Source organism: Sinohyriopsis cumingii, chromosome 2 (assembly GCF_028554795.1).
Source record: "Sinohyriopsis cumingii isolate HCF-2022 chromosome 2, ASM2855479v2, whole genome shotgun sequence".
NCBI classification, from domain to species: Eukaryota; Metazoa; Mollusca; class Bivalvia; order Unionida; family Unionidae; genus Sinohyriopsis; species Sinohyriopsis cumingii.
The window spans coordinates 7,083,458-7,227,636 of NC_142962.1; the positions used below are offsets into that span (position 1 = coordinate 7,083,458).

The 144,179-nt window shown below is 35.6% G+C and overlaps 3 protein-coding genes and 1 pseudogene across 5 annotated transcripts; all 4 read left to right on the forward strand.

Moving 5' to 3' along the window:
• The first annotated feature begins 7,920 nt into the window (after nucleotides 1-7,920).
• LOC149804294 (temptin-like) lies at nucleotides 7,921-89,007 on the forward strand. 3 transcript variants are annotated; one of them, XM_089938573.1, is made up of 3 exons: nucleotides 7,921-8,244; nucleotides 86,236-86,389; nucleotides 88,757-89,007. In XM_089938573.1, exons 1-3 carry the CDS (start codon nucleotides 8,056-8,058, stop codon nucleotides 88,843-88,845), a joined length of 432 nt encoding a protein of 143 aa, XP_089794699.1. In that variant the 5' UTR covers nucleotides 7,921-8,055; the 3' UTR covers nucleotides 88,846-89,007. The 3 variants fall into 3 exon arrangements, with proteins under 3 accessions (XP_089794699.1, XP_089794688.1, XP_089794692.1); XM_089938562.1 differs by lacking the exons at nucleotides 86,236-86,389; nucleotides 88,757-89,007 and adding exons at nucleotides 10,388-10,541; nucleotides 12,329-12,769 and having other exon boundaries at nucleotides 7,926-8,244; XM_089938566.1 differs by lacking the exon at nucleotides 7,921-8,244 and adding an exon at nucleotides 83,993-84,223.
• Nucleotides 50,326-54,637, forward strand: LOC149804295 (temptin-like). The gene is made up of 3 exons (XM_089932468.1): nucleotides 50,326-50,582; nucleotides 53,832-53,985; nucleotides 54,396-54,637. The coding sequence occupies exons 1-3, from the start codon at nucleotides 50,394-50,396 to the stop codon at nucleotides 54,482-54,484; spliced, it is 432 nt and encodes a 143-aa protein (XP_089788594.1). The 5' UTR covers nucleotides 50,326-50,393; the 3' UTR covers nucleotides 54,485-54,637.
• On the forward strand, nucleotides 56,362-65,218 carry LOC149804296 (uncharacterized; annotated as a pseudogene).
• A 28,888-nt stretch (nucleotides 89,008-117,895) lies between the features above and the next one.
• On the forward strand, nucleotides 117,896-125,364 carry LOC149804297 (temptin-like). Its single transcript, XM_089938551.1, has 3 exons — nucleotides 117,896-118,171; nucleotides 122,380-122,533; nucleotides 125,156-125,364. Exons 1-3 carry the CDS (start codon nucleotides 117,983-117,985, stop codon nucleotides 125,242-125,244), a joined length of 432 nt encoding a protein of 143 aa, XP_089794677.1. The 5' UTR covers nucleotides 117,896-117,982; the 3' UTR covers nucleotides 125,245-125,364.
• Nucleotides 125,365-144,179: the final 18,815 nt, after the last annotated feature.

Consider the following 144,179-nt stretch of genomic DNA (forward strand, 5'->3'; position numbering starts at 1 on the left):
AACTAGCTGGAGTTCAAAAATTTGAATTCTTTTGGTATTGCGTTATAATAGGAACGTACATCCTTCCTACAAAAATGGTTGTACAAAGGACAAACTTCTATCAAGTTATACACATTTTCTAAATCATTAGTGTTAAAATCATTTTTAAAAGATAAGTTAAAACAACGGTGGCCACGTTCGATTCCACTTGGAGCAATTCGGCCAGATTGAATTAATTTCTGCAATGATACTCCTTGGATAAATACTTAACACTAATGTTTTACTAGTATTTACAATAGAACACCAGTACTTACTAATTCGTACATATCGTGATACATAACAGTATAAACATGTCTCTTCCTAGCTCACCATATATTATATATTGCACGTGGAAGACTTAACGCGCAACATGTTTATATAAAATTTCAATGTATTTTGATTTCGATAGTTATGCGTGCATAACTTAAAACGGATTCTAGCTGATGCGTCAAACAGATCATGCTTATGTGTATTGGCTATCGATGTAAAGAATACTTGAACACATATTTCCTGACTAATGCCTGCTGATTTAACAAAATGTTAACAATATTCTCATACACAATACCTAAACATTTAAACTCGCTAAAACTTGAAGATATTTGCTGAATACTATTATTTTAGTTTTTTAAGTATTAACTTCGAAATACCATTTATTGCAATGTATCTCTAACAAATTCAAACTATGTTGCAAATTCTGCGGGAAGGAGGAAAGAAAGAACAGATGTTAAAACTTGTTAACTTTAGAAAAAAAAATGGGGAAGGGGGTCACCTCATAGGCCTGCTAGTTTTCCAGAGTTAAATTTATAGCACCATAATTATTGACAACTCTATCCTTCGTGTAACAGTAGAAATTAATCCCTGTTAGCAATTGACCGGTTTTGACGCTTTACGATTCAATCAACATTATGTAAATGAACGACTAACCTTTTCCGCCTCTGCTGTCTTGCAGACCTACAAAATGATTAGAGTGTTTATTTAGGTGTTAAGTTAAGTCATGATCATGATGTGTCACTGATAAAAACTAGTCAAAACTCTTCGTAGCTTGTAAAAAAAAAGACAAATGGACCATAACCTTTCTTTTCTCTCTTTTCTCTTTTTGTACTTTATTTCTTTGTCTTTTTAAAAAATTTATTTCTCTTTCTTTGCTTAAAAGAAATTACAAAACTGTTATCACTTGCCCCCCCCCCATTAACTCTTACTGCAACAAAGAACACCTAACTATATGAGGCTAACTTTTTATTGTATTAGAAATGAGTTTACGAAACACCTTTTAATGATAATTTCAACCTATTTAACACTTCTATTTTGCTTGAAGAGATAATTTGGTCAACCAGACGATTTTCAGAAAATATGAGGTGTAGGACGAAATGGCAAAGAAGCTTAAAGATGTCAGTCAGACGACCAGAGATATGGAAAATACGCCAGGGAGATATGGATCAAGATCTCAGATGAACAGATATTGAAACTATGCAAGGGAGCTATGAATCAAGATGTCATATGAAGAGAGATATTAAAAATACGCCAGGGAACTATGGCTCGAGATGGCAGATGACCAAAGATATATATATATATATATATATATATATATATATATATATATATATATATATATATATATATATATATATATATATATATATATATATATATATAAACTGCGCAGATGTCGGTCCCCTCCAAGGTGGAGGAGTATGCGTCCACCCTGGACCAGGCTCTCCAGGACCTGCCAGAGCACGATGCCACAGTCAAGTGGAACTCCATGAAGGGTGCCATCTACAGCACAGCCATGTCCACGTTTGGCAAGAAATAACGGCCCAGCCAGGACTGGTTAAACGCACACCTATCAAGAATGGAGCCAATAATCAAGGACAAACGAAAAGCCTTCATAGCTTACAAAAAATGCCCTAATGAACGACGACTGCTGCTCTCAGACGTGCCTGAAGCAACACCCAACGCATCGCTAGACTGTCAACAGCTGTGTGAAGGAATCCAGCGCAATGCCGAGTCCGGAAACATCCAAGGTATGTATACTGGGATCAAGAAGGTTCTAGGCCCTACAGTGAAAGGGGTCGACCCCCCTCCGGAAATCTCTGACGGGACAGAAGATCACTGACCGTGAGCAACATATGGTCAGATGGGTGGAGCACTACTCAGAGCTATACTCCTGAGAAACGTCAGTCACCGATGTAGCCTTTAGCAGCATAACGAAACTGCCCACATGGAGAAGCTCGAGAAAAATGCCCACATTAGAGGAGCTCATGAGTGCAATCGACTCCCTCCCAAACAACAAAAAGCACCAGGTAGTGACAGCCTCAGCCTGAAGCTATCATACGTGGGAAACCAACATTCAGCCGCTGAATGAGCTACTTTGCCTCTGCTAGAAGGAAGGAGCAGTCCCCCAACACATGAGCGACTCCACGATTATGACCCTTTACATAAACAAGGGCGACCGCTTTGACTGTAATAATTACAGAGGGATCTCGCTCCTGAGCATCGTTGGCAAAGTGTATGTCCGCATCATACTCAAGAGGCTGAAGCTTCTGCCGGACTGTGTGTACCCGGAATCCCAGTGCGGCTTCAAAGCAAGCAGGTCGAAGACATATTTGATCTTCTCCCTACGACAACTCCAAGATAAGACCAGAGAGCAAGGTCAACCACTCTACATGATGATTATGGACCTCACCAAGGCCTTTGACCTGGTCAGCAGGAAGGGCCTTTTTGAACTTCTCAGTAAGATCGGTTGTCCCCAAAACTCCGCAGCATGATAATCTCTTTCCATGCCGATATGAAGGGAACAATCCTGTATGATGGATCCTCCTCAGCCTCCTTCCCAATCAACAGCAGCGTGAAGCAGGGCCGCGTACTGGCACCAACCCTTTTCGGGATCTTCTTCTCCCTGCTCCTTTCCTACGCCTTTGACTCGTCCACTGATGGCGTGTATCTACACACCAGGTCCGACGGGAGGCTGTTCAACCTGGCACGACTGCGCTCGAAGACCAACGTGAAGTCGACGCCCATCAGGAAGATGCTTTTTGCAGACGACGGGTCTCTTTTAACCCACACCGAGGACGCCATCCAGAGACTAGGAGACTGTTTCGCTGATGCATACAGGCAGTTTGGTCTCACCATCAGCCTGGAAAAGAAAAAATTCAGCGTGCAAGATACCACCATTGCCTCTTCTATCAAAGTTGACGGTGTCATCCTGGAAGCAGTCAACAACTTTACTTACCTGGGGTCAACCATCAGCAACACTCTCTCGCGTGATGTGGAACTGGACAGAAAGCTTGGAAAAGCAAGAACCATCATGGCACAACTAACAAGAGGGTGTGGGAAAACAACGCGCTGACAGAGCAAACATGATCCAAGTCTACCAGGCCTGCGTTCGCAACACCCTTATATATGGGATGAGACCTGGAGTACCTACATGGCACAAGAGCGCCGGCTCAACTACTTCAATATACAGTGCCTTAAACGCCTCTTGAAAATCAGCTGGCAAGACCGCGTCCCACACAGCGAGATCCTGCAGCGTTCAAGTACCACCAGCATGTTCTCCCTGCTAAGGAAATGCCACCTTCGATGGCTGGGACACGTCCAAGGCATGGAGAATGGGAGGCTGCCAAAGGACATCCTATATGGACAGCTGGCCACTGGCACCAGAAGAGTCGGCCGCCCCTCACTCCGTTTCAAGAATGTGTGCTAGAGGAACATGAAGGCATGCGACATTTCATCCAACAGCTGCGAAGTGCTGACCGAGGACCGAGGCACCTGGACTCTGATGTTAAGCACGGGCATAGCAGTCACAGATACGAGGAGAGGCCAGTTGGCGACATAGAAACGCGAGAGAAAGAAAAGCGCGGCAGCAACCCCAGTAACTCAGACTTCCCAGCATGTTGGCACCAACTGCAACATGGACTGTCACTCGCGCATAGGCCTGCACAGCCACAGTAGACGATGCCAACACCCCAGAGACAGACGACACTCCAAAACCGCTATTCGCATGGTCTCTGAAGACTGAGCCGCCAGTGATGATGATGATATTTATTTATTTATTTATTTATTCGCGTGACGGGTTGTTATGCCGTCACTGTGGTAGGTGTGAGGTGGGGTGCTTCCAATATTTTATTTAAATTATTATAGAAGTCCCACCCAGGTTCGATTTTGGTTGGAAGTTAAATTAGTGAAAGATACATGTAAAGCTCCCAGCCTCCAGTCAGGAATGCCGACGGTCAAATGATTGAATATACAGATAAGTGAAATCCAACGTATAACAATTTAATGACAATTCAATAGTCAAATGATTAAAATTTACTAATTTATTAAAATTACTCTCCTTCCGCTTGATACTGTGATAGCCTATTGCATGATTTGATTAGTAGTGTGAGATAGCTTTCCACATGTCCTTGTATTGTACTCATCTGTGTATTCTTCTCTGCTATTCCTCCAATTCGTTCTCCTCTTCCTCCCGACTTTCTCCAAATTCCTTCTCCTTCTCGACTTCTCTATAATCCTTCTCCTTCTCCACTTTCTCCTCCTCAACTACTTTTCACCCTCCTCCTCGACTCACTCTACCGACTAGACTTGTCGACTCCGACTGCTCTGATGGTCTCACTTCCGTCTCTCCATCAGAGACTCGGGACATAACTGAACCGGAAGTTCTGTCCCCGAAAAAGCTTCCTTTACGAAGCTTTCTCTTTCCTTAAAATCTCCTCTCTAAGTTTTACCGCCAAATTACGAGTGGCTTCCTCGGAGTAACCGTATACTGCTTAGCAATATTCCTTGGGAAGACTAAATTTTCACTTGCTTGTAAGACGTTATAATTCAGATCGAAATTGTTATCCCACCCTCCGTCTCAATTCCGATTGGATGTCGCTTTGACGCGATCCAATCAAACTTAGAGAACAATATCCGTCTCGCTGCCTCTCCACGTGGGGACGGATTTAGAACACGCCTCGTTTCTCCGCTGGTTCCTATGATCTTAGGACTAAGCTGTAACACATAGGTGGGAAGTCGCTCGATCTAACGCCTGTGCCGATCAAAAATGTCGGGTCTTCTCTCTGGTCACGGTAGCCTTGCGTAAGAGATTAACCCTAGTCTGCGGCAATGTTCAGACATCAAACCATGGTTTGTAATAATACCTTAGTTTATACACGACTTAGGAACAGGGATGAGCAAACGTGACACACACAAATTCTCTCTCTCTCTCTCACACACACACACACACACACACACACACACACACACACACACACACATATATATATATATATATATATATATATATATATATATATATATATATATATATATATATATATGCCTTGCTAAAATAGTCGAAGTCGACAAAATGAATCCCCAAAATAATCTCCTCCCCGCCAAAAAAATTCGATACCCCTTGGCTCTATCTAGGGATAGATGTGATGCAGGGAGTATGTGCTGTTATTTCTAAACAGGAATTAAGTTTATTGAGCTACAAAGCCTTTCCTCCGAAACACGCTCACAATTCTAGAGACATACATACTTAGATGTCACACTCACCGTTACAGTGATAATACAGTCCTAAGATGTCACATTGACCTATGAAGCGACAAAACAATTTAAGATGTTCCTGTCTAGAGGTCATACCATCTTAAACTCATATTACACAAAATAATCATAATATAATCGTTATGATGTAGATTCCAATCTGTTAATTTAACTGGGGACATGTACACAAAACGAAAAAAGACTAATTCCTTTCACGACTTTCCCGTGTCTCTAAGTGTATGTGATACGTCATCTGTTATATTGCTGTACATGCCTTTCTTCAATATGTACTTTATCTTGTGATGTCAGGATACTGCAATAGCTGACCCCTACTGAATGTACTATATCTACATATACCATAAAGACCCTCGTGTAATAATACTACATATACCATAAAGACCCTCGTGTAATACTACATATATCATAAAGACCCTCGTGTAATAAATAACCAAGCAGACAGAAATAAAGAATCAACTTGACAGTTTTGTTTTGCGCTAGCCTGTCAAAGTCTGTGCGGGTATAGTTTTATCCTATGTGAAACTATGACTTTAACATACTGGTTGCAACGCTGTTTCCGGAAAAGGGAACATGATTTTTAATACTATAATCAACCACTTTAATTGGAATGCCTCGTATTTTTTTTATACAAAAGTCCATGTTCTCTCCAGTTATTGTTGTTGTTGTTGTTGTTGTTATAGGGTTTAACGCCATTTTCAGCACAAGATAGGCTATACATGGCGGCCAGTGTTAATGGTGGAGGAAGAACCCGGGAAAACCCGGGAAAGAACCACCGACCCACGAGAAGCTACCGGCAAGCTTTCTCACATATCCACATTTGCCGAGCCCGAGACTCGAACCCACGCAGACAGAGGTGAAATGGCAGTGATCCGTGACGGAGAGCGCTTTAGACCACACGGCCACTCGGGGCCCCCCAGTTATTGTTGAAAAGGCCGAGAACTGTTCATAAACGACTCCACTCTTGTATTAAAATTGTCGAATTTTCTTCTGTAAAATCAAAGACCAATTTGGCAATGCTTTTCGTGGCTCAAGTATTCTATAAATAGCGATCGTCCCTATTTCATTATGGCATTTATAATTAAAATGCAAGGAGACATGATTAGGTCAATAACATCTTTGAATCAACGTACGTGGATAATAGATGGTGTTATGTATATCTATATTTTCTGTAACTTCTGGTAAATGATTTTGTTTAATGTTCATAATTTTTATTCATGATCGTAAACTGTATAGGATATTTTTTTTGTTATAAGTTGTGTCTGTAATTTTGCTCCGCTAAACAATCAAATTACGTAAGATCTATAAATAGTTGTTTACGTACGTGTTGACAATTAGGAATGATAATCGTAATAATAAGACTTAAAATGACGCCTATGGCGCATTTTCTTAATAACTGATGGGATATAGAAGTTCCAAGAAGAATTCTGTTGATTCCTATTGGTTGTGCGAGCTCACACAAAATATACATAATTTGTCGTAAAATCAACAATGTATGTTGTCACATGGGGTCTATAGCAAACTACATTCGCAATATACGGTGCATATAAGGAGAAAATGAGGCATTCATTTTCATTCCGAATTTTAGAGTCATTCACACTTTTAGTGCTCTTGTTGTAAGTCTGCAGACATATTTTATGTTGTACTTAGATATTTTTCGAGAGGAAAAAAAATAGTTTGGACTTTTCAGTGGTGATAGAAAGTGCTCATTATTTGCACTCTAAAATTATGCTGGAACTGTGATTAATTATTCAAAAGAATTCTGGACAACGCCATCTTGACGACGTCACGTTTCTAGGAGGACCAGTTCAATTCAGGTATTGAAAATTATAAGGGACTTTTCGTTCGTTTAGGACTTTCATAAACCTTTATAACAACTAATTTGGATTCGCTTCTTTATACTGTACGTTCCTTCATATTTTTCATTTATTACTTTAATAGTTAAATCGTTTGTTAAGTTTCACAAAACTTGTTGGTTTTGCTTCTTTGCTGTTACCTAAGTTTGTGACCATAGATTCGTAACAGATGGGATGGTGTCCAAGAAAAAACTACGGATTTCATAAATTGCGATTATATGGTTTAACTTAGCAGCGTGATTGTACAGATAAGTACTGGATTATATTTAGCTTTACAAATATTCAGTGAGGGTAATAACGCAATTTCAAAATGTTTTACGAGAGGTAGGCATCATCATCATCATCTAGGTTCCAAACTAAATAGTTAACAAAACCTCCCTTATGGCTCTCAACATAATACATTTTCAAAAGGAGGCAGTTTATACATGAAGCTTATAGGTTAATAACGCGACATATTTTCTGGCAAGGCCGACACAGCAGGAAAATAATTCCTAGCCCGATCGCTTGATACGTACGGCACTTGTCATTAGTGAATAGGTAATATAGACATCACAGCACAACCAGTACTATAAAATCCACTCCTTGTTCCGTCCTAGAAAGAATCTCGCCTGAAAGTCTACGAGACACAGTTTCGCAAGACACGATGATGCTAATTTTGCTTATTATAACCGTCATTGGAATCATATATGGAAGGCCATTTTACAGGGACGAGTTCCCAAATGGGTATGGTGTGCCGAATATGTGTTACGGCACATATGGCGGTAAAATCTGGGCACCTGTTGGTCATTATAATCCAACAAATCATACCCACGATAATAATCCGTTCGGACTGGTAAGTAACACGTCATGTCTTCCAGTGTTATTAATGCAGACGACAATAGACATAACCCTTTGAAAAATCGTTGTGAAGTGTAAAGAGCTAATGGCGTGCATGACTATCATCGCCAATTTGTATTGGTTATTAACTCATCCACAAATCGTTCTTGATTATCAACCTTGTTAAGCTTTTAGTAATGTCTGTAACAACATGCTGCTACTTTACTTTGGTTATTGTATAAATGCATTGCGCCGTTTTCTATATGTACTTGTAATGCTGGCGTACATGTTTAGCAAGCATTTGCAATCCACCAGTCAAACGTGTTGGAGAAGCGTTACAAATACCAGACTTAAGTGTTTTGTTTTCTGTTCTTAAGCTATTGTGGTAAGTAGTTCTTCTGAAACTACAGATTTAAATCATTTTCGTCAAGGAGTCAGGAATTGGTGACGCAGTTCGTTTGAAAGACACAAAATTGAACCTTCCTTGTGTGGTTATATATTAACCCCAATAGCTTCACCATTAGTATATAGTATGCCAACGTTCTTAATGTCCTATAGAAAGCCGGAAAGATTGCTTGATAATGTAAATGTTTCCTATAATGCGTGCTTATCAAAGTAAAGGTGTACAATTATGTACACAGTTTGCCTCCTTTCATTCACTTGCAAGCGATACCGACTACACATTAGGAAATTACTATTGCTACTGTGATTTAATTATCTCACTTGGATAAAACACAAAACTATCTAATAAATGATAAAGAATATGCAAAAATACTGAAATAATAGTTTAGAAACAAGTTGTTAAAAAACGCAGGAAACAAAAAAAAAGAAACACGTTTTACAGAGGATGAAAAAATTAAAATGTCATGGAGCACGCAGTAAACAACCGCCAGAAAGGTCAAGCGACTTTTTGAGTTTCCTTAAATAAATTTGAGTTTGCTGCATGGTTAATTCTTATCTATAGGAATATAATACCGTTGAATACTTTGAATGCAGAGATAGGGAAAAAAATCTAACATATCGAAAAGATTATCTTCATGAATATTTCAGTAAAAATGTCAAATATAATTGTGAAGAATTAATTATTAATGCAGACACAATGTATTAGGTTGAAAATTAGTCTTGTAACCGATTGCATAATGTTCATGGACATAAAGTGTGTGACAAGACTAAGTCTGCCATGTCTTTATAATCAAGAACGAGTGACAAGACTAAGCCTGCCATGTCTTAATAATCAAGAATATGTGACAAGACTAAGCCTGCCATGTCTTAATAATCAAGAACATGTGACAAGACTAAGCCTGCCATGTCTTTATAATCAAGAACACGTGACAAGACTAAGCCTGCCATGTCTTAATAATCAAGAACATGTGACAAGACTAAGCCTGCCATGTCTTTATAATCAAGAACATGTGACAAGACTAAGCCTGCCATGTCTTTATAATCAAGAACACGTGACAAGACTAAGCCTGCCATGTCTTAATAATCAAGAACATGTGACAAGACTAAGCCTGCCATGTCTTTATAATCAAGAACACGTGACAAGACTAAGCCTGCCATGTCTTAATAATCAAGAACATGTGACAAGACTAAGCCTGCCATGTCTTTATAATGAAGAACATGTGACAAGACTAAGCCTGCCACGTTTCTATAATCAAGAACACGTGACAAGACTAAGCCTGCCATGTCTTTATAATGAAGAACATGTGACAAGACTAAGCCTGCCATGTCTTTATAATCAAGAACGTGGCATGTTTTATCAAACGTTCCAACTGACTCGTTCACTGTAGAATAAGCAAGGTTGAAACCAGCTTGGCATTTATAACTAAATATTGATCAAACTATAGATAATTGAAAACATACATAAACTGCATTTTGCTGAGATTTTACATGGCACTTTCGATAGAGACCACGATGGATGGATTCAATCTACAATCATTTCTATTATATCTATAAATGTGGCCACTTTCCGCTGTGATGGGAAAGAACCCTAAAGGAGAGAATGCTAATATATTAAACACAAGGAGAATAAGATCTCGTCGGCAATATTGTTTACAATTTATTTAAATATGCAATCAAGTTATGTCGCTTTGTTGGAAAAGAAGGAATATTGTTTCTCAGACATCATTTCACACTCAAAACGTACTCTATTCGTCTAGGATTTTGCGGCTGCTAGCTATACGTGGACCCGATCCCTTTGTATGAAGGATTCGGACAGAGACGGCAAGACGAATGGCGACGAGCTCGGAGATCCACATTGCACGTGGAGCAAGGGCGGTCCTGCTCCTGCTCATAATGCCACTGGACATCCGGGTACTGTAAATCAGAATATTTTAGTACAAAAGTTCCACTGATTTCTTGAAAACACCTAATTACTTACAAGGCTAAATACGTTGTAAACTAATAACTATAAAATTTACTTTTCTATTTGCTGATCGTTTATTTCCGATAATACTACAACTATTTCTACTACTGCTGATATTTCTAATACTGATCGGACTGTTTTGAAAACACTCAGAAATATTCAATGACGTAATATGTTTGTGTGTGCGTGTGTGTGTGTGTGTGTGTGTGTGTGTGTGTGTGTGAGGGGCACTGTCAAAATCTGATTGAATGTAAGGATGAAATTATTGCAGTGTTACTTTGAAACGAAATCCTGGAAAATAAAAAGTGCAATATTTTCCATATTTTGCATGGCACGAACACAGGGGTTATAATTAATGGATAATAAATAAACACCTTCAAAAATACATATATAAAGAAAAGAAAACAAAAATGCACTACAGGTATTTGTGCGGTAATTTCAGATGTCCATGTAGTAAGTGAAGTGAAGTAACCGTGTGGACTAGTCTGATTAGGTGAAGATCTGACAGCAACCGCGTAGGGGTCATGTTCTGGTGACCTTTTATTTTACGATAATCGCTAATTTTATCAGCCAATCAGATAAAGTCTTATATCTTCGTGTTTGGAAGACTGGGTAGTATGGCTGAAGAGCATCAATATAAGCCGAACGATTGTTTTCACTTTCTGATTTCTTAAAGCAGTATGTCTGTTTGCTTATGCATAGGTAAACATAACATGACCCCTAAGCTATTGCTGTCAGATAGTTACGTAGGGCAGTGAAGATCTTATTAGAATCAGATTGCTCTCTGGACAAGCTGGTACCGTATTCAAATCTACATCGTAACCTACATAGTAAAACCGGCTACAGCTGGTTTGACATGTGAGTTTACCACTTACTTTGGCCGTAGTTAAGCATAGAAATCGAATAGTCAAGTCAGCAGAGTTTGATTTACAAAAGACTCCATTATTTTGGAATAATTAGTGACTAATTTTATTTATATTGATGATTGATTATTATGCAGTTGTTTTCCTATTAAATGCCAGGTATTGTTGTTACCCATCATTCAAACGTGGTCCTGAATACGCTGACGTGACATTCACCTTGAAAATTTTGTTTGACTACAATGAACCGTTTATAATGGCTTGCATTCAAAGCACATCTTTTACCTTGTCGGTTATAGGAATATGTGAAACTGGATACCAGTTACCTATGCCCATTAAGGTCTAGAAGAATAGTGTTACTGAGTCTCATATATTTCATCATGTTCTTTTATGTGATGCTTGGAACTCACGTTTTATTTGTTTGGTTTATCTTATGATGAATTTTTTTCTTCTTCAAATACAATTATCCATTATTTCCCTTTCATTTTCTGGTAAAGTAATGTTTAAACATTTGACGATAGTTAATTTGCACGCATCCTCCTATTCAGTTCATATGTTAAGATGTGGGTTAAAATATAACTGATTTTAATTTAACTGTTCGTAATTTCACGCTCAGGACTCCAAAGCTATTTTTGATGTTATTCTGGTAAGCGAAACTTAAAGAAGCAAAATATATTATAAGTAGCTATTTCTTGGAAGTAATAAAAATCATGAAGTATATATATATATATATATATATATATATATATATATATATATATATATATATATATATATATATATATCCAATAATGGTACATCGAAGCCGCTCATTTCTGTTAACTAGTCTAGCATCTTCATCAACAATTATTGTTTTCTTCCTTTGTTTCTTTTAGGAATCTGTGAACCACTAGGATCCCATGTTTGCTCTAACCAAGTATTCTTCTGTGGATGTCAAGACCACGCGTGTGTTGCTTCATCATAATTCACATGTACTGACTATGGATGTATTGCTACGCGATAGCACAATCAATGACATTTATGGATGGGGATGTACTCAGATATAACAAAGCTTGTAGAAATGCACACCAATCTCTTTAGAAGAAATGTATCTTAAAACTTAAACACCTGTTGTAACATGTTGTAAACTTTCCACTGAAAGTGTTCTAATCTGTACTTTCACGCATTTAGAACATCAATGAAGCAATTTTCTTTAAGGTGTATTACAACTTCCTTTATCGTTCATTGCCACGGCTGTGTGATACATGCTAACAATAAAATTATTTTTATCTACCTTTAATTTACAAAATCAGATTACAACATATCCAATTATTCAAGTCACGTTCGATGTATTTTTTTTAAATTTGAATATATTTGCGTAAATTTCCAATTTTAGTATTGCACAGACACTAACTGCTTCGGGAAATTCCGTAACTGTTCATTTACGGTCTTGAATTAGTAGTTTGCGTCACATCACAATGTCTATTTTAGTCAATGGCTTCCATCCACTACATTCTACAACAATGTCAACTGATGGGTATTGACGATCTAACAATTATACACACCACAGCCGTAAACTAATAAAGGAACAACTGGTGCATCTACATTCATACTCCACAAAAATACAACGAAATTTCATGTATTGGATTTCATGTCTGGAGTCAAATGATAAGCTTCCAAACATTAAGTGCAAAAGAGTCACACAAGTTCTTATAAATAAACATTAACAGGAGAGGGAGAGTGGATGGTTCCATGCAAATACCGACATTTCCATTTTCCAATCCTCTCGGCACATTTTTGTTGTTGAGTTTAATTATAGTGGCGTGCGCACAATTGTGCATGTGCCACTTTTTTCTGACTGCACCGCAGCCTGCTAGTTGTTCCTGGGGAAGGGAATGGTGCCACCTCCCCCAGGCTTTTATGGGTTCAAGGAACCCTGATAGTTTGGCCTCAGTCTGTGGGTCCATAATGGTCCCTTACAGTTAAATGGTTGGCTGTCATTAGTGGGAAGGAGAGCTCGGGAACGGTCCTGGTTGCTTCACATCGCTGGTTTCTTGTTGCATTTTCCTGATGTTTCTTATTTTTATTTTATTTTTGTGTTTTTCTTTTGTCAAAATGTTCTAAAAAGGGTGGGTGGGTGTTCTATGCTGTTTATAGAGGTTGTTTGTAGAAATCATATATGAAGAGAGATTTTCAAGGTTATTATGGTATTACTAGTCGAGGTGTTTAAGGTGTGCTTCCTACGTTATGTTATTTATAAGTTTTTAGATATTGCCTCTTTAAGTTATTTATTTATTTATTAATGTTTTTAGAGATTGAATGTTATTTATGCTTTATTTAGCAAGAGACCCGAGTCCTAGCCGATTATACGGTTCGTTCAGGACATCTAGGACCGGAGTCCTAGCTGATTAGTCGGTTCGTTAAGGACATCTAGGACATCAGATTTTGCGGTTTCCATAGTTTTTGATAGGTGCTTCGTAAGTGAATTATTTATTAACATCTTTATAAAATTGAATGATATGTTATGGGTTTTTATGTGGGGGCTTCTAAATTTATTTAGCTAATTACTGGGTCTTTTGGTTTTGTGGGGATAGTAATTATATTTTGTTCCTAAGTCCTGCTGAGTCTATAAATTTATTTATATTTTTATATGCTGATTGTTGTTTTTATTAGAGTCCATAAGTAACTCTGGGTATGTGTGTGGTGATCCAATCTCTTTTTGGTTTTTGTTAAATATTTTCCTAGCGGGTTGATATTTTGGGCATATATCGAATACGTAGTGTAGATCTTCGGTGGTGTGGCAGTTAAAGCAGTTAATGGTTGCTGGTTTGGGTCCTATAAACCTTCCAAAACTGCTTGCTAGTTTAGTTTTTCCAGTTATTATCCTGTTTATGGTTTTCTGTTCTAAATAGGTACCCTTAGGTAGCTGTATGTTCCTATCAACGGCTTTTTGGGTTTCATGGTGCTTTTTACCTTTTGTGGAGGAGTTCCAAAAATCTTGCAATTTTTGGTCTATATATGTTTGTGCGAAGCTTAGTGCTTCTGTAGAGCTATAGTTGAGCTTGATAAAGTTTTGATCTCCTAGTTTGGTTTGTGCAACTTTGTCTGCTGTTTCGTTGCCAGAGATTCCAATGTACGACGTATCCACATGAGCTCGACTAATTAATGTGCTGTGGTGATATCGTCGATTAATTGGCATGCTCTGTCGAGGAATTGTTCCCTAGAGTGTGTATTGCGATTTTGGATCGATTTGATAACGCTTAGGGAATCGCTTATAATGACTGCTTTAGGTATTTGGTTGTCTCTGATCCATTGTAGTGATTCAAGTATAGCACAAAATTCAGTGATGTAAATGGAGCAATAGTCAGGTAATCTGGATCCCGTTTGTATATTGAATTCAGAGATGACTATTGCTGCTGCTGTTCTTGGTGGGTTGTTTGTTTTTTATCCATCTGTATATATTTTAACATAGTCCGGGTATTTTTGGTTGATTTCGTTTACCAGTACAGGTTTTAGTAAGTTTTCTTGTCCTTCTTTATTGCCTAATTTGGTAGCTTCAATGTTAATCCTTGGTGGGTTTTTTAACCATGGTGATTTGTTCTGGTCTGTATTGTTTGCTACCTGTATTTTTAGTAGAGGTATCTTTTCTCTTAGTTCAAGGATTACTTTGCCACTTGGTGTGGTGGGTATGATTTTGGGTTTGAAGACAACTTTACACTTGTTTATAGCTATTTTGGTGGGATGGTTGTCTGGGTGGTTCTCCTGTTAGTGTTTGTAGTTCTTCTAATGATGTTGAGGGGAGTGTTCCTGTGCATAATAGTAAGGCTTTTCTCTGGATAGTGTCAAGTTTTTGTAGTACAGGTTGCTTAGCCGAGTTATATGCTTGGCAACCGTAATCCAGTTTTGATCTAATTAGGGTTTTATATATTGTGAAGAGGGTTTCCTGGTTGGATCCCCAGTCAGTCCCTGTGATGTTCCTGAGTAAATTGAGAGCTTTGTTACAATTCTGGGTGAGTTGTTCAATGTGCTTTTTTCATGTTGTCAGAGAACATTCCTAGGAATTTTACTACTGTTACGTATTTGATTAATTGATTTTGCATATAGAAGTTTGGATAGACTAGGTTGTTATTTCGTTTGGGGGTGAATATGATTGCCACAGTTTTTTCATGGGATATTTTGAAACCCCATTTGTCCGCCCATCTCCCTATGTTGTCTAGGCTCTGCTGGATTTCTTTAACTACTGTTTTATTGGCAGGATTTCCATTCCTCCATATGCCACTATCATCTGCAAATTGTGACAAGTTTATTTTTGTGGAGGCTGCATTGAGGTCAAGGTCGTTTACCATTAGGTTAAATAGTAGGGGACTTATTACACTGCCTTGCGGTGTTCCATTTTCAAGTGAAAATTCTTCCAAGGGGTGTTGCCTATTCTTGTGGTAATTTTCCGGCCAGTGAGGAAATCGGCAAACCAGTTGAACACGAGTCCAGTTATTCCAAATTGGTTTAATTTGGCCATTAGTCCATTAGTCCATACTAGGTCGAACGCTTTTTCTAGGTCTAGAAAAACCGCTATGAGGTTGTGATCGGTTTTCCTATGTGCGTTAAAAGCGAGTTTGATGTCTGTTTCCAATCTGAGAAGTTGGTCAGTGGTGGACCGTTTGTTCCGAAAGCCACATTGATTTATGGAGAGTAGGTCTTTGGTTTCTAGGTGGTGTTTTAACCTATTTGCTATTCTTGTCTCCATTATTTTGCAAATATTGTTTGAAAGGGAGATGGATCGGTACGAATTTATGTTGGTGGGATCTTTACCTAGCTTGGGGATTGGTATTACTATGGCCTGTTTCCATTTGGTGGGTATTTGGCCTTTATTCCATATCCTATTAAAGAGTTTGATTATGGCTATTGTTATATTGATAGGTAGTTTTTTTTTATAGATAATGTAACCTAACTGATCCTTACCAGGGGATGTTTCGTTTTTGGATCGTAGGGCTATCTCCCATTCAGGTACTGTGATGTCCCTATTTAGGTGCGATTCTTTTGTTCCTTGGTCTTGAAACATTTGAGGCTGGGTTTCCTCCATTAGTTTTTTTTTGTGTTCTTGAAAGTTTCTGGTATGGTTATTGTTGCTACTCATGTTCGAAAAATGCTTCGCTAGGAGGTCTGCCTTATGGCATTTTTAATTTTTGGGGCTGAGGTAGTTGCTTTCCCTTTTATGGCTTTTATCTTGTCCCATATTTGTTTTGAGTTTGATTTTAGACTCAGTTTAGAGCGAAAGGTTTGCCATAGATTAATTTTAGCAGTTTTTATAGTTTGTTTTAGTACTTTTTCTTTATCTTTATATTGCTGGAAGTAGATATAATTTTTTGTGCGTTTATGTTTATTTAAGGCCATTTTTTGCCTTTATGTGCTATAGTGCACTGTTTACCATGGTACAGGGTTTTTAGTTTGGATATTAGTTGTCTTTGGGATGCATCGGTTAGCTGCCTCTATAATTGTGTCTGTTATGTTATCATAATACATGTCAATATTTGGGCTTTCTAAGTTATCTGGATTTACTCTAGCTAGTAATAACTGGAATTGGTCCCAGTCTGCCTGTTGGTACCTCCATATAGGTGAGGTTTCGTTTGGAATGTGTTGAGTTTTTTTTTAATATTGATTGTGATGGGGAAATGGTCACTTCCTAACGTATCTTCTTGATCCTCCCACCAATTTGTGATTTGAGCCAATTTTGGGGTAGTGATGGTTAGGTCTATGGCTGAGAGAGTGCCATCCTCAGGGTTTAATCTAGTGTTCGACCCGTCATTTAAGATGACCAGATTGTTCTCAGTTATCCATTTTTCAACCATTTTTCTTCTTTGATTTTTATTTTTACCTCCCCATCACTGAATGCGTTGAAGTCGCCACAGATAATTAGATTGTTGTTGTTGTTATTAGTGATTGCCCTTAGTGAGATTAGGTTGGTAGGGCAGAAGGTACCCCTGGGTCGTATTCATTTATTATTTGAATGTTTGTGGTTCCTATATTTATCATTACTGACATTATTTCGATGCTATTATTGATGTTTAGATTAGGGGGTACTTCTGTTATTTCATAGTTGATTAGTGTATCTATCAAAAAAATTGCTAGTCCACCCCCTTTCTGCCCCTTGGGTCTGTTTTTAAAGATTCCCTGGGTATAGTCTTGTAGTTTGGGCAGGCGTTTGTGTTCTTGTGTTATGAGGGTTTCCTGTAGGCATATAACGTCTGGTTTTACGGCCGTATTATTCAGTTTGTTCTGCAGTTCTGATAGGTTTTTAAAGATTCCTCTGCAGTTACATTGCCAGATGGTGATTTTATTATTATTTGTACTATCCATTTTTGACGTTGTCTTTATCTGTTAGTCGTGTGGTCCAATCAGCTAGTATGGTGAAAATGGTTTTGAGGGTTCTCATTATGCTATTGAGATCTTGTATTAGGGTTCCTGTTCTTAAGTTCATTACTTCCTGCATTAATTCTCTGTTGGGGTGTGTGTGTTAGGTTTGGGGATGTTTTGGGTGACAGTTTTGTTTGTATCTGGAGTGTTATCAGGGTGGTCTTGGTTTGTCACAATGTGGGTTGTAGTTTTTGGTTCTTTTGTTTCCTGATTCGAGGGTATATTTTGTGGTGCAATGTTTTCCCTTCTGATTCTGTGTGGAGAGTTTTGGTGCTCATTGATTGTTTCAGAGGTAGATTTTGGTGTGCTAGGGTTGTTTTTACAGATAATGTTTTTGGCAGAATGGTAGGTGAGGTGTTTTTCGTTCATTAAGTCCACTATTTGTTTCTCTTTTATTGCAAATCTGCATTCAGCCGATCTAGGATAATGGTTTTCTTTACAGTTAGCACAGTTTTGTTTAGTTGTGTGGCATTCTCCTTTGTGTGGACTTATATCTTGGTTTGAATCTACATCTGAGGGCATAGTGTCCCCAGTGCAGGCATTAGGTGCAAAATCTTGGCCTATTTATGTAGTTTTCCAGCTTATGGTACACTCCTGACTGTCCTAGTTTTATTATTGAGGGTATTGGCTCGGTAGCCTCTATAACTGCTTTGTTTGTTTCTTGTCCCTTGTGATTTTTAAGACGATAGACTTTGGTGGTCTGTGTTCCATTTGTTGTGAGTTTATGAAGTAGGAGTTCATTGCTTATGTCCTTGTTGTATCCGTTTAGTGCTGTTACTTTTTTTAAAGATAGTCGTTTTAGTGGTTTTAGCCAGATTAGTTATGGTTTCACTGTGTTTGGAGTTCGAAGTGACACGTGTTTTCCTTTAAGTGCTGTGGTGTCTCTCTACTTTGATCTTTACTGGGCCTATAGTTTCAATTTGGATGAATTTTTCCACCTGTTGAATTGTGCTGCATTGGACAATCAGGTAGTTTCGCCTTGGTCTTATCAGTTTTAATTGTCCAGTATGAATCTGGGCCAGTGCTGTCATAACACTATTGGTACTTAGACTAGTAATTCTGTTGCACCTGCTGCTTATGTAAATGGTGTGTTCGATGGAATGATAATTGTGAATTTTGTTGTTGTTTAATTTCCTGTTTTGAGTTAACCTTACTTGTGGGGGGAGGGGTTGGTTGTTTTGGGGTTTTAGTGGGCCCTTGCCTTTACCTAGGTATGTGTTTTTGGGGTGTTGGGTTGTTTTGGGTCTTTGGGTTGCCTTATTAGTGATGCTGCTGGGTAGTTTGGTAGTGTCTAATTCATTGGATTTGTTCCCATAGGTTGGTGGTTCCCTTGGTGTTATTATCCTAGATGGTCCAGGAGTTTGGCTTGAGTGTATAGTTTCTTTCCTAATGTTTTGATTTATTGTTTTATGCTTGATTTCCTGTTGTTGGTTTGTTTGCATGTTTCTAGGATTGGTTATTTCATTTTTGGTGAATTATGGGGTGCTGGTTATGGTTATGTGGTCTAATTGTGGGGAGTTTAAGGTAAGTAGGTTACTGTCAAATTCATTTGTTAGGTTTGGAATAGTGGTGTCTATATCTTCATTTGTGTGTGGTTTTTCCGCTTCCTTGAAGAGGATAGGCGATAGTATTGGCATTGTATTTATATTGTTTCCTGGAGTGTAGTTTTGTGTATCTAGCAGTTTCTTTTGGTGGGGTGGGGGTGTTAGTTATATTGTTGTTGTTGTTGTTGTTCTAGGGATTAACGCCATTTTTCAGCTCAAGATATCCTATAGATGGCGGCCAGTATAACTGGCGGAGGAAGAAGCCTGGAAAACCCAAGGAAGAACCACCGACCCACGAGAAGCTACTGGCAGGCTTTCCCACGTACCCATGCTTGCCGAGCCTTGGACTCGAACCCACGCAGACAGAGGTGAGATGGCAGTGATCCAGAACGGTGAGCGCTTTAGACCACTCGGCCAGTCGGGGCCCCGTTAGTTATGTCTGCTGGTTTGTGGTTTGTTTGGTCTGTGTTTGTGACCAGAATTTGGGGTCCCAGTGTGATGTTGGTTGAATTGGAGTTTGCTTTGGTTGGTACGACTTGCGTTAATCTTGCTTGTTTTACATATTTTATTGGTGCTGTTTGGAGTTGTGATACATCCATTATTTTTACTGATTTGTTGATAGGGTTGTTTGGTGGCTTGTGTGTTTACGTGTTTGGATTGAATAGAGCCATTTGTTTGGACCTAGTTTGCATTCTTCTACTTAAATTTCATCTAGCATTGAATGATAACTTATTTTTTGTATTTGTCTTAACGCCCAGTGTGCTTCTCCGCTCAGAGTCTCTCCTTTGTTCCTTTGTTTTCTGTTACGTGTTCCTATCGTTCCTTTGTTTGAGAGTTCCTTTGTTCTGTGCACTTCTTTTGTTCACGCCTTGGCGGGTTGCTAATCGTTTCCTCTTCTTATTATTATTTCTTTGCTCTTGTTTTCCTGTTCCTTTCTTGTATGTTAATTGGTGATGTTGATGGCCGCACTCAGTAGAACTTTTAAAATTATACACCAAGCCGGTTTTACACAGCAAACAAATCAAGCAAACTGACAGATAGTTTTCAAACTCGGCACATATATACAGAAAAATACAACTATGATTACCAAAACAAGAGGTGATACAACCTGGGTACATGATGTCAATAAAACCAATTGTAATTAACCGTGAGGAAACCCTATTTGATGTAATCACGATTTACAGATACAAGACAAAATTGACATTCTTGGACATGGCATGCAGATGACATGTCTAATTGAAAATGTAACTGAAAAACGTTGAAGGATATTGCGAGATCCTGGTGCTAATGAAATTGATCAGGATGGGAATCTTGGTGTTTCATGATTTATTTTTGCAGAATCAAGACTTTAGACATATCCTTATAGTTACATTTGGAAGCTAATGGCACAGTCCAGGTCTATAAGGCCACTTACTCACTAGCCTAGCTGGTATAGATCTTTTAGCTCGTGAGCCTGAATGTGAGACAACGAAACTGGGTTTGATTCCGGACTGCGACAGTTAGACTTTATAGCCTCCCGTTACACAAGAAAGGAACATTTTCCTGCCCACTTGTGGCAGAAAAATTGTACATTAAATACAAAACGTTTACAGTGCTAAACCATTTACAATGCAGGACACCAAGGCGTATAAAACGCAAGAGAGTGCAAGACAACAAAAGCTTATGCTAAACGCACACTATCTCGCTGTGTACACTCAGTCAGATCCATAACCGCACAACGGAACTCAGGGTATAACTGGATTCTTTACCCCGAACAGATTCATACAGTTAGCTGTCTCGAGCACGCTGTATTGTGTGCGAGCGAGGCGTGTGTACTCAGTATCTGAACACTTCCTACAGTTGTATACAACAACTACACGAAACGCGATTTCCGATGAAACAATTCCTTCCCGCGATGAAACCGTGGTAAGAGCTGTCCACGAGAATGATAACACGAGATCGAGCACGATAGTAGTAGAAATAGTATTGGCACTGAATCAAAACTATATAGCTTAGGATCACCTCGGTGGGTGTTGTAAACAAATAATTAAGTTTCATAATTCATGTCAAAATGAAACAAAAATAACTTCACACTTTATATTAATATTGACTCGATCCGGGCAATAACACCGTAGGCGATCATCTTGTAGATAACAAGAACCGAATAAAGCGGACAGCTTGTAAGAAGGTACAATCCGCCAATTAACCCACCCCCCACAAGGTGGACCTCAACAATTAATATAAAGTGTGAAACTTATAGGTGGAATAAACAGAGAACTGAGCAGATATAAAGAACAGAATGACACGAACCACCATACATGAAAGGAAAAAAAAAAACAATTTGATCAATTACATAACAATTGTGATAATACATTACATTAGGAAGATACACTTATATTTTAAATAAATCTTTCACCGAATTTCAAACACAAATGTATTTATATAAATAGCCGGTCTGTTTTAAATGATAGAATTGACTCATCATATAATCGAGTGAACGATCGAAGTCAATGCCTTGTACAACATCATAACCTGCTAATTCCAGTCCATCCAACTTCACTGTGCTTGTTCCTCTAGCTCCTTTCGCTTTTTTCCTTCTCCGACCTCCATACTGACTCGCCTCTTTTCGGCCCTCGAACTTTGTGTGGGTAGGTGGATACGTAAGTACGTAGATACGTAGATACTTGGATCAGTAGGTACGTGGATACGTCAGTAAATACTTCAGTGGATACGTCAGTGGAGCTATGTTCCCTTTCAAAATAAACAGAGAAGCAAACTAAATCTTCTGTCAGTTGACTTACTGGGAATAGATCATTACTCCCCTCTCGTTATGTCAGATTTCGTTCTAACGGAATTCAAACAGATCACAAAGGCTGTCTGGTCAAGCTAAACACGGCAGACCATAAACAAACCTAGTTGCATAAGATTAATGTACATACTAACGGTTATTTCATCCTGAATCCCATTAACATCACACGAGACACAGCAGTTTCTTTCTCGGCTCCATCACACAGATGATTGCATGAAATTCATTATATCGATTAACTGCGTTATTTTCAGGGAATACACACATCAGAATCGTTAACATACATGAAATCATCTAAGATCGGTGAATTCAAACGGATTCTCGTAACTTATGTCAACTAAAGTAATGCATGAAATTCTTAGGTTCCTTTAACAATCAAGACGACAAATTCAAACAATTCGTCAAACTTATATAAAGAAGAACTTTATACGAATTCAAATAGATGAACTCAAACACGGTTACACTCATATCAAGAGAATTGATCTACGGATTTAAACAAATAAATTCATGCAAGTATAAGCAAATAAATTCAAGCAAATCTTTGTATTAGTATCAAAGAATTACATGAGATGGACGCAAATACCTTGTGCTTCCAGGTTTTGTTCGCTTCTAGCGCCGAATTGTGTCTGTCGACTTTCCCGACATTCTGTCCCTTTGACGACTGTTTTACGAGAGAATTTCTTCTAAATTTATTCTCGGAGTCCCTTATATTATCACTCATGCAGGAGAAATGCAGACTGATTAGAATTTTAAATGCCGTCAATTTTAAAGTTAGGAAATTAAGTATGGGAAACAAATCCCCTTATTTAGCGTAACCGATCAGGATTAAATATATCTACCGCCTTTTATAACTAGACGACAAAATTTCGGTCAGCCTGACTTCTAGATTTCCAAACCTAATTCTGGAGAAACTCAAATCTGACAGTTCCGATATAAAATCAAAGTGAATCTTCCCTTTTTCTAGTCGTCAAACGGTTAAATAAACGAAGACTTACTTAAGAATCACTTGATCTCCCGACACAGACATTAGAAATCATTGCAGAATAGCGATGTATTAAGCAATTAATTGCTCTGTAACCCCAAACTAATGTGCTCTTCATAGATCGACAGAAATTTGCATCCTTACACATCCCAGGTCCTTATCTTGCTTGTAGAAAAATCAAATGTTGCGTTTAGATTTAATTTGAGAGATATCATTTATTCAATTATTTATTGATATCACAAAATGCTCATACTACTGTTTGGACTAAACAGTATTTTAGAGTTATTGAGAATTCATTTAAAACATTTTCGATCATTCTACTGTGAATACATCAATATTGTTGGCATATCAACACCTTCAAGGCTATTGGTACGTCAGACCATTCAAAAGTCTATATAGTAGTCAAGTAGTCGCTAGCCTAGATGTCACTACCTCCGCTACTCAGTGTACTCATACCAGCCTGGACTATATACCAATTATAGTTAAATGAGGTATAGGACGATTGGTATGGTTCTTTCCGCTGCAACGTTTTCCTGTGCTACTAGGCTAGCTCAAACTTTCGTACTATATAGATCGATGCATCCCTTGTTGTTTGGTTAGGGACACTGACTAGTCTAACCTTACAAAAACACTTGTCCGTCTTCATCAAGCTATATACTAATCAAGTTTTTAATTATATATGTGTCTACTACAGTAGTCACAGTAGTCAATCTATATTTAGTTACATACATATTTAGATACATACATATTTATGTACATACACATTTAGGTACATAATATTTAGGTACATGCATATTTAGTTACATACATATTTATGTACATACACATTTAGGTACATACTATTTAGGTACATGCATACACATTTAAGTACATAATATTTAGGTACATGCATATTTAGTTACATATTATGTACATACACATTTAGGTACATAATATTTAGGTACATGCATATTTAGTTACATACATATTTAGGTACATACATATTTTCTATGTATCTATATTGTCGCTAGCTACGTATCTACTAACGTAGCTTTCACCATGTCTCTAAATATGTCTTTATAATCAAAATTGCTTTACGCAATCTGTCTCTCTACGTTAGTGCCTTTAAATTAAAAATTTTTTGTACTACCTCCATAGTAGTTAGCTTCTTGTACATTTATTTCAGTATGTTCTACTCTAATACAATCGTGTAGCATTCACAATTAATCCTTAACACATACATATACAAGTTCATTTAACCTATCCTAAGTTGGGCACACCAAGGTTAATCCTCTATAAAATTTCCTATTATTAGTAATATTATTTTTAGGCAGGTTAATCCTTTTACTTTACATTAGTAGTTTTAGTAGCCATCAGCCAGCATATATTAAATGAGAGTTTCCGAGCACTAGCTGAATCGAGCGTAAAATTGCGGTAGCTGAGGCTTTATATAGGCGAACAGGACATTTTTATGTAACACTTAAATATATATATATATATATATATATATATATATATATATATATATATATATATATATATATATATATATATATATATATATATATATATATATATATGTATAGTGGAAACAAGAATATGTATGAGATTCATCTTGGACCTTTGGAAGTGGATGATTCTGAAATAGAATGGAAGCATTCTCATGGATTGTTGGAGGTTGTTAAGAGTACAGAGATTTCATAAAGGCTGTACAAGGAATGTACTAATGGAAGGACTTGGATTGGATGATTTAGAAGTACGTAATATGTATTGATAACCTCGTATTGCTAGCGAAGTAAAGTATTTAGATTATTGCTTCAAGAAAGTAAATGTAGATGGAAAATCTACGAGCAGAGAAATTGGTTGGAATAATTGAGGCTTAAGAGAGTTAAAGAAAGGTAACAAGAAGTTTACAGTGAAGAATATGCAGATTGTACTCAAAGATACAGTAAAGTTTGAATTTATAAAGAGTTTGCAGTCATGCTGGAATATGGTGTAACACCAGATAAAGGAAATATATCAAACTGAGACTTCACAAGAAGTACACGAAGATTTTGAAAACTTCAGGAGCATATATAAAGTAGAAGATAAGAAGATAAAGCAATGATATCCACAGTTGGAGGCATTAGGACTAGACATCCTATGATGCAAGGATTAACTGGTGGAATGACTGCACGATTTATAAGAGTGCTACAGAACTTTTGCCATATGTATTGGAAATGTAGAAAAGGGACTGTCTACCAGAACTATGCTTTTATGGTACGAGTCATAGTGGAAAAATGTTTGTACGCTAGCTTGAATTTAAATAGTAAACACGTGGCTAATGATGCACATGGAGTGAGCAGACTAAGCTTAAATAAAGGAGAGTACCAGCTGATATTTAGTAATTGGAATAACAATCAGCTGATATACCAACCAGACTGTGTTGAGAAATATGGATGAAGGAGGAATGACAAGCACAAAGACATTTGGAGATACATGGACTGGAAGAGGCTATTAGTAGTAAGCTTATATGGGGTTTCTTATCAAAAACCCTATTTTGGATTAGGAAGACAGCATGATTACCCAACCCCCACCCCATCATTATGTTTATCATGAAGCTCAACAGGATAGTAAAGATTAACTTCAACAAATTAACTAACATCGTCTGTTATGATTTTATCACTTTCATCAAAAGACTTTTTTTCACTGATCCAAATGAAACAACCATGCGGCATAAACTCAGACATGATCTATCCATACAGATTATTACTATCAAAATATATTATATAAACTTGGTAGCGCCATATTATCAAATTGTTTAAATATTTATTCTTGGCGCTTGCATATTTTGTTGTTATGACACTTATTTCGCCTCGGATTCCTCGCTCGATGAAACAGAACATGTCTAGGTCTGTTAACAGCTCTAGTTTTATTTTGCTATGTTTCAGTAATACATCCCGGCTTAGTCAGTGTGCTGAATAATACCAAGCTGGGTTTAGTCCGTAGTTATCAGCGCTGACATCTCTGAAACTTTCAAATATATCTGCGAGCAACAACACATCTATGATAAGATACAGGCGATGATAATCACCGAACTTTTTACAGTCGACCGAGTCCCAGATCGATTTAGCATAAGCATAATCATCATCGATGACACCCTCAATATTTAACCGATAATAAAACTTATCTTTGTCAGGTAAACTTGTTTCATCAAATGTGCTCCAATCATCAAGGTACTCGTGGAGAAAGATATATTTTTGTGTCAGTAAATTTGATTTCTTACCGAAATGCTGATTCAAATGATAAAAGTTACCGTAGCCGTTTACAAGCTCATCCAAAGATGCTGCCATAAACTGCAAACTATCAATAAATTTTAATTTGCCAAGGGTCACGGAAATATAATTTTCATTGTTATTTAGGATGCACTTTATTTTATTGTTGTTGTTACTTTTCAGACGATTTATTGTATCCTTGTTGCCAAACGCTTTATCTATAATATGAGATGCATAACCACGGAAATCGTGAAAAACAACAGGAATAAAATCTGGTGCGGTATATTTCAAATTATATTTGTCATTTGCTGGACCTGGATACTTATCAATAATATGATAGTGACGTTTCACATGATCTTGAGGCGCAAACGCAAATATGAGATGTTCCAACTGAGATATCTGCTGCTCAACCACAACCGCAAGCAGTCGAAGTTGACCCTGTCATTGACGAGGAAGAAGAAAAAATAACGCCAAAGAAGGGTAAGAAGGGAGTTAGTTTTATGAAAAAGTTTACGGAAGATGGAATACATACAATATAAAAGATACGATATAAATGAATTAGGGGGATTTGCTGCTGAAAGTTTTCATCGGAAGCGTAATTTTTTAACGGAAGAATATGATGAAAGTGTAAGTCGTGTGTTGGTACAAATGGCTTTTTTTTTGTATAAACCAAGGAACTAATCAAGTAGATACGAGTGATCCTGTGTATCAGATTTATCGCGCTAGAATAGATCAATATTTCGAAATGCTAGGAAAACAAGGAAAAAACCTACCGAGGAAGTTAAAATCTTCTCAACCAGAATCTCCTGAGCAAGAGCCGTCATATCAACTTCCTTCATCGCAGCAACAAATAGAATGACAACAGAAAAAATCACAATCTTCTAGAAAAACGAAAGAAGACTTTCACGATGCACCTGATATCAGCGTTACAGAAAGTGGTTTTCCTTTAACTACCCCAGCGGGAAGTGGTTTTATTGCTTGTCCTAGTAACGTTCTGGAAATAATTCTCCAGAAATTATTAATGAAGCAGCTGATATTTGTCGAAGATTATTTACAGGCGATATCATGGACATCGATATTAACAGGGAACATATCGATGAGATCGTAGATGATTACCACAGTGATTAGATAAATAACTAATAAATAAGATGAATGTACATAATGCTCAACGTGGTCCTGTAATGGTCAGGGTGATGAATACTCGATTACCTACTTATGAGGCGATTTTCGGTGATGGGCTCGATGATGTTGTTCAGGGTCTATTCAGAAGGATAGCCCCAGAAACAATACAGATTGCAAAACAACTAGGAATGAAAGATATTTACGTTGTTTGTGATAAAGGTATTGGTGATGTTGGTGCCTTGATGAATTAAGGTGCCGGTAAAGCATTCTCAGCAATCAAGGACATATTAGCACGATTAATACGACGAAAACATCAACCATCAATAAAATTACCAAGCACCGAAATTATGTCTGCAAATGTCAGTAAAATAATAAATCAAGCCGCAAATCAAAATCAAAAGCTAACAGAACGGGCTGGTGTGCCACCCTTGATGGATGTCAAGGCAGAAAAAGAAAAAAATTTATAATTGCAAGTCTGATAGTAGGAAGTGGTCTTTGTGTTAGACGACCATAATTTAGATCATGGCAATTATAATAAAATGTTACAACTTGTATCTGACCCAGCATTTGACATGGACACATCAGTTCTCACAGAGCAGTCTATGCGTGATTATCACTATTATTCTTATGAGGCGCGTGTACCTAACGCAAGTGGAAGAATCGAATTACAAGTTCAGGATACGAGTAGATTTATCTTGCCCGCTGACGCATTTATCGAGGTCGAATGTAGACGTTTAAAAGCAGATGATACAACATACAGAATTGGTGATCGAGTTGGTTTTGTTAACAATGGTGTCATGGCGTTATTTAACAGCGCTATATACATGATTGCTGGATAAATATTGAATCATGTCTTGAAAACGTCGACGTTCCCACGACGATGATTGTTCTTGCGCGGTACAGTTATGATAATACGAGATCGGCCGGTCTATCAATGATGTTTGCAAAGGATACAACTAATCATCCAGAAAACAGAAACGTAACAATAAACGCAGCTGGAACTGAAATTGCATCAATGAATGAAAATTTCAACGTAGGATTTTCCGCACGCCGAGGAATGCTAGCGATGATGGAGAGTTTTCATGCGCAATTCCACTGCCTCATATTTTTGGATTTTGCAGAAATGTTAGAAAGGCTATATTCGGTGCTAAACACACCGTGGTACTTGTTAGAAAAGCCACTGACAATGAAGCATCTGGTGACCCAACGCAGTTGATACTGGTAAAGTAATACTAACACAACTATCGCTGTGGATGCCAGTAATGACTCCAAAGATTTCTGCAGAACGACGATTGCTGTCTTTTATGAACTCATGTGGTAAATCATTGTTATCACGGCTGACAATGACTACAGATAGTATTCAGGGTAATGCTGCTGGGTTACTTACATGGCAGATAGCATCACAGCAGGGAGTGTCGGCACCACGACATATATTTACCGTATGTCAGATAAATACCAGATTAGACTCGCAGGAAGTAAATCCAACAGCATTTGACACACTTGGAATTTCTGAAGTTGCTTTAAATAAACGGACATCAGGAACCTTCTGAGGAAGTGGTGCTGAATTTTGAACACGATCTTGTAGCACGTGCATATCATCGGTTGATGATATTTATGGGACGTCATCAAAATGTTGATACTGGTTTGCAGATATCACAGCGGCATTTCACAACGCTGTATCCGATCTATTATGTTTCGTTGGAGCATTTAGATTTTTGAGGCAATCTGTCGTTGATATACACTTCCGAGCTCGTGTAGCTTGACTACCCGCTGATGGCTATAGAGCAACTGCTGTTATACTCAGTGACAAATCAATGTTACTTGAAGGTGTTGGTGGAAGAATGAGAGTTGTTGACGCTCCATTGGAAAATATGTAATTGTAATTAGATCACCGCCATGATTTAAAATCATGGGATATTTATAAATGTCAAATCATCATGTTAGTGTCCGTCTGACTCCTGGTCAGATTAAAAAAGAACAATCCTCGTTGGTAACAAAATGGTGCTAAATAACGCTAGAACATAACCCGATCACAGGTGGTCAAAATAAGTTGTAGCTCACAGAACGTCAGCTCAAAAAAATATATCGATGGCAAAATAGCCAAAACTGGAATACGAATTACACTATATACAGGTGCTTTTGGAGACATAACTAAATCAGGTGGTATATTTCCTCTTCTTGCGGAAATACCAGCTTCAGCCGTTGAAAAAGCGGGCGCATTAGGTGCAGTTGGAACCACTGAAAGAATGGCATTAAAGAAAGCGACCGGGTGGGGGTGGGGGGTGGGTACACGCAGAAAGCTTAAAAAAGAGATCACGCCAGCAAATCGCAGGAAGACCTAAAGAAAAAACAAGTATGCCCCGGCCGGGTCGACCAAGACTGCCGGTCTCAGGGTACAGAAAAGGTCTGACTTCCCGGAACAATACCTCGTTAGACACACGTCCAATGTCTAATTTTGATTTAATTAATGCTGCCTATAAATTAAAAATAAAATACCTTCCAGATGTTTTTATGCGTGATCAATTACCCAACTAGCACAATGAAGTTGAAACCGGTATCATTAATCTCGATAATAGTTCCGGTCCAGGTACTCATTGCTTTGCATACGCAATTGATCCACGTGGATCTGTTTATTTCGATTCGTACGGACTCCCCCCGCCGAAGGAATTTATGTTATATAAAAAATCCATTCCGATCTGGTATTCAATATTGCCAACACAGACAATAACTGATCCGCCAATATGCGGCCGTGAAGTAATTGCTGTGCTCGACGCTATATCAAAATCAACATTACCGCCTCACAAAGTCGTGCACAATTATTCAAATGGACGTTATAACGAATACTGGTGGATATTTATGGAAGATCATCTTCGCGGGACAAGAAAAATCCCGGTGGCGTGGATTTATCAAATTACGTGACTGAAGATGAACTCGCCGATATTATGAACCAGTCTGGAGTTCACCGAGATGTTGCTATTTTTCAAGATAAATATAGTGTTTTAATAATAATAATGATGATGATGATGATGATAATAATAATAATAATAATAATATCGAGGACTTTTTGTATAGCGCCTGATCTTTAGAAGCTCTAAGCGCTTTATAACATTAGACAACACCTATAAGATAAGAAACATAATAATATTATTACAAAAACAAACAACACGAAATTAGAAAAACATTATAAAAAAAAAACATGCTGAGAATATTTCAGGTAGGAAACATTATTCGGATAAAAGCAAGTAATATCAAATAGAATGACATAGTTCGTAGAGTTTACAGTGCTACCACGGATAATATTTAAATATTTACTGATGTCGGTAAAATCAGAGATTCAGATATATCAATTACAGCTATTAGAAATGAATTTGTCATTCGTTTACGATCTACCGGTGAAACAGTGCCACAGCAAAAACATATGTAGACACTAACTATAGTACCGTAGACGCCAAATTATCTATGTTGAAGGCCGAGCATGATGTACATGTTGGTTCGTTTAATAATACTCGTCTTAATTTTTGTACATGTTGGTTCGTTTAATAATACTCGTCTTAATTTTTAGCGGCTTAAAGAGACCGCAGAAGATTTCTTTGGAACCCCGCATGCAACACCTATAAAAATTAACGCGATCATCAACCATGTCGACGCAAAAAAAATATAAGCAACGTCATAAGTGAAATTCCCACTATTGCCGAGCGACTTGACAAAATTAAGATACACAACAAACAAAATATTAATAGTGTATACTCGGTACAATGCTTTTTTCCCCACATTGATGCGCAAATGTAACACCATCACATACACCTCAACGGTTAAAGGTATTTACAGATTTACAGTGTTTTTAGCGGTGCAATTTAATGCTTCTACGGGCAAGTCTACAGGTGTTAATAATGTTAGCGCAGTAATAGACAGCGTCGCCAGTGAGGTGTTTATAATAACACACTGCGAAATCGCTGAAGATGGAAGTTTGACAACATCGTCACTTACATGGTATGTTGAATTTGTAGTTGATTTAACTGCACTGTAGTGTCAATTCAAGGTTGGTTTAGATACAATCAAGTAAGCGAATGGCAGACAGCGCTAAAGAAATCGTGGACGTGTATACTTTTAAGGTAAATAATATCATAGACGTGTAGTTATTATCGACGTTGTGGTTTATTCGGCATCTGCGGTTGTTGGCGCGCTGAGGGTATCTTCGTTAGCAGCAACGGTAGTGGCGCCACTTGTTCTTACAAATTGTGTTCAGCGTCCACGACAATTGCATGTATTTTTAATTTCATCGCAAAAAAGATATATGCGTGCACGAATACAAAATTACACAATTATGCAGTAAAAAACATGCAGTAACGGTCGCGTATTCTAAATTATTGTCGTTGATATCTTCATGTCTTAACGATGGAGCAATATGAGATTCTGAGTTTGACGCGATGGTTAAAATATACAACGAAGCAATTGATTCCGATAATCGTGATTTAGAGATCTTGGGGAAAAATAATAACAGAATTAATTCAACAGATCGGCACGAATACAGCGCCATTGAAAGCCACGATGATATCAATAGGCTCAATAAACCCTGAATTCAATGTTGTTTTTCGAACTGCAATCCCGGTAAAAGAAATCGCATTGACACAGTTGCGAGTATATTACAGTTGGCCTAATATCAAGTCATAGTCGTTTGGTGGATTACCGTCAAATAATTCGTTGTTATTTGCGAATAAAAATAAGCCAGATGGAACCCCCGACTGGCAAGTTGTAGGAATACCGACAGGTAATTATCAAATCGAACAAATCAATGATGAATTTCAGCGTATAATAAAATCGAAAACTGGACGGTAATCCAAGATAGCTATAACCGTCCACGAACCGACATTATCCGCCGCGATAGAGATAAATTCACAGGATTACGCCGTGTTAAGATGGCCTGAGGTACTCCTACAGAGCTACCAACATTGAATCTACTCATGTAGAAATATCAATTAATGGGGCTGTATTGGGCCTGGACTATAGACCATCTGATATGTATCATTATGCAAAACTTTCTGGCATCAAGGATTATGACAACTTATATCTTATAGAAGATGGAATATGGACTATTTATGGTGAATATTTGCCACGTCGTATTCTTTTTCCATTATAGAACCTGAAATTATAGAGTATTTAAAACATATTGCTGAAATATATACACAGGAAGAAAAAAACCTAATCCAGCTGTTTGAGGAATACCTTTTTGATTTAACATCACCGGTCAAGGGCATTACTACACAGATGAGAACATTACATGAAATAATAAATGATTACTCGATTGAAATTATTGATGATAATGCTCATACGTTGACTAGCGCAAAAACAATTATTCTTCGAAATCGAACCGTTAGAATTTAACGTGGAGATATGTTTGATTTTATTAAAGAAATAAGTAAGAATGATCCTGTATCAGCATGGTTATTTCGAAGTTTTTCCGATGATGAAAACTATGGTCCATATGCGCGGCCTAGCGGAGACATTTATCGTTCAGAATCTCTCCATGAAGAAATAAAAAATATTGCGCAGCGATATACCCCTGAAGATGCTGAACAATTACTGGGCAATTGTTTTATGGTTCCGTCAGTTGCTGCTCATTTCGCTCAAGAGAAAAATTCATGGAAACCAACACGATTGTAGTTTCTTGAAGATATACAACGAAGCTGTGTCGAATACGGACACGGTGGATTGTGGAATACTAAATACGATTATAGAGATGTTATTTTAGTCGATATGGCAGCGAGTCATCCAGGAAGTTTTCTTGGTAAGGGAGAATGATCTAAATATTTTAAACGATTTGGACATCCCACACACGAGATGACCACTGTATCGATGAACGGACCTTTACCCGATTTTGATTTGACCGGATTCGCTTGTATTGAGTTATTTGAGTCGCTGAAGATCTTCATCCACTTTGTTATGTCTGGTTTGTTAGACATCGTTCTGAGAAAATACAGGCAACAATAGTATTGTTACGATATATGCTCGATTCAAAAATACTGATATCGTTGGTTGAGGGTGAAGCAATTATATCATATCGGAAGCAAATTGAAGTTTGGTTACCGCAACCAGATAAGTTTAACTTTGACAAAGTTAAGGAAAATATCAGAAAATTTCCTCATCTGAACGGGGACGAAATTACTGAAATTTTTAATAATATATCTAAGGTCAAGGATGAAAGCGATGAAAACTTCATGACAGATCTTGGCAGAAAAATAATCGATAAATTTACTCAATATGGATTATATGACCATAAACGCCGGTTATTGATTTATATTCTGTATGTAGCAATAACATTCCCAATGATTATGACCGTTTATCACCACTAGATTTTACAAATCTGTATCCGATTTTTTAACGTTACTTTGACTCCTGGTCAGATTAAAAAATCTTTAATCAAGTTCATCAAAGAATTGCGGATTAAGAATATCATTAAAAAGATCAAATCGAAGGTGGTAAAAATAAATTATCGTTAAATGAACGTCAATTTAAGCACTGCAATAGCATCAAACAATCAAAAAACAGGCGTTAAACTCAATCTTTAGCCAGCGCTGCTAAAAATTCATTTAAAACGGGTGGTATTGTTCCACTTCTTGCAGCTTTACCAGCGTTAGTAGCCACTGAAGCTCCAACTCTAGCAAAAGCAGCTGCACTTGGTGCTGTTGGAACTGCCGGAATGGCATTAAAGAGTGATCAATTACCAGAACAACTAAAGCATATCGAAACAAGAATTATTAATCTTGATAATAATTCTGGTCATGGAACTCATTGGGTTGCATACGCATTTGATCCTCGCGGTTCTATTTATTTTGACTCATAAGGGTTTCCTCCGCCAGTAGAAATTTTAAAATAAGCCAACATCATTGCAAACACAAACACCAACTGATCCGCCAATATATGGTCGTGAAGTAATTATGTATTAAATCTGTTTCAAGATCTGATCTTCCTCCAAATAAAATTGTTAATTTATACACTAGCAGTAAACACAATGGTTGATATTTACGGAAGATCTTCTATCAAAGATAGGGGCCCCGAGTGGCCGAGTGGTCTAAAGCGCTCTCCGTTACGGATCACTGCCATCTCACCTCTGTCTGCGTGAGTTCGAGTCTAGGATTCGGCTAATGTGGGCATGTGAGAAAGCTTGCCAGTAGCTTCTCGTGGGTCGGTGGTTCTTCCCGGGGTTTTCCTGGGTTCTTCCTCCACCATTAATGCTGGCCGCCATGTATAGCCTATCGTGTGCTGAAAAATGGCGTTAAACCCCACAACAACAACAACTATCAAAGATAAGGGGGAAAAGATGATATTGATTTGTCAAATTACGCGACTAAAGATGAACTTGCCGATATTATGAACCTGTCTGGAGTTGTCCGAGGTGAAGTTGTTATTTTTCAAGATAAATAAGACGAGTAATATGAAATGGAATGACATAATTCGTAGAGTTCTCGGTGCTTTTGAGGATAACATTCCAGTATTTACTGACAGGGGTAGAATCAGAGATTCAAATATATAATCGCAACTATTAGAAATGAAATTGCAAAAAGTGTTGCTAATCTTATATGCTCTACCGGCGATATAATGACATGTGAACTCAGCATGAATGGAAATAAAATAGTTGTTTTAAGAACTCCAACATATGATGAAGATGCCGTAACAAACAATATGTAGGCAATAACTATAATAAGTAGATCCTAAATTAACCACGCTGCGAGCTGAATATGACGTTCACATAAATATGTTTCAAATCTTCGTAGAAACTTTCAAAAACTCAATATAATCGCAGATGATTTTTTTGGAAGTCCGTTGACTGCCGAGGAAAACCTCTCTGAAATTAACACAAAACTCGGAGAGATTAAAACAGCTATGTCAGATATTGAAACGATTAATAAACGATTAGGTGTTATCAGAGATCCTGAATCATTTTCAGAGTTAATCACGATAGCGCAGAGTAATATCGATGATATAAGAAAAAGACTAGAAGATGTTATAAGTGGAATTCCTGATATCGTTAAAAAAATTAATCTCATGAAAATTTTTCACAAGCAGATTATCAGTGTGGTATACAAAGTAGCGTCTGACCAAGTATTATGATCACAACTCAATAAAACAATTAAATATCGCGCTGAGTTTTCCGATATATACAGGCTTTCAGTACTTGGTGTTGTAACGTTTATAATATCTACCACGATTTCACTGCGTTATCCACTGACTTCGTCATGTGTATCTCCTGGATCTATGTTAGTGATGTTAGATCAAAACGATGTGGAAACATTTACTGTGGAGCACGAAGAATAAAAAACTCGGCTTGACTTATTATTGGTATCTTGAATTAGTAGCTAAATTCCCACCTAAAAATATATAACAAGCATTCCGATTAACCTTCCACATAGTATATGCAATTAAGCATGTGAATGTCAAACACAACTAAAAATATATTTGACGAGTTACAGTAACAGTAAAATCTATCGCAGACGTGTGGGTTTCGTTGAAATAATTGTTTATGCAGCATATGCTGTTATTGCTTGAGCCGGTTTATTATTGTCAACAATAACACCGTCGGTAGTGATGGCACCAGCAGTTGTACCAAGTTGGGTTTCAGCTGCGACAACAACAGCCATTATTATTATTATCATTGCAACAAAATATGTACGTGCACATACACAAAATTACATGATTATATAATAAAATTACATACGGCGACGTTAGCATACTCCAACTTTTCCTCGTTTTTATCAACAAGTCTTAGTGATGGAAAAATATCAGGTTTTGTGTTCACGGAGAAGCAATGACCGTGACATACCGTGATAGAATAAACACCTGATTTAGAAAATCGGGATTTAAATATTGTCAACTCCGAACGAATTACTTCAACAAATTGTAACGAACACAGCTCCAACTAAAACAACAATGATATCAGTAAGCTCAACTAATCCAGAATTCCAGTGAAAGAAATCGTGCTGGCACAATTACGAGTATACCATAGTTTATTCGGTGGATTACCAGCAAATAATTTGCTTGTATTTGCAAATAAAAGTAAATATGATGGAACTCCTGATTGGCAGTTGTTGGAATACCAACAGGCCAGCTTCAAATCGAACAAATCAACGATGAATTCAAGCACAGAAAATAAAATCTTTAAAGGAAAGAGAATCCAAAATGGCTATAACAGTTCACGAACCAACTTTATCATCTACAATTTAAATATATTATCCACATTACGTTGTAGATATTTATCAATTGTCAATTAGATCCGTTTTATGCTGGCCTGAAATAGCGCTAGACTATGAAAAACCACCAGAACCAAAGTTAAATGAACTTTTTTTACAGATAAAAAAGATTTATGATAATTCCATAATATCGAGATGGATATGCATGGCGTCATTATTATGCAGACGATCGTATTAAACTTTCTGATGGCAGAATATTTCCTAAAGCACCGTTTTCAATAATCTATTTTGATAGAAAAATGAAAAAGATTTCAGATCATTGGCTGATGAAATTAAAAATGAACATAAAACTACATTCACGACAATAGTGCAATTATTTAAAAATTATATCCTGGATTATCTCAATAACGATATAAAAAAATCTATTGAAACGATACAGCATTTAAATCAAATCTTGAATTGACTAATATTGTTATCATTGAAATAATAAATGCAAGCACTTATGATATAGGAAGTAAAAATTAACAAGCATCAGGCAACTATATATTAATCACTATAAAATATCTGATGAGAATTTATTAAAATTTGTATTACCGGGATTTGAAGCTGACGAACTAACAAAATCAGTTAGAAATATTATTAATGAAAACTTTTCTAAAATACCTGAAGCATGGAGAAAAACATCACCACCAGCAACGTCTCTTCTTAGATATAACAATGATCCATACGGTGGCGGCAGACATATTTCAACCAGGAATTGTAAATATAACGTCAACGATTGCAGTCAATCTTCTTTGTAATGCAAATGATGGTAGCTATAAACTAAATCTTGAAAAATCTAGTCAAGCTCAGTAAGGATATAAATATATAATTTTACACCTCAAGTACCTCCTGGATATTTGATTGTGCAAGAGCCTATTAAACTTGTTTACCTGCATGGTCATAATCCGTTATTATCAAGAATACATTTCAAACTTACTGACCAATCCGGACACTTGATTGATTTTAGAAATGAAAATTTAAAAATATATGTATATGTAAGATCTTAAAGATTTTTGATGATGCAGAATGTTTTACAATTAATTATTTAGTCAAGAGGTATTATATAATGTACCAACATGTGAGAGTTTTCATACACGGCAATACAGAACAATTTAGTGTGAATATAATTATTGACGAATACGACAATGACATTTTTGTATTGACGCAGTAACAATTAAATAAACTGCTGCTAAAACATAGTATTATGATTACGTGAGACAGTTATCGGATTATGAATTATGCACATTGTTGTATTGAATTAGATCAGCTTTAAAAAATATTATCTAATTCTTCAGATTGATGTGTATAGTACATTAAAAAGTGTAAAAGTCAAGTCAAATTAGTATTTTCGTCTCAGGTAGAATAAAAGTCAGAGGATAATTAACAACGACGTTGCTGCCACTTTCATTTTCATCAGTAACGTTGTCAATACGTTCAAAATCCTCTTTACTATTTTCCCTTTCGTCACTACTTCTACTAATAACTTCATCATTGTTTTCAATTTCACGATGTGACATAATCTTTCTTAATTGTCTCCCGCGCGTGTTAATAATGTTCTTTATTTCGTACCCCTGAGCTAATTCTGATCTAGTTTTTTTGATTACACTCGAGAGAGATAAGAATTTTTAAACTTCATCATCTTTTACAGTAGGCAAAGATTGGAATATAGCTTGTTGGATGAGTTTTATAAATCTATACTCTGCTGATAGTGCATATCTATCTTCAAAATTACTCGTTTGCAGTGATTTAAAATCATAAATAATTTTTTCAGGAACAAGCTGAATTTTTACACCGTCTTTTAATATTTTGTTGCAGAAATAATATCATTAATATTTTCATAAGTAATTGCATTGTATATATATATATATATATATATATATATATATATATATATATATATATATATATATATATATATATATATATATATATATATATATATATATATATATATATATATATATATATATTTAAAATAATTTGTTTTACAAAATGTAAACTGTAGCATGACGAGCGGTTATCATTCACGGGGTCTCATCATTAGCCTATTGGCCTTTGTGCATTCCGTAGGGTCCTTTTTGTGATCTTTCTTATGATTTTCTCGGCACTCTTCGAGGCTGTTCTTTTTGGGCGACATTCTTTCTGATTGTTTTTGTGCGGGGTACCCTTCAGTGAGATTAAGAGCTTACTGTCCAGGGAAAATTACTGCGTGATTATCTCACACTCAAGTCCATGGAAAATTACTGGCATCGGTTACTGTCCATTCTGAGCTCAATGGAAAATTACTGTTTTCTGTGTTAAGTTAGAAGCACAAATACCCTTCTATTTATTTGAACTATCATAAGATTATGTTACTCCGCTGATATTAATTATAACACAAATGGTTAATAGGTGGCGCTCTACAGTTTCGTACTTTGCATAGGTTAGAATTTAAAAGAAAAAGCATTTCCCTGGATTTCCTCACTGGTTATACTGGCTATTTAAAAACGACCTTGCATATCTTAAGTATAACTCAAAGAAGTGAATTTGCATTCTCATCATTTTTAAAAATTTTATTTCATTGCAAATAAACGAAAAGAAGCATTTTTACTCTATTTCTTTTACTTATTGTAAATTAAGTTTTAAATTTAAGTTGGCTCTATTCCTATATTCTAAGACTTCTAATTACATCATAATTAAGGTCACTACTCACACAAACATGCCTCAAGGCAAATCATGTAAGCGAGAGCAAAATGAGGATAAAATTAGCTTATTTTCATACTTAACATCAATATGAACGTACCATTTTATTCAGGACATCATACATAATGATATGAAAATTTAAAAAAAATAGGTGCATACATTTTTATATTTGTTTTAAGGTGGAGCTCTACAGTTTCGTAATTTGCATAGGGTTAGAATTTTAAAGAAAAAGCATTTCCCTGGATTTCCTCAATGGTTATACTGGCTATTTGAAAAAAGACCTTGTATATCTTAGGTATAATTCATTTTGGTGTATGATTGATGGGTGTAATATGGGTTATAGAGTATTCAGCTTGGCCTTACTCCAGATGTGCACGTTTCAAAATGTGCTAGCTCCACTTGGTCATTTTCTCTTCCTGAACTTTAGAGGTAAATTGTAAAAAAAAAAGAGAGCTGAAAACTTCCTTTTACATTTTCTGTATTTGGTAATTCATTCACTGTACTTTGAGAAGCTGGTATTGTCTGGTCTGGAAAAATTCGTTTTCCCTATTTTAATAGCTGCTGTGGATAGTGTACTTTAGACTAATTCAGGGTGATTTTTTAGCAAAAGGGAGCAGTCATTTTAGTAAGCAATGTGCTTAGATCATGTACAATTTTCAAAAGTACAATATCCAAAGAAATATCTTCCACATTACATTAATGTAGCATAGAGGTATGCCAAAATGCTCTCCAATGTGCATGTTTTAAATGCAAGCAACTTCACTGTACATATGTCACTCTCTCAAAAGTACACAATAGCCGGTGAGCGCTCCCATAATTAATAAAGATGATAAAAAATTAAGCTCTACCGGAGAAAGATAGGCGACAGAGTTATCTCCAATCTAGAGATCAATACGTAGCAACAAGCGAGCTAACTATTGAATTCCTCTGCCGGAGAGAGTTTCAGTTTGACAGAGTTATCTCCCTTCAATAATACTGAAGTTTTGTACTGTACCACTAAGGGTACAGGTATCAAAATGAATAAATGATTATTCTGTCTGATATGCTTGTGATAGTTGATGAAATAACCGTTCTATCATAATTAATTACTGAATGATGAAAATTTTTAAATATATTAACAGATCATTAGAACAAGCGGCATAACTACTTAATGACTCTACCGGAGAGAGACAGAGTTACCTCTCTTCACGAATACTGAAATTGAAATGTAATTTGAATGGTTATATTTCTTTGAAAAAGCCGATTTGGCTATATGTTCTGCGAAGCACTTAACAGAGCGTTTGCAAATATCAACATATTTGCCAGCTGGGTTAATTGATTGAATTATCATATCTTCTCCAGTCTCTGTATTTGTTGATTTAACCGCCCGTTTTTAATTGTTTAACAACTACCAGTATTAGCAGATCTACAATTTTGGCTCTGATGAATGGCTTGTAAATTATCTAAAGTGTTATTTAGTTTTTCTTCATCAATATGACTGATCACAGGACCGTTTTCGAGTACCCCGTGAAAAGACTCGAAAATAAATTTATGACAAAGACATAATTTATTTCTTCCAGTACTGAATATGAGATACCCAGTATTAATGCCATAACTGACTGGTTTGTTTAGTCGACAGTGTCTGATGATACCATCACGAGATGCTTCATAATTCTTGATGATAGGATGCTTTACAAATTCTTTTTGTTCCATTTGTATATAATGATATCATTTGTTTAAATGATTATTTGTCTAAATTATTATTTGAAAATCTAGCTAGATAGTCTTCATCGTTTCTTTTAATAAATTTTTTTATCATAATATCTTTTGAGCTCTCTGCATTGTTTACCACCACATACCTTTGTTTTTTCTCTAACTCCAACACCACACTTTAAACAAGATTTAGGTCTTAAACTCCCCCTCCGTACAGTTTGTAAATTATATCCGCAGAATTCGTTTTCACAAGCTTTGTTACAAGGCGTTATGGAACCTATTATAAGATACCTGCATTTTTTCTTTGCTTGAATCATTGTATACATACAAAATATAAATTTAAATATATACTTGTCATAATTATAATATGAACAAATTGACAGAGATTAAAATTAAGCTTTCTAAGTAGAAAATTAATCTTTACAGAATATCTCCCAACTTACCTATACGAGCTCTGGTTGATCCGAGGAATACAAGTTTGATTAACACTATTCATGACGCCAAAGAAATAATTTAGCAAGGATGGTACATCTCATGTGTGATCGGCGTTAAAATAATACGCAACACCGATGGTGTGGACAAAGTCGTCGATGTTGCAATGAACGGCAAACGAGCGGCAACGATTATTAATTTTCTTGACGATCAAAGATATTTTTCAGAGTGAAGTTTATTGTATTAGCGGGAACAAACAATACTTGGATTATCAGTGACCAACGTGACCCTGTCCTTCATAATTAAAAAATTGCTGTATTTAGTAAAAATTCCAAAGCAAGAATGTTAATTGATATTGACAATCCGTATTATGAAAGAGCGTATCCTGTAACCTCGGATATTTATGGAATTTATCCGATAAATGTTAAACACAGTGTCAATAATCTAAAACCGATGAAATTTTCACAAATATATTGTGTAACCGAACGAGTAACGGAACATTTAACAAACGCGATATTTGGAAATGGTTTAGCATATAAAAGACCTAAAATAATAAACCAGCGGCGAGAAATAGTTAAAGATACCGGATCATCTGTCAAAGACGTCGCTGTATCAGGAAAGAAATTACAATTTCCAATAAAAGTAAGAACGATAACCGGAGAGTTTGATACGAATCAAAGTATAAATCGAAAGGAGCTTCGATTGAAATTATTGACCATGATGCACATGCGTTGACTAATGCAGTAGCAATATTTCCACGAAATATAACTGTTAAATTTTATCAAGGAGATATAAGATTTGATTTTATGAACGAAATAAGTAAAAGTGATCCTGTATCAGTGTGTTTTTTTCAAAGTTCAGATAATGAAAAATATGATCAGTTTGTACGGACTAATGGATATATTTATCGTACAGAATCTCTCCATGAAGAAATGAAAAATCTTATGTTGAAATATACCCATCATGATACTGAACAATCGCTGAGTAATTGTTTCACCGTTCCGACTGCTGCTGCTCATTTTGCTACAGAGACAAATTCGTGCAAATCAATACGATTGGGTTTTCTTGAAGAAATACAACGCAGTTGTGTCGAATATGGACACGGTGGATTAAGGAATACTAAATACGATTATTAGGATATTATTTCAGCTGATATGGTCACATTTTATCCGGGAAGATTTCTTGGAATATTAGAGTGTTCTAAGTATTTTGAGCGATTTGGAAATCCCACACACGAAATGACTTAAGCATCGATGAACGGAACATTACCGGAGTTTGATGTGATTGGATTAGCTTGGATCGAGTGATTTAAGTTTCCCGAAAATCTTCATCCGATTTTTTTTATGTCTGGTTTGGCAAATATTTTTCAGAAACAAATGTGGGCACCAACAGTAATATTATGGTATATGCTCGATGTAAAAATAATATTATTGTTAACAGTAAGTGAAGCTATTATATCATATCGTCCGATGAAAATTCCGATATCACTGATTTTGAGAATAAAATCGCAAAAGATCTTGGCAGAAAAATAATCGGTAAATTCACCCAAGGAGGATCATATGATCATAAACGACATTGTACAAGATTGATTATAGGAGATGATGAACTAAATTTTATAATTGCTGCTACAACGAATAGAAATACGTTTATAAGTCGAAGTAATGTTAATTTATCAGACGGAACTAAATTAGGTACAATTGTGAGTTATATTGATGGTGAGTCACCGCAGTTTACTCATTTAAGATCTTCAGTGCTCGAGAACGTTTCGATAAATCTATTATCAATGATAAATAGACTTTCTGAGTTTGCTGTCAGAGTCGCTATGGATTCATTTTATATCAATAAAAAATACAGGATTGCTAGAAGAACTACATATAGGCACTTATGCGAATGAAGAATAAAACTTTGAATCAGCCGACGTTGAAATTAAGGGTGTTTATTAAAAAAACTTTTTAATCAAATATCAAAATTGTCATCAGCACCATCTAAATTTGATCCAGTAGCTAGACATAAAACATATTATCTCAATGGGCCTGGAGGTTTTGGTAAAACAAGTCGTGTGATTGAATTATTCTTGAACAGTTGTTCAGAAATAGTTGTATTAACACCTGCACACAGACTCGCAAGAGAAATGAGAGAAAGAAATATTAAATCACGCACTTATCATAAATTCTTTCGACAGAAGGCAGATAAATGGACTCCTGAACGAATGGGAGAGAAATATATTCCAAGGATTATTATTTGGGATGAAATATGCACTGTTTCATTAGAAATATTAAATATATTTCTTGATTGGTTATTTACAAAAAATACTGCTGTAATAATGTATGGCAATCTTGGTCAACCACCACCTTTTGTTGGACTGTCGTCCCATGGATGGCTGAGGAATTGTGTAGATTATTATGAAGAATAAATGATGATCATAGAGCACTTGATCCAGAAATAAGAGAGTTTAAGAAATTAATCAGACTGCAACCGAATAAAATTAAATGTGAAATAATGCGTGAAATAATTTCAGAAACTCCTTAACCAATTTTTGGAACTTATGGAGACCAGATGACTTGATAATTGCAACTAGAAGTAGAAAGATATTTCGTGATACACGTCAACAATAATCATTTATGTTGCATAAAGAAAAAATGTCCAACTACCCGTACCATTGTGTTATCGACCTGTTGATACGCGGCGACAGAATATCGACGTTCATATACCAGGATCATCAGAAAAACAAAATCTTGTGTTAAATGATATTGTCTTAGTTCCTTTCAATGTTGTTGAGAGCACGTTACCCATAGAAATAAACTCCATGGACGCTAGGATACGCAATGACAATTCATTCATCACAAGGATTAACCATCTCTGATAAAAATGTTTGGATCGTTGACCATCGTATCGACTAGTGAAATTTAGTTTATCTCGCAGCGTCTCGAGTCAGAAGAATATCTCAGCTGCGTAGAATTGTCATAGACTTTACAGGAACTACTGGTAATAGCGATGTTATTAACAATGATATAGTAAGAAAAAAAAATTAGTTATAAACAGTGTGACAAAAAATTAAGCGCGACTTTGATCTCGATGCTGAATTTATCATGACATTGAAACAACAGCAAAATAATCACTGTGGGAGCTGTAACACAGTACTGTTGTGGCAGTATTCAAATAATAATCCAAGAAAATTATATTAGACAGTATTAATAGTAATTTTGGTCATACACGCGAAAATATAACGCTGACCTGTCTTGAATGTAATCGACCTCGAGGTGCTACTTTACAAAAGTGAATGCGGTGGTAATTGTGTGTCTTCAGGAATTACTTGTAATTGCTCGCGTACAAAATCCACGTTGAGGAGCAGTTGAACTGAGTCTGTAGATTGCAGGTCTACCTGTGGATCTTACCACGCTAGATATTTTATGTGTTGTAATACTCCAAATAGGATCAGTCGCTATTTATACCACCTTCAGGTTCACCGGGTTCATATAAATATCTTACAGTAACATTACTTAATACTGGTTGTTTTAAAAAATTTATGTCGTTGTATTGGTATATATTTTTTGTAATTGCATTAACAGGTTTCATGGCAGTTATTCGAGTAAATCCATTATGCAATGCGTTTATCACACTTGGTAATCTTGCAACCCACTCGCGAGATCTCGTATCTTTCTGAATTATTTCCTTTGCATATTGATTTCCAAATAACCGCTCAGCAAGTGTTTGATTAAATCGTTCACCAATTACCTGATCACGATGAATTGCAGTATGTCCTCATCTGATCTTGACGTTATGTTTTTTTTTTATCAGAGATGATACTGCACCAAGAAATTCTTTGCCAGGATCTACTTTTAATACGTGTGGCCATCGTAAGGGTCCTCGCTGATAAATTCGTTCAAAAGCAGAAGAAACTTCAGTTGCTGTTTTAGTTGATAACGGCTCTGCTTCCTCATATATACTTGCAACGTCAACGACAGTTAACGCGTATTTGTATTATCATTGACGTCTTCCAATTTTAAGTGTTGTAAAAAATATGGAATATGCGCATTTGGTTATAGCGCCCCGTTTAAATGAATTCTTAGATTTGTGTGATTACTTGTGTGATTATTGGAATTCGGCGCAATGGAAATATTCCTAGCCCGAAATAATCAGCCAATTATTAGGAGCAAACGTCACGGAGTGAAGTGTTTATGAGTTTCCATGATGCCATGGTTCACTATTTGTGAATTCCGGCCAAGACCGAATGAATGTCGCTGTCGTAAGATAGTCCATATCAAAATCTAGTGGTGTACATTGGTGTGACTGCAATGGCAGTATTTACGGTAGAAAACCGGAGTCGCCATGTGAGAAAATGTGCTGCAGTTATATTGGCGAAATGTGTCTGGAAAGCATGCATTGACTAGCCTAAGGTGGCGGAGTTAAAATAGTTCCAAGTGTTAGGGGATACTCGTATATTTTCTAAGGTGTGAACGGTTGGCGGTACTGAAACATGATGAAGATTAAACACGCAGATGTGAGGTTAATAGATATTTGGAGTTTGTTTTATATGTGGTCTTGCATTAATTAGAGGAAAATTTAGGTATAGAATGGACACGTCGGGCTTTCTAATTTACAACTGAAGTTGTATGGAAGTCTTTGGAAAGTCGGTGTAAACTTATGACTTCTAGCGAGAATCGCGATAGGGTTTGACAACCGCTCGGTAAAATAAATACCCGTGTGCCTGTAACAGTATCATGTGATAAAATAAAATATGTGTTTGATGAACTTTATTAGGAGTGCTGACATCAAAATATGCATGCTGAATTTTTTAGGTGGTGGTAGATATTAGCCATATTGCCTGCCGTCCTAACCATTTTGCAGCAACAGAACGTGTAACGTTTGCTGCATCAACAAGAATACTAATCACTGCTCTGCCCCTCCAGTATCCTTTTGGGCTATAATAAATCGATTCCATTATTTTATAATAATCAGTTGATTAATTACCGGCTCCGAATAATAATCTACCTTTAATCGCAGATCTTACCAACCAATTAGCTAATGATTTTCTAAAAGATTTAATTTTTTATTGAATTTAAAGCATAAATTAGTTTTATGTCTGCAATATGCCGTTATTGCAGATCTTTACTTTTATAAGCTACATCATGAGCGTGATATGCTCGATCAATATCATTTGTGGGTGACTCTCCAGGTCTTGGTTGATCTTGTTTATCAAGTCGGATATCAAGTCGGGTACCAGGACCGCAATAATTATATATCGGATTTATGTTACTCAACAATACATACAAATGCCTATAGAGATCAGAGATGACTGTAATATTTTAGTTGTGTTTAATGAAGTTAATACACATACTCTGCGAAATATTCATCAGACGTAGTGTAGTGAGGACATGGACATGATTAAGTTCAAAAACTTCTTTTCAAAAGCAGAATCTGCTCCGCGCGGATTTATAAAAACAAATTTACACTATCCCAGAACAAGATATCGTATAGGACTTGATAAAATATTTGATTGATATAATGATTGTATTATAGCAGCAGAGAGGGTGCGACCTCAGTGAAACGTCCCGCGGTAAACGAAAACACACATACAAAGTTAGGAAAACACAAACGACAAAGATAAAGTAACAACCCAAAAAAACCGAACTCAGAGAAACTCTCGGTAAAGTTAGAGTCTTTGGTTTTGCGTTGTAACGCTTATATCTTTTTTCTTCGCATGAGGTCTTATTTTTCAAAAACAACGTTTCAGCAAAAGATCTGTTCATCCTCTCTGCTGCTATCGATAAATCTAACCTTGTACACAACATTTCAAAGTAGCAAAAACCCAGGGCAATAGTGACTAGAAACGATTCACGATGAGTTTGACAAACTAGCTGAAATAAGGATTCACATGTTTTTAAAAAATCATAAGCTCAAAGACATATTTGCAAAACGTCAGATATTTCGTATGCTCGTTCAGGACCATTATGATAAAAAGACGTGCTGGAAATGGTAGATAATCATGGTAATACTAACCTCCTAACAACAGCATATCTAGTTCTAACAGACTCTTATACCGGTGATAAAGAGTATAACATGTATCACATTAATACTGCGCTAATCGCAGTATCATAAATTGAGCATATAATTAAGTCATATGATGGTGTTGGTCGAGGCATATTTATTCAGGATCTTGACGATATTACAACTGTAGAACCTACTATTGATGTAGATTGTGAAATATATACTAATTCTAAGAAAATTATGTTGAAAAACTATTAAAAAGAAGCTGGAATGTTGCTGACAGAAGCAAAATACAGAAGTATCAAAGAGTTGATTCTTGGATACCTAAACCGACGCGTCAACGAAATAAATATAGAAGAGGCGGATATTCGCGGTCTTTTGAGTTTTGTAACAGCATATGCAATTCTCTGGCAATAACTATTACTTACTAATATTGCTGAAATACCAACAAATTTTTATCCTCCATTTTCATCCTCAGACCATAACGTCTTAACAGATAGAAGATGTAATCATATCTCATCTGAAGTATATGATAAGTACAGAGCTTTTCTTGCTGATCGTGTTTATAGTGAATTGGTGCTCTGGTTGATAAGACTGCTGCTGAAAATATCTTTACTACGTGAATTGAAATAATAACAGAAACAGTTTCATAATGACACAAAAAGAACAAATTATTGATTTGAATCATATCTAATCAGGTCTCTCAGACAACGACACGGATGAGCTGACCAAATGCTACAAATATTACCATAAAAACATTTCTGCGTAATACGCGCCTGAAAATATTACATCAAAATAATACACATGCTGAACTACATTCCTATGTTACTTACAACATCGAGATTAGCACCAGCAGGAGGAACCGCAAATCCACTACTCCTGATTGTGTCTGGGGCAGGTGTAGCTCTATCGGCAATAAACAAAATAATAGAACCAAAATACGAGAACAAAAATATGTCTCGTAAAATAGCTATAGCGACCTACAAGAAAATTCTCAATCAGCTTCGAGCTTATCTCAAAGGTGAGAAGTTTATATTGTTAGATCTGACACAGGAACCGCGTGTCGAAGACGATTAGCTTCTTGATATGATACCGAACAGAATTGTGAAATACGAAAAACAATATTCAGTAAATATTGTGTGAATTTCAAAATTAAGGATAGTTAAATGTTGTGTCAAGTATGAAAAATAATGGAAGATATTACAGTAGAGGACACCATGTTACAGATGAAAAGCATTCTTTTCCGAGTTAAGAATATGCCGATTTTGCTTGACAATGAAAACTACAGCACATATTTCAAAAGCAGAAGTAACATAAAGTTGTCTCTTGTTCGCAATGAAGATTCAGAGTATTTTAGTAAGCTTGTTTGGGTTACCGATTCGCTTTCTGTTGTTATTGATAATCATTACAATTCGATATCTCAGAATAAATATACTAAGATCACAGTTGATGACGAGGTACAAAATGTTATGTCGAATACTCGATAGTCTCACATGGAATTTTATCAAGATTCTAGAATCTGGCTATCTTATTAGTGGTAAGATTAATTTGTATTTGTTCAGTCGTGCTGATGAGAGTTATATAATAGCAAAAGCTGAGACTTTCAAAATATCTCGACAAGTGACTGTGTAAAATTTTGTGTGAAATATAAGATAAAAATTGCAGTAGTCTTATATAAGTGGATTGTTTCTGGGCCGACCTTACTTTTGTTTGATGACTATGATTTCCATGATAGGTCCTCGAGTTAGGCAATCGATAATGAAATCGACGCTGTTGTCTCAGCAAAGTTGTTTTCGTATTTTGTTTAAACTAACTCGGGGGGATCTGGGAGGGGTAAAAATCATACTGTCGTGCAAGTTCAAAAATATGGTTTGGCTGAGAAATCCCCTCATGAAAGACTACTTGAGAAGATAGCGATTGTTTCATTATCTTCTTTGACCCCAACTGCATGTACTGTTTCTTCATATACCATAAAGACCCTCATGCAATAAATTACCCAACAGACTGAAATAAAAAACCAGACTGACAGTTTATTTTGAGTTAATCTCTGAAAGTGTGTGAGTGCATTGTTTTATCCTATATGAAGCCATAATTAAAATACTAGTTGTAGCAACGTTTCCGGTACGTGAAAAAGTATGTTTAATGTTTTTAGTATCTTCCACTCTAATTGGAACACGTCGTGGTTTTTCTACAGCGTTCCATGTACTTTTCAGTCGTTGGCGAAAAGGCCGAGGAGTATTCCTAATTATTCCAATCTCGTGTTAAAATTGTTAAATTTATTTCAGTGAAACCAAATCGAGGGTACAGACTTCATAATACATTTCATGGTTAAAGTTTCTCATATTTTGTTAAATGCAAGCAACATGCTTAGGGTCAGTAACATCTTCGAATAAACATACTAACAGCATAATTGCTGGGATGGCGTCGATTTCATCACAAGAGACGACAGCTTAACTCAGCAGCGTGATTGTAAGGCTGATTGCTCAGATATATCTTTATAAATACTCAGTGAAGGTCATTAAGGCAGTTTCAGAATGGTTTTCCAAAGGTAATAATCAGCATCATCACCTGTGTTACAAAGTAAATAGGTAACACAAATCTCGCTTGTTGTTCTCAATGATATACATTTTGAAATAGGAGGCAGTTTGTACATGAAACTTATACGTTAATAAAAACACAAAGTTTCTGGCATGGCCGACACAGCAGGAAAATTCTGCGTGGCATGACAGCATGACATATACGGTACTAGTAATCAGTAAATGGAGATACCATCGCATAGTCCAGTACTATAAAATCCACTCCCTGTTCCGTCCTAGAAAGAATCTCCCCTGAAAGTCTACGAGACATAGTTCCGCAAGACACGATGATGCTACTTTTGCTTATTATAACCGTCGTTGGTATCATATATGGAAGGCCATTTTACAGGGACGAGTTCCCAAATGGGTATGGTGTGCCAAATATGTGTTACGGCACTGTTGGAGGTCCAATATGGGCACCTGTTGGTCATTATAATCCAACAAATTACACCCAAGACAAGAACCCATTCGGAAAGGTAAGTAATCAGTCACAAGTCTTCCAGTGTTATTGTTGCAGATGACAATATTCATAAACATTTAAATGTCGTTGAGAGGAAAAGATGGAATGTCAAAAATAAAAGGCGGTTATGACACTTATCCACAAATCCTGTTGGATTATCAACTCATCCACAAATCCTGTTGGATTATCAACCCTGTTGACATTTTAGTAATTTCTGTAGCAGCCTCTTATTTTGGTTATTGTGCAAATGCATTGCGCCGTTTTCTGTATGTCACTGTAATGCGGGTGTACATGTTTAGTAATCATTTTGCAATCCACCACCGAAACGTGTCGGAGAAGCATTACAAATGCAAGCTTTATTGTTTTTTTTTTCCATCGTTGTTAAGCTATAACTGTAAGTAGTTGCTCTGAAACTACAGAGTTCAAGCATTTTTTCCCTGAGTAAGGAAATGCAGATGCATTTCTTTTGAAAGACACAACAATTCTAATATTGTTTTTGTGGTTGTCTATCAACGACAATAGCTTCACATAAGACAAGTCGATAGTATGTCAACGTTCTCAATGTCCTAATTGAAAACCAAGAACATTGGTCAATAATGTCAATGCTAGCGTGACACGCGTGCTAATCTAATTAAAGTTGAACATTTCATTAAAATTGCCTGCCACCTATCGTTCACTTGCAAACGATACTGATTAAACATTAGGAAACAATTATTGCATCTGAGATTTAATTTCACCTGGAGTATCTTGGTACAAAAACGTAAAATGATAAAACTACCTTATGAAACGCAAAGAACATATACAAATATTGAAACAATAGTTTCGGAAACAGAATAAGAAAGGATGAGAACCATGTTCAACAGAGAAAGCAAACATTAATGGAGCACGCATGAAAAAACTACCAAAAAGACCAAGTCACGCTTTGCGTTTCTTTAATATATCTGAGTTTGTTGCAGGAAATATCGAGAATAATAAATGATACAGTTTAATACTTTGAATGTCCGGATAGGAAGAATCGATATAATAGATCGAAACATGTCATTCTCTGTTCTGGCCTTAGGCACATTCAAGGAAAAGTGTGCTGAGGTTTCAACCCAAAATGTACATGTTACATGAATAACAGTAATTCTGGGCTAGTTTGCACGTTGCAGAGAGCTTTCAAACAACTACAAATGTATCTATTTTGCCTAAAATAATGTTAAATTTTCTATAGTCTTGCGAAAATTATTAGCGCAATATTTAAATATTAGGTCAAACATGATTTACAAACTCTCATAAACATGGCGATTTGCGGCATTCAAAACGGAGAAAACGAAGATATCTAATTATACTCGGAAAGAAAGATTAGGAAAACAGATCGAGCCTGAGCGGCATAAAATTTATTAGATTTCTGTCACGAATAGAGTGAGACTGGCAAGCCTGTAACTATTCAGGCTGCTATGCATGTCACAATTCCGACTGTCCTGTTCTTGGCAAGGATGAATATGATCAACGTTATTTAGAATATATCTTGATAGAGTATATTTAAGCTTTCAAAGCATGGCGAGCTGCTTGTTTGCAGAAATGATCACATTATTTATCGATATCTTATTTTAATAACTGATATAAGAAACATAAGGCAGTATTACGGAGATAAAAAAAATGCACGAATTATTTTGTCCGGATTATGTGTTTTCATCTAGTCTGAAAACCATTGTTGCAAATGACTAAGAACTTGGTTCGTCATGTGTTGCCATGTCCGACACTGAGCTGACACCGCGGCACATAGCTGAGACATCAATAAAGAGACTAGTAAGACTTGTTTACTTCTCAGCTGTCATTAATATACATCAAAATCAAAAGTGGTCCCAAAACCGATCCCCGAAGAACACTGCATTCGTCAAATATAATTGCGAATAGTTAATTATCAATGCAGACACAATGTTTAGGTCTGAAAAATTAGTTTTGTAACCGAGCGAATTGTGTGCATTCTGTGTAATGGGCAGAAAGTATGTGACAGGACTATGCATGCTATGTCTGTATCATTAAGAACGTCCCAGATTTTATGATACATTCCAATTTACTGACACACTGTAGAATAAGCACGGTTGAAACTAGCCACGATGTTGTAGCCTCAGCGAGGTCCAGCTACGATTTGATCCTATACCTTACAATGGAGCAAATAAAACTACTGTCGAAGACAAAAAGATGAATGTAGCTAAATTCTACAACTTAAGTAGGGTGGTGTGTTTGAAAAAGTTTGGCTAATGATACAGCTGTTGACCCTATATCAAGTAAATTATATTGGTATGTTTAACCTAACCGTACTTTGTCCACCACAACACGATTTTCTCGCTGTAACTCGTTTTCTAAATGAGTCTTGCTATGCTATATTTTGGAGACATTATTCAATTATACCATATTTACTACGATCTGATTCCGTTTTCAAATAAGACAGCAATATCCTTATATGGCACACAAAATACGAGGCTGAAAACGGAAATAGTTATCAGCTGAACTGAAATGGTGGACGATTCAAAAGAAAATATCGGATAAAGATGTTTAAAGACAATTCTGATATTAAATAAGAAGGCATTTTAATTTCTTTCAGTATATGTTCACACGCTCCGTTGCGATACATAGGGTCATGTTAGTATCCCGTTCAGGAAATAAAGCTACTGATAAATAGTAATAGGTTGAAAATAGTTCTTGTTGTAGGGTTTAACGCCATTTTTCAGTACACGATAGGCTATACATGGCGGCCAGTATTAATGGTGGAGGAAGAGCCCGGGAAAACCACTGACCAACGAGAAGCTACTGGCAAGCTTTCTCACATACCCACATTGGCCGAACTTGAGACTCGAACCCACGCAGACAGAGGTGAGATGCCAGTGATCCGTAATGGAGAGCGCTTTAGACCACTCGGCCACTCGAGGCCCTGGTTGAAAACAGCTTTGGCGTTTATAAGTATATTGATTAAATTGTAAACATATTTAAAAATCCTTTTGGCCAAGTTTTACATTTGACATTCAATAAGGACAATAACGGATTAAATATATCCCCATTTGAATACATGTATAACAATGGCCACTGTCTGTTGAGATGGGAAAGAAATATAATGGATAAATACTTATATATTAAACGCAAGGGGACTGAAATATCATCGGCAATATGGTTTAGAATTTATCTGGATATACGATCTGGTAATGTAGCTTTGTTTGGTTTTTAAATAAGGAACATTGTTTCTCATACATCATTTCACTCAGACCGTCCTCTATTCGGCTAGGACTTTGCGGCTGTGAACCATACGTGGACCCTATCCCTTTGCATGAAGGATTCTGACGGTGACGGCAAGACGAATGGCGACGAGTTGGGAGATCCACATTGCAGGTGGAGCAAAGGCGGTGATGCCCCGGCTCATAATGCCACCGGACATCCGGGTACTATAGATTAGACAATTTTAGTACTAAATATCCACTGATTTTTTGAGAACACATAACTACGTATAAGGCTTCAAACATCGCAATATAATGTTGATTGTAAACTAATAACTATAAAACTGACTGTTCTATTTGCATGTCGTTTATTTTCAATATTGTTCATACGGTAAATATTGAAAACATTGACAAATATTCAATGACGTAATACATATTAAGCGTATCATTGTTACAGAAACATTGGAAATGATGACACGCCATATTAGTCGATCAAGGCTGATTTAACAGTAGTAATCGAACCTGCTCATGTCTGGTTACTAGTCTAGCATCTTAATCAACAAGCCACCGCAACTCTCTTGTGTGCGCGGAGAAAACTTAAAATAATTAACGTGTTCTTCTTTTAATTCTTTCAGGAATCTGTGAACCACTCGGATCCAATGTTTGTTCTAACCAAGCATTCTTCTGTGGATGCCATGGCCACGAATGTGTTCTTTCATCATAGTTTACAAATGCTGGCCATGGATATACTGCTACGTGATAGCACAGCCGATGACATTTATGAGTGGGGAGATACTAAAATATTTTTAAAAAATTGTGTGGAAACAGGTCTTGAAAATTAAATAAAAACATGCTGCAACCTGCTGCAGACTTTCCACTGAATGTGTTCTACTCTTTACTTTCAGACAATGAATACACCAATTAAAGTAATTTTTGTTGAGGTGGATACTACTTCGTTTATCCTTCATCACCACGGCTGCGTGATTATAATCCATTTTAACGATAAAATTATTAATATGTAGCTATAATTTATAAAATCAGATAAGCGCATATCCAAGTATTATAGTCGCCTTCAAAGGTTCTATCTAAATATGAATATATTTGCATAAATGTCCGATTTTAGTACGTCACTGATGCAAACTGCTTCGAGAAACTTCGTCATTTGTTCCTTGTGTGCTTGATTAAGTAGTTTGTTTTACATCACTACATCTTTGTTAGTCAATGGCGTCCATCCACTACTTTCGACAACAATGTCAACTGAAGGAGATAAACGGTCACTAATCACACACATACAAGAAAATAATTACAATTAAGGTATGAACGGCTGCATCTGACTGAGGATACTTCACAGACGTACAACGGTATTACATGTATATCAATAGAATTTCATTTCCAGACGTCAACTGTAAAGCCTCTAAAATTTCAAGCATTAAACGCAAAAACGTAAAATGAGATCTTACGTATTTCATATACATTACCATTATCGGGAGGGGTGGTGATGTCTTCAAATACCGACATTTCAATTTCCCAATCTTCTAAAACAAATGTAGAAAAAGACGACATTTTTCACCCAAATGACTGGTAGATCCTCCTACACACATGATGTAAATTAAGCAAATTTCAATTACCCATGAACAAAGTATGTGTCACGCAGACAAGATAGTCAGACGCAAGTAAAAAAAATTCATTCTTGGTATTCAGATATTATGTCTTTTTGAAAATGTAGGAATGTTGAAGTTATTGCGACAACATTTTTACAAGGCCGCTTACTCACTAGCTGGTATGGACATTGTAGCATGTGTGCCCCAATATGAGACAACAAATCAGGATTTGATTCCTGACTGCGACATTTAGTCTTTCTATTGCTTCTCGTTACACTAGAAAGGACCATTTACAGGCCCGCTTGTGGCAGGATTTTTTTTTTTTTACATTAACAACAAAAACCTGTTATAGTGCAGGACACCAACGCTATGCTCAACATAAGACAGTGCAGGAAACAAATGCTTATTCTCAAAGCAATACAGTGTAAGACACCAACGCTTATGCTCAACACAAGACAGTGCAGGAAACAAATGCTTATTCTCAACGCAATACAGTGTAAGACACCAACGCTTATGCTCAACACAAGACAGTGCGGGAAATAAATACTTATGCTCAACGCAATACAGTGCGAGACACCTAAGTGTATGCTTACCGCTAGACAGTGCGAGATGTATACAGAATATTGAGACATGATCGAGTTTTGTGACATGCATAACTCAGTTTATCACATGGTCGGTACACTTTGCCTATAGTGTGTGCCGTTTAATATTTTTTTTGTATTATAACGTGAGCATATAACTTTATGTAATTATGATTGGTCCAAAGAAGCCCATGAAATTATTGTGCAGTATTCTCTTTACAGATCGGCTGCGATAGTGGGAAAACATTTTTAACTCCGCCTTCTAAAATGTTTTGTTTTCAATGAACATTTTGGCGGTAATTTTTCAACTCGACTCGCGAAAGGAAGTGGAGGTAAAATGACATTGGCTGTCTGAATATGGACAATTTACACCCACAGGGGTTTGTTATGTCATGTATAACACTATCATCATCTAAAAAATGGCGTCAAACTCCAAGACAAAAACAACAACAGGAAGTAAAATTAAGAGTGTTGCTGTTTTGATAGGGAGTATGTGGGGTGGGGGTGGAAGGGGGATGGTTCGTCTGTAACACAGAATCCACGTTTTACACAAGCGTGTTTAAATGTTAACTTACAGAAGTAAATAATCTCACCTCTGTTCACAGAAGAATGTGGATATAAACCTGTCTCCAAACTGACAGTACGTTATCCAACCACAGCATATTACGCAGTAAATATGTGATACAAAGCCGACACAAAAAGAAATTTGTTTATGTCCTCTACACAGTCTACTTTTCCAAATCAAATACTGCAAATATCTGGTCACGTACATTACAGAAAATATCGGAATTTCTGCATCAAATAATCTTATTTCACATGAGAATCGCAACAATGTAATGTTTAGTTGTAAAAGTGACAATTTAGAGTAAACATGTACCCTAGGCCAACTGTCTACAGTATCAAACAATGTCACATCACACGCATTGATCATTCCATTTTGAGAAATGGTTTTGTCGTTATAAAATGTCATGTTTATTCAGATGGACGCTTGCTATTTGATTTATAGTTTGTTAAAAAGTAAATCTACTTTTACTAGTTAGCTTTGCTTGGGTCTATATTTTATGCATAACAAATTAAAGGTGCATCGCCTGTTGGAATGACCGAACTTATTCATTCCTCTTTCTATCTAAACAATTTCCAATCAAATAAAAACAATGTGATAATAAGAATCTTAAATGGGTAATGATTTAAAATTAAATTTATGAAACTCGTTGAATAATGTCAAGCTTTTTCGAGCCTTGGCGAGCAGCTGGACATTATTCAACGAGTTTCATAAATTCAGTATTAAATCATTACCCATTTGAGATCCTCTATATCTGAACACTTCCTAAAGATCCATATACAACTGTACGAAACTGGCGATTTCCGATGTCACAAATCTGATTCCTTCTCACGACAGAATTGTGCTAAAATCCGTGCATGAGAATGATAACGAGAGATCGAGCATGACAATAATAGGTAAAGGAGGAGCGGTACTGAATGAAACGATCTATTGTTTAGGGTGGCCGGTGTGGACCTTGTAAACAAATAACACAGATTTATAATCCATTTAAAAAATAATATAAACTTGCATTGTTTTATGTCTATGGTTTAGAGATAAAGTTAAATTATCCCAAATTAATTACTTCTTAAGGAAACTTTGCTTTTAATATTGCTTCTGTTTAAAGCATCATCTTTGTCTTTGAAACTACGCATCGTACAGCGCGATAAATTCAGCGCTAATATTAAGCTCAAATATATAACTTTTTATGTCTTCATCAAAATTAGGGAGTGTCAGTCTCTTCAGGGAGTACCGTATCTTTCCAACGTTACCGCTGGACACGGTTTGGGTTGCGCACGCCGACTGGAACATCGCTCGGCCATTTCCGTCAGATCGTGAAATGATCTTGGAAGTGGTTATAGGAATACATATCAAATTTATGTGTTTGGTGATGTAGCGACATCAAAGGCTGACTATGTTCTTATTGTGACTTTGTCTTCTTCCACCACATACTGTTTCATGTGAATAAATGTTGTTAAGAATATTTTTCTCAATGGTGACGAATTACATTAGAGGTAACTTTCTCGATTTGACAGAAAAGGCCGAGGATGTCGCGCACGCTTGATATCGAAGTGGAACGCGCTGAATGGCATACTGCCCTTTCACTGTTCGACCGAAATGACATAATGCACTTTCGGATAACTTTTTTCGTCTGACCAGTAGGAGATCAGTATTCCATTGAGCGAGTATAATTTCAAACAATCCAAAGTTTCTAGACTTAGAGAGCATGAACTGTGATCTTGTTGGTCATTATGCAAATTCATATTAACATAATCTTTTCGAGGAAGGAATTCTTAATTTTATATCAACAATAAATTAATGTTTCTACATCATTCTAAATATTTATGCATCCTTTATTTTCCTTCAGATAATATTTACATGTTCTTGGATTATATTGAATGTCTAAAATTTCTCCATCAATATGTAAAACTTGTTTAACTGCCAAAATAATATGTTATAGACTTAAAAATTCGCATTTCAAAAAATATCTGCGAATTACTCAAAAGATATATATTCACAGTTTTCATTCATTCACAAAATCATTAATAGCAAATATTCTTCAGCAAACATTTTACTCAGTAAAGAGAAAACGCAAACGTAGCAATATATGTAAAGATCCCGGTCTATATACTAACATCTGACCCTCACTCCACATATTTAAACTTCATCACAGGTCACCGGTCCTCAAATTATTGCTAAAAATTCTTTACCTTTGGCCTTCCCAAAGAGCTCGGCTACCTCCCGCTTTGTGTGCACGCTACCTTCCAATTTTCACTCGATTCAAGACATCTTTTTCATCCAAAAATTATACTGGACATAAAAGGTCTTACATGAAATGGAACTGCTGATGATTGCTTTCCACGCGAATAAATGAAAGCAATCAGACTGAGTAGCCCTGCAGAAAGTCTCAGATTTTGGTTTCTAGAACATGCAAGAATTACCAACTTAAAGATACTGGTCATAACAGTTGCATTCCTGGTTTGGAAAGCTGTAAACCAGTTCTAATCAAATAAACATTTTACGACAATATAATGTAACTTATATACTAAATAGACTGATGCAGAATTACTGGAAATAATGTTGCGATTAAAACATCACTATTCGTAGGAGTAATTAGCACGCTTAAAGGATACTTTTCGCAGTGTAAATTACAAATAAATGGTATAAAGATTAAGAAGCCTTTACAATTTTATAGCGCTAATTGGTGTACTAGACTAATGAAAACCCAAATAATACAAATATACGTAATCTACACCCTGAAAACCTAGCTATATCGCCATAGAAGGGAGTTAGCAGATGAAATGCTTAAAGAAATAATAGTAACGCTACTAATAAACTACTTTAAAACAAAAATATTAATTTAAAATTTTAATATAGCACTGGACGATTGTAGGGTCTGTTTACAAAGAAAGAAGGAAATTTATTTTCTCGAGAAAGAAAGTTTTACAGTATCATAGGTTAATTTGCCTATTTACGTCTCCAGGCATAAATGTCCCTTTTGGAAATCACATTTTAGATTTGTGTGACTGTGACTGTCCAAATAGACGACTACCATGTACTGTAAAATTCTTTTTGCTCCTAATTTCGTCCTCCTCGTTTTCGTCATCTCCTTCACAATGGACTGCATATCTTGTTTATTGGCAAAGAGCCCGGATCTTGCTTGCTAATAAAACATGCTGGTTCTTCACTTGGTATAAAATACCATGCTGCTTTTGCTTTTTATTTACTGTAAAGCTTTATATTTCAAATAAAACGAATACTACTATCATACAGGTTAGATAATGTTTCATTCGTACTCTACGGAGATTCGAACCTAGGTCCGGGGGTAAACGGCACCATATCCTTGCCTGCACACACCAGTCCATATCCCATCACGACTAAGCACACATCACCAAAAAATGATGTAAAGTAGTCGGTGTTATATGCACTCCGGAATGACTCTACTCTGTAGGTAGATGAGAATTAATTACTGGGTAATCACGATTGAATATAACACCGACTCAGTTGCATCATGTTTTGGTGATGTGTGCTTAGTCGTAATGGAATATTCACAATTGTGTGCAGGCAAGGCGATGGGTTCGGACGTGTGTTCGAATCTCCGTAGAGTACGGATTAAAAATTCTTTATTTGTAATAGGTACTAATTATGTCTTCTATTATCAAGCATTCTCCTATAGAATCCAGGGATAGCAAATGTTGGTACGATTAAAAAATAAACAGTTGAGTTGGTATTATAAAATATTAACCTCTACAAATATAAGCAGAATCCAACCCTTTTTCCAGTTGCGTCCGATAGTCTACTACCAGAAATAGAATGTAGATCCTTAATATGCAAATTACAATGACATTTGACATTGAATTACGAGAAGAAGAAATATATAATCAGTGATCTCTCATTTGCCGAATTATACTGCTTCGACAAAATTTAAAACTGAAACACGGTTTGTGTCGACATGTGCATCATATATCCAGTCATAACAACAAATCTCTTGAAAGCACATTGTATTACTTCAGTAGCAAGCAACAAGCTCAACAATGGGGTACCGCTTTTGAAAACTCGAAAACGGAGGCAACAATTAACCTGTATGCCAAAACCTGTACGTCAAAAAATAAAAAGAGCAAGAATCAACCCAACACGCCATATTGGACAATCACAAAAAAAATGAAGCAACTGTTTCAGAGCTGGATGACAGTGAACAAGATGAAAAAAGCATCGATACATATTGTGATAACCTGACTGAGCAGTTGAGTGAATAGAGTGTTGTGTACGACGGTATAAAAATAGCTCCACGAATGTCCAGCAATGTCTATACGAAGCCTGGTGCAAATAAAAACCGTTGAAGCTGATAATTAATATATATGTAGCAGTGACTGTAAAACATAATCAAACAAAATTTTTAACAAGATGACAAGGTGTAACATACGTATGTCTTGGTACCAAATACATATGTCTTGGTAGCAATATACTTATGTTGGTATTAGCGATATATATCTATTAGGATTACGGCTCTGTACTCAGTTTAGAAAAATACATAAAGACCTCATAGCAATTCAGACTTCGATAGATGAAGTACGTGAATGCACAATGGTCATTGTATTCGCTAGCCAAGGTTCCGATATGTCAAACCTATCTACACCTTGAAGGATCGTACAGATATGTTAGTTTATTGTCTTGATTTCATAAAATACCTCCCTCAGTATTATCTTTAAAAGGATATTTTCTAAGTTTAAAATCAAATATATGACTAAGTAACACAGAAAAGGCATAGCAAGTGTATTTGAGTGAAATGTGTTTGTACAAACAAAGACCGGCGGTGGAAAATTGCCTATTTCAAGTTGTGTTCTCCCGTTGTCTCGATCATGTAAGAACAATGTTCAAATCTGAGCAACTTGATTTTGATTGGATGCGGTAGCCTGCCGCCGCAGCCAATGAAATTCACAGATCCGAAGCACAGAAATATCTGCTCGATCCGCCAAGGTGTAATGAGGGTTAATATACTGGAACCTTGACTAGCGAAGATGAATGGTCATGTCAAATCAACTATAGTTTTAATAAACCTCCCCGTTTGTTATACCCCTTACTGATTTAAAAAACGAAAAGCATAAGAGAGATATTTGAAAAATACACAGAAGATAGTTCATTCATTGATTTATAAGTTCAAACGTGATTACGAACGGGGGTGGGGGGAAACACCGTTGTGGTCTGCGCATTTAATACCAAAACTGAAGTTTTCAGCGTAAAGGACGATCCTGCTCGTCGGTCGTTTCCAGTGTGACAAGTCCATTTTCAGCGAAAGGATGGTTACACGATTACACATATATGTACATTGAAGGTAAATACTACGTCGTCTGCTTCCCATGTTTGCAATGTCGAATAGAGCAAAGGAAACGAATGAGAACTAAATATTTACCTTTCACGTGGTTTTAATAAGCGCTGTAGTTTCTATATACAGAGTGCAAATGGATAACGCTCTCAACTCTCAAACTTATGGTAACTTACGGTATTACCGAATAAGGTGAACTACGTCACTCTGTTGTCTGAGAAGAAAGACTTTCTCATTATGTATTCAATATGGCGCCACGTTAGTATGGAAACTCCGTTAAGCACGAAACGCGCAGAAAATGACAGTGTTAATGCCACCCTGGTCACAGTCAGGTTAGAAATTATAAATTAATGAATGAAATAATTAGGTCCTGTGCATTTTTAAAAAATCACATTAACGATTTTCGTTGTTGAAAATCGATGGGGGGATACAAACCAACTAGGATTTATGTAAAACTATTCAAACTCTGTCAAACGATATAGAATTTTAAAAAAATTGTAAACCTAAACCACTTAATATCCAGCATCACAAGACGTATGGATGTGTGTGGCAACTCAAACTCAATGCAACAGGAAGAAATCAAACAGCAAATATTAGAAGCCAAACTTGAAACAAATAAGAAAAGAACCGTATTACTAAACAAACACATAATCGAACTGATCAACGCCAATAAAAAGTATCCAAGGTCGGAACACGAAACGACCACTATCTATCCATTCAGGAGTAAATCAGGAACTAAGAAACTTATACACACTAAAGAAAGTTACGAACAGCCTCAGAAAGACCAAAATCGAATTAGTCATCACCCCTTCTCACCAAAACGACCCTCATTACAGGATCATCTATCCCGAAATGAATCAACACAAGATGACTTTCATGTGACGTCCATGTGAAATCACACCCTGGTGCAACTACTGACTGTCTCAAAACAGAATTAAACAAAAATCAGATTGAGATAACATATAAGACCCTTATCACATTATTACTATTCCAGGTAGATACGGTCCTTGTATCTGGCCATATTCAAGACAGAATGTGGACATGACGCAATATGTTCAAATATTGGCACATCGTTCAACTTACCATATATGTCAAACCACGACATCTTTTTCTTAGCAAAGGATTAGCTAACATCCACATTTTAATTCTGATCTAATGCATGGGAACCCCGTGCACGTCAATTCTACTGAAAACACGCACAATGTTACTCCTGTACTGAAACCAAGATTTACCACCGTGAACAATCATTACCCAGGTACGCAGTACCAACCTAAGTAATAAAATAGATTATTAAAAAGCAGACGTGAAATTTAAGCTCAAAATGGGATGGTAAGCAACCAAAATGCACAGAATACGTGGCATAGTTGCCCAGGCAGACTTGAATAAAACATAATGCTCTGGAAAAGTGACATGTCGAATAAAGGACAGTATATACATAACAGACGTAATGTTCCTACCTGTGATTATAAATATTAGGGATATCATCAGAATGGGAACAATGGTAATATGTTGTACATGTACTACAGTCAAAATTAGGTATCATGTTTTTGGTGATACTTATCAGTAATGTCTTACCGTCCAAAATATAGTTATTACTGTACATCCCAGGGTTTTAATGTCTCTTCCTCTAGGTCAAAATAAAAAGATATCTTTCCTCAATTTTACACTGATTGGGAAAAAATGTATATTGTACACATTTGGGCTTGTAAGACTTACGACATTAATGAATCCATCTCGCAGTGATAGGACTGTATGACACGGTTCTTGATTGCAATGTGTCTGAATGTGCTATTAGTAACGTTTCTTTGGAAGGAGAGATCGACACCAAAAGTATGGGTGGAAGGATACGAAATGCATTTCAAACAGTGTAACCTATAGGAGAAGTGTTGATTTTGAACTATCCCTAATAGAGTCAGTATTGATTTTGAACTATCCACTATAGAATCAGTATTGATTTTGACCTATCCGCTATAGAGTCAGGATTGATTTTGAACTATCCACTATAAAATCAATAGAGATTTTGAATTATCCACTATAGAATCAGTGTTGATTTTGAACTATCCACTATAGAATCAATCTTGATTTTGAACTATCTACTATAGAATCAGTAGAGATTTTGAATTATCCACTATAGAATCAGTGTTGATTTTGAACTATCCACTATAGAATCAGTAGAGATTTTGAACTCTCCACTACAGAATCAGTATTCATTGTAATATGCCTGAATGTGCTATTAGTAACGTTTCTTTGGAAGACGAGATCGACGCCAAAAGCATGGATGGAAGGATACGAAATGCATTTCAAACAGTGTAACCTACAGGAGAAGTATTGATTTTGAACTATCCATTATTATTATTATTATTATTATTATTATTTCTGTTAAGTCTGCGATAACCTTGAAATTCACCAAATGCAATTATAATTTTGTTTTAGTGGTTCCAGTCTATATCCTTGCCTCACCTCAGACTGAAGAAACCAGCACAAGGGATTGTGGGACACAAAGTGGTGATCAACCAATGTTTAGTATCCAGAATTTAGTGAATGTACCCGAGGGCATACATTTTTATACCGGACTGGAGAATTATCAGAATTTTAAATTTGTATTAGACACTTTAGGTGCAGCAGCATACCACCTCAACTACTATGATGGGACATCACGTGACATAGGTATTGAAGATCAGGTTTTTTGCACATTAATTAAACTCTGACGTCACATTACAAATTTCGAACTCAGTTGCCTTTTTAAACTAACTGAGAGTGGGGCTACCAATGTGTTTAAATGTGGATAAATGTTATGTTTCACAAGTGGAATGAGGTCAACTGGTGGCCATGCATAGATTTACTTCATTTTTTTGCACCTACAGATTTTAAGGCAAAATACACCAATACCAGGGTGATAGTGGATAGTACAGATTGTCCAATTTTCAAACCCAAACAGCCACTTTCACAACAAGCAACATTTTGAGCGTACAAAAATAGAAATACTGTAAAGGTACTGGTGCGTTGCACGCCTGGTGTACTTGTTTCCTATGTTGCTAGTGCCTATGGAGGCTCTACTAGCGATCGACAGATATGTAAAAGAAGTAAACTGACTAATATGTGTGATCCAGGGGACTCAATAATGGATGATAAGTGCTTCAGTGTAGAGGATATCTTCATTCCATTCAATATTCATATCAATATCCCAAGTTTCTTCAAGGCCATGAATCGTTTGTCATCCAGAAGCATGATAAAAGATAGAAAAATCGCAAGCAAACGAGTTCATGTTGAAAGAATCCTTGGTTTAGCAAGAACATACTAAATTTTGTGCAACCCCCTTAATAACACCGAATCTGCGCTGGCAACAGAAATAATAAAGGTGTGCTTTACTCTGTGTTCCTTTAGAAATGGAATTGTACCTAGACATGCTTAAATATGTTTGGTAAGAAAACACTAAATGATTGGGAAAAAACATCTCATCTTAATCTGGTTTTTGCAGTAGAACGGTGTAACAAAACAATACATATGGTACTTTCAGAACAAAGACATTTATTTAAATTCAGCAACTATGTACAGTAGTCTATCTCACTCTGATCACTTGAAGTATCTCATACTTGAATACCTGTATGTTCTTCTATGTGCAATCTGTGACAAAAGTTGAATTAAAACAAAGATGCGAAATGTTACTGAAGTGTTTTACTACATGTACTTAAATACAGACCACAGTTAACATACAAGTTCAAAATAATTTAAGTGATATACTAGTATGCACTCTGGTTATCGTGTGGGTTTTCTTGATTGATTATAAATATGAATATTCCATTAAAATAAAACATCATTTTGAACCCAATATTTCCATTTGTCTTCCATTCAACTACAGGTTTCACTGTAAGATGAATAAGAAATATAGTAATGTTACATCCTAAACTTCGCAAGTAATAGCTGTAATATTGTTTGTAAAAGTGATGATTGATTAATGCTTAGTTGAAGTGACTTTCAAAAAATTCTTTAAGTTTAATTACCATCTTGTCTACAAAGTCCTTGTCAAATTTATTGAAACAACCTTTAATTCCTTCATGGTGAAGACAACAAATTTGCACTCCTTTCTCTCCGAGGACAACCATTGTCCCTGAATCTGATAATAATAATCATGATTGGTATCGAATGTGGGGCCCGATGATGATAACTTGAGGTAAGGCACGGTGTTGTGGTTAATGACCTTGTATTTGCTTGCATATGGGCATTTCACTTCCACAAGAGTTGTATCATTAATTATCCTATCTGGAGTTGCTGCCAATAAAAGGAAACTCCTCACTAATGAATAAACAACAAGGTTATGTCTTGATACTTTTTAATTGTTCAAATTTATTTAAGACTACTACTTCATAGTTTACGCCATGGAGAATAGGTGCAGTGCGGACTGATCTGCACATGCACAGCGATCTAGCTAGGGCTTGTCTGTCCTTACTTTCAGTAGCGTTAAAGATAGAACCAAACATAGAGGCAGTAAGTCTTTTGCACCTCTCGTCACCCCATTGTTGACAGGCGGACTGATATCGTATTGCTTCATCGACTAGGTTAGCCTGGCCTTTGGTAATTTTGTGTTGTTTTCTTTCTCGATAAAATGTTCTTCCATGGTTTGTGTCTGGTACTGAGGAGCTTTGCTAAGTGCTGGTATGTTAGTTGGGGGGAAGTGATGGCGTACTGGCATCTTTATAGAACCGTTATAATTCAAACAAACATTTCTAAAATGATCTGGGTAGGTTTCTTGTGCATGATATTTTGGTAGAGCGTGGGTCGAATTGCATGATTCTATAAATTCCACGAATGGTCTGCAGGTGATGTGCCTTGAGATGAGAAACTTTGTGTGGCATTGCTTTATGAGATGTCTGCAGTACCTGAGTGAACGACAGTTCTCACAAAATGATTCCATCTTGCGAAAACCTGACACTTGCATACAAGACCGTAACAACATGTTTGCATTGAGCTGAAGGGCCTTGTCCAGCATCACATTTACACTGAGCTTCTTGCACTACCCCATTTTCATCCAGTGACAGGTCTACCTTATAGGTTACTGACTTCTTCATTTCAGCCCATACAATGGATAAGTGTGAAACCTCTCTCTGGGTATACACACGGTAGCATCGCAAGTACCTATCTTCATACAAGTCTCTGCACTTGGCATCAAAGTCCTTGAAATACTGAGACAATTATTTTGTCAACCTTTCCATGTTGAATTGAGGAAAATTGCTGGTCGTTCCAACATGGGCATCCTTGTACTTATCTAGACCTGGAATATCCATCTTGAACTCTGGCTCAGTAGTACCAGACACTGAATTTTTATCACAAAACTCCAGTCTATAAAGAAATACAATAAAGATTAAAAGTTGATTGCTGTTTGTTCCGGCATTTGTCATACAGCTCATTTCACTGGCCCTGTTTATCCCCTGATACCAGCCAAACTAAATAAGCTTTACTTCTTGTGTACAATTAAGATAACTTACTCTTGTTAGTCTTGCTGGTGAATAGTGACCATAATTAGACCCTCTTCAATATTTATTGTCATTATTACTTGACATTTTAATAAATCATACAATCAATAAATTATGATATTATTTAAAAACTGATTTTGATAATTTAAAAAAGGCTTTTTGTGATTTTTTTATATTACAGGAGATTTGCCTGTTTTATTTCAATGTTGTAATTACATATGACGTGTACTCTAACTGAGGAGTTTAAAAATCAATCCGCTTCCATATATCATAGACACGAATAAAAAGATAAAAGTTCACCATGACAAGATACTTTTACTTTTTGTATATACTTGAAAACAGTATGTATGATTGGAGAATATGAGAGAGAGAGAGAGAGAGAGAGAGAGCAACATGTGATCTGTTCTTTCCTAAAACATGGTTACTTTGTTGTTGTTGTTGTAGGGTTTAACGCCATTTTTCAGCACACGATAGGCTATACATGGCGGCCAGTATTAATGGTGGAGGAAGAACCCGGAAAACCCCGGAAAGAACTACCGACCCACGAGAAAACATGGTTACTAACAAGCATAATTGGATGTTGAGCTTTTGAAGCAACAATAAAAAGTAATGCATCCCTATGTACTAAAACTCTTTTCTATGCAGTTAAATTTCCAATATTTGTGTAAATACTTCTAATTTCCTAGTCATCTATAATCTATGCCCATCTATTGCGCATTAAACCAACTCAGCTCGACATTTCCCAAACAATTAAATTTTTTTAAAAATATGGGACTTAGATGACTGGATGCATCCTGGTGAAGTACTAATACAATATATCATTTAATCCAATATTTCATACTGTAATCATATGAAAATAGGACTTGTACTCGAATAAATTTTTGCTCTTATTCGACGATAACCTATTTTCAAGTTTGGCGTCTTTAAACAACTTAAGATGGTGCTCTACAGTTTCGTATTTTGCATAAGGGTTATAATTTTAAAGAACAAGAATTTCCGCGGCTTTCCTCACTGGTTATACTGGCTATTTAAAAAAGACCTTGTACATCTTCGTTATAATTTAAAGAACCTTTAATTTCCTTTATTTTGGTGTATGATTGATGGGTGTAATATGGGTTATAGAGTATACAGCCTTACTCCAGATGTGCACCTTTCAAAATAGTGCTAGCTCCACTTGGTCATCTTCACTTCCTGAACTTGAGAGGTAAATTGTATAAAACAAGAGCCGATAACATTTTTATGTTTTATATATTTGGTAATTAATTCATTGCACTTTCAGAAGCTGGTATTGGCTAGTCTGGCAAAAATTCATTTTCCCTATTTTAATAGCTGCTATGGATAGTGTACTTCAGGCTATATTTTTAGCACAAGGGAGCAGTCATTTTAGTTAGTAGTGTCTTTAGATCTTGTACAATTTCCATAAGTATAATATCTAAAGAAATATCATCCACATTACATTAATGTTGCATAGAGGTATGCCAACATTCTCTCCACTGTGCATGTTTTAAATGCAAACAACTTCACCTTACATACGTCACTCTCTCAGAAGTACATAATAACTGGTGAGCGCCCCTTTCAATGCATCATTGGTTGGATCGTGCTAAGAAAAGTGAATGCTCACTTACCTCTCAATGTGCTCCTTTTTCTGACGAGAAACCTTGGCATTTCTCTTCTTTAACACTTCTCTTATTTCTGGAAGCTAGACCCGATAAACATAATATTTCTTTGTTTAACTTGCTGGAGTTCAAATAATTTGAATTCTCTTGGTATTGCGTTATAATAGGAACGTATATCCTTCCTACAAACATGGTTGTACAAAGGACAAACTTTTATAAAGTTATACACATTTTCTAAATAATCAGTGTTAAAATTGTTTTAAAAGATAAGTTAAAACAACGGTGGTCACGTTCGATTCCACATGGAGAATAACGGCCAGATTGAATTAATTGACGCAATGGTACTCCTTGGATAAATATTTAACACTAATGTTTTACTAGTATTAACAACAGAACACCAATACTTACTAATTCGTACATATCGTGATACATAACAGTATAAACACGTATCTTCCTAGCTCAACATATATTATATATTGCACGTGGAAGATTTAACGCATAACATGTTTATATTCAATTTCAATGTCTTTTGATTTCGATAGTTACGCGTGCATAACATAAAACAGATTCTAGCTGATGCGTTAAACAGATCATATTTATGCGTATTGACTATCTACGTAATGAATACTTTAACACATTTACTGACTAATGCCTATTGATTTAACAAAATGTTAACAGTATTCTTATACACAATATCTAAACAGTTTAAACTCATTAAAAACTTGAAGATATTTGCTGAATGTAATTATTTTAGTTTTTTAGTATTAACTTCAAAATTCCATTTATTGCAATATATCTCTAACAAATTCATACTATGTTGCAAATTCTGCGGTGAGGAGGAAACAAAAAAAAACAGATGTTAAAACTTTTTAACTTTAGAAAAATTGGGGGTCACCTCATAAGCCTGCTAGTTTGTCACAGCTAAATTTACAGCTCTCTAATTATTGCCATAATTATTATCATCTTTCTTATACAAACGCACGATAATATCCTAGGACGATTTATTTGGAAAATGTCCCGAATATAACATTAAAAATATCCAGAAGATGAGGCAACCGTATATAGTAGATTCTATAAAATATTAATGGAGTAACTGATCATCAGCATAAGATATTTTGGTATTTTAGAAAGCGCATGACAGGTTCTACCTCTATAACTGTAATAGGTCCAATTAGCTCCTCAAAGGTAATTTTTACCGTAAAAAATCATTATATCAAAAAAATTCACCAGTTTTATAATTTTAACACTTACCATTCAATATGTATTTAACAAAAGAAGTTACAGAAAGAATCAGTACTAACATTGTGCACACTGGAAGCCTTTCTATGTAAAAGAAAAACCGTCAAAAATCATTCGCTTTGCTATCACGTAAGTGTTAAATTTCCTTTTCTTTTGCAGGAAACACCTCTCTTTTTGGCAAATATTTCTTTAAATTGTTCCTACTAATTCACATTTATGATATATTCTCTACATTGTTAGAAAAGTTAAATTTATTCAGAGTTAGTATACAAAATGTGTTAGCATTAAAACAATTAGAATTAAACCATTCAATTTTTTTCTTTACACTATTACGCATGACAGATTCCTCAGTCATAAAAGTGATTTTCAGACACAGAGGTTTGGCAATCTGAAGAATAACAGATACAAAGTGATTTAAAATACAATTTACAGAATCTCCATTACCTCTTTTCAACTTTTGCGTAATATATCTAAATTTTGGCAATAAAAACACAAAGCTCTCCTAAATTCATCTCTTGAACCTTCTTACATATAAATATAATATCATTATTATTCCATTTGAGTTGGCAAGCATTGTGCGTAATCAAAAATAAGATACAGAATAATCAGGCTATTCGCTAATTGATTCAATAATCAGACTATTCGCTAATTGATTCAATAATCAGGCTATTCGCTAATTGATTCAATAATCAGGCTATTCGCTAATTGATTCAATAATCAGACTATTCGCTAATTGATTCAATAATCAGGCTATTCGCTAATTGATTCAATAATCAGACTATTCGCTAATTGATTCAATAATCAGACTATTCGCTAATTGATTCAATAATCAGACTATTCGCTAATTGATTCAATAATCAGACTATTCGCTAATTGATTCAATAATCAGACTATTCGCTAATTGATTCAATAATCAGGCTATTCGCTAATTGATTCAATAATCAGACTATTCGCTAATTGATTCAATAATCAGACTATTGGCTAATTGATTCAATAATCAGACTATTCGCTAATTGATTCAATAATCAGACTATTCGCTAATTGATTCAATAATCAGACTATTCGCTAATTGATTCAATAATCAGGCTATTCGCTAATTGATTCAATAATCAGACTATTCGCTAATTGATTCAATAATCAGGCTATTCGCTAATTGATTCAATAATCAGACTATTCGCTAATTGATTCAATAATCAGACTATTGGCTAATTGATTCAATAATCAGACTATTCGCTAATTGATTCAATAATCAGACTATTCGCTAATTGATTCAATAATCAGACTATTCGCTAATTGATTCAATAATCAGGCTATTCGCTAATTGATTCAATAATCAGACTATTCGCTAATTGATTCAATAATCAGACTATTCGCTAATTGATTCAACTTCAAAATTACCTGTAAATAGAAATAATTAATATGAGAAAGGAACCCTTTGTACTGACGTTAGTGAAAGATCCAATTGAATGGTTTCTACCCATCCTACTGTTAGCGAAACCGAACGAATTTGATTTATACAAATCTAGTAATGTTATCTTTTGTGAATTACAACCTGTGTCCACTGCAGTGTGTGAAATGGGCAAATCGGTAGAATAGTTTTCAGCATCAGTTGTATTCAAAGCATTGTTATATACAATGTAATCACACTTGGGACCCAGGGTTTTCAACCGATCTACAACAGCTCTTTTGACATTATCAACGAAGGGCATTTCCGTAATACGCCGTTCTAACGTGTTTCTCGCGATGATAACCCGACGTGCCCATATGACCTTTCATTATCCAGTTATACATTCATTACTAGGTCGATCTCTTCATGTACAGTTGTATCATCAATTGTATATTCCAGAAAATGCGCATCCTGGTCTACGAGCGAAAAATGAAAATCGGGATTGTTGCATGGAAGACAGGTCACCCGAATAGCTGGCCAACTGTTATACGATGCTATGCGATTTCAAGTGCCAAATGGTCAAAGCAACAAAGTTCACCGGCTGCGGCAATTTCATTCCAGCATTAGCTATAGACACGAATTCTTTCACAATACTGTATGTGTCAAACAGTGGAGCTTCCAAAGACATCATGTACAACATTTCACTTCAGTTGACTAAAACAATCACTCATGCGTTGTTCTTGCCTATATCAATCTATCTGTAAAAGTTCCCATTGCTGCTGTCAACACTGGCTAATACGGTAAGATATCTAAAGACAAATTGCAGTGTTCTATCGCCGTCAAAGATTTGCCTGAGAATCCAAGCATCTGCAGGGCTAATGGTTGAAACCTTCGTGTAACACTTTTCAGTGACTTACGTGAGCTACAATCATAGATGCACACGTTTAGAAAAATTTACTGTGGGGAAAAGATGATGGGAATCTTCACGGGACTTTGAGACTGGGGACCTTTATAGGTTAGCGCGGTCTCAAACTTTTATTATCTATATACTTACTCTTCGTAATCTCATAATTATAGGTTACTGAATTTGTATGGGAAAATATGAACGAGTTTTTTGAATGGAAATGCTGCACGACCTTGGGAGTGCAGTATATCCAGCCGACAAAACGAGTTCATATTTTCCCATACAAATGCAGTAACCTTTATATTTTATGCTAAAAAAAGTTCATATTTTCCCATACAAATGCAGTAACCTTTATATTTTATGCTAAAAAAATTATTCTACTTAATGCTTAATTATATTAACAAAATACACTACTCGAAACAAAGTAAGTGAATGTATGCCGCATTCCAAACTAAATACACAAGCGCATATTCAGTACACAACAACAACATTATTACTGCGCACATAACTCCGCCCAGATAAAGTTGCGCGCTCGACATAACATTCGAAAGAAAATGGCGTGTCTATTTAAAAAAAATTGAAATTTGGAGTCAGATTGTGAATGAATGTGCATTGCAACAACTTTTTTATTTGATTTAGAATGAATAGATTTTGGGATCTTTTTTCGATTCGACGAAATTTCGTGATTATGGACTGGATTTATATGTGACAATTCCACATGAATTACATGGGATTATTTCTGTTTCTGTAATTGAATGTTTGAAATCATAATGTGGGAAAAATAGGAAGTATTTCAATTGCAAATGTTAAAAAGACGCTATGGAATTTTATGTTTATTTCAGCTTGAGTGCAGTAACGAGGATGTAATTGCACTTATCGTCGAAATTGCAGTACAATTTCGAAATGTGTAATCACGATTGAGAACCTATGACATGGCTCATGTAATTCGGATTTGCAGAATTAAGAAAGCAAAATTTGAGGAAATTCAGGAGGTAAAACTGTAAGTATATTTTTTTGCCATTCTTATCACCAGCTAAAGAAGACAGCATATGACTTGCCACTTGTATATTATTTGTATTTACCCTTTCTTGCGTCTGTTGTATACTGTAGCTAGCCTAAATCCGAAACATTGTATCAACGCGGAATGTGCCAAAGGAACTGGTATGTGGCAGTCCACGAAACATCTGTTTTAGTTCATTCAGAACTTTTTTTAAAACAACCACAACGTAAAGCGCCTCGTACGCAAGTGTACATGATTTGTTTACAAATCAAAAGTGCCGGCGTCTGCGGCCATTGTTTGTTTACAATAGAAAGTAATTTCTTTATGCACGTTAATGCAATATGTGTATTTGTACGCGAGATCAGTATCGGGTAATATTGAACGATTCTGACAATGTAAAGTTCGTCATCCATTCAGTCTGCAGCGAACAGAGAAGAAGCATGACAGAATTAATGGAGCTAGCGTCGGATTTAATTCCTAACCAAGCCTTGAATGCACTGAACGGCCTAGGCCTCCAAGTCGCAACAGGGTGGAGTTTAAGAGCTCAAGCTAGAATAACAACTTTGCTCTTAATTTGGGAAAATAAAATAGAAGAAAGAAATACAAGGTCCAAGGAACGGAGTGATGCGAAATCGAGGCAACAAAGGGAGCCACATAAGCAACCACAGCTGCCCCGGACATCTAGTACGAACCAAAATACTAGCCAACAAAGACAGCCGACGGAGAAAGTTGTTATAAATGAAGCGCAACCTACAAAAACAGCTAGGGAAGTGCAATCAACAATAACAACGAGGGCCGGTCTCCAGATTTCGACTGCCCCAGTGGTACCAGATTTCGATCTGGATACCACAATACCAAAACAACAAACAACATTTGCGAGCGTCGTAGCCAGCCCACCTAAGAACAGGAAAAAGAAGTTAGTAACATCTACTCCAACTACAACAACTAAAACTCACCAGGATACAGCAACCAGCAATATACAAGAATTCCTGAATACGGCTCGAGTACAAACAGCTCTCATTCCAGAAGCACAAAAGATCTATGAAGAACAACAAAAACGGGAAAAAGCTGCCAAAAAGAGCCAAGCTTCCCAAGTAGAGCAAGACAGTGACCCTAACATCATGAGAATGAATGCCCTCGAACTGTACGACGCTGTTGCGGACCCAACTTTAGCAAATGAGTTTATACAGGCCATCAATTGTGTAGCGTGGAGGACACTAAAAAACCACAAAACCCTGGCCACAGCAATGGTATCATTCCAGGGAGGTACTTCGACGTAGTTTCAACACTGCCTACACACAACACCCTGTGGCGATTCTCATGGACGCAGCAGAATTCCTGGCAGAATATCATGGACTAGAGGCACCCCCCGTCGGACGTAAATTGAAACCAGGACGGCTGAGAAAGTATGCGAACAGGAATCCAGTCGACACACTTTCAAGAAACCTGCTGAGCATAAATAGCCCTTCTAAGGGCTCATTAAAATTGCCTCTTATTTATAGGGAACCATTTTGGCTCCGTATCCCTCCACGACAAAACTTTATTTACACTAACTTGATCCATTGGCACACCGCAAAAATCTCAAACTCACGACCTAACAGTGACCAAACTCTTAATGTCGCTTAGACATATAGCTAGATAGGGCTAATAGGGAGAAATTATGTACACTAAGTACTAGCATTAGATAGATCAATAGGAAATAGAAAAATTTTAAGACTTGAAAAATTTGAACTAATTGCACATGTGGCTTACACATTATTGGTATATTTTATGTCCATTAGTACAACTGGACTTAATTTGAAATAAGTACGGGCTGGCGTTTCGGGGAGTACTCGAAGTAAGTGGCTGGCTTGGCGAGCACCTTTTCCTCCGTTTCCACACTCAGACATCGTGCACGTGGCAGAATGTGGAATGATTTCCACCTGCCACTAGCCCAGGTATCCTAATGTGACGTCATCGCTGCCGACCAATCGTAGCGGACGTCACATACTGCTTGGGTTGACACCTGGGGCATTTCAATCCAACTGAACTAACATGAGTGCGTGTTTCAATTCCCACTTATGTAAAAGCCTTACATTTAGGTTCTTAAGGACTAATTATTCCTACAACCTAACGGCTACAATTAAAAAGTACTCTTTGAGTACAATAAAGCCTGGGGGATGTGGCACCATTCCTTCCCCCAGGAGTAATTAAAAATCACATTATGTGACCTAAACAGTGATACATGTCCATTAGGACGCACATCACTATAATTCAATATAAGTAAGTAAGTAATGTAAAGTTAACGGTGAATAAAATGAGCATATAATAAAACATCTTTATACTAATGTTGAAAATATAGACCAGAAATATACAAAAAATTTTTCTTCAAATCTCTATCCTTCGTGCAACAGTAGAACTTAATCCCTGTGCGGAATTGGCCGGTTTTTTTGGTCAGTTTTACGATTCAATCAACATTATGCAAACCAACGACTAACCTTTTCCGTCTCTGCTGCCTTGCAGACCTACAAAATGGTTGGAGTATTTATACAGGTGTTAAGCTCAGTCATGATCATGCTGTGTCACTGATAAAAACTAGTCAAAACTCTTCATGGCTTGTCAAAAAGACAAATGGACCATAACCTTTCTTTCTTTCTTTTCTGTTTTTGTATTTTATTTCTTTATGTCTTTCTTTTTTTAAATTTATTTCTCTTTCTTTGCTTAAGAGAAAATACAAAACAAGAGTACATAAAAGAAATAAAACTGTTATCACTTGCCCTCCCCCCATTAACTCTTACTGCAACAAAGAACACGTAACTATATGAGGCGAACTTTTTATTGTATTAGAAATAATTTCACGAAACACCTTTTAATGATTCTTTCAACTTATTTAACACTTCTAATTTGCTTGAAGAGATGGTCAATCAGACGATTTTCAGAAAATATGAGGTGTATGACGAAATCGGCAAAGAAAAATGTAAGTGAGATGAGCAGCCAGGGAGCTATGGATCAAGATCTCAGATGAACAGATATTGAAAATACGCAAGGGAGCTGTGGATCCGTCCTGGACCAGGCTCTCCAGGACCTGCGAGAGCAAGCTGCCACAGCCAAGTGGAACTGCATGAAGGGTGCCATCTACAGCACAGCTATGTCCACGTTTAGCAAGAAGGAACGGCACAGACAGGACTGGTTCACCGCACAACTATCAAGGATGGAACCAATAATCAAAGTCAAACGAAAAGCCTTCATAGCTTACAAAAATGCCCTAATGAATGGACGATTGTCTCTCTCAGAAGTGCCCGAAGCAATACCCAATGCATCGCTAGTCAGTGCGCAAACGAGTGCTGGCAACAACTGTGTGAAGGAATCCAGCGCAGTGCCGAGTCCAGAAACATCCAAGGTATGTACAGTGGCATCAAGAAGGCTATAGGCCCTACATTGAAATAGTCGACCCCCCCCCCGCTCCCGAAATCTTTGACGGGAGAGAAGAAAACTGACCGTGAGCAACAGATGGTCAGATGGGTGGAGCACTATTCAGGTGGCGTTCTACAGTTTTGTATTTTGCATAGGGTTAGGATTTTAAAGAAAAAGAATTTCCCCGGCTTTCCTCACTGGTGATACTGGCTGTTTAAAAAAGACCTTGTATATCTTAGTTATACTTCGAAGAACCTTTAATTCCTTTTATTTTGGTGTATGATTGATGGGTGTACTATGGATTATAGAGTATACAGCTTGGCCTTACTTCAGATGTGCACCTTTCAAAAAAGTGCTAGTTCTACTTGGTCATTTTCACTTCCTGAACTTCAGAGGTGAATTATATAAAAAAGAGCCGATAACTTTTTTTACATTTTATATATTTGGTAATTCATTCATTGCACTTTCAGAAGCTGGTGTTGTCTAGTCTGGCAAAATTCATTTTCCCTATTTTAATAGCTGCTATGTATAGTGTACTTTAGACTAATTCAGGCTGTTTTTTTAACACAAGGGATCAGTCATTTTAGTTAGCAGTGTGCTTAAATCGTGTAAAATTTCCAAAAGTACAATATCCAAAAGAAATATCATCCACATTAAATTGATGTAGCATAGAGGTATGCCAACATTCTCTCCATTGTGCATGTTTTAAATGCGAACTACTTCACCTTACATACGTCACTCTCTCAAAAGTACATATTAACTGGTGAGCGCCCCTCAGAGCTATACTCCGAGAAACGTCAGTCACCGATGCGGCCCTTAGCAGCATAAAGAAACTGCCCACATGGAGGAGCTCGAGAGAAATGCCCACCTTAAAGGAGCTCAGCAAAGCAATCGACTCCCTCCCTAACGACAAGTACTAGGTAGTGACAGCCTCAGCCCGAAGCTATCAAACGTGGGAAACCAACATTGTTTCAGCCGCTGCATGAGCTACTTTGCCTCTGCTGGAATGAAGGAACAAGTCCCCCAATACCTGAGCGACGCCACGATTATGACCCTTTACATAAACAAGGGCGACTGCAGTGACTATAATAACTACAGAGGGATCTCGCTCATGAGCATCGTTGGCAAAGTGTATCATACTCAACAAGCTGAAGCTTCTACCAGACTGTGTGTACCCGGAATCTCAGTGCGGCTTCAAAGCAGGCAGGTCGACGACAGACATGATCTTCTCCCTAGGACAACTCCAAGAGAAGAGCAGAGAGCAAGGTCAACCACTCTACATGATGTTCATCGACCTCACCAAGGCCTTTGACCTGGTTAGCAGGAAGAGCCTTTTTGAACTTCCCAGAACTATGCAGCATCATAATCTCTTTCCATGCTGATATGAAGTAAACAATCCTGTATGATGGATCCTCCTCAGCCTCCTTCCCAGTCAACAGGGGCGTGAAGCAGGGCCGCGTGCTTGCACCAACCCTTTTCGGGATCCTCTTCTCTCTGCTCATGTCCTACGCCTTCAGCTCGTCCGCTGATGGCGTGTATCTACACACTAGGTATAACGGGAGGCTGTTCAACCTGGCACGACTGCGTTCGAAGACCAAAGTGAGGTCAGTGCTCATCAGGGACATGCTTTTTGCAGATGACGGGTCTTTTTTAACCCACACCGAGGCCGCCATCTAGATACTGGGAGACTGTTTCGCTGATGTCTGCAAGCAGGTTATGTTCACCATCAGCCTGGAAAAGACAACATTCAGCGTGCAAGATACCATCATTGCCTCTTCTATCAAAGTTGACGGTGTCATCCTGGAAGCAGTCAACAACTTTACTTACCTGGGGTCAACCATCAGCAACACTCTCTCGCTTGATGTGGAGCTGAGCAGAAGGATTCGAAAGGCAAGCGCCATCATGGCACAAGTAATGAAGAGGGTGTGGGAAAACAACGCGCCGACAGAGCAAACAAGATCCAAGTCTACCAGGCCTGCGTTCTCAGGTGCCTTATATACGGGATGATACCTGGAGCACCTAAATGAGGCAAGAGCACCGGCTCAACTCCTTCAATATACAGTGCCTAAAACGCATCTTGAAAATCAGCTGGCAAGACCGCGTCCCACACAGCGAGATCCTGCAGCATGTACTCCCTGCTGAGCAAAGGTCGCTCATGCGAGGAGAGGCCAGTTGGCAGCAGAGAAACGTAAAAGAAGAGCGCGGCAGCAACCCCAGTAACTCAGACTTTCCAGTATGTCGGCACCAACTGCAACAGGGACTGTCACTCGCGCTTAGGCCTGCACAGCCACAGCAGACGACGCCAACACCTCAGAGACAGACGACACTCCAAGGGCGCTATTCGCATGGTCTCTCGATATATATATATATATATATATATATATATATATATATATATATATATATATATATATATATATATATATATATATATATATAGATATATAGATATATTGGCGTGACGGGTTGTTATGCCGTCACGTTGGTAGGTGTGAGGTGGGATGCTTCTAATGTTTTATTTAAATTATTATAGACGTCCACCCAGGTTCGATTTTGGTTAGAAGTTAAATTAGTGAAAGATACATGTAAAGCTCCGAGCCCCTAGTCAGCAATGCCGACGGTTAAATGATTGAATATACAGATAAGTGAAATCCAACGTATAATAATTTAATGACAATTCAATAGTCAAATGACTAAAATTTACTAATTTATTAAAATTACTCTCCTTCCGCTTGATACTGTGATAGCCCATTGCATCATTTGATTAGTAGTGTGAGATAGCTTTCCACATGTCCTTGTATTGTACTCATCTGTGTATTCTTCTCTCCTATTCCTCAAACTCCTTCTCCTCTTCCTCCCGACTTTCTCCAAATTCTTTCTCCTCCCCGACTTATATATATATATATATATATATATATATATATATATATATATATATATATATATATATATATATATATAAAACCAACACTAGACCATAACGATTTAAAGAACAACCGCCCAGTTTCTAATCTCCCATTCATATAACAAATCTTAGAAAAGGTTTTTCTATCCCAGCTCATATCTCATCTGAATTCAGTCTTTTTAGCAATGTACAATCTGCATATCGCCCTTGCCACAGTACTGAAACTGGACTTCTAAAAGTAGTTAATGACATTCTCTCTGCTTTAGATAGCGGAAAGATTACAGTCCTCACCCTCCTTGATTTGTCTGCAGCATTTGACACAATAGACCATGATATATTACTTCACCGTCTCCAGCATGTATTTGACATTCATGATACAGCCTTACTGTGGTTCAAGTCCTACTTGGTCAACAGGACACACATTGTGTCTGCAAATGGAATACACTCCAGCCCAGTTGATCTGTGGTGTTCCACAAGGCTCTGTTCTTGGACCTGTTCCATTCATTTTATTCACTCAGGCGATCTCAACTGTCATAGATCATCATCCAGTGTCGCACCAATTGTACGCTGACGACACCCAAATATACAAATCTAGGCACCCAACTGAAGTAGATGCTACCATGCAAGGTGTAGAGAGGTGAATTTCTGATGTGAAATCATGGATGACATGTAACAAGCTGCAGATGAATGATGATAAAATTGAGGCCATTTTAATCACAACAAAAGACTTTCTCATTCACATCCTTTACCTAAAACAATAAATATCAGCAACACCAACATTAAATTCACACAATCAGTACGAAACGTAGGTGTTACTCTGGACAGCACTCTCACATTGCACCAGCATGTCATGAACATATGCAAGGCTGCATATCTTGAAACGCGTCAACTCCATTCGCAAATATCTTTCAGCTGATGCCACTATAGCACTTGTGTGTTCATTAATACTTTCAAGACTGGACTATTGTCACTCAGTTATGTCTATATCTCAATATCTACTCCAGAAACTTCAAAAAGTTCAAAACACAGCTGCTCGGATCATACTTAGAGTACCACGATCAGAGCACACCTCCCCGCTGCTCTGTACCCTACACTGGCTATCCATTCAATCCAGAATCAAACACAAAATTTGTTCTCTGTGCTACGTTTCACTGACGGACTCCAGTCCAACATACCTATCCGACCTCATCGATGTGTACACACCAGCAAGATACTTACGCTCCTCTTCTGACAATCGTATACTCATTATTCACACTATGAAAACAAAGTCATATTGATAGCGTTCTTTTGCATACCAGGTCCCAGCAACGTGGAATAAATTGCCCACTGAACTTAGACACAAAGACACAGTGATCCCATTCAAGAGTGCTCTCCAAACTCACTTATTTCGACTGCAAGACCAAACTTAAAGACCTAATAATGTTTCCTACCTTAAATATTTTCAGCATGTTTTTTATGTTTTCTAATTTCATGATGTTTATTTATTTAATCATATCATTATATGTTCTTTTATCTTATAGGAGTTGTCTAATGTTGTAAAGCGCTTTGAGCATCTAAATATCAGGCGCTATACAGACAAAGTCCTCATTATTATTATTATTATAACATATATATATATATATATATATATATATATATATATATATATATATATATATATATATGCCTCGCTAAACAGGTCGAGGTCGTCAAAATGAATTTTAAAAAAATGTCCCAAAATAAATGATATACCCATTGGCTCTATGTAGGGATAGATGCCCATTGGCTCTATGTAGGGATAGATGTCTTGCAGGGAGTATGTGCTGTTATTTCTAAATAGGAACTAAGTTTTTTTTCCCTCGATACACACTCACAAATCTTGAGACATACATACTTAGATGTCCCACTCAACGTTACAGTGATAATACAGTTCTAAGAAGTCAAATTGACCTATGAAGCGATAAAACAACCTAAGATGTTCCTGTCTAGAGGGCATACCAGCTTAAACTCATGTTACACTAAATAATCATAATATAACCGTTATGAAGTAGATGCAAATCTGTTAATTTAACTGGAAACATGTACACAAAACGAAAAAAGACTAATTCCTTTCATGACTTTCCCGTGTCTCTAAGTGTATGTGATAGGTCGTCTGGTTATATTGCTGTACATGCCTTTCTTCAATATGTGCTTTATCTTGTGATGTCAGGATACTGCAATAGCTGACCCCTACTGAATGTACTATATCTACATATACCATAAAGACCATCGTGTAATACTACATATACCATAAAGACCCTCGTGTAATAATACTACATATACCATAAAGACCCTCGTGTAATACTACATATACCATAAAGACCCTCGTGTAATGCTACATATAAAATAAAGACCCTCGTGTAATAATACTACATATACCATAAAGACCCTCGTGTAATACTACATATACCATAAAGACCCTCGTGTAATAATACTACATATACCATAAAGACCCTCGTGTAATACTACATATACCATAAAGACCCTCGTGTAAAAAATATCCAAACAGACAGAAACAAAGAATCAACTTGACAGTTTTGTTTTGCGCTAGCCTGTCAAAGTCTGTGCGTGTATAGTTTTATCCTATATGAAACCATGACTTTAACATAATGGTTGCAACGATGTTTCCGGAAAAGGGAACATGATTTTTAATACTATAATCTACCACTTAAATTGGAATGCCTCGTATTTTTATTTTTTGTACAGAAGTCCATGTTCTCTCCAGTTATTGTTGAAAAGGCCGAGAAATGTTCATAAACGACTCCACTCTTGTATTAAAACTGTCGAATTTTCTTCTGTAAAATCAAATACCAATTTCGCAATGCTTTTCGTGGCTCAAGTGTCTTATAAACAGCGATCGTCCCTATTTCATTATGGCATTTATCATTAAAATGCAAGGAGACATGATTAGGGTCAATAACATATTCGAATCAACATACGTGGATAATAGATGGTGTTATGTATATCTATTTTTTCTGTAACTTCTGGTAAATGATTTTGTTTAATGTTCATAATTTTTATTCATGTTTGTAAACTGTATAGATTTTTTGTTGTTGTATTAAGTTGTGTCTGTAATTTTGCTCCGTTAAACACCCAAATTAAGTAAGATCTTTTAATAGTTCTTTACGTACGTGTTGCCAGTTAGTAATGATAATGGTAATAATAAGACTTAAAATGACGCTTATGGCGCATTTTCTCAATAACTGATGGGATATGAAGTTCCAAGAAGAATTCGGTGGATTAATATTGGTTGTGCGAGGTAATACAAAATATACATAATTTGTCTTAAAATCAACAATGTATGTTGTCACAGAGGTCTATAGCGAACTACAATCGCAATATACGGTGCATATAAGGAGAAAATTAAGCATTCATTTTCATTTTAATTTTTAGAGTTATTCACACTTTAAGTTGTATATCTGCAGACGTATTTTATGTTGTACTCAGATATTTTTCGAGAGGAAAAGAAATAGCTTGGACTGTTCAGTGGTGATAGAAAGTGCTCATTATTTGGCTCTAAAATTATTCTGGAACTGTTATTAATTATTCAAAAGAATTCTGGACAACGCCATCTTGACAACGTCACGTATCTTGGAGGACGAGTTCAATTCCGGTACTGAAAATTATAAAGGACTTTTCATTCGTTTAGGACTTTCATAAATCTTAATAACAACTAATTTGGATTCGCTTCATTTATACTGTACGTTCCTCTCACATTTGTCATTTATTACTTTAATAATTAAATTGTTTGTTAAGTTTCACAAAACGTATTGGTTTTGCTTATTTGCCGTTCCTTAAGTTTGTGACCATAGATTCGTAACAGATGGGATGATGGTCATGAAAAAACTACGGATTTCATTAATTGCGATTACGTGGTTTAACATAGCCTCGTGATTGTACAGATGAGTACTGGATTATATTTATCTTTACAAATATTCAGTGAGGGTAATAACTTAATCTGAAAATGTTTTACGAGAGGTACTCGTCATCATCATTATCATCATCATCTAGGTTGCAAACTAAATAGTTAACACAATCTCCCTTGTGGCTCACAACAGAATACATTTTCAAAAAGGAGGCAGTTCATACATGAAGTTTATAGGTTAATAACGCGACATATTTTCTGGCAAGGCAGAAAAAGAAATTATGCGTAGCCTGATAGCTTGATATATACGGCACTAGTCATTAGTCAGTAGGTGATACAGACACAGACCAGTACTATAAAATCCACTCCCTGTTCCGTCCTAGAAAGAATCTTGCCTGAACGTCTACGAGACACAGTTCCGCAAGACACGATGATGCTAATTTTGCTTATTATTACCGTCGTTGGTATCATATATGGAAGGCCATTTTACAGGGACGAGTTCCCAAATGGGTATGGTGTGCCAAATATGTGTTACGGCACTTATGGCGGTAAAATATGGGCACCTGTTGGTCATTATAATCCAACAAATCATACCCACGATAAGAATCCGTTTGGATTGGTAAGTAACACGTCATGTCTTCCAGTGTTATTGATGCAGACGACAACAGGTATACAGCTTGAAATGTCGTTGTGACGTGTCAAGAGGTAATGGCGTGTACGACTATCATCCACAACTCGTATTGGATTATTAACTCATCCACAAATCGTTATTGATTATCAACCTTGTTAACATTTTAGTAGTCTCTGTAACAACATACTGCTACTTTACTTTGGTTATTGTATAAATGCATTGCGCCGTTTTCTATATGTACAGTAATGCTGGCGTACATGTTGAGTTAGCATTTGCAGTCCAACAGTAAAACGTGTTGGAGAAGCGTTGCAAATACAAATTTAAGTGTTTTGTTTTCTGTTCTTGAGCTATTGTGGTAAGTAATTCTTCTTAAACTACATATTTCAATCCGTTTCTTCAAGAAGTCAGGAATTGGTGACACATTTTGTTTGACAGACACAAAATTGAACCTTCCTTGTGTGGTTATATATTAAACCACTATCACATTAGTTTATAGTATGCCAACGTTCTTAATGTCCCAATAGCACATTAGTTTATAGTATGCCAACGTTCTTAATGTCCCAATAGCACATTAGTTTATAGTATGCCAACGTTCGTAATGTCCCAATAGCACATTAGTTTATAGTATGCCAACGTTCGTAATGTCCCAATAGCACATTAGTTTATAGTATGCCAACGTTCTTAATGTCCCAATAGCACATTAGTTTATAGTATGCCAACGTTCGTAATGTCCCAATAGCACATTAGTTTATAGTATGCCAACGTTCTTAATGTCCCAATAGCACATTAGTTTATAGTATGCCAACGTTCGTAATGTCCCAATAGCACATTAGTTTATAGTATGCCAACGTTCTTAATGTCCCAATAGCACATTAGTTTATAGTATGCCAACGTTCTTAATGTCCCAATAGCACATGAGTTTATAGTATGCCAACGTTCTTAATGTCCTATAGAAAGCCGGAAAGATTGGTTGATAATGTCAACGTTTCCTACAATGCGTGCTTATCAAGGGAAAGGTGTACATTTATGAACACAGCTTGCCTACTTTCATTCACTTGCAAGCGATACTGACTACATATTAGGAAATTACTATTGCTACTGTGATTTCATTATCTCAATTGGATAAAACACAAAAATATCTAATCAATGATAAAGAATATGCAAAAATACTGAAATAATAGTTTAGAAACAAGTTGTTAAAAAGCACATGAAAAAAGAGACACGTTCTGACAGAGATGAAAAAATTAAAATGTCATGGACCACGCAGTAAATAACTGCCAGAAAGGTCAAGCGACTCTTTGAGTTTGCTTAATTCAATTTGAGTTTGGTGCATGATTAATTCTTACCAATAGGAAAATAATACCGTTTAGTACTTTGAATACAGAGATACGAAGAAAAGATCTAACAGATCGAAAAGAATATCTTCATGAGTATTTCAGTAAAAATATCAAATATAATTCTGAAGAATTAATTATTGATGCAGACACAATGTATTAGGTTTGAAAATTAATCTTGTAACCGATTGCATCATGTTCATGCGCAGAAAGTGTGTGACAAGACTGAACCTGCCAGGTCTTTATAATCAAGAACGTGGCATGTTTTATCAAACGTTCCAACTGACTCGTTCACTGTAGAATAAGCAAGGTTGAAACCAGCTTGGCATTTATAACAAAATATTGATCAAACAATAGATAAGTGAAAACATACTTAAACTCCGTTTTGCTGAGATTTTACATAGCACTTTTGATAGAGACAACGATGGATGGATTCAATCTATAATCATTTTGATTATAAGTATAACTGTGGCCACTTTCCGCTGTGATGGGAAAGAACCCTAAAGGAGAGAATGCTAATATATTAAACACAACGAAAATGAGATCCGTCGGCAATATTGTTTACAATTTATTTAAATATGAAATCAAGTTATGTCGCTTTGTTGGAAAAAAAGGGATATTGTTTCTCAGACATCATTTCACTCAAAACGTCATCTATTCGTTTAGGATTTTGCGGCTGCTAACTATACGTGGACCCGATCCCTTTGTATGAAGGATTCGGACAGAGACGGCAAGACGAATGGCGACGAGCTCGGAGATCCACATTGCACGTGGAGCAAGGGCGGTCCTGCTCCTGCTCATAATGCCACTGGACATCCGGGTACTTGAAATCAGAATATTTTAGTGCAAAATTTCCACTGATTTCTTGAAAACACCTAATTAGGTACAAGGCAAAATATGTTGGACTTGAATGATCGCTGTAAACTTATAACTATAATTTTTTTTATAGTTTTTTTTTTAAATTAACCCCGTAATAGGTTGACCAATGGGTCGGGGAACCATCCCAAGGTCACCTTACAATCAAACATTTCTGGTCATCAGGTAATCTAGGGATAATAAATATAATCTACATAGAAAGAAAACACACACGCATACACACATGCATATGGCACACAATCTAGGTGACATGGATTTTGTGATATTATAGTATTTTGTTCCTGTTTACCATCAAGTCAGAGATAAGTTACATGTTCATTATTGAGGTCCATTTTTGAAGAAATTGATCCTCTTTTTTATTTACCTTGGCAGTGTATTTTTCAATGTTCTTATGCATTGCAAAAGCAAAAATAGAAGGATTTTTCATATTGAATCTGCAAGTATAAATATAATATTTTGACAAAATAAGCAGGAAATTACCCAAACTGTCCAGTTGTTCACTTCCTAAGAATGTTTCTTTTTTGGACAGATGTACAATATTTGGGCAGAAAGGTACAAAAACTTCAAGAAAACGGTACCAAATCTGTGAAGTAATACTGCAGTGATAACTATAAAATTTACTTTTCTATTTGCTGATAGTTTATTTCCGATATTGCTACAACTATTTATACTACTGTTGATTTTTTTAAATGCTAATCGGACTGTATTGAAAACACTCAGAAATATTCAATGACGTAATGAGTGTGTGTGTGGGGGGCAATGTCAAAATCTGATTGAATGTAAGGATGAAATTGTTGCAGTGTTACTTTGAAACGAAATCAACAAAAAGTGCAATATTTTTCATATTTTTTGCATGGCATGAACACAGGGATTATAATTGATGTAGAAAAAATAAGCACCGTCAAGAATATATATATATATTTATATATATATATATATATATATATATATATATATATATATATATATATATATATATATATATATATATATATAAAGAAAAGAAATCAAAAATGCGCTACAGGTATTTGTGCGGTAATTTCAGATGTCCGTGTAGTAAGTGAAGTAACCGTGTGGACTAATCTGTTTAGGTGAAGATCTGACAGCGACCCCGCTGGAGTCATGTTCTGGTGACCTTTGTTGTTACCATAATCGCTAATTTTATCAGCCAGTCAGATGAAGTCTTATATCTTCGTGTTTGGAAGACTGGGTAGTATGGTTGAAGAGCATCAATATGTGCCGAACGATTTGTATTCATTTTCTGATTTCTAAAAGCCGCAGATATATTGTATTATTCAAAGATAAACATAACCTGACTCCCAAGCGTTCGCTGCCAGATCTTATGTAGGGCAGTGGAGATCTGTTTATAATCAGATTGCTCTCTGAACAAGCTGGTGACGTATTCAAATCTACATCGTAACCTACATAATAAAACCGGCTACCGCTGGTTTGACATGTGAGTTTACCAATTACTTGGGCCGTAGTTAAGCATATAAATCGAGGAGTCAAGTCAGCAGAGTTTTATTTACGAAAGACTCCATTATTTTGGAATAATTAGTGACTAAAATGTTTTATATTGATGATTGATTATTTTGAAATTGTAATCTAATTAAATGCAACGTATTGTTGTTACCCATCATTCAAACGTGATCCTGAATACTCTGACGTGGCATTCACCTTGAAAATTTTGTTTGACTACAATGAACCGTTTATAATGGCTTGCATTCAAAGCACATCTTTTTCATTGTCGGTTATTGGAAAAATCTTAAACTGGACACCAATTACCTCTGTCCATTAAGGTCTAGAAAAATATTATTACTGAGTCTCAGATATTACATTATTTTCTTTTATGTGATGCTTGGAACTCACGTTTTATTTATTTGGTTTGCCTTATGATGATTTTTTTTCTTAAAATACAATTACCCATTATTTTCGTATTCATTTTCTGGTAAAGTAATGTTTAAACATTTGACGACAGTTAATTTGCACGCATCTTCTCATTCAGACTGATTTTAATTTAACTGTTTGTAATTTTAAGCTCAGGACTCCAAAGTTGTTTTGAGTTTATTCCGGTAAGAAGCAAAACTTAGAGAAGCAAAATATATTATGAGTAGGTATTTCTTAGAAGTAATGAAAGTCATGAAATATATATATATATATATATATATATATATATATATATATATATATATATATATATATATATATATATATATATATATCCAATAATGGTACATCGAAGCCGCTCATTTCTGTTAACTAGTCTAGCATCTTCATCAACAATTATTGTTTTCTTCCTTATTTCTTTTAGGAATCTGTGAACCAATAGGATCCCATGTTTGCTCTAACCAAGTATTCTTCTGTGGATGTCAAGACCACGCGTGTGTTGCTTCATCATAGTTCACATGTACTGATTATGGATGTATTGCTACGTGATAGTACAATCAATGACATGTATGGGTGGGGATGTACTCAGATATAACAAAGCTTGTAGAAATAGACACCAATCTCTTTAGAAGAAATATATCTTGAAACTTAAATAAACACGTGTTGGAACATGTTGTAGATTTTCAACTGAAAGTGTTCTACTCTATACTTTCACGCATTTAGAACATCAATGAAACATTTCTCTTTAAGGTGTATCACAACTTTCTTTAATGTTCACTACCACGGCCATGTGATACATGCTAACAATACAATTATTTTTTTATCTACCCTTAATTTAGAAAATCAGATAAAAACATATCCAATTATTCATGTCACGTTGGATATATTCTTTTTTAGATTGGAAAATATTTGCGTAAATTTGCAGTTTTACTATTCCACAGACACTAACTGCTTCGAGAAATTCCGCAATTGTCCCTTTACGGTCTTGAATTAGTAGTTTGCATCACACCACAACATCTGTTTTAGTCAATGGCTTCCATCGACTATATTCTACAATATGTCATCTGATGGGAATTGACTATCTAACAATGATGCACACCACAGTCTTAAACTAATAAATCACAGGAACAACTGGTGCATCTGCATTCAATCAAGTATGGATGTCTGACTTAGCATACTTTACAAAAATACTACTAAATTTCATGTATAGGATTTCATGTCTGGAGTCATATGATAAGCTTCCAAACATTAAGTGCAAAATAGTCACACAATTTCTTATAAATAGACATTAACAGGAGAGGAAGAGTGGATGGTTCCATGAAAATACCGACATTTCCATTTTCCAATCCTCTCGGCACATACAGAAAAATACAACTATGATTACCAAAACAAGCGGTGATACAACCTGGGTACATGATGGCAATATAAACCAATTGTAATTAACTGTGAGGAAACCCTATCTGATGTAATCACGATTTACAGATATAAGTCAAAATTGAAATTCTTGGACATGGCATGCATATGACATGTCTATTTGAAAATGTAACTGTAAAACGTTGAAGGATATTGCGAGATCCTGGTGCTAATGAAATTGATCAGGATGGGAATCTTGGTGTTTCATGATTTAGTTTTGCAGAATCAAGACTTTAGACATATCCTTATAAATACGTTTGGAAGCTAATGGCACAGTCCAGGTCTATAAGGCCTCTTACTAGCCTAGCGTAGAATCTATAGACCTTTTAGCTCGTGAGCCTGAATGTGAGACAACGAAACTGGGTTTGATTCCAGACCACGACAGTTAGACTTTATCGCCTCCCGCTAGATGAGAAAGGAACATTTTCATGCCCACTTGTGGCAGAAAAATTGTACATTAGATACAAAACTGTTACAGTGCTAAACCATTTACAATGCAAGACACCAAGGCGTATGAAACGCAAGACTGTGCAATACATCAAAAGCTTATGCTAGACGCACACTATCACACTACTCAGTCAGATCCATAGCAGCAAAATGAACTCAAGGTCTAACTGGAATCTTCACCCCGAACAGATTCATACAGTTAGCTGTCTCGAACACGCTGTATTATGTGCGAGCGAGTCGTATTTACTTAGTATCTGAACACTTTCTATAGTTGTATACACCAACTACGCGAGGCGCGATTTCCGATGAAACAATTCTCTCTCGAGACGAAACCGTGCTAAGAGCTGTCCACGAGAATGATAACACGAGATCGAGCATGGCAGTAGTAGAAATAATATTGGCACTGAATGAAAACTATATAGCTTAGGATCACCTCGGTGGGTGTTGTAAACAAATAATTAAGTTTCATAATTCATTCCAAAATGAAACAAAAATAACTTCACACTTTATATTAATATTGACTCGATCCGGGCAATAACACCGTAGGCGATCATCTTGTAGATAACAAGAACCGAATAAAGCGGACAGCTTGTAAGAAGGTACGATCCACCAGTTAACCCCCCCCCCCACAAGGTGGGTCTCTACAATTAATATAAAGTGTGAAACTTATAGGTGGAATAAATAGAGAACTGAGCCGATATATAGAACAGAAAGACACGAATCTCCGGTTATGAAAAAACCCCAACAATTTGATCAATTACATAAACAACAGTGATAATACATTACACCAGGAAGATACACTTCTCTTTTAAATAAATCTTTAACCGAATTTCAAACACAAATGGATTTATATAAATACCCGGTCTGTTTCGAATGATAGAATTGGCTCATCATATAATCGAGTGAACAATCGAAGTCATTGCCTTGTACAACTTCATAACCTGCTAATTCCAGTCCACTCCAACTTCACCGTGGTTGTTCCTCTAGGTCCTTTCACTTTTTTCCTTCTCCGACCTCCCTACTCATTCGCCTCTTTTCGGCCCTGAAACTTTGTGTGGGTAGGTGGATATGTAAGTACGTAGATACTTGGATTAGTAGGTATCAACTGAACTATCTACTGACGTATCGTCAGTAGATACTTCAGTGGATACGTCAGTGGGGCTATTTTCCGTTTCAAAATAAACAGAGAAGCAGCCAGAATCTTCTGTCAGTTGTCCTACTGTGACTAGATCATTGCTCCCCTCTCGTTATGTCAAATATCGTTCTAACGGAATTCAGATAGACCTAAGGCTATCTGGTCAAGCTAAACATGGCAGACCATAAACAAACCTAGTTTCACAAGATTAATGTATATCCTAACGGTTATTTTATCCTGACTCCCATTAACATTACACGAGACACAACAGTTCCTTTCTCGTCTCCATCACACAGATGATTGGATAAAATTCATTAATTGCATTACCTACGTTATTTTCAGGAAATACACACATTCAAGTCCTTAACATACATGAAATCATCTAAGATCGGTGAATTCAAACGGATTCTCGTAACTCATATCAACTAAAGTACTGCATGAAATTCTTAGATTCCTATAACAATCAAGACGACAAATTCAAACAATTCGTCAAACTTATATAAAGATCATTCACATAGATGAACTCAAACACAATTACACTCATACCAAGAGATTTGATCTACGAATTGAAACAAATAAATGCATGCAAATATAAGCAAATAAATTCAAGCAAATCATTATATTGGTATCAACAAATTACAAGAGATTGGCGGAAATACCCTGTGCTCTCAAGATTTGCTCGCTTCTACCGCCAAATTGTGTCCGTCGACTTTTCCGACATCCGATTCCTTTGACGATTGTTTTACGAGAGAATTTCTTTTAAATTCAATCTCGGAGTCCCTTATACTTTCACTCTTGCAGGAAAAGATGCAGACTGATTAAATTTTTAAATGAGGGCAATTTTAAAGCTAGAAAATTACGCAGGGGAAACAAATCCCCTTATCTAGCGTAACCAATCAGGATTAAATATATTTACCGCCTTTTACAACTAGACAACAAAATTGCGATCAACCTGACTTCTAGATTTCCAAACCTGATCCTGAAAAAACTAAAATCTGACAGTTCCGATATAAAATCGGAGTGAACCTTCTTTTTCTTGTGGTCTAACGGTTAAATAAACGAAGGCTTACTTAAGAATCACTTCATCGCCCGACACAGATATTAGAAATCATTGCAGTATAGCCATTTATTAAGTACCTGTCCCCATAAATCTAATTAATTGCTCTCTGGCCGAAATTGATGTGCTCTTCATAGATCGACAGAAATTTCCATCCTTACAAATTCCTATTCCTATTCTTACTTTTAGAAAAATCTAATGTTGTGTTTAGATTTAATTTGAGAGAAATCATTTATTCAATTATTTATTGACATCACAAAATGCTTATACTACTGTTTGGACTAAACAGTATTTTAGAGTTATTGTGAATTCATTTAAAACATTTTCGATAATTTTACTGTGAATATATCAAGATTGCTGGCACATCAGCACTTTCAAGGCTATTGATACGACAGCACATTCAATTCTATATAGTAGTCAAGTAGTCGCTAGCCTAGTAGTCTCTAACTCCGCTACTCAGTGTACTCATAGCAGCCTGAACTATATTTTCAGGAGACCAACTATAGTAGAAGGAGATATAGGACGTTTGGTACGATTCCTCACGCTGCTGCGGTTTCCCGTGTTAATAAGCTAGCTGAAACTTTCAAACTATATAGATCGATTCATCCCTTGTTGTTTGCTTAGGGTTACTGACTAGTCTAACCTTACAAAAACACTTGTCAATCTTCATCAAGCTATATACTACTCAAGTTTATAATTATAGATGTGTATACTACAGTAGTCACAGTAGTCAGTCTATATTTAGTTACATTCATATTTAGGTATATACATATTTAGGTACATACATAATTTCCATGTATCTACATTGTTGCAAGCTACGTATCTACTAACGTAGCTTTCACCATGTCTCTAAATATGTCTTAATAATCAAAATTCCTTTACGCAATCTGTCTCTCTAAGTTAGTACCTTTAATATTTTTTTGTACTACCTCCATACTAGTTAGCTTCTTGTACATTTATTCTAGTATGTTCCACTCTAATACAATCATATAACCTTCAACATTAATCCTTAACACATAAATATACAAGTTAATTTAACCTATCCTAAGTTGAGCACACCAAGGTTTATCCTCTATAAAAATTTCCTATTATTATTATTATTATTAGTAGTAGTAGTAGTAGTAGTAGTAGTAGGCAGGCTTATCTCAGCATTACTGCCATTTTAATCCTTTCAATATGCATTAGTCGTCTTAGTAGCTGTCAGCCAGCATATATTGAATGAGAGACTCCGAGCTTTAGCTGAATCGAGCGTAAAAATATATAGTGTGTATAGTGGAAACAAGAATATGTATGAGATTCATCTTGGACCTTTGGAAGTGGATGATTCTGAAATAGAATAGAAGCACTCTCATGGATTGTTGGAGGTTGTAAAGTGTACAGAGATAGCTGTAAAGGGATTTCATAAAGGCTGTACAAGGAATGTACTAACGGAAGGACCTGGATTGGACAAGTCAGAAGTATGTAATATGTATTTACAACCTTGTATTTCTAGAAAAATAAAGTATTTAGATTATTGCTTCAAGGAAGTAAATGTAGATGGAAAATCTACGAGCAGAGAAATTGGTTGGAATAATTTGGGCTTAAGAGAGTTAAAGAAAGGTAACAAGAAGTTTACAGTGAAGAATATGCAGATTGTACTCAAAGATACAGTAAAGTTTGAATTTATAAAGAGTTTGCAGTCATGCTGGAATATGGTGTAACACCAGATAAAGGAAATATATCAAACTGAGACTTCACAAGAAGTACACGAAGATTTTGAAAACTTTAGGAGCATATATAAAGTAGAAGATAAGAAGATAAAGCAATGATATCCACAGTTGGAGGCATTAGGACTAGACATCCTATATGCAAGGATTAACTGGTGGAATGACTGCACGATTTATAAGAGTGCTACAGAACTTTTGCCACATGTATTGGAAATGTAGAAAAGGGACTGTCTACCAGAACTATGCTTTTATGGTATGAGTCATAGTGGAAAAATGTTTGTACGGTAACTTGAATTTAAATAGTAAACACGTGGCTAATGATGTAAGGAGAGTACCAACTGATATTTAGTAATTGGAATAACGATCAGCTGATATACCAACCAGACTGTGTTGAGAAATATGAATGAAGGAGGAATGACAAGCACAAAGACATTTGGAGATACATGGACTGGAAGAGGCTATTAGTAGTGAGCTTATATGGGGTTTCTTATCAAAAACCCTATTTTGGATTAGAAAGACAGCATGATTACCCCCTCCACCCCACCCCCCATGTTCGAATAAACTAAATACGAAAACAAGTTGCTGAGGCAACAGCTTCGACTTCATTATTAATTACCTGTCAAGGACCTACCACTGAATCATTCATCGTCGTCATACAAAATAGGATTGGCCTAGATACGCCCATTTAAGCTAACTACTGCGCTTTTTACTTGAAATCTCTGGCGATTAATATTTCACCCAAAATTGCTATACCTAACATTGACACCAAATTACTATTCATACAATTCACACAAAATTCTAATCCGCTATTAACAACTCGCTGAGATTTGCAGGTCAAACGTCTGACTGTTAAAATGAATGCGCTATTAATACCTCGCTGAGATTTTACATAAAATCAATAATTTACACACACACAACCGATACATTTTTATATTAACCCAAATTTATATGAAATCGCTGGAGATTTACTGTAATAACCAATCTAGAAAATACACATTTAAAAAATCATCACTATCAGATTTATTATAACCCAGTGCAAGTGTATTAATTCCATCAGAGCAGAATCTTTTATCATCAAAATTACAATGACCTGATTTTAAGATAACATCGGTCTCAATGTTATAGCAATTTGATCTTATTGCCATCATCTCAATATAACTAGAAAATCCGTCTAACGCAGCTTTATAATTATCAAATCATGTCAACTCGCCAACGACTTTTATCTACATTAGCTCATTTCTTAACTATTATCAGCAACTTATAGACAGTACATTTTACTACGCAATCCGAGGAACTACACGATAGGAACCAAAATTGTCTCCTCCTTAAATTTTCCCATTACATTTGTTGTTATCCTCACAGTGACATCCGCTGCTTTTGGATAATCTGAAATATCAAACATCTCTCAGTGATCGCAAAACCCTTGATAAATATCATAAGATCCTATCATGTATATTAACGAGTCAGTGTCTGTCACTGTCTGCATCAGGCCATTTGACCTTAAAAAAATCGTAGTTGAACAGTACATTAATTTCTTTGATATCTCAAGTACTGCCATACCGACATAAACTGGTTTGTTCAACTTCAAGCTTATCTTTCTTTTATGAACGGCGACTAGATTTTCATTAAATATTTTTATACTAACAAAATCATCGGATGCAACAAGTTTATTAAGACGTTCCACGTTATTAACGATCTCAATATTGACTCGTTTTCTGATACTTTCCATAGTCTTGCCGAAGACGCTGTTGTTCATGAGCTTGAAAAAGTCTTTTTTTTAAAAAAAAATTAATTCCGTTGTTGCAACTGCTCTTCGGGTATATTAACGTTGATGTAATCTTTCATCCACCGAGACTGATTAAATTTTAGAACTTTTCTTAGTAACAGACCATGATGAAGTGCCTGTTTCAGATTTTTTGTCATGAAAAACTTATTGCCATTTGTTGAGCAGATTAGGAACTAGTTTATGAACAACAGATTTACACTGTGAATAATGTTTTTGTTTTTCTGATAATAAACAGTACTCGATTATCATTGATTCTGGACAAAATGGATGCTAACTGTAGTCGATCTGATTCTGGACAAAATGGATGCTAACTGCAGTCGATCTGATTCTGGACAAAATGGATGCTAACTGTAGTCGATCTGATTCTGGACAAAATGGATGCTAATTATGCTTATCATGAAGCTCAACAGGATAGTCAAGATCAACTTCAACAAAATAACTAACATCGTCTATTATGATTTTATCAGTTGTATCAAAAAACTGTTTTCACTGATCCAACTGAAACCACTCAGACATGACCTACCCATACAGATTATTGCTATAGAGATAGATTATAAAAACTTGATGGCGCCACATTATCATTGACGTGTAAATATTTATTGTTGGTGCTGGCATATTTTTATGACACTTATTTCGCCTCTGCTTTCAACGTTTGATGAAACAGAACATGTCTAGAGATTTTAACAGTTCTAATTTTATTTTGCTATGTTCCAGTAATACATCCCAGCTTAGTCCCGGTGCTGAATAATACCAAGCTGGGTGATGGGTCACGTCGGAAGTCATCAGTGCTGATACCTCTAAAATTTTCAAATATATCTGCGAGCAATAACACATCTGTGATAATATTCAAGTTTTAATAATCACCTAAGTTTTTCAGTCGACGAGTCCCATATCGATTTAGCATAATCATCATCGCTAACACTCTCAAGATTTGATTGAGAATAAAAAATTTCTTTGTCAGGTAAACTTGTTTCATCAAATATGCTCCAGTCATCAAGGTACTCGTAGGGAAAAATACCTTTTCGTGTCAGTAAATTGGATTTCTTACCGAAATACCTATTCAAATGTTCAAACTTAAGCCTTTTAAAAGCTCATCCAACGATGCTGCCTTAAACTGCAAACTAGCAATAAATCTTGATTTGCCAAGGGTCACAGAAATATAATGTTCACTGTTATTTGGCATACACCTTATTTTATCTTTGTTGATAATTTTCAGACGGTTTATTATATCCTTGTTGGCAAACGCTTTTACTATAATATGAGAATCATAACCACGAACATTGTGAAAAATAACAGGAATGCAATCTGGTGCGGTATATTTCAAATTATATTTGCCATCTGCTGGACCGGGATACTTATGAGTAATATGACAGTGATGTTTCACATGATCTTGAGGTACAAACGCAAATATGACATAATTCTGATGCAGTAAAATCAGCTTCTTGCTTTATTGTTAGCGGTTTCATCTCTGCTGTCTTAGCAAGTAATATCAGTATGAAATCAATCTAGATGATAAAATTTTTCAGAAGCCAAACAGCAGGATCTGCTCTTCGATAAAAATTTTTTTATTGATTTTGATAAACGTTTATCAACTGCACAGAAAACTTTATATGCTACTCCTCAAGGAATATGTTCTTGAATTTGTTTGCAACAGATTTATCATGGTTATTTTTCTGCATCAATCACTGGAAGTAAAAAAGAATCGAAATCTGAGTAAATAACAAAAAGCACTTTCATCTTGTGCGTGTAGCATGTAAATTGTAAGACCTTTTCATCTTCGCCAGGCATAGACATCCGCTCTACGTTAGAACAATTCTCGAGATGTCGATCAAAAACATGCTGAGACTTACAGTCGGGCAATCATTTGACACATAACTATTGAGTTTCCTTATACTTGTTGTGCTGACCTCCGAATAGACCGTTAACGTTTTTTATCCATGCGTGTTCATGTCTATAAAATAGTAAATGCATTGTTGTTTGTGATGCTCGATCGCCGATATATCTTTGAAATATATTTTGTGATCTCTCATTGACTCCGAAGGCGATAATGCCGATAACAGGAGACTGTTTTATTTTTTGAAATTTTGGAATTTGATTTCCAGCAACAGGAAAGTCAATCCCTTCACACTGTAGATTCCTAACATAATACAATTCGATACTCGGAAAAGATGATTTCGTACTGGAAAAAACACTGATAATATAGTCCATCTGAAAGCACCTATTGTCACTAGTTTTGATATTCAAACATTTTGAGTTTTATTTTATATTTTTGTTGGCAGCTCGACATATGACCTACCTCGCAGAAATTATATTTCATAGTGTGAACTAATATTTCTGTCATTTTATGTAATCTCCAACCTGATGCTGATGATTGTGTACTCATCGATTTTTTCAATATTTCCTGTAATAAATTTTCAAACAACGACACCAAATCTGTCCCAGTTAAAATTAGAAATTAACTGTTATCGATCCCAACAAATGCAGTTACATTTTTTTTAAATGATAGCTTTCTGTCGAGAATAAACTTTTCTTTGAGATATCAGCAAGTTTTACATTTCTTTATTGTAGTTTGAAATAATAATTTGTCAGTTAGAGATTTTGAAAATGTATATAAATAATGACACAAAATTTGTATCAGCCTATCATCTGAAGCATTTTTGAGAGATATCAAGAGATATTTTGGACGCATCCAAGATACAATTTGTTTTCTGGCAATAAACTCCGAGTTGTGATAAACATTTGGACAATAAGCTCAGTGAGATTATTAACTCTGGATGGTTATGCAATTCGAGTGAAAGCGGAAGATGATAATGAGTATGAGGAAATTTTTTTGAACAAATTCATCTTGACATTCTTTAACGATGACGGAATGAATGCTTATCATGTGCATGATCAGGTAATCGATAATGAAATCGCTAATTTATCTTTGCTAGACGAATATAAACTACATCCGATTTATAATAAATACGAGGTAGACAGAAGAGATATTATCAGAAAATATTAAAAGAAGAAAAGATATTGGAAGTATCATTAATAGTATATATTTACTGGTAACAATACCAGGAACTAAAACCGACTTTATTAAATATTTATCACATCGTTTTGTTTATGATGTATTTCATGGGCCTATTTCAAGCGGTTTAGATATAGACCACATCAACGAAATTCTAACGGACAAACCGACTTGAGAATCTCGATCTTGTTTCACAGAAAGAAAATGTTTATCGTGGCAGAGGAGGTGGTATTAATTTTAGAAAAGCTGCTTGACCTATAATAGCAAACAACTCTGTCACATATGTAGAAATAACATTTCCTTCAATCTCATCAGCAGCAAAACGCTTTAACATCGACTCAAGGTCAGGAAAATGTGTTGCTGAGGGACTCTATAAATCTGCTCTATCAAAAACAAGTGGGGGTATAATCATCTTTCAATACGAATCATCTGTTCTTTAAAATAATGACCACGTCTTTGTCTGTCAAGCAGCAATTGACATATTTGTTTAAAATTTCCATATCGTGTTCGACTACGATCATGCCGTATCAACCTCAATACTGCTGTGTAAGATAATATGTTTTTCTCGTTCTACTTCATAACGTTGATGTCGCCGCGAAATATGTTTCTTATAGCTGATAAGGACTCACCACATTACCTCGAGTAACAAATCTATCAATTAACTTAATAATCAGTACAAAATTGCTGTTCAGAGTTCAATTTTCAGAACGTTTCGGATGTCTTGCCTTGTCAAACACAGTCGGACCACTTTAAACAGTATCTTTATCATATCTAGCAAATATTGTTTTGTATTTCGCACGTTGGGATACCTCAGAATCAGACATTAACAGAATAAACACCAAGGAAGGACCATATTTAACTATATAATTCACATATTTTGTATCTGTTTTTTTTTTTTCACTGCTCATAAACAGTTTCATAGCATCGGGCAGCAGGTTCATATATAAGCTTTTAGCACCGACGATGTTTCTTATTTCGTCTGACATTTTATTACAGTAATTAGATACAAAAAAATTATGTATAAGATGTCACTAATGAAAAGGTTGCAGATCTTTACTCTGATCTCGATCGTGATAGTGCAAGCGTTCCCAGTGTGAATTGCATCAAGATTCGAAGAATAACAAGTTCGATCTAGAAAACATATATTTCATGTCGTCGAGGACAAATGTGCTGATGAACCAGGTATAGTACATCAAGATGAGTAAGTTTATGTAGCATCGAATCAAGGTATAATGTAAAATAGCATCCTGCCAAAATGATTAACAAGTTTAATTTTACTCTCTCTGAGCATCACATATTCTGCGAGATGTTAAAACCGTAAAGGAATCGTGGACAGCTAAAAGTTTATGGTCTTCCAGAAAATATAAAATTCGTTTTTCTGTTTGGTAAGATTTTTAACATGATGAAGAGTGCTTCGCACACCACGCGAAGACAACAGTTAATATTGTGCAGGCCAGTGAAATGTAAGTCTGTCCTTTTGAAATGCGTAGAGATTTACTTTGATTTTATCGAACGCTAGCAAAAAAAGGATTTTTGATTTCACTAGTTGGTTTCCAACTAATAAAATTCTCACTATAACCACTCCTATTGACCAAACTACGATTACGTTTTACGTTAGTGTTATTGCAATCCGATAAATCCTTTGCAGATCATCAGCATACATGTTAGTGGTTTTAGCTAGGAGTTCCTTGTATATCTTTTCTTTTAAAGTGCAATTGAACCTCTCAACAATAACACTTTTACTTTCATTTTCAGTGACGTACTTGACGATATTGTTCTGCGTTAACGCTGTTCGAGTTGCATATTAAAAAACTTCGCTCGATGATCAGTCCAAATGTTATTTGGTTTTCTTGGCGCAGACCGCGATTACAAAATTGACAGTAAGTTATTATTTTTGTCCTGCTCAATACACAGATCATAGTCAGATTTACATTTGCATTAAATGCTCTGCAGTTTTAGTACAATTTAATCGTCAGCTAAAATGACATTAGGAATTATTGCGTTCCATGATCTCTAGGGAGTGAGTCACTCGGTTTAGTTTGTAGAAACATATTATTTCCGCCACAGGTAGAAGAGACACATTTTAGCATTAGTCTATTGTTTCTGGTTGTTTCTGTTGTGGGGGCTGTCCGAGCCCTGTTTGCATTTTCCGTTTTACTTCTGCACCTGAGGTAATACGTTGTCATTTTTTATATTTGCATGTTAGACAAAATGGCAATTATGTCGTTTTCCAAGCTTGGTTTAGGTCTAAGGTACAATAGTAATTCCAGAAAATCACTGATGGACGCTTGCGTTCAGGATTCTTGAATCCGGGTCATTTGTTTGATAAACATAACACAATAATATCCATAAGTTTCAGTTCTAATTGGCTGAAGTTGACTAGAAAAATAACTTATTTATTTATATCGCGTCCTCGATGATATCACATACTGTTTGATAAGATCTCTCGGTGGTAACTCAAACGAGTGAAAATAATTTTTTTGCAAGATGCTACCCAATGTGTACCAGATCTAACGCTTAAGTTTTGAATATGCATTACACAGTTTCGATTTGTCAGCAGAGAGCGAAGTTCTCCAGGATGAAATGTTACCTCATCTTTTGAAAATACTTCTCGAAATCCGTTGATATCTTTAAGTTTATTTAGAATCTCAAAATTGTTGTACCAGGTAGCATCAGGCCTTTCGATTTCGGTCTTCGTGTGGACCGCTTTTTTGCCGTCTGCGTTTGCATTCCCCGCCCTATTTCTAGTAGATTCGGAAGTAGACTTCCCGCTATTCCTGCTAGCAACGTCTCTATTAATCCATCTTGTTTTGTTGTTGATGTTCTCTTTTAGTTGGTTTGCGCTTCCAAGCACTTCGTGTTTCTGGCATTTTTTAATAACTAAAGTTAAATACAATCATTAGATTACTAAATCTTTGATTCCATCACCGTACACAGCCTTGTTTGTTGCTCCGGATATGGTACCTGACAATGCAGCTATTCCTAATGTTCCTAGTACTGCCAATAATTTCGATAGTACCGTTTTTGCAATAGTCGTTTGTGCAGGTCTCATAAATCCTCCACTTATTTTTTTCTTCGAGTCATTGCAATAACCTGTGCTGCTAATGAACTTAAGATAAAAGGTTTTTGAAGTCGCATTTTATTGATTTGTTTTTGTGTAAGCATCGGATTTGCTGGCTGTGGATCACTCTGCGTTCGAAACCTATCTGTCTGCAGCGAAACAGACAGTCGTTTAACAAAAACTTGTATTAATTTTTTAACTTATCATGGCGATAAGTATGTTTCGCGTATAATATATTTCATTGTATTGTATTTTTATTTTGTTTGATAAAATTGTATCGCAGTCGTTTCTGACTTTTGTTAGAAAATCATAACATTCTGCCGTTTGCTAGAAAATCAATACACGACTGATGTAAAGTGCAGACCACTTCAAGCGTAACGCACCTCACACCTGAATAGTCACTCTGCCTTTTGTAAAATCTTTCGTTAAGAATAAATCAGATACAATTAGCCCATAAGCGTAATAATTAACATCTCCTGCAATCCCTCCTAGTGTCCATATAATCTCAACATAGGAAGTTGATCCAATAGCTCGGTCGGAGTGTTTTGATACGTCAAAGAGAAATATTGGATAAAGTTTCCTAAACTCTTCGATTGAAACTTGAGATCCACTATCACCATTCTGATACTTTTGTATTGCTTCCATAAGATAATGTAAGCATGAAACACGTTCCATTTTCGACAGCTCTAGAACAACATTCGATTGCTCATTCAGGATATTGTTTAGAATTTATTCTAACAAATATTCGTCTTACATCTGGACTGTCAAATCTTTTTGTCGTTGATTATCACGTGGGTCTTGTCTCTAAAACACAATAAATACGAGTCTTGGTAACTGTTTGTTTGCTGCTGTTATTATTCGCCTTTGTCTTATTATTCGAATTTGGTATGCTATTTGATACATTTTGTTTTGCATTAAAAAAAACTTTCTTCGTATATGCTGTTAGCATTTACTCAAATTCTATTAATTTATCAATGCATCCAAAGCGCCAAATGTGAAATTATAAATTGAGCATCAGCGATACCTGCATCTTTTATCAGACAATCGTTTTTATCTGTTCGGTCAAGTATAAGTGTATGTTTGATAACATGAAATACCTTATTACAGCTGAAGTGAAAGGAATACAATACTGAGCTTTTGTTGACAGGGCAGCCGCATTAGCATCATCAGCTGGTTGAGTAATAGTTCCAATCCCATTACAAAGAGTTATCAGAGCGTTTTTAACGTTAGCTATTATATTAACTGCTGCTGCATCTATATCGTATTGAGCATGTAGTGGGGATAACTATTCGTTAATATTAGTAAGAGTCCCAGCGTCTTCATCACCAACAACAAATGGAGGAGTATTACTAATCTATAAAAAAAAATCAGCTACATCAAATGCGCCAGGTCCAGTATATTTGAATAAAAGCATATTTGCTTTAACAGATCTCGAGCAATCTTCACGAAAAGACACAAGGTTAAGAATAGTACTTTTACTGGCAAGTGGATATAAATATCTTCTACAGATTGATATACTAGTTGATATCTTGCGCTGTCACAAATCTGATTCCTTCTCACGACAGGATTGTGCTAAAATCCGTGCATGAGAATGATAAAGAGAGATCGAGAATGAGACAATAGGAAAAGAAAGAGCGGTACTGAATGAAACTATCTATTGTTTAGGGTGGCTGGTGTGCATATTGTAAACACATAACACAGTTTTATCATCCATGTAAAAATATTATAAACTTGCATTGTTATAATGTCTATGGTTTAGAGATAAAGTTAAATTATCCCGAATTTAACCATTTCTTAAGCAAACATTGCTTTGAATACTGCTTTTTTTAAAACATCATCTTTGTCACAGGGCCTGGTGAAATTGCTTGCAATTGATCCAGAAATAATATATGTACTATAGATAATACAAGGCAGGACACCTCTGCCCTTTGTCCTACGAGCTATTTTAGAACAGACACTGATAATTGAAACTCCGCATGGTACAGCGCGATAAATTTAGTGCCAATGTTAAGCTCAAATATATAACTTTTTATGTCTTCATCAAATTTACGGTGTACCAGTCTCTTTAGGGAGGATCTTTTCCAACGTAACCGCTGGACATGGCCTTGGTTGCGCACTCCGATTGGAACATCGCTCGGCCATTTCCGTCAGATCGTGAAATGATCGTGGAAGTGGAAGTGGTTATAGGAATACATGTCAATTTTATGTTTGCTGATGTAACGACATCAAAAGGCTGACTATGTTCTTATTGTGACTGTGTCTTGTTCCGCCGCATACTATAAATGTAGTTAAGAATATTGTTCTAAATGGTGACCAATTACATTGATTGTATCTTTCTCGATTTGACAGAAAAGACCGAGGATATTCCGATTGTCGCGCACGCTTTCATTGTTCGACCGAAATGACATAATGCACTTTCGGATAACATTTTCTCGGCTGACCAGTGAGCGATCAGTATTCCATTGAGTATAATTTGAAACAATCCAAAGTTTCTAGACTTAGAGAGCATGACCTGTAATCTTGTTGGTCATTATGCAAATTCATATTAACATTTTTTTTCGAGGAAGGAATTCTTAAATTAATATCAACAATAAAACAACGTTTCTACATCCTCCTAAATAATTATGGATTCTTTATTTTCCTTCAGATATTATTTCATGTTCTTGTATCATATTGAATGTCTAAAATTTCTCCATCAATATGTAAAACTTGTTTAACTGCCAAAATAATATTTTATAGACTTAAAAAATCGCATTTCAAAAAAAATTCTGTGAATTGCTCAAAGGATATATATTCAGCTTTCATTCATAAAATCATTAATAACAACTATTCTTCAGCAAACATTTTACTCTGTAAAGAGTAAACTTAAATGTATTAATCTATGTAAAGATCCTGGTCTATATACTAACATCTGACTCTCACTCCACATATTTGACCTTCATCACAGGTCACCGGTCCTCAAAATATTGTTAAATTTCCTTTACCTTTGGCCTTCCCATAGAGCTCGGCCACCTCCCGTTTTGTGTGCACGCTACATTCCAATTTTCACCCGATTCAAGACATCTTTTTCATGCAAAAATTATATTGCACACAAAACGTCTTACTTGAAATGGAACTGCTGAAAACTGCTTTCCACACGAGGAAATGAAAGCAACCAAATTGAGTAGCCCTGCAGAAAGTCTAAGATTTTGGTTTCTAGAACATGCAAGAATTAGCAGCTTAAAGACACTGATCATAACTGACGCATTCCTGGTGTGGAAAGCTGTAAACCAGTTCTTATAAAATAAACATTTTACGACAATATAATGTAACTTATTTACTAAATAGACCGATGCAAAATTACTGGAAATAATGTTGCGATTAAAACATCACTCTGTGTAGGCATTATCAGCACGATCAGATGATACTTTTCGGAGTGTAAATTACAAAGAGCAACGATACAAACTGTGATAACCTGACTGAGCAGTTAAGTGAATCAAGTATTGTGCACGACGGTATAAAAACAACTCCAGCAATGTCCAGCAATACCTATACGAAGCCTGGTGAAAATAAAAACCGTTGAAGCTGATAATGAACATATATGTAGCAGTTACTGTAAAACATAATCAAACAAAAAATTTAACAAGATGACAAGGTGTAACATACAAATGTCTTGGGACCAAGATACTTATGTTGGTATTAGCGATAGATGCCTATTTGGATTATGGCTCTGTACTCAGTGTAGAAAAATACATAAAGACCTCATAGCAGTTCAGACTTCGATAGATAAATTACATGAATGCATAATGGTCATTGCATTCGCTAGCCAAGGTTTCGATATCTCAACCCTATGTAGACCTTGAAGGATCTGCAGATATGTTACTGCATTTTTTTGATTTCATCAAATGCCTCCCTCAGTATTGACTTTAAAAGGATATGTTCTAAGTTTAAAATCAAATATATGACTAAGTAACACAGAGAAGCCATTGCAGTTGTATTTGAGTGAAATGTCTTTGTACAAACAAGGACCGGCAATGGAAAATTGGCTACTTCAAGCTGTGTTCGCCCCTTGTCTTGTATAAGCAACTTGATTTTGATTGGATGCAGTTGCCTGCCGCCGCAGCCAATGAAATTCACAGATCCGTAGCACATAAATATCTGCTCGATCCGCCTAGGTGTATACAAGGTTAATATATTGGAATCTTGATTAGCGAAGATCAATGGTCGTTGCCAATCCAGCTATAGTTTTAATACCTCCCTTTTCTTATATCCCTTACAGATTTAAAAAAAAAAAACGAAAAGCATAAAAGAGATTTTGAAAAATGCACAGAACATAGTTCAATCATTGATTTTTAATTTCGAACGTGATTACGACCGTGGCTGGAGGGTGGGGTAACACTGTTATCGTCTGCGCATTTCATACAAAAACTGAAGTTTTCAGCCTAAAGGACGATCCTGCTCGTCGGTCATTTCCAGTTCCTGGTCAAGTCCATTTTCAGCGAAGGGATGGATACACGACTACACATATATGTACATTGAAGGTAAATACTACGTCGTCTGCTTCCCATGTTTGCAATGTGGAATCGAGCAAATGAAGAAAATGACAGCTAAAAATTTACCTTTCACGTGGATTTAACAAGCGCTGTAGTTTCTATATACATGTGTGCAAATGGATATAGCTCTCAATTCTCAAACTTATGGTAACTTACGGTATTACCGAATAAGGTGAACTACGTCAATCTGTTGTCTGAGGAATATAGACTTGCTCATAAATAAATATGACGCCACGTTAGTATAGTAACTCCGTTAAGCACGAAACGCGCAGAAAATGACAGTGTTAGGGCCAATCTGGACACAGTCAGGTTAGAATTTATAAATCAATGACTGAAATGATTAGGTCCTGTGCATATTTTAAAATCACATTAACGATTTTCGTTATTGAATCGTTAAGGGGAAATACAAACTATCTAGGATGCATGCAAAACTTTTCAAACTATGTCAAATGATATAGAATAACAAATTTGTAAACATAAACGACCAAATATCCAGCATCACAAGACGTATGGATGTGTGTGACAAATCAACTCAGTGGAACAGGAAGAAATCAAACAGCAAATATTAGAAGCCAAGCTTGAAATAAATGATAAAAGAGCCGTATTACTAAACAAACACATAACGTAATCGAACTGATCAACGCCAATAAAAAGTATCAAAGATCGGAACACGAAACGACCAACATCCATCCATTCAGGAGTAAATCAGGAACTAAGAAACTTATACACACTATAGAAAGTTACGAACAGCCTCAGAAAGACCAAAATCGAATTAGTCATGCTCCCCTCTTACGAAAAAGACTCTCATTACAGGATCACCTATCCCGAAAGGAATCAACACAAGATGACTTTCATGTGACATCCATGTTAAATCACACCCTGGAGCCACTACTGACTGTCTCAAAACAGAATTAAACAAATTTGGTTCCAATAAACACTATTTATTTATTGCCCAAGCAGGAAAAAATGTTTTGATAGAGGTTAGGAACTAAATCAGTTTGAGATAACATATAAGTCCCTTATCACATTATTACTGTTCCAGGTAGATACGGTCCTTGTATCTGGCCATATTCAAGACAGAACGTGGACATGACGCAATATGTTCAAATATTGGCACATCCTTCAACTTACCATATATATCAAACCACGACATCTTTTTCTTAGCATAGGGTTAGCTAACACCCACATTTTAATTCTGATCTAATGCATGGGAACCTCGCGCACGTCAGTTCTATTGAAAACACGCGCAATATTACTCCTGTACTAAAACCAAGATTTACCACCGTGAACAATCATTACCCAGGTATGCAATACCAACCTAAGTAACACCCCCCCCCCAAAAAAAAAAACAGACGTGGAATTTAAGCTCAAAATGGGATGGTAAGCAACCATAATGCACAGAATACATGGCATCGTTGCCCAGGCAGACTTGAATACAACATAATGCTCTGGAAAAGTGACATGTCGAATATACAACAGTGCGTACATAACAGACATGATGTTCCTACCTGTGATTATAAATATTAGGGATATCATCAGAATGGGAACAATGGTAATATATTGTACATGTACTACAGTCAAAATTAGGTATCATGTTTTTGGTGATACTTATCATTAATATCTTACCGTCCAAAATATAATTATTCCTGTACACATCATCTTTTTAATGCCTCTTCCTCCATTTCAAAATAAAAAGATATCTTTCCTCAATTCTATACTGATTGGGGAAAAATGTACTTTGTGCACCTTTGGAGTTGTAAAAGATTTCATTGCAGGTTATCAACTTCAGTGTAAGACACATCAAAACCATACCAAAACTCGATTAATTAAGACTTACGAAACAATTGAATCCATCTTGCAGTAATTGGACTATTTGAAACGTTTCTTGATTGTAATGTGCCTGAATGTGCTATTAGTAACCTTTCTTTGGTAGACGAGATCAACGCCAAAAGCATGGGTGGAAGGATACGAAAAAATATAAAACAGTGTAACCTACAGAAGAAGTATTGATTTTGAACTATCCACCATGGAATCAGTATCGATTTTGAACTATCCACCATAGAATCAGTATAGATTTTGAACTCTCCGCTATTTATCATTTTCAGATACTACTTTTAGGTGGCAAAACCTATCCCATAGCCGCATCCTGCATGGTCAGGCGCATCTGACGTAGGGCAACTCGAGTGACCTACACTTCTTACATGAATAGAACATTTGTTATTTTAGATCGCCGCAGATAGTAGTAAACAATAATATGCACGCCCAAAAGTATAAGAGCTGAACTGTACGTTTTCATCAAGTATTTTTGACAATAAATGAGTATCTGTTGCTTTATGTTACTGCATCGTGACTCTCATCTATCTGCCCCCCCCCCCAATAATGCATGGTAATGAATAATCCGAAATTAAACAAGTTGTCTAATTAGCAGCAAAAATAAAACAAAGGTAGCACATCACATGTTAAATAGATTCCACAAAGCTATGTGTAACTCGTGTGGCTTCTCGGATTGGGCTTGGGATCTGATTACGTTGGCATTGATAATTCTGTGTTCACCTGTATGCATCCATCCACTATGAAATTAATTATATGCAACAAAGAGATTTATAAGTGCTCATGTTTTCGCGAGTATATAGTATTGAAGAGTCATCTAAATACACGTAAATTTGTACAATTTGTAATTCTGGTCACATAGGAAAATAGTCCCCCCACCATTTTCCTTTCAGAAATGGATCATCCAGGTTTGTAAGTCCTATCGAGAACCGCGGACAGGGTAGAACAAATTTCGGGGGATCACAACGGTCAGGGGGTCCACCGTTGTTTCAATTCGTGATTCGTTGGGGCCTACTGGATAATTTTTCCTAGGGCCCACAAATCCTCTCTGCTGTTCAGGTCTTCTCTGACGCTTTTGGTGCTCATATATACTTTTCTTTTTTAGGCAGATTACTGAATTATTCACTAATGCTTTTTAAACACATTATACATGAAAGGTGTACAAAGGGCAAACCTTTACAAATTTGTTTGAAACTTTCTTCACGAACATACACTATGTTAATGACAATAGCTTAAAAGTTGCCCTACGTTGGTTGCACATGCAATAAATATTCGAGTGGAAAAACCCAAGTTCGACTTCCTGAAAAACGTATATAGAATCAGTATTGATTTTGAACTATCCACTATAGAATCAGTATTGATTTTGAACTATCCACTATAGAATCAGTATTGATTTTGAAATATCCACTATAGAATCAGTATTGATTTTGAACTATCCACTATAGAATCAGTATCATTTACTATAGAATCAGTATTGATTTGCAACTATCCACTATAGAATCAGTATTGATTTAAACTATCCACTATAGAATCAGTATAGATTTTAAACTATCCACTACAGAATCAGTATATATCGAATTAAGTTTCCTCAGTAGCAAGTCTGTTTATATGTGCTCTACTTACCGTCTTTCAAACTCTCCCAACATGGACTAACCCATCTGAACACAATCTAGAGGTCACTTTAGCTCTTAACTGTGTATTAGTTATTATGGGAGACTATTATATTGACTTCATCTCCGCTACTAACACTAAATGGCTTCATATAATGTCACTACACTACCTTACACTGGTAATCAATGTTCGTATAAGAGTGTCAGTCTGTATTTTTGCCCTAATCGACCACATTACATCACCCACTAACGAACCCTGTTTCTGTATTAGTTCTCGCTATCGCATATGTTCAATCCAAAAGCAACAGCGCAAAAGATAAAATCCACTCCTATATGGAATACTGATGCCTTAAAATTTTTGCTGAAAATGAAGTTGTTTCTGATTTATCTCAAATTAATGGCTAATTAATTTTTTCTAAATCAGACCCGGATTGCCTATATGAAGTACTGTTTTCTCACTATTCTAAATAAACACGCTCCCATGCAAATTGAAGAATTCGAACATCAAAACAAGCATAATGGTATACTGATGAAATCCCTGGCGCAACTAAATGTAACTAATGAAAAGAGTTGCCAATTATCGTTCATGCTGGAACGAAGTTAAATCTCTAATTGTTAAATATAAACGCTCTTTATTGTTTCAAAGAATTCGTCGCCTCAGACTCTTATAAACGATCCACCTGGAATCACTTGCAAGGACTTACTTCAACGAAAACACTACTTCTGGGGAACACATTTAATTATAATCTATCCAGAACTGACAAACTCCCAAAAAGCCCCCGACTAATTTTAAACTTCTTATTACATCTCACTCAAATGTTTTATGTTCGCGTCTACAGTGGTTATATATGCAAGAGCGTATTCTTTATTTAGAGGAATTTTGACATAAAAGTCTATAATTAATCTTTCTACAGATTGCATATTCAACCTCATTAAATTAATATTGCCAAATATTGAGCGTAATCTCCGATCAACAACTAACAACAAACTCAAAATTCCCTGGTCGAAACCCTGGTTCGACTTTATGTTCTTAAACTAAGTAACAGAAAGAGCGAAAACCAACAATTTTTGTAAAATTCAACAAACATTTATTTACTTTGAATAAAAGGTGAAAATTTATAAAGAACTTGCAATATTGTGAATTAAATCCCACATAGTCTCAAACGTTCTTTTACAAGTCCAACTGTACAGCGTTCCAGATGAATTACATTGGTGTTCAGAATAAATTCCAATATTGAACGGGCTGATGTGCCAGTAGCCTCTAACGTGCTAAGGTATATCATAATGGTATAATCCAAAATGTCTTTGAATGAATTAAAAATAATCCTAAAATAGCGAATTAGTCCACGAAGTAATAATGAGCACTTTGTAATTTCAGTGAATAATTGTAATAAATAAATTGTCTCAAATATTAACTGAAGCTCAACTTAAACATTCCCATATGGCTGATGTTAAGATATGGAATGAATATTTTTAAAGTAAACAATATTATTATAAAAAGCTACGACACAATAACAGAAACGGGTTGAAGGTCAACTTCATTTCTGGAACATTGTAAATTGTTAACAAGATCAGGAAATTTCAAGTGAAAAACCAATGTCTTAAACTCATGTACAAGTAGATATGTTTACCTACTTTAATAATGATCAGAGTATTTAACCTAAAAATCATAGATACATATCAGCATTGTAATATGTTGTTTACAAAATAAATGTAACTAGTCAGGTGTGCCCTTAATTCGATTATTGACAAAGATTAGTCACACAATATAAATATATACATAACATTTAATCATCGAGAAAAGCCAACAGATGATACAAATGAAATATATATAACAAAGCAACCATTTCAAAAGCTTTTGTACTGCATCATTAATTACCTTTTGGAATTCCTTATCCCTGAGGATATGTAATTCACAGTCCCTTGATTCTTTTAAGACCTCGTTAAAGAAATTATTTATTGACCAGCTGGAATGATATATTAATGACTCCCATTACAGAATTGTATTATTGTGTAAAAAAATAATATGTGCATGACGTCTGACATTCTAACATGAGTATTCCTCTGTATAATATATTGTCCATATATACCTGTTGAACAGTATTGTTACGTACATTAATTCATGTTATCTTTGTGCATATGCATCTGCGTGGATAAATGACTACTTTTCATAACATAACCTGAGGCAGATGGGTCTTTCTTTCATGCCCAAATGTGTTATCCTCGATCAATAAATAAATAAATAAATAAATAAATAAAATTAATTAATTAATTGATTGATTAATTAATTAATTAATTAATTAATTAATAATAATAATAATAATAATAATAATAAATGCGCTCACCTCAGTAAGTAGGTGGATTTATGTATTTGGGATTTTGAAAAACAATAAACACTCAGAACTCATATCGGGCTTTACCCAGTCAAATCAAGTGTTGAATATTTGTTTGAAAAGATGCATCCGAATAACCATACTACCACTGCAACACATTATATAGTTTTGAAGTATTTAGTGCAGTGCAGAGTACCTGTGCACGATTGCACGATATTTATTTGATCGTAAACTACTGTTATATTCCAAACCAGGAAAGCAAAATCTGTAAACCAGAAACTTCCTTCATTCTTATTTATTTTCGGGACACGTATAACGATTCCAATATAGGTAAACATTTTTTTTTAAATCCTGGTAAATATGCAGAAATAACAGAACATAAACTAATGAAGTTTGCAAGGAATTACAGTACGACAGATTTGAGACATATACACACTATAACTGGCTTTCTAAAGAGCAATCTTTCGTTGACGTATTTTGCCACTTCAAAAATAATATTTCTTTGTTTAACTTGCTGGAGTTCAACTAACTTGAATTCTCTTGGTATTGCGTTATAATAGGAACGTATATACTTCCTACAAAGATGGTTGTACAAAGAACAAACTTTTATAAAGTGGTACACATTTTCTAAACCATTAGTGTTAAAATTGTTTTAAAAGATACGTTAAAATAACGGTGGTCCCGTTCGATTTCATTTGAAGCATAACGGCCAGATTGAATTAATTACTGCAATGAAAATCTCAGTTAAGTAAAACAAATCTGGATTTAGAAGGCACAATGTTCACATAATCTTCAAATTCGATTAATATCTTAACTTTTGTACAGGAACATAAAGCATTGTTATTCTAAATGCAATTCATCCGCTTTAATGATAATTCTTCGCATCAACAACAGATGGATCATTCCAAATTTTATGATAAGCCATATTCATCTCACAATGCTTTAATATTACTGCCACAATTTGTGTAACCGTTAATATCTTCTCTAATTAATTCCTTGAATAAATATGTAGCACTAATGTTTTGCTAGAATTTTCAATAGAACACCAATACTTACTACTTCGTACATATCGTGATACATTACAGGATAAACATGTCTCTTCCTAGCTCACCATATATTATATATTGCACTTGGATGATTTAACGCGCAACACCTTAATACAAAATTTCAATTTCTTTTAATTTCGATAGTACGCGTGCATAACTTAAAACGGATTCTAGTTGATGCGTCAAACAGATCGTATTTATGTATATTGACTATCGACATAAAGAATACTTTAACACATTAACTGAATAATGCCTATTGATTTAACAAAATGTTAACAGTATTCTTATACACAATGCCTAAACAGTTAAACTCATTAAAAACTCGAAGATATTTCCTGAATGTAATTATTTTAGTTTTTTAGTATTAACTTCGAAATTCCATTTATTGCAATATATCTCTAACAAATTCATATTATGTTGCAAATTCTACGAGAAGGAGGTAAGAAATAACTCTTTAACTTTAGAAAAATTTGGGGTCACCTCATAGGTCTCCTAGATTGTCAGAGCCAAATTTATAGCTCTATAATTATTAACATCATTATAATCATCTTTCTCAAACAAAAGCACGATAATATCCTCGGGCCATTTATTTGGAAAATGTCTCGAATATAACATAAAAAATGTCTACTGTATATAGTAGATTCTATAAAATGTTAATGGAGCAACTGATCACTCAGCAAAAGATTTTTTTGTTATTTTAAAATGCGCATGACAGGTTCTACCTCTATAACTGTAATAGGTCCAATTGCTCCTCAAAAGTAATTTTTTACCGTATAAAATCATTATATTAAACAAATTCATCAGTTTTATAATTTTAACACATGCCATTCAATATGCATTTCACAAAAGGAGTTACAGAATGAATCAGTGCTAACATTGTGTACACTGGAAGCCTTTCTATGTAAAATACATAACTTTCAAAAATCATTGGCTTTGCTATCACGTAAGCGTTCAATTTTCTTTCCTTTTGTAGGAAACACACTTTCTTTTAAGACAAATATTTCTTTAAATTGTTCTTACTAATTCACATTTATGATATATTCTCTACATTGTTAGAGAAATTAAATTTATTCAGAGAGTTAGTATACAAAATGTGTTAGGAATAAACCAATTTGAATCAAACCATTCAAATTTTTCTTTACACTATTACGCATGTCATATTTTTCAGTCATTTAAGTGATTTTCAAACATCGAGGTTTGGTAATCTAAAGAATAACAGATACAAATTGATTTAAAATACAATTTGCAGAATCTCCATTACCTCTTTTCAGCTTTTGCATAATATAATTAAAATTTGGCAATGAAAACATAAACCTCTCCTAAAATCATCTCTTGAACCTTCCTACATATAAATATAATATAAATATTATGACATTTGAGTTGGCAAGCTTTGTTTGTGATAAAAAATAACATACAGGATAATAAGACTATTCGCTAATTGATTCAATAATCAGGCTATTCGCTAATTGATTCAATAATCAGACTATTCGCTAATTGATTCAATAATCAGGCTATTCGCTAATTGATTCAATAATCAGACTATTCGCTAATTGATTCAATAATCAGGCTATTCGCTAATTGATTCAACTTCAAAATCATCTGTAAATAGAAATAATTAATACGAGAAAGGAACCCTTTGTACTGACGTTAGTGAAAGATCCAATTGAATGGTTTTTACCCAGTCTACCGTTAGCGAAACGGAACGAATTCGATTTATACAAATATAGCAATGTCGTTTTATGTGAATTACAATCCGTGTCCACTGATGTGTGTGAAATGAGCAAATCGGGAGAATAGTTTTCAACATCAGTTGTATTCAAAGCATTGTTATATACAATATAATTACACTTGGGACCCAGGGTTTTCAACCGATCTACAACAGCGCTTTTGATATTACCAACGAATCGCATTGAAACTTGTTTAGCGATCGGAGCAGGAAAGCTAGCAACCGCACGAAGACCTTTCGGAGATCATTTGAATAATTGACGGACGACATCGCCAAGGGCATTTCCGTAATAAGCCGCGTTAACGCGATTCTCGCGTTGATGACACGACGTGCCCATATGACCTTTCATTATCCAGTTATACGTTCAATACTAGGTCGACCTCTTATAATGTACAGCTGTATCGTCAGTTGTATATTCCAGAAAATGCGCATCCTGGTCCACGAGCGAAAGATTAAAATCGGGATTGTTGCATGGAAGACAGATGACCAGAATAGTTGGCCAACTGTTATACGATACTATGCGATTTCAAGTGCCAAATTGTCAAAGCAACAAAGTTCACCGGCTGTGGCAATTTCATTCCCGCATTACCTACAAACAAGAATTCTTTCACAATACAGTATATGTCAAGCAGTGGATCTTCCAAGGACATTATATACAATATTTTCACTTCAATTGACTAAAACAATCACTCATGCGTTGTACTTGCCTATATCAATCTTATCTGTAAAAGTTCCCATTGCTGCTGCTAATACGGTAAAATATCTAAAGACAAATTGCAGTATTCTAGAGCCGTCAAAGATTTGCCTGAGAATCCAAGCATCTGCAGGGCTTGTGATTGAGGCCTTCGTGTTACACGTTTCAGGGACTTACGTGGGCTACAATGATAGATGCACTCGTTTACAACAATATTGACTGATGGGTTGCTATGCCGTCACTATGGTGGGTGTGAGGTGGGGTTCTTCCAATATTGTATTTAAATTATTTTAGAAATCCCACCCAAGTTCGATTTTGGCTGGAAGTTAAATTAGTGAAAGATAGATGTAAAGATCCAAGCCTTCATTCCGCAATGACGACGGTTAAATGATTGAATATACAGATAAGTGAAATCCAACGTACAACAATTTAATGACAATTCAATAGTCAAATGATTAAAATTTCCCAAGTACTCTCCTTCCTCTCGACATTGTGATAGCCTATTGAATCATTTGATTAGTAGTGTGAGATAGCTATTCACCTGTTCTTGTATTCTGCTTATCTGTGTATTCTTCTCTCCTATTCCTCCAATTACTTCTCGTCTTCCTCCCGACTTTCTCTAAATTCTTCCTCCTACTTGACTTCTCTATACTTCTCCTCCTTCTCCACTTTCACCTCCTCGACTCCTCTTCCTCCTCCTTCTCAACTCTCTCCACAGACTAGACTAATGAAATTTTCATAAACGACTCCACTCTTGTATTCAAATTGTCAAATTTTCTTCTGTAAAATCAAATACCGATTTCACAATACTTTTCGTGGCTCAGGTGTCTTATAAACAGCGATCGTTCCTATTTCATCATGGCATTTATAATTAAAATGCAAGGCGACATGATTAGGGTCAATAACATACGTGGATAATAGATGGTGTCTGTATATCTATATTTTCTGTAACTTCTTGTAAATGATTTTGTTTAATGTTCATAATTTTTATTCATAATCGTAAACTGTATAGAATATTGTTTTGTTATAAGTTGTATGCTTAATTTGGCTCCGCTAAACACTCAAAATTACGTAAGATCTATAAATAGTTGTTTCCATACGTGTTGACAATTAATAATGAAAATCATAATCGTAATAAGACTTAAAATAACGCCCATGGCGCATTTTCTCAGTGACTGATGGGATATGGAAGTTCCAAGAAGAATTCTGCGGATTCCAATTGGTTGTGCAAGATCATGCAAAATATACGTAATCTGTCGTAAAATCAACAATTTCGTCACATGGGGTCTATAGCGAACTACAGTCGCAATATGCGGTGCAAATAAGGAGAAAATTAACAGTCATTAACACTTTTAATGTTTCTGTTGTAAGTCTGCAGGCGTATTTTATGTTGTACTTAGATATTTTTCGAGATGATAAAAACCCATTTGTTTGGAATCTTCATTAGTGATAGAAAGTGCTCATTATTTGCACTCTAAAATTATTCTGGAAATGTTCTTAATTCCTCAAAAGAATTCTGGACAACGCCATCTTGATGACATCACGGTTCTTGGAGGGCCAGTTCATTTCCGGCATTGAAAATGATAAAGGACTTTTCATTCGTTTAGGACTTTCATAAACGCTTATTACAAATAATTTGGATTCGCTTCATTATACTGTACGTTCCTCTCACATTTTTCATTTATTACTTTAATAATGAAAATTGCTTGTTCAGTTTCACAAAACTTGATGGTTTTGCTTCTTTGCTGTTCCTTAAGTTTGTGAACATAGATTCGTAACAGATGGGATGATGTCCATGATAAAACAACGGATTTAATAAATTGCGATTACGTGGTATAACTTACCAGCGTGATTGTACAGATGAGTAATGGATTATATTTAGCTTTACAAATATTCAGTGAGGGTAATAACGCAATTCGAAAATGTTTTAAGAGAGGTACTAGTCATCATCTTTATCATCATCATCTAGGTTACAAACTAAATAGTTAACACAATATCCCTTGTGGCTCTCAACATAATACATTTTCAAAAAGGAGGCAGTTCATATATGAAGCTTATAGGTTAATAACGCGACATATTTTCTGGCAAGGCCGACAAAGAAATTATGCGTAGCCTGATAGCTTGATATATACGGCACTAGTCATTAGTCAGTAGGTAATACAGATACCACAGTACAGACCAGTACTATAAAATCCACTCCCTGTTCCGTCCTAGAAAGAATCTCGCCTGAAAGTCTACGAGACATAGTTCCGCAAGACACGATGATGCTACTTTTGCTTATTATTACCGTCGTTGTTAGCATACATGGAAGGACCTATTACAGGGACGAGATACCAAATGGGTATGGTGTGCCGAATATGTGTTACGGCACTTATGGCGGCAACATATGGGAAGCTGTTGGTCATTATCATCCAACAGATCATACCATCAATAAGAATCCGTTCGGACTGGTAAGTAACACGTCATGTCTTCCAGTGTTATTGATGCAGACGACAATATACATAAACCGTGAAATATCGTTGTGAAGTGTCAACAGCTAAAAGGCGTGTATGACTATCATCCACAACTTGTATTGGATTGTTAACTCATCCATAAATCGTTCTTGATTATCAACCTTGTTAACATGTTAGTAATGTTTGTAACAGCATGTTGTTACTTCACTTTGGTTATTGTATAAATGCATTGCGCCGTTTTCTAAGCATTTGCAATCCGCCAAAAAACGTGTTGGAGAAGCGTTACAAATACAAACTTATGCGTGTTTTGTCTGTTATTAAGCTATTGTGGTAAGTAATTCTTCTGAAATTACAGCTTTCAATCAGTTTCGACAAAGACTGAGGAATTGGTGACGCATTTCGTTTGAAAGACACACAAAACTGAACCTTTCTCGTGTGGTTATATATTAACCCCAATAGCTTCACCATTAGTATATATTATGCCAACGTTCCTAATGTCCTATAGAAAGCCGGATGATTGGTTGATAATGTCAATGTTTCCTACAATGCGTGCTTATCAAAGTAAAGGTGTACATTTATGTACACAGCTTGCCTCCTTTCATTCACTTGCAAGCGATACCGACTACACATTAGGAAATTACTGTTGCTACTGTGATTTAATTATCTCACTTGGATAAAACACACACATATCTAATCAATGATAAAGAATATGCAAAAATACTGAAATAATAATTTAGAAACAAAATGTTAAAAACGCAGGAAAAAAAGAAACACGTTTTACAGAGAGTGAAAAAAATTAAAATGGCATGGAGCACGCAGTAAATAACTGCCAGAAAGGTAAAGCGACTCTTTGAGTTTCCTTAAATAAATTGGAGTTTGCTGTATGATTAATCTTATCAATAGGAAAATAATACCGTTGAATACTTTGAATGTACAGATAGGAAGAAAAGATCTAACACATCGAAAAGATTATCAACATGAATTTTACAGTAAAAATATCAAATATAATTGTGATGAATTAATTATCAATGCAGACACAATGTATTAGGTGTGAAAATTAGTCTTGTAACCGATTACATAATGTGCATGGGTAGAAAGTGTGTGACAAGACTAAGCCTGCCATATCTTTATATTAAGAAATGTGCCAAGACTAAGCCTGCCATGTCTTTATAATCAAGAACACGTGACAAGTCCAAGCCTGCCATGTCTTTATAATCAAGAACATGTCACAAGACTAAGACTGCCATGTCTTTATAATCAAGAACATGTGACAAGACTAAGACTGCCATGTCTTTATAATCAAGAACACGTGACAAGACTAAGACTGCCATGTCTTTATAATCAAGAACACGTGACAAGACTAAGCCTGCCATGACTTTATAATCAAGAACATGTGACAAGACTAAGACTGCCATGTCTTTATAATCAAGAACATGTGACAAGACTAAGACTGCCATGTCTTTATAATCAAGAACATGTGACAAGACTAAGACTGCCATGTCTTTATAATCAAGAACATGTGACAAGACTAAGACTGCCATGTCTTTATAATCAAGAACACGTGACAAGACTAAGACTGCCATGTCTTTATAATCAAGAACACGTGACAAGACTAAGACTGCCATGTCTTTATGGTGGCGCTATACAGTTTCGCATTTTGCATAGGGTTAGGAATTTAAAGAAAAAGAAGGTCCCTGGCTTTCCTCACTGGTTATACTGGCTATTTAAAAAAGACCTTGTATATCTTAGGTATAATGCAAAGAACCTTTAATTCCCTTTATTTTGGTGTATGATTGATGGGTGTACTATGGGTTATAGAGTATACAGCTTGGCCTTACTTCAAATGTGCACCTTTCAAAAAAGTGCTAGCTCTACTTGGTCATTTTCACTTCCTGAACTTCAGAGGTCAATTGTATAAAAAAGAGCCGATAACTTTTTTTACATTTTATATATTTGGTAATTCATTCATTGCACTTTCAGAAGCTGGTATTGTCTAGTCTGGCAAAATTCATTTTCCCTATTTTAATAGCTGCTATGTATAGTGTACTTTAGACTAATTCAGACTGATTTTTTAACACAAGGGAGCAGTCATTTTAGTTAGCAGTGTGCTTAAATCATGTAAAATTTCCAAAAGTACAATATCCAAAAGAAATATCATCCACATTACATTAATGTAGCATAGAGGTATGCAAACGTTCTCTCCACTGTGCATGTTTTAAATGCGAACTACTTCACCTTACATACGTCACTCTCTCAAAAGTACATATTATCTGGTGAGCGCCACCATAAAGAAGATGTAGGTATTATTTTTTTATGATTTAATTATGTTTATATGGCTGAAACATTTAAGTCACAAGCATCAAAACAATCCTTATGAATAATTCTCCTGCCTTTTTCCCCACAGAACAGTATTTATGAGTGTCAGAGTCTCTAACAAGTCCAGCCTACCCCCCCCCCCATGATAAAAGTGAGCTATTTTAAGAATGCACATTACATTTTGTAAACATAGCAACCAATGTTATGCTGAATGACAGGAACATGAAACTAGCCAGAATTATTTCTGAGATATCAACAATGAATTTTACAATTAGAAGAGGGAGGTAACTCATCAGCTTCATAAAGGTCAAAGGTCAAAGTGTAAAATATTTGCCTATTGTTTAATATGGAAGAAGCGAATTCACTTTCTCTTCATTTATTTTTTTATTTCATTGCAAATAAATGAAAAGAAACATTTTCACCATATATTTCTGTCACTTATTGCAACAGTTTTAAATTTAAGTTGACTCTATTCCTATATTCTAAGTCTTCTAATTTCCCCATAATTAAGGTCTCTACTCACACAAACATACCTCATGGCAAATTATGTAAGCAAGAGAAAAATGATCATAATTAGCTTATTTTCATGCTTAAATGCAATATGAATGTACCATTTTATTCAGAACATCATACATAATTATATGAAAATAAAAAAAATAATTGCAAACATTTTTTTATTTTCTTTAAGGTGGCGCTATACAGTTTCGCATTTTGCATAGGGTTAGGAATTTAAAGAAAAAGAATGTCCCTGGCTTTCCTCACTGGTTATACTGGCTATTTAAAAAAGACCTTGTATGTCTTAGGTATAATGCAAAGAACCTTTAATTCCCTTTATTTTGGTGTATGATTGATGGGTGTACTATGGGTTATAGAGTATACAGCTTGGCCTTACTTCAAATGTGCACCTTTCAAAAAAGTGCTAGCTCTACTTGGTCATTTTCACTTCCTGAACTTCAGAGGTCAATTGTATAAAAAAGAGCTGCTAACTTTTTCTACATTTTATATATTTGGTAATTCATTCATTGCACTTTCAGAAGCTGGTATTGTCTAGTCTGGCAAAATTCATTTTCCCTATTTTAATAGCTGCTATGTATAGTGTACTTTAGACTAATTCAGACTGATTTTTTAACACAAGGGAGCAGTCATTTTAGTTAGCAGTGTGCTTAAATCATGTAAAATTTCCAAACGTACAATATCCAAAAGAAATATCATCCACATTACATTAATGTAGCATAGAGGTATGCAAACGTTCTCTCCACTGTGCATGTTTTAAATGCGAACTACTTCACCTTACATACGTCACTCTCTCAAAAGTACATATTATCTGGTGAGCGCCACCTATAATCAAGAACACGTGACAAGACTAAGCCTGCCATGACTTTATAATCAAGAACATATGACAAGACTAAGCCTGCCATATCTTTATAATCAAGAACATGTGACAAGACTAACCCTGCCATGTATTGATAATGAAGAACGTGGCATGCTTTATGAGTCGTTCCAACTGACTAGAGCACTGTGGAATAAGCAAGGTTGAAACGAGCTTGGCATTTATCACAAAATATTGATCAAACAATAGATAATTGCAAACATACTTAAACTCCGTATTTCGGAGATTTTACATTGGACTTTCAATAGAGACAACAATGGATGGATTCAATCTATAATCATTTCTATTATATGTATAACTGTGGCCACTTTCCGCTGAGATGCGAAAAAAACCTAAAGGAGAAAATGCTGATATATTAAACACAAGCAAAATGAGATCTCGTCGGCAATATTGTTTACAATTTATTTAAATATGCAATCAAGTTGTGTCGCTTTGTTGGAAAAGAAGGGATATTGTTTCTCAGACATCATTTCACTCAAAATGTCCTCTATTCGGCTAGGATTTTGCGGCTGCTAACTATATGTGGACAACATCCCTTTGCATGAAGGATTCGGACAGAGACGGCAAGAGCAATGGCGAAGAGCTCGGAGATCCACAATGCACGTGGATCAAAAACGGTCCTGCTCCTGCTAAGGATGCCACTGGACATCCGGGTACTGTAAATCAGAATATTTTAGTACAAAATTTCCACTGATTTCTTGAAGACACCTAATTACGTACAAAGCAAAATACGTTGGACTTGAATGATAGTTGTAAACTAATAACTATAAAATTTACTTTTCTATTTGATGAACGTATATTTCCGATAATACAACAAATGTTTCTACAACTGCTGCTATTTCTAATACTGATCGGACTGTATTGAAAACACTCAGAAATATTCAGTGACGTAATGTGTGTGGCTGTGTGCGTGTGTGTATGAGGGGCACTGTCAAAATCTGAATGTAAAGATGAAATTATTACTGTGTTACTTTGAAACGAAATCTATGAAAATAAAAAGTGCAATATTTTCCATATTTTGCATGGCACGAACAAAGGGATTATAAATAATGGACAATAAATAAGCACCTTCAAGAATACATTTATAACGAAATGAAAACAAAAATGCACTACAGGTATTTGTGCGGTAATTTCATATGAACATGTTGTAAGTGAAGTGAAGTATTTTATTATATGCTCATTTTTCCCCCGGTAACTTTACATTGTCAGAATCGTGCGATATTACCCGATACTAAACCCGCGCGCCAATACACATATAGCATTCACGTACATAAAGGAACTACTTTCTATTGTAAACAAACAACGGACGCAGACGTCAGCACTTTTGATTTGTAAACGAATCATGTACACTCGCTTAAGAAGCGCTTTACGTTGTGGCTGTTTAAATTTGTTTCTGAATGAACTAAGACAGATGTTTCCTGGACTGCCACATACCAGCTGCTTTGGCACATTCCGTGTTGGTACAATGTTTCGGATTTAGGCTAGCTACAGTATTCAACAGACGCAAGAAATGGTCCTTACAAATAACATACAAGTGACAAGTCATATACTGTCTTTTTTAGCTGGTGATAATAATGGCAAAACAATATACTTACAGATTTTTATCCTGAATTTCCTCAAAATGTACTTTCTTAGTTCTGCAATTCCGAATTACATGATCCATGTCATAGGTTCTCAATCGTGATTACACATTTCGAAATTGTACTGTAATTTCGATGATAAGTGCAATTACATCCTCCTTACTCCACTCAAAATGAAATTAGTATTAAATTCCATAGCGTCTTTTTGAAATTTGCAATTGAAAGACATCATATTTTTCCCACAATATGATTTCAAATATTCAATGACAAAAACCGAGAATACATTGGCAGATGTCAACACGCTTCTTGAATCCCATGTATTTGATGTGGAATTGTCACATACAAATCCAGTCCATAATCACGAAATTTCGTACAATCGAAACAGATACTAAAATCTATTCATTCCAATCAAATGGAAAAGTTGTTGCAATGCACATTCATTCACAATATGACTCCAAATTTCATGTTTAACTAGACATGCATTTTCTTTCGAAAGTTATGTCGAGAGCCGGACCAAGCTCAAATTTATCTGGGCGGAGTTATGTGCGCAGTAATAATGTTGTTGTGTAATGATGAATATGCGCTTGTGTATTTAGTTTGGGATGCGGCATACATTCTTTTACTTTGTTTCGTGTAATGTAATTTGTTAATATAATTAAGCATTAGGTATAATTAAAACAATAGCTTATAATAAAAAAGTTACTGCATTTATATGGGAAAATATGAACTAGTTTTCTCGGATGGATATACTTCACTCCCATGGTCGTTCAATATTTCCATTCGAAAAACTCGTTCATATTTTCACATATAAATGCAGTGACCTATAAGGACTAGTCTGATTAGGTGAAGATCTGAGAGCGATCGCTTAGGGGTCCTGAATACGCTGACGTGTCATTCGCCTTGAAAATTTTGTTTCACTACAATGAACCGTTTATAATGGCTTGCATTCAAAGCACATATTTTACATTGACGGTTATTGGAATATCTGAAACTGAACACCAGTTACCTCTGGAAGAATATTATTACTGAGTCTCAGATATTTCATTATTTTCTTTTATGTGATGCTTGGAACTCACGTTTTATCTGTTTGGTTTACCTTATGAAAATTTTTTTTCTTCTAAAAATACAATTATCCATTATTTCCCTTTCATTATCTGGTAAAATAATGATCAAACATTTGACGATTGTTAATTTGCACGCATCTTCCTATTTAGTTCATATGTTATATTCGTGTCAAAATAAAACGGATTTTAATTTAACTGATCGTAATTTTACGCTCAGGATTCCAAAGTTGTTTTGAGGTTATTCTGGTAGGCAAAACTTAAAGAAGCAAAATAAATTATGAGTAGGTATTTCTTAGAACTAAAAAAATCATGAAGCATCAAGATTATGAAAACGGATGGTAACACTGAAACACGTTGATACGTTGATTTTATGCTACCAGCAAATAAAACCTCAGAGCTATGATTACAATGTTGAGAAACAAAATACACACTCACACACACACAGATATATATATATATATATATATATATATATATATATATATATATATATATATATATATATATATATATATATATATATATATATATATATATATATATTCAATAATTGTACATCGAACCCACTCATTTCTGGCAACTGGTCTAGCATATTCATCAATAATTAGTGTTTTCTTCCTTTTTTTTTTAGGAATCTGTGAACCACTAGGATCCCCTGTTTGCTCTAACCAAGCATTCTTCTGTGGATGTCAAGGAATTGCGTGTCTTTCTATGGGATAGCACAATCAATGACATGTATGGGTGGGGAGGTACTCAAATATAAAGAAGTTTGTAGAAATGCACACCCATGTCTTTAGAAGAAATATATCTTGAACTTAAATAAACACCTGTTGAAACATGTTGTAGACTTTCCACTGAAAGTGTTCTTCTCTGTACCTTCACGCATTTAGAACATTAATGAAGAAATTTTCTTTATTACAACTTCCTCTATCGTTCATTGCCACGGCTGTATGATACATGCTAACAATAAATTTTTTATCTACCTTTAATTTACAAAATCAGATAACATATCCAATTATTCGAGTCCTTTAAGGTCTTTATTTAGTAGTTTGCATCACACCACAACATCTGTTTTAGTCAATGGCTTCCATCCACTATATTCTACAACAATGTCAACTCTTGGGAATTGATTATCTAGCAATGAGGCACACCACAGCTGTAAATAAATAAATCACAGGAACAACAGGTGCATCTGCTTTCAATCAAGTATGGATGTCTGACTTAGCATACGTCACAAAAATACAACGAAATTTCATGTATATCAAACAGGATTTCATGACTGGAGTCAAATGATAAGCTTCCAAACGTTAAGTGCAAAAGAGTCACACAAGTTCTTATAAACAAACATTAACAGGAGAGGAAGAGTGGATGGTTCCATGAAAATACCGACATTTCCATTTTCCAATCCTCTCGGCACATGCTGAAAAATACGACAATGATTACCAAAACAAGCGGTGATACAGCCTGGGTACATGATGGCAATAAAACCAATTGTAATTAACCGTGAGAAAAACATACTTGATGTGATCACGATTTCCAGATACAAGAAAAATCTGACATTCTTGGACATGGCATGCAGATGACATGTCTATTTGAAAATGTAACTGAAAAACGATGAAGGATATTGCGAGATCCTAGTGCTAATTAAATTGATCAGGATCGGAATCTTGGTATTTCGTGATTTAGTTTTGTAGAATCAAGACTTTAGACATGTCCTTATAATTACGTTTGGAAGCTAATGGTACAGTCCAGGTCTATAAGGTCACTTACTAGCCTAGCCTAAGTGGTATAGACCTTTTAGCTCGTGAGCCTGAATGTGAGACAACGAAACTGGGTTTGATTCCGGACTCTGACAGTTAGACTTTATCGTCTCCCGTTACACGAGAAAGGAACATTTTCATTCCCATTGGTGGCAGAAAAATTGTACATTAAATGAAAACTGTTACAATGCTAAACCATTTACAATGCAAGACACCAAGGCGTATGAAACGCAAGACAGTGCAAGTCAACAAAAGCTTATGCTAAACGCACACTATCTCGCTGTGTACACTCCGTCAGATCCATAACCGTAAAACTGAACTCAGGGTGTAACTCGATTCTTTACCCCGAACAGATAGATACAGTTAGCTGTCTCGAGCACGCTGTATTGTGTGCGAGCGAGTCGTGTGTACTCAGTATCTGAACACTTCCTACAGTTGTATACAACAACTACACGAAACGCGATTTCCGATGAAACAATTCCTTCCCGCGATGAAACCGTGGTAAGATCTGTCCACGAGAATGATAACACGAGATCGAGCATGACAGTAGTAGCAATAGTATTGGCACTGAATGAAATCTATATGACTTAGGATCACCTCGGTGGGTGTTGTAAACAAATAACTAAGTTTCATAATTCATGTCAAAATGAAACAAAAATAATATCGCACTTTATATTCATAATTACTCGATCTGGGCAATAACACCGAGGGCGATCATCTTGTTGATACAGAGAACCGAATAAAGCGAACACCTTGTAAGTAGGTACAATCCGCCAATTAACCCACCCCCACTAGGTGGGCCTTGACAATTAACATAAAGGGTGAAACTTATTGGTGGAATAAACGGAGAACTGAGCAGATATATAGAACAGAATGACACGAACCACCGTACATGGAAAAAAAACCCCAACAATTTGATCAACTACATAAACAACTGTGATAATACATTACATTAGGAAGATATACTTCATTTTGAAATAAATCTTTCACCAAATTATAAACACAAATATATTTATATAAATAGCCGATCTGTTTTAAATGATAGGTTTGGTTCATCATATAATCAAGTGAACAATCGAAGTCATTGCCTTGTACAACTTCATAACCTGCTTATTCCAGTCCACTCCAACTTCACTGTGGTTGTTCCTCTAGGTCCTTTCGCTTTTTTTTTTATCCGACCTCCCTACTGACTCGCCACTTTTCGGCCCTCAAAATTTGTGTGGGTAGGTGGATACGTAAGTACGTAGATACGTAGATATTTGGATCAGTAGGTACGTGGATACGTCAGTAGATACTTCAGTGGATACTTCAGGGGGGGCTATTTCCCCTTTCAAAATAAACAGAATAGCAACCTCAATTTTTTGTCAGTTTACTTACTGGGAATAGATCATTACTCCCCTCTCGTTATGTCAGATTTCGTTCTAACGGAATTCAAACAGATCACAAAGGATATCTGTTCAAGCTAAACACGGCAGACAATAAACAAACCTAGTTGCATAAGATTAATGTACATACTAACGGTTTTTTCCTCCTGACTCCCATGAACATCACACGAGACAAAGCAGTTCCTTTCTCGTCTCCATCACACATATGATTGATTGAAATTCATTATATGGCTTAACTACGTTATTTGCAGGGAATACACACATTAGAGTCGTTAACATATATGAAATCATCTAAGATTGGTGAATTCAAACGGATTTTCCTAACTCATATCAACTGAAGTAATGCATGAAATTCTTAGATTTCTTTAACAATTAAAACGACAAATTCAAACAATTCGTCAAACTTATATAAAGAAGATCATTGTACGAATTCAGATAGATGAACTCAAACACAGTTACACTCAAATCAAGAGAATTGATCTAGGGATTTAAACAAATAAATTCATGCAAGTATAAGCAAATAAATTCAAGCAAATCATTGTATTGGTATCAACGAATTACATGAGATTGACGCAAATACGTTGTGCTTTCAAGCTTTGTTCGCTTCTACCGCCGAATTGTTTCCGTTGACTTTCGCAACATCCGGTCCCTTTGATGAAAGTTTTATTATTACTCTTTCAGGAACAATGCAGACTGATTAGATTTTTAAATGATGGCAATTTTAAAGCTAGGAAATTAAGTGTGGGAAACAAATCCCCTTATTTAGCGTAACCAACCAGGATGAGATATATATACCGCCTTTTATAACTAGACGAGAAAAGTTTGGTCAGCCCGACTTCTATATTTCCAAACCTGATTCTGAAGAAACTCAAATCTGACAGTTCCGATATAAAATTGAAGTGAACCATCCTTTTTTCTAGTCGTCTAACTGTTAAATAAACGATAGCTTTTTTAAGAAAAAAAGGACTAAAAATCTTAAAGTTTTCCTAACTAATTCTAAATTAGAAAACCATCATATAAAATAGGATCATCAACTAAATGTAATAGACCTAGATGTTCACACTGTTCATTTATTAATGAAAATACTTCTTTCAATAGTATTAATACGAAAGAAACTTTTAATATGCGTTGTGATATTAAATGTGCAACATGAAATGTTATTTATTTGATAACATGCAAAAAATGTGGCATCCAATATGTTGGACAAACCAGTCAACAAATATCTAAACGTATGAACCAACACAGATCAGATATAAAAAATTATATCGATCAATCATTTTCATCTCATGTTGCCGCACATTTTAACAAAAATTCCCATACATTGCAAGATTTCTCCTTCCAACCTATTGTTAAAACTGATCCTGAAATGGAACGTCTACTAAAGGAAACCTGTTGGATTCACCGTCTTAATACGGTATATCCAAAAGGTCTAAATTTAACAAACACTATATGACATTAAGTGAAATTTTATTTTTTATTTTTTTCTGAATTATGTCCCTTGTGTATAGTTAGATATGATTATTCTACTTTGCAAAAATATTTTAATTGGTAAAAGTATAATCTAATAACATAAAAATAAGTTTACTAACTCTTTAAAAATGAAATTGCAGTTGTAAATTAATTTTCTATACAATATAGTTAATTATTTATAAAATACTTCATAGCAAGCGTTATGAACACCATATCTTTTATACATATTTTTTATTATATAAATTGAGTTCTAATAACCTACTTAATAGCTGAATAAATTATATTAGTACGTATATTTTATATATTTCTCTACTTTTATTTTTATTTTATTAATGTTTTTTCTTTTTTTCTATTTTCTTCTTCTTTACTTTCTCTTTTCTATTTATTTATTTTCTATACGTGTAATAAGTGTGTATTATACATAATATAAATGTTACTAAAACTTTATCTCTATTTATTAATAAATTTTTATATAGTTATCAGTAGAGATATATGTATCTTAAGATCCAGTTTTATATATTTTTATGTATTAAGATATCATTAATCTTTGCTGTATATGCACATCTCCATGTAAATTATTCGTTAAAAATGTAAGCTATGACGTCATCTTGTTTATGTCATATTGTTTATTTCATTCATCACTTAGAAACAACACATTTAATGACGTAAGCAAGATATTGAATTCAGTTTGAATTCAGTCTGATGAAGCATTAAAGCGAAACCGGTCACACATTCTACGTGTTGGTGTTGTTTATTCTATTCTATTATATATATATATATATATATATATATATATATATATATATATATATATATATATATATATATATATATATTGTATAGTAGAAACAAGAATATGTATGATTCATCTTGGACCTATGGAATTGGATGTGCTGAGAAATATGGCTGGAAGAAGAATGACAAGCACAAAAACATTTGGAGATACATGGACTGGAAGAGGCTATTAGTAATGAGCTAACAATGGGGTTTCTTGGCCCAAAATCTATGTTGCATTAGGAAGAGAACATGATTACCCACTCCAAACTCCCCCCACCCCCCATGTTAGAATAAACAAAATACGAAAACAACTTGTTTAGGCAACAGCTTTGATTTCATTATTGATTACCTGTCAAGGATCTACCATTTAATCATTCATCGCTGTCATACAAATAGGGTTGGCTTAGAAACGCCCATTTAAACTAACTATTGCGCTTTTTTGCTTGAAATCGCTGGCAATTTATATTCATATTTCACACAAAATTGCTGTACCTACCATTCACACACAATTACTATACCTACCATTCACACAAAATTCCAATCAGCTATTAATAACTCGCTGAGATTTGCAGGTCAAACGTCTGACTGTTAAAATAAAGGCGCTATTACTAACGCGCTAAAATTTTACCCAAAAAATGAATAATTTACACACACACACACACACACACAACCGATATATTTTTTATATTCACACAAAATTTATATGAAATCGCTAGAAATCTACTGTAATAACCAATGTAGAAAATCCGCATTGCTGACATCAACACAGTCGGACTTTTTAGAACCCAACGCGTGTACTAATTCCAACGGAGCAGTATATTTTATCATCAAAATTGCAAAGACCAGATTTTAAGACAAAATCGGTCTCAATTTTATGATAATTTAATCTTATTGCCATCATCTCAACATTACTAGAAAATCCGTCTAACACAGCTTTATAATTATCAAATCCTATCACTTTGCCTACGATATGTTTTATTCCCTTAGCTCGATTCTTAACTATTATCAGCAAAGTTTAGACAGTACATTTTACTATGCAATCCGATGAACCTTACGATAGGAACCAAAATGGTCTCTTCCTTAAATTTTCCTATTATCGTCGCAGTGAAATCTGCTATTTTCGGATAATCTAAAAGATCAAACATCTCTCAGTTATCGAAAAACTCTTGAAAAATATTATCAGATCCTGTCATGTATATTAGTGTGTCAGTGTCTGTCAGTGTGTCAGTGTCTGTCAGTGTGTCAGTGTCTGTCATTGTGAGCATCAGGCCACTTAATCTAAAAAAAAATCGTAGTTGAACCAGTACATTAATTTCTTTGATATCTCAAATACCGCCATACCGACATAAACTGGCTTGTTCAGTTTCAAGCTTATCTTTCTTTTCAAAACGGCTACTAGATTGTCATTACATATTTTCATACTAACAAAATCATCAGATGCAACAAGTTTATTAAGACGTTCCACGTTATAAACGATCTCAGTATTGACTCGCTTTCTGATACTTTCCAAAGTCTTGCCGAAGACGCTGTTGTTCATGAGCATGTAAAAGATTGTTTACGAATTCCGTTGTTGCAAATGCTCGTCGTCTAGTATTATCGTCGATATAATCTTTGATCCACCGCGACCGATTAAATTTTAAAACATTTCTTAGTACCAGACCATGACCAAGAGCCTATTTCAGATTTTTGTAATGCAAAACGTATCTCCATTTGTAGAGCAGATTAGGAACTAGTTTATGAACAACAGATTTACAGTGAATAATGTTTTTGTTTTTCTGATAATAAACAGTACTCGATTATCATTGATTCTGGACAAAATGGATGCTAATTGAAATCGATCTGATTCTGGACAAAATGGATGCTAACTGTAGTCGATCTGAGTCTGGACAAAATGGATGCTAACTGTAGTCGATCTGATTCTGGACAAAATGGATGCTAATTATGCTTATCATGAAGCTCAACAGGATAGTCAAGATCAACTTCAACAAATTAACTAACATCGTCTGTTATGATTTTATCACTTTCATCAAAATACTTTTTTCACTGATCCAAATGAAACCACCATACGCCATAAACTTAGACATGACCTACCCATACAGATTATCACTATCGAGAAAGATTTTAAAAATTTGATGGAGCCATATTATCATTGTCATGTAAATATTTATTGTTGGTGCTAGCATATTTTTTCTTATGACACTTATTTCGCCTCTGATTGCAACGCTCGATGAAACAGAACATGTATGGGTCTCTTAACAGTCCTAGTTTTTTATTTTTTTGCTATGTTCCAGTGATGCACCCCAGCTTAGTCTCGGTGCTGAATAATATCAAGCTGGGTCAAGTCCGTAGTTATCAGCGCTGACTGATCTAAAATTTTCAAATATATCTGCAAGCAACAAGACATCTGTTATAATATTCAAGTTTTGATAATCACTTAAGTTTTTACAGTCGACAGAGTCCCATATCGATTTAGCATAAACATAATCGTCATCGCTAACACTCTCAAGATTTGATTGAGAATAAAAGTTTTCTTTGTAAGGTAAACTTGTTTTATCAAATCTGCTCCCATCATCAAGGTACTCGTAGGGAAAGATACGTTTTCGTGTCAGTAAATTTGATTTCTTACCGAAATGTTCATTCAAATTATTAATTTGCCTAGGGTCACGGAAATAAGATTTTCACTGTTATTTGGGATGCACCTTATTTTATCGTTGTTGCTAATTTTCAGACGGTTTATTATATCAATGATCCCAAACGCTTTAACTATAATATGAGTATCATAACCACGAACATTTTGAAAAACAACAGGAATAAAATCTGGTGCGGTATATTTCAAATTATATTTGTCATCTGCTGGACCGGGATACTTTTCAGTAATATGACAATGATGTTTCACATGATCTTGAGGCGTAAACGCAAATATGACATATTTTTGCTGCAGTAAAATCAGCTTCTCGTTTTATGGTTAGCGGTTTCATCTCTAAGCGAACAACATCAGTATGAAATCAATCTCGCTGATAATATTTTTCAGAAGCCAAACAGCAGCATCTGCTCTACGATAAATTTTTTATTAATGTCGATAAACGTTTATCAACTGCACTGGAAACTTTATATGCTATTCCACAAGGAATATGTTCTTGAATGTTTCTTGTAACATATTTATCATGGTTATTTCCTGCTGCAAGCACTGGAAGTAAAAAAAGAATCGACATCTGAGTAAATAACGAAAAGCACTTTCATCTTGTGTGTGTAGTATGTAAATTGTAAGACCTTTTCATCTTCGCCAGGCATAGATATCCGCTCTATGTTAGAACAATTCTCGAGATGTCGATCAAGTACTTGCTGAGCATTTATAGTCGCGCAATCATCTGACACATTAATATTGAATTTCCTTATGGTTGTTGTACTGACCTCGGACTAGCCCGTTAACGTTTTTTATCCACGCGTATTGATGTTTATAAAATAGTAACTTTATTGTTGTTTGTGATGCTCGATCGCTGATATATCTTGTATATATATTTTGTGATTTCTCATCGACTCCGAACACAATAATACCGATAACAGGAGACTGATTTGTTTTTGAAATTTTTGAATTTGATTTCCAGCAACAGGAAAGTCAATTCCGCTAAAGTTTAGATTCTTAACATGACTAATTTAATTCGATACTCGGAAAAGATGATTTCGTGCTGGAAATAACACCGATAATATAGCCAATCTGAAAGCACCTGTTGTCACTAGTTTTGATATTCAAACATTGTTATATTTTTTATATTTTTGTTGGCAGCTCGACATATGAGCTACCTCGAAGTAAATTATATTTCATAGTGTGAACTAATATTTCTGTCATTTTATCAAATCTCCAACCATATCCTGATGATGTGTACTCATAGATTTTTTCAATGTGTCCTGAAATAAATTTTTATAACAACGACACCAAATCTGTCCCAGTTAAAATTTGAAACCGGCTGTTATCGAACCCATCAAATGCAGTTACAAATTTTCTTAGACGTATAGCATTCTGTCGAGAAAAAACTATTCTTTGCGATATCAGCAAGTTTTAACATTGCAATATCTACTGTTTTACATTTCTTTAATATAGTTGGAAATAATTTGTCAGTTAGAGACTTTGAAAACGTATATAAATAATGACACAAAATTTGTATCAGCCTATCATCTGAAGCATTTTTGAGAGATAGATGTCAAGAGATATTTTGGACGCATCCAAGATATAATTTGTTTTCTAGCAATGAACTCCGAGTTGTGATAAAAATTTGGACAATAAACTCAGTCGGAGTATTAAATCCGGATGGTTATACAATTTGAGTGAATGTGGAAGACGATGATGAGGATAAGGAAATGTTTTTGCACAACTTCATCTTGACGTTCTTTAACGATGACATTCCTGACGGAATGATTGTTTAACATGTGCATGATCAGGTAATCGATAATAAAATCGCAAATTTGTCTTTGCAAGACGAATATAAACTACATCCGATTTATAATAAATATGAGGTTGACAGAAGAGTTATTATCAGAAAATATTAAAAGAAGAAAAGATATTGGAAGTATCATTAATAGTATATATTTACTGGTAACAGTACCAGGAACTAAAACCGACTTTATTAAATATTTCTGACATCGTTTTGTTTATGATGTATTTCATGGGCCTATTTCAAGTGGTTTAGATATAGACCACATCAACGAAATTCTAACGGACAAACCGACTTGAGAATCTCGATCTTGTTTCACAGAAAGAAAATGTTTATCGTGGCAGAGGAGGTGGTATTAATTTTAGAAAAGCTGCTTGACCTATAATAGCAAACAACTCTGTCATATATGTAGAAATAACATTTCCTTCAATCTCATCAGCAGCAAAACGCTTTAACATCGACTCAAGGTCAGGAAAATGTGTTGCTGAGGGACTCTATAAATCTGCTCTATCAAAAACAAGTGGGGGTATAATCATCTTTCAATACGAATCATCTGTTCTTTAAAATAATGACCACGTCTTTGTCTGTCAAGCAGCAATTGACATTTGTTTAAAATTTCCATATCGTGTTCGACTACGATCATGCCGTATCAACCTCAATACTGCTGTGTAAGATAATATGTTTTTCTCGTTCTACTTCATAACGTTGATGTCGCCGAGAAATATATTTCTTATAGCTGATAAGGATTCACCACATTACCTCGAGTAACAAATCTATCAATTAACTTAATAATCAGTACAAAATTGCTGTTCAGAGATCAATTTTCAGAAAGTTTCGGATGTCTTGCCTTGTCAAACACAGTGGGCCCACTTCAAACAGTATATTTATCATATCTAACAAATATTTTGTATTTCTCAAGTTCGGATACCTCAGAATCAGACATTAACACAATAAACACCAAGGAAGGACCATATTTAACGATACAATTCGCATATTTTGTATCTGGTGTTTTTCCACTGCTCACAAACAGGTTGATAGTATCGAGTAGCAAGTTCATATTTAAGCTTTTAGCCCTGACGATGCTTCTTATTTCGTCTGACATTTTATTACGTAATTAGATACAAAATATTATGTATAAGATGTCACTAATGAAAAGGTTGCAGATCTTTACTCTGATCTCGATCGTGATAGTGCATGTACTCCCAGTGTGAATTACATCAAGATTCGAAGAATAACAAGTTCGATCTAGAAAGCATATATATTTCCTGTCGTTGAGGACAAATGTGCTGATGAACCAGAAATCACGGTACAATGGAAAATGTCATCCTGACAAAGTGATTAACGAGTTTAATTTTACTATCTCTGAGCATCACATATTCTGCAAGATGTTAAAACCGTTAATGAATCGTAGACAGCTAGAAGTTTATGGTCGTCCAAAAAATACAATATTTGATTTTCTGTTCGATAAGATTTTTAACTTGATGCAGAGTGCTTTGTACACGACGCGAAAACAACATTTGATATCATTGTGCATGCCAATAAATTGTAAGACTGTCCTTTTGAAATGCGTAGAGATTTACTATAATCTTATCGAATCGCGAGCAAAAAAAGATTTTTGATTTCACTACTTGGTTTTCAACTATTGAAACTCTCACTATAACCAGTCCATTTGACCAAACTACGATTACTTTTTACGTTAGTGTTATTGTAATCCGATACATACCTTTGCAGATCATCAGCAGACTTGTCAGTGGTTTTAGCTGTGAGTTCCTTAAATATCTTTTCTTTCAAAGTGCGATAAAATTGCATATTAAAAAACTTCGCTCGGTGATCAGTCCAAATGTTATTTGATTTTCTTGGCGCAGACCGCAATTAGAAAACTGACAGTAAATTATTAATTTTTCCTGCTCTATACACAGATCGTAGTCAGCTTTGCATTTGCATTAAATGCTCTGCACTTTTTATATTTGTATGTTAGACAAAATGGCAATTTTGTCGTTTTCCAAGCTTGGTTTAGGTCTAAGGTGCAATAGTAATTCCAGAAAATCACAGATGGACGCTTGCGTTCAAGATTCTTGCATCCGGGTCATTTGTTTGATAAACATAACACAATAATATCCACAAGTTTCAGTTCTAATTGGCTGAAGTTGACTAGAAAAATAACTTATTTGTTTATATCGCGTCCTCGATGATATCACATACTGTTAGATATGATCTCTCGGTAAAACCCAAACGAATGAAAATAATTTTTTTGTAAAGTTCTACCCAATGTGTACCAAATCTACCACTAACATTTTGAATATGCATTACACAGTTTTGATTTGTCAGCAGAGAGCGAAGCTCTCCAGGATGAGATGTTACCTCATCTTTTGAAAATACTCCTCGAAATCCGTTGATATCTTTAAATTTATTTAGAATCTCAAAATTGTTGTACCAGGTAGCATCAGGCATTTTCCTCTGTCTTCGTGTGGACCGCTTTTTTGCCGTCTGCGTTTGCATTCTCCGCCCTATTTCTAGTAGATTCGGAAGATGACTTCCCGCTATTCCTGCTAGCAACGGCTCTATTAATCTGTCTTTTTTTGTCGTTGAGGTTCTCTTTTTTTAGTTGGTTTGCGCTTCCAAGCACTTCATGTTTCAGGCATTTTTTAATAACTAAAGTTAAATACAATTATTAGATTATTAAATGTTTTATTACATCACCGTACACAGCTTTATTTGTTGCTACGAATATGATACCTGACGCTGCAGCTATTCCTAATGTTCCTAGTACTGCCAATAATTTCGGTAGTACCGTTTTTGCAATAGTTGTTTGTGCAGGTCCCATAAATGCTCAACTTATTTCGTTTCTTTGAGTCATTGCAATAACCTGTGCTGCTAATAAACTTAAGATAAAAGGTTTTTGAAGTCGCATTTTATTGATTTGTCTTTGTGTAAGCATCGGATCTGCTGGCTGTGGATCACTCTGCGTTCCGAAACCTATCTTCAGCGAAACAGACTGTCGTTTAACAAAAATATGTGTTAATTTTTTAACTTCTCCCGGCGATAAGTATATTTCGCGTATAATATATTTCATTGTATTGTAATTTTATTTTGTTTGATAAAATTGTATCGCAGTCGTTTCTGACTTTCGTTAGAAAATCAATACATTCTACCGTTTGCTAGAAAATCAATACACGACTGCTGAAAAGTGCAGAGCACTTCAAGTGTAACGCACCTCACACCTGAATAGTCACTCTGCCTTTTGTAAAATCTTTCGTTAAGAGTATATAAGATACAATTAGCGCTTAAGCGTAATAATTAACATCTCCTGCAATCCCTCCTAGTGTCCATATAATCTCAACATAGGAAGTTGATCCAATAGCTCGGTCGGAGTGTTTTGATACGTCAAATAGAAATATTGGATAAAGTTTCCTAAACTCTTCGATTGAAATTTGAGATCCACTATCACCATTCTGATACTTTTGCATTGCTTCCATAAGATAATGTAAGCATGAAACACGTTCCATTTTCGACAGCTCTAGAATCACAGTCGACTGCTCATTCAGGATATTGTTTAGAATTTATTCTAACAAATATTCGTCTTACATCTGGACTGTCAAATTGTTTTGTAATTGATTATTACGTCGGTCATGTCTCTGAAACACAATAAAAACGAGTCTTGGTAACTGTTTTTTTTTTTTTGGTGTTGTTATTATTCGCCTTTGTCTTTTTATTCGAATTCGGTATGCTATTTGATACATTTTGTTTTGCATTAAATAAACTTTCTTCGTATATGCTGTTAGCATTGCTTCAAATTCTATTAATTTATCGATAGATAAACGAATCAAGGCATCCAAAGCGCCAAATGTGAAATTATAAATTGAGCATCAGCGATACCTGCAGTTTTTATCAGACAATCGTTTTTATCTGTTCGGTCAAGTATAAGTGTATGTTTGATAACATGAAATACCTTACTGCAGCTGAAGTGAAAGGAATAATATACTGAGCTTTTGTTGACAGGGCAAACGCATTAGCATCTGCAGCTGGTAGAGTAATAGTTCCAATCCCATTACAAAGTGCTATCAGAGCGTTTTTAACGTTAGCTATTATATTATCTGCTGCTGCATCTATACCGTAATGAGCATGTAGTGGGGATAACTATTCGTTAATATTAGTAAGAGTCCCAGCGTCTTCATCACCAACAACAAATGGAGGAGTATTACTAACCTATAAAAAAATCAGCTACAGCAAATGCGCCAGGTCCAGTATCTTTAAACAAAAGCATATTTGCTGCAATAGATCTCGAGCAATCTTCACGAAAAGACACAAGGTTAAGAACAGTACTTGCTACTGGCAAGATCATAGAAATATCTTCTACAGATTGATATGCTAGTTGATATCTTGCGCTGTCACAAATCTGATTCCTTCTCACGACAGTATTGTACTAAATTCCGTGCATGAGAATGATAAAGAGAGATCGAGCATGACGATAATAGAAAAAGGAAGAGCGTACTGAATGAAACGATCTATTGTTTAGGGTGGCCGGTGTGCATATTGTAAACAAATAACACAGATTTATAATCCATTAAAACTAATATAAACTTGCATTGTTTTAATGTCTAAATTTAGACATAAAGTTAAATTATCCCGAATTTAATCATTTATATAGCAATCTCTGCTTTTAACATTGCTTATTTTAAAGTATCATCTTTGTCATAGCGGCTGGTGAAATTGCCTACAATAAGCAATAAATGTATCATAGATAATACAAGACAGGACACCTCTGCTCTTTCTCCTACGAGCTTTTTTAGAACAGACACAGATAATTGAAACCACGCATCGTACAGCGCGATCAATTCAGCGCCAATGTTAAGCTCTGATATGTAATTTTTTATGTCTTCATCAAATTTATGGAGTACGAGTCTCTTTAGGAAGGATCTTTTCCAACGTTACCGCTGTACATGGATTTTGTTGCGCACTCCGATTGGAACATCGTTAGGCCATTTCCGTCAAATCGTGAAATGATCTTGGAAGTGGTTGTAGGAATACATGCCAATTTTATGTTTGGTCAAGTAACGACATCAAAAGGCTGACTATGTTCTTATTGTGACTGTGTCTTCTTCCGCCGCATACTGTTTCATGTGAATAAATGTAGTTAAGAATATTGTTCTCAATCATGACCGATTACATTGGATCTATCTTTCTCGATTTGACAGAAAATGTCGAGGATGTTCCGATTGTCGCGCATGATTGATATCGAAGTGGAACGCGCTGAATGGCATACAGCCCTTTTATTGTTCGACAGAAATGACATATTGCACTTTCTGATATAAAAAATTCGTCTGACCAGTGAGAAATCAGTATTCCATTGAGTGAGTATAACTTGAAAGAATCCAAAGTTTCTAGAATTAGAGAGCATGAACTGTGATCTTGTTGGTCATTATGCAAATTCAACAATAAATGAATGTTTTTACATTCTTCTAAATAATTATGCGTTCTTTATTTTCCTTCAGATAATATTTTCATGTTCTTGTATCATATTGAATGTCTAAAATTTCTCCTTATTGATGTAAAACTTGTTTAACTGCCAACAATATGTTATTGACTTAAAAATTCTCATTTAAAAAAACAATCTGTGAATTGCTCAAAGGATATATATTCAGTTTTCATTCATAAAATCATTAATAGCAAATATTCTTCAGCAAACATTTTAATCAGTAAAGAGTAAACGTAAAGTAGTAATCTATGTAAAGAGCCTGGTCTATATACTAACATCTGACCCTCACTCCACATATTTGACCTTCACCATAGGTCACCGGTTGTCAAACAGTTGTTAAATTTCCTTTACATTTGGCATTCACAAAGAGCTCGGCTACCTCCCGTTTTGTGTGCACGTTACCTTCCAATTTTCACTCGATTCAAGACATCTTTTTCATCCAAAGATTATATTGCACATAGAACGTCTTTCATGAAATGGAACTGCTGAAAATTGCTTTCCACGCGAATAAATGAAAGCAATCAGACTGAGTAGCCCTGCAGAAAGTCTCAGACCTTGGTTTCTGCTAGAACATGCAAGAATTACCATCTTAAAGATACTGGTCATAACTGTTGCATTCCTGGTTTGGAAATCTGTAAACCAGTTCTAATAAAATAAACATTTTACGACAATATAACGTGACTTATATACTAAATAGACCGATACAAAATTACAGGAAATAATGTTGCGATTAAAACATCACTATTCCTAGGCGTCATCAGCACGCTTAAAGGATACTTTTCGGAGTGTAAATTACAAAGACACGGTATAAAGATTAAGAAGCCTTTACTATTTTATAGCGCTAAATGGTGTACTAGACTAATGAAAACCCAAATAATACAAATATACGTAATCTACACCCTGCAAACCTAGCAATATCGCCATAGAAGGGAGTTAGCAGATGAAATGCTTAAAGAAATAATAGTAACGCTCCTAATACGCTACTTTAAAACAAAAATATTTTTAAAAAATTTTAATATAGCACTGGACGATTGTATGATCTGTTTACAAAGAAAGAAGTAAACTTATTTTCTGGGGAAAGAAAGTTTTACAGTAGCTAAAACGCAAGAAGCACAATGGCATGTTATACCAAACGATAGAAGAGTTTCATATTCAATGTGTTTCTTGGTGGAAGCAAAGAAAAGATTTAAGATATCGTAGGTTTTTTTGCCTATTTACGTCTCCAGGTATAAATGTTTCTTTTGGAAATCACATATTAGATTTGTTGGACTGTCCAAATAGACGGCTACCATGTACTTTAAATAAATTCATTTTGCTCCTAATTTCGTCCTCCTCGTTTTTGTCATCTCTTTCACAATGGACTGCTTATCTTGCTTGTTGGCAAGGAGCCCGTATCTTGCTTGCTAATAAAACATGCTGGTTCTTCACTTTCTATAAAATACGATGGTGCTTTTCCTTTTTATTTACTGTAAAGCTTTATATCTCAAATAAGCAAATAATACTAACATACAGATTAGATAATGTTTCATTCGTACTCTAAGGAGATTCGAACCCAGATCTGCGGATAAACGGCACCATAGCATTGCTTCCTCACACCAACTCATATTCCATCACGACTAAGCACACATCACCAAAAAATGATGCAAATTAGTCGGTGTTATATGCACTGCGGAATGACTCTGTTGGTAGATGAGAATTAATTACTGGGTCGTCATGCGGGTGTGTCTGCTAATCACGAGTGCATATAACACCGACTCAATTGCATCGTTTTTTGGTGATGTGTGCTTAGTTGGAATATTGACTAGTGTGTGCAGGCAAGGCGATGGCTTCAGACTGTGATCGAACTTCCGTACGGTACGGATGTAAAATTGTCTAACGTGTATGATATTATTGTTTGTATTAAATACTAATTCTGCCTTCTATTATCAAGCATTCTCCTGTAGAATCCAAGCATATCACTTTCCATTCTGTCTGATGATTATTCATAATGCTCTCTCTCTCTCTCTCTCTCTCTCTCTCTCTCTCTATATATATATATATATATATATATATATATATATATATATATATATATATATATATATATATATATAGTGTATGTGTGTCTTAAGCAAGCTTAGAGTCATAAAAATAAATACATGTTGGCACGATTAAAAAATAAACAGTTGAGCTGGTATTATAAAATATTAACTTCTACAGATATAATCCGAGTCAAACCGTTTATCCAGTTGCGTCCGATATTCTACTACCAGAAATAGAATGTGGATCCTTAATATGCAAATTACAATGACATTTGACATTGAATTACAAGAAGAAGAAATATATAATCAGTGACCTCTCTTTTGCCGAATTATACTGCTTCGACAAAATTTAAAACTGAAACATGGTTTGTGTTGACATGTGCATCATATATCCAGTTATAACAACACATATCTTGAAAGCGGATTGCATTACTTCAGCAACAAGCGCAACAATGGGGTACCGCTTTTGAAAGCTCGAAAACGGAGGCAACAATTAACCTGTATGCCAAAACCTGTACGTCAAAAAATAAAAAGAGCAAGAATCAACCCAACACGCCATATTGGACAATCACAAAAAGTGAAGCAACTATTTCAGAGCTGGATGACAGTGAACAAGATGAAAAAAGCATCGATACATATTGTGATAACCTGACTGAGCAGTTGAGTGAATAGAGTATTGTGCACGACGGTATAAAAAATCTCCAGCAATATCCAGCAATATCTATACGAAGCCTCGTGTAAATAACAACCGTTGAAGCTGATAATGAACATATATGTAGCAGTTACTGTAAAAAATAATCAAACAAAAAAATTTAACAAGATGACAAGTTGTAAAATAGCAAGATACTTAAGTTGGTATTAGCTATAGCTACCTATTAGGATTATGGCTCTGTACTCAGTGTAGAAAAATACATAAAGACCTCATAGCAGTTCAGACTTCGATAGATGAATTACATGAATGCACAATGGTCATTATCTTTGCTAGCCAAGGTTTCGATATCTCAACCCTATGTAGACCTTGAAGGATCATGCAGACACGTTAGTGCATTTTCTTGATTTCATCAAATGCCTCCCTCAGTATTGACATTAAAAGGATATGTTCTAAGTTTAAAATCAAATATATGACTAAGTAACACAGAGAAGCCATTGCAGTTGTATTTGAGTGAAATGTCTTTGTACAAACAGGGACCGGCGGTGGAAAATTGGCTACGTCAAGTTGTGTTCGCCCCTTGTCTCGATCATATAAGAACATTGTTCAAATTTGAGCAACTTGATTTTGATTGGATGCGGTAGCAGCCAATGAAATTCACAGATCCGTTGCACATAAATATCTGCTCGATCCGCCTAGGTGTCTGCAGGGTTAATATATTGGAACGTTGATTAGCAAAGATGAATAGTCATGTCAAACCAGCTATAGTTTTAATAAACCTCCCCGTTTGTTCTACCCCCTACAGATTTAAAAAAAAAAAAAACGAAAAGCATAAAAGAGATTTTTGAAAAATGCACAGAACACAATCAGTTCATTTACTGATTTTAATTTCGAACGTGATTACGACCGTGGGTGGAGGGTGGGGTAACACTGTTATTGTCTGCGCTTTTCATACCAAAACTTAAGTTTTCAGCGTAAAGGATGATCCTGCTCGTCAGTCATTTCCAGTTCCTGGACAAGTCCATTTTCAGCGAAGGGATGGATACACGACTACACATATATGTACATTGAAGGTAAATACTACGTCTTCTTCTTCCCATGTTTGCAATGTGGAATCGAGCAAAGGAAGCGAATGACAACTAAATATTTACCTTTCACGTGGATTTAATAAGCGCTGTAGTTTCTATATACATGTGTGCAAATGGATAACGCTCTCAACTCTCAAACTTATGGTAACTTACGGTATTACCGAATAAGATGAACTACGTCACTCTGCTGTCTGAGAAAAAAGACTTTCTCATAATGTATTCAATATGACGCCACGACTAGTATGGAAACTCCGTTAAGCACGAAACGCGCAGAAAATGACAGTGTTAGGGCCACCCTGGTCACAGTCAGGTTAGAAATTATAAATCAATGAATGAAATGATTAGGTCCTGTGCATTTTGCTAAAATCACATTAACGATTTTCGTTATTGAATCGTTAAGGGGGAATACAAACCAACTAGGATTCATGCAAAACTATTCAAACTCTGTCAAACGATATAGAATAAAAATAATTGTAAACCTAAACGACCAAATATCCAGCATCACAAGACGTATGGATGTGTGTGACAAATCAAACTCAATGCAACAGGAAGAAATCAAACAGCAAATAGTAGAAGTCAAGCTTGAAACAAATAAGAAA

Excerpts from the sequence above, each read along its gene's own strand:
- LOC149804295 (XM_089932468.1), top strand. The coding sequence starts at position 50,394 with ATGATGCTACTTTTGCTTATTATAACCGTCGTTGGTATCATATATGGA. Across the intron at positions 50,583-53,831 it reads ACAAGAACCCATTCGGAAAG|GACTTTGCGGCTGTGAACCA; the intron begins GTAAGTAATCAG and ends CTATTCGGCTAG. Across the intron at positions 53,986-54,395 it reads TAATGCCACCGGACATCCGG|GAATCTGTGAACCACTCGGA; the intron begins GTACTATAGATT and ends TAATTCTTTCAG.
- LOC149804297 (XM_089938551.1), top strand. The coding sequence starts at position 117,983 with ATGATGCTACTTTTGCTTATTATTACCGTCGTTGTTAGCATACATGGA. Across the intron at positions 118,172-122,379 it reads ATAAGAATCCGTTCGGACTG|GATTTTGCGGCTGCTAACTA; the intron begins GTAAGTAACACG and ends CTATTCGGCTAG. Across the intron at positions 122,534-125,155 it reads GGATGCCACTGGACATCCGG|GAATCTGTGAACCACTAGGA; the intron begins GTACTGTAAATC and ends TTTTTTTTTTAG.
- LOC149804294 (XM_089938573.1), top strand. The coding sequence starts at position 8,056 with ATGATGCTAATTTTGCTTATTATAACCGTCATTGGAATCATATATGGA. Across the intron at positions 8,245-86,235 it reads ATAATAATCCGTTCGGACTG|GATTTTGCGGCTGCTAACTA; the intron begins GTAAGTAACACG and ends CTATTCGTTTAG. Across the intron at positions 86,390-88,756 it reads TAATGCCACTGGACATCCGG|GAATCTGTGAACCAATAGGA; the intron begins GTACTTGAAATC and ends TATTTCTTTTAG.